The sequence below is a fragment of the Perognathus longimembris genome, chromosome 5, assembly GCF_023159225.1.
Source record: "Perognathus longimembris pacificus isolate PPM17 chromosome 5, ASM2315922v1, whole genome shotgun sequence".
Taxonomy (NCBI): domain Eukaryota; kingdom Metazoa; phylum Chordata; class Mammalia; order Rodentia; family Heteromyidae; genus Perognathus; species Perognathus longimembris.
This window is the reverse complement of record NC_063165.1, coordinates 6,724,671-6,846,566: the sequence shown is the minus strand read 5'-3', so window position 1 is coordinate 6,846,566 and position 121,896 is coordinate 6,724,671. Positions and strand designations below refer to the sequence as shown.

At 41.6% G+C, this 121,896-nt stretch overlaps 2 protein-coding genes, 3 long non-coding RNA genes and 1 pseudogene across 5 annotated transcripts; 4 read left to right on the top strand and 2 right to left on the bottom strand.

Moving 5' to 3' along the window:
- The first annotated feature begins 9,332 nt into the window (after window positions 1–9,332).
- On the top strand, window positions 9,333–62,448 carry Mrps6 (mitochondrial ribosomal protein S6). The gene is made up of 4 exons (XM_048346263.1): window positions 9,333–9,385; window positions 9,417–9,525; window positions 50,106–50,245; window positions 61,910–62,448. The coding sequence occupies exons 2-4, from the start codon at window positions 9,481–9,483 to the stop codon at window positions 62,100–62,102; spliced, it is 378 nt and encodes a 125-aa protein (XP_048202220.1). The 5' UTR covers window positions 9,333–9,385; window positions 9,417–9,480; the 3' UTR covers window positions 62,103–62,448.
- Slc5a3 (solute carrier family 5 member 3) lies at window positions 9,393–33,259 on the top strand. Its single transcript, XM_048346262.1, has 2 exons — window positions 9,393–9,525; window positions 28,775–33,259. Exon 2 carries the CDS (start codon window positions 29,113–29,115, stop codon window positions 31,267–31,269), a length of 2,157 nt encoding a protein of 718 aa, XP_048202219.1. The 5' UTR covers window positions 9,393–9,525; window positions 28,775–29,112; the 3' UTR covers window positions 31,270–33,259.
- LOC125351484 lies at window positions 12,487–22,447 on the bottom strand. The gene is made up of 2 exons (XR_007210958.1): window positions 22,000–22,447; window positions 12,487–13,918 (listed from the first exon to the last, which is right to left on the bottom strand). It is a non-coding gene; the product is annotated as an uncharacterized LOC125351484 (long non-coding RNA).
- On the bottom strand, window positions 35,865–49,995 carry LOC125351485. The gene is made up of 3 exons (XR_007210959.1): window positions 49,985–49,995; window positions 46,744–46,746; window positions 35,865–35,984 (listed from the first exon to the last, which is right to left on the bottom strand). It is a non-coding gene; the product is annotated as an uncharacterized LOC125351485 (long non-coding RNA).
- An 11,941-nt stretch (window positions 62,449–74,389) lies between the features above and the next one.
- On the top strand, window positions 74,390–106,388 carry LOC125351483. Its single transcript, XR_007210957.1, has 3 exons — window positions 74,390–74,781; window positions 77,317–77,429; window positions 104,335–106,388. It is a non-coding gene; the product is annotated as an uncharacterized LOC125351483 (long non-coding RNA).
- On the top strand, window positions 83,191–84,974 carry LOC125351481 (annotated as a pseudogene).
- Window positions 106,389–121,896: the final 15,508 nt, after the last annotated feature.

Sequence of the window (121,896 nt, the reverse complement as noted above, 5' to 3'; positions counted from 1 at the left end):
TTGTTAATCTAACTTTCACCATTTTTATGTTTTCTCTTTTGTAAATGATAGCTTCTTGAGGATATGGGCTATTTATTATATATCTTTGCATTGTCTGCAGAACCTCATGAAATTCATCCAATGTGGACAATTTTTGTTGTTGTTTACTTTGGATTAATTAATTTTAATTCCATGGGTTGGTATGAACTTCATCCCTTATCCATGAATTTCGAGTAGGGGAAATAGAAGACAATGGAAATAGAGTTATTAAACAATGAATTAAAATGACTTCCCTCAGAGAACTATAATAATGTGGTTGATTCAGATTTTTATAGTTTTTGAAGTATAATTGCTACATAAGAAACATTATGGATTTAAAGTACAAAATCTGGTTTTTGAAATATGTATATACCCAGGAAATAATTGCCATAGTCATGATAGTAAATCTATTGATATGTTTGTATGTTCTTCAAAGTTTTTCCCCATGCACCTTTGAAAGCTCTGTTTTACTCTCATGCAATCAGTGATTTGTTTGAGGTCACTGCAAGTTGCAGTTTCTAGGAATGTATATAAACCCAGTCATTCAATATGTACTCTTTTGTTTGATTTCTTTCACTCTGCATAGCTGAGGGTTATCCATGTTACTGAATATATCAATAGTTCATCCTTTTTTATTGCTAAGCAGTAGTTCACTGAACTTACCAAGGTCAGTTAGTTCAGGTTTTGACTAGTGCATTTTGTATAGTTCTTTATACAGGCAGTTTATACAGTTTCATATTTGTGTTGTTTAAGCATCCAGGAGCAGAATTGTCTGTCTACATATGATCACAACATTTTACATTCCTATCTGCAGCCTATGCATGTTTCAATTGCTATATTTCCCCCAACGTTTGATCTTTGGAGTCTTTTAATTTGAGCCATTGTTACAGGCATGTAGGGACATGCCATTATAGTTTTAACTTTCATTTTCTTATCATTAATGATGTTGAGCATCTTTTTATGTGTTACATGCCGTCCACAGCTGAGTTATCTGCCATCGTCTTTGATGTGTCTGGGTTTTTTAGCCCATTTTCAAATTAGAGTTGTTCTCTTACTGTTGAGTTTTGTAGTTTCCCCATATATTCTGTAAGCAGCATCCTTCTTCAGAGCAGCGTTTCGTGTGTGTGACAGAAATAAGCTTGGTTTCACAGCTCCGTGATGCTTAGTCACTGACTGAGAGAAGCCTGAGGGGCCTGGCCTCGGCCCTCATGGAACAGTGAGTCCCGAGGGGATACTAGCATCATCTTTTCACATCTGTCTTGTACATGCAACAAGTATGATTACTGCAATGGTGGAGGAAGAACAGATGCTAACAGATTAAGAGGAGAGGGATAAATGAACAAAGACAGGAAAGGTGGGAGAATATAGTCATAATATTTAATGTATATACGTGATAAGTGGAACTATGAGGGAATGGTTGGGGTAGGGAGGGATAGGGGAGAATCATGAAAAAGATAACATTGACCAAGATGCATTATACAGGGCTGGGAATGTGGCTTAGTGGTACAGTGTTTGCCTAAGCATGCATGAAGCCCTGGGCTCAATTCCTCAGTACCACATAAACAGGAAAAGCTGGAAGTGGTGCTGTGGCTCAAGGGGTAGAGTGCCTAGCCTTGAACAAAAGAAGCTCAGGGACAGTGTCTAGGCCCTGAGTTCAAGCCCCAGGACAGGAAAAAAAAAAAAGCCTCCTTCATTTTGTTACAGGCCGAGAATGTGACTTAGTGGTAGAGTGCTTGCTTAGCATGCATGAAGCCCTGGGTTTGATTCCTCAGTATCACATAAACAAAATAAATAAATAAAATAAAATAAAAACAAAAAAAAAGATGACATGTTGAATTGAAACCCCTTTGTACAACTACTGTAAGATAAGAAATATATAGAGAGAGAGAGAGAAAGAGAGAGAGAGAGAGAGACAAGGAGTACTTGGGCCAGTCTTTCAGGGTCTGACTAGACTTTCAGGGTGACAGTGGCCCAAACTTGGGAACTATAGTTAGAAAAAAATCATACACTGCCGACAGAAGTGAAAACTGGTATGACTACTTTGAAAAACCACTGCAATTATCTTGAAAAGTTGAAGTTTTGAATTTCGGCGGGGGTGAGGGGGTGGGGAGGGCTACAGGGGCAATGGACGGGGATTCTGTGATATTTCTTAAGGACTTTCGATTTGTGTTCCATGCAATTTCTGTTTTTATGATTTAGCTCATAATTTTAAAAAAGGGAGAAATAGGAGTCATCCAGGTGAAGGGAAAGGTGCATGCTCCAGGCAGAGGACAAAGGCCGGCAGGGAAAAACGCATGCTGAGTTCTGAGGACGTGCACAGTGGAATCAGACAGGCTGAGGGCCCCTAATAAACTTCATGGAGTTTGGACTTCACCCCCACTGCAGTGTTGAAGCTGGAGGAGCGGCTGAATCACATTAGCATTTTGGCCATAGCATGAGGGAGGGATGTGTCTCAGAATTACCAGTTGAGTGGTGGTGCCCTGGTGCGTAGCTGGGTTATTGTCTTAAAGTGTTTCTGCTCTGTGTCACATGCATGGCTCTGTGGGAATCCAGAGCTGGGGGCCTGCAGCTGGAGTCAAAGCCTGAGGCTGGGCTTCCTTACCTGCAGAACAATGGCCTTGTAGATACTTCCAGATGTGGTACTGGCCTCATTCTCCGTGCTTGTCACTTCTTAGTCATGGCAACATTAACAATAGGGAGGGCTGGGGATATAGCCTAGTGGCAAGAGTGCCTGCCTCTGATACACGAGGCCCTAGGTTCGATTCCCCAGCACCACATATACAGAAAACGGCCAGAAGCGGCGCTGTGGCTCAAGTGGCAGAGTGCTAGCCTTGATCAAAAAGAAGCCAGGGACAGTGCTCAGGCCCTGAGTCCAAGGCCCAGGATTGGCCAAAAAACAAACAAACAAACAAAAAAAACAATAGGGGAAGATCCTTTCTACTGTCAACCAAGGTAGCATTTGCTTGAAGAAGTATCATCTCTGATACCACATACAATCGCATTCCTATTCTGAATGTTTTGGAGCAAAGGAAAGAGGAGGGGACTTAGGGACTTGCCGATAGCTGATGATCACAGACAGCTAGCCCTCTGTAGGAATCATTCAGTAATGGCACTGGACAGAATGATACCGTGCCTCTTAAATGACTCGTTCCTTTGCGATATTTTAGAGAGAAGCATGCGGTCAATAGTGTTATTTAAACTTTTTCTTAATGATATGGACTTTATTACTTGGGGGCTTAATTCCCAAGATATTTCTTGCATATTCTCCTATGGTCTCAGTAATCCTAGGCTGTAAGTTCAACATGATTTATTATGGGAGGTATCATCTGATAGCTTCCAATTATCTTGTAAATTTAATTGCACCCGAGGGATTACTTCTTCTTTTGGCAGTATAGATAGCTGCTGTTATTTCTGCCATTCAGTTTATTAAAAATATGAACAACTTGAAAACTGTATATGTATTCCATGTGCTGAAATAAAGTGTAGTAGCCTAACACATTCTAAACTAGGCAATCATCTGCATACCTGCTTTTTGTCTTTTAAACTTTTCTTTTGGTGCCAGTACTGGGTCTTGAGCTCAGGGCCTAGGTGCTCTCCTTGAACTTTTCAAGTCCAGACTGATACTACGCCACTTAAGGCCACACTTCCGTTTTGGCTTTTTGGTGATTAATTGGAAATAAGAGTCTCATAGACTTTCTTGTCTGGGCTGGCTTTGTACCTCAACCTCACTTGTTAGCCTTCTGGGTAGCTAGGATTACAGGTCTCTGAGGCCTGGCCTCAGACAGGCTTTTGGCTTATTTTGAGATATTTTCTCCATTGCAAATAAACATTTACTTCCCAAATATGTTCTCTTTTGGAATTCCCTGTGCTTCCCACACCTCTTCCAATATGTTGTCTTGTTCCTTATTATTCAGCTCAAGGGCACAATTCTGTTTTAGAAAAGTGAACTTGACTCTGAGCCAAAGTGTGCTGCAAACAATAAGGTATAATTTGGTGCCTATGGGATTTATTCCTTTTACCAAATCTCTATCCCATTCTATCTGATCATAATGAGGACCTTTTCCCTGTTAGACAATAGGACCAGTTGCAATCAATTCTGGCAACAGGGGTGGGATGATCTAAATAGAGCAGTGGACTTTGAGACAATTCCTATACAGTGCCCTTCTTACCAGGAAGTGTTGGCTTCTGGTCATGACCCCCTCTATCAACATTGCCCAAAGGCTGGGTCATTTAGGTGGTGAATTCAGTGCAGGCTGTGAGACTATCTCCCTCTTCCTTGCCTTGGCTAAGTCCTGAAGAGAGACTTTAGTGCAATTAAAGGTATCACTTAAACTCATCAGATTATAATAATCTTGCTATTTGTCAAGATAAAACACTAGGCGTATGAATAAACGGAATTGTAATATAACCCCTTTTGAATTAAGAGTTGAGGAACCATGAAATGTGAGTGTGGCCAGAGTTAAAGTGGACTCAGAAGATTTGAGAAGAAACTCAAGACCCAGTGACTTGATACTTGTCCAGTGAGCAGCTTCAAATATCCCATCAATCAGCCCCCAAGTTCAACACACCAGGTCTCATAATACTCCTTTCTTTTTTTTGCCAGTCCTGGGCCTTGGACTCATGGCCTGAGCACTGTCCCTGGCTTCCTTTTGCTCAAGGCTAGCACTCTGCCACTTGAGCCACAGCGCCTCTTCTGGCCGTTTTCTGTATATGTGGTGCTGAGGAATCGAACCTAGGGCTTCATGGATAGGAGGCAAGCACTCTTGCCACTAGGCCATATTCCCAGCCCTAATGCTCCTTTCTTAAACCTGCCCTGGAGCCCCTCATCCCCCTCTTTAGCCTGCTGAAACGTTTTCCGCGCTGTTCTCTGTGTTCTGCAGGCACATCTGTCTCCATCTCCTGTGTCTCTTTACCTCTAGCCCGAAAACCCCTTTGTGCTGAGCAGGCCTGGCCCAGATGCACTTCTCCAGCTGTGTAGCCAGAGTGACTGCCCCACAGTTGATTTTGCCAGGGCCTCCTGGGGCCTTTTGTTTAACACCTGGCCCTGGAAGCCCCGCCCCTGGAATCAGCTGGCAGATTCAGCTGTTTCATCTGCTTGCACCCTTCTCCAGCTAGTGGCTTTGTTCCTTCCACTGAGACAAAAATGCTTCCACACATGCAGTCTTCCGGGTTCTGCACTGGCAGGGAGCGAACACAAAGCTGTTTCATACTTCTAACATTATTGACATTTAACATCAAGAACCCTTGTGGGCCTATGACAGGTTGTTGGGGGATACTTTACCATACTATTACAAGAAAAAAAAAGACTCAGCAAGTGGGGACACAGGAAGTATTGTCTTTTGTTTTTCTAAGTCTTACAGCTAAGGAGTATATTTAGGCTCACTTTCCAAATAAAATAAAATAAAAGGGGTGTGCTAAGGAGACTCTACCATGAAGATCCCATACTTATTTTTAGACAGGGCTGAAAATAAGAAAAATAATATTTTAGAGACCATTGCTTCCCCCTCTCCCTTTTGTTTTACAGGTAGGGCTCATATTTGAACCTTTCCTCTCCCCTAAACCTTCTTTGATCAAACATTTAAAAATAATTTGGAAACTGGCAGATTAAAAGAGAGAAAGCATTTCAAAACTACCCCAAATGCCTGTCCTGTTATTTTATTTCACACGGAGCACGTGGATAGGAAGAACAATCTGGTAAACCAAAGTTATTTTTGCTCTTATTTGTACAATTCCAGGGCTGTGTGACTTGGGGTAGATAATAATTTACCTGGTTTCCTTATCAGATTGCTTATCTAGAGACAAGGAGATCACTCATTTTTATATGTTTTTCACTGCCCACCAATACTGTGACACAGACTGGGATCTTGGTAGAAAAGATGCAAGATCAAATTTCTTCGGCGCCAAACATCCATGCGTTTGAGTGACAAGAAGTCAGGTTATGTTGGTGGTCCTTCCTCGAGGGATGTTTTCTTACTTTGGACAACTGCCATGTTCTGGGGCAGGAAGGGAAAAAGCAATCGGTCTGTGGGGACTACAGCAATGAAGGAAAGAGTACAGGTTGTGGATGGCAAAGACCAATGTGTGTGTGGGGAGGGGGGGTGGTGGGGGAGAGGCGGGTCCTGACTAGGATGCCTGGGGGGAAAAGGAGACAGGAGAAGAGAGTGTGAGTAAGCACATACCAAGACTGGGAAGGGATGCAGTGGTTCACATTCTATTGGGAAAAAATGTGCTTGTAGGAAGAAAGAAAAAGAATGACAGGCCGAAAGGCATGCTCAGAACTTTCGATCTGCCAGGGGCTGATGCATCACGCCTGCAATCCCAGCTACCTAGGGGTCTGTGATATGAGGATTGCAGTTCAAAGCCTGCTCGGGCAGAAAGGGCTGAGACTTTTTATCTCCAATTAACTACCTGGAAACTGGAAGTGGTGACGTGGCTCAAAGTGGTAAAACACTAGCCTTGAGCAAAAGAGTTCAGGGACAGCACTCAGGCCCTGAGTTCAAGCCCCATGGCTGACAAAAATAGTTGTATCTGATAATAAAAAAAGTAAATTAGGGCTGGGGATATGGCCTAGTGGCAAGAGTGCCTGCTTCATATACATGAGGCCCTGGGTTCAATTCCGCAGCACCACATATACAGAAAATGGCCAGAAGTGGCACTGTGGCTCAAGTGGCAGAGTGCTAGCCTTGAGCAAAAAGAAGCCAGGGACAGTGCTCAGGCCCTGAGTCCAAGCCCCAGGACTGGCCAAAAAAAAAAAGTAAATTAAATTGGAGGATAAATAAGGGAAAGCTCAAGGTCAAGTCTCATTATACAACAGCTGGCTTCAAACCATGATCCTCAGATCTTAGCCTCCTGAGTAGCTAGGATAACAAGTGTGAGGCACCGGCATCTGGCAAAGGTAAAGGTTATTGAGCTGGCCCAGAGAATATTCTGAAGTGTACTCTCCCTCCATCTCTCCTCTCCTCCTTTTCTTTTTAAAGCAGAATAGATTTCAACTGTTTTTACTTTTCTTTATTCCACCAAGAACATCCTACTCCAAGAATTTGCCCAAACACCAAAACTTCTTAGTCAAGTCTTAAACACCATGTACAGTGGAGACCCTAAGAGGTAGTCATTGAAAAAAATACAGCAGTAATGCTTTATAATTCTATATGTTGTCTACAGATAGTGTACTAACTTAAAAAACTGGTTTGGTGAATTGAGGTTGGTAGTTAAAAGGTATTAAGTTTTCATCAGCATTCCTTGTGATGTTAAAAAAAAAAACGTTTACAAGAAGCTATCACCAGCCATTTATGAAAGAGTTGAAGGAAGAAAAGGGTGTTTGTCAATGGGTAGGCAATAGCTTCGGAAGGTGTGGAGGTATGGATTTCTTTGGTAAGGCATTATATAATCAGGTTAATGTGTTTAATCACTTGTCAATTGAGAGGCAGGAATGAAGCAAGCAGCCAGCTCCTCACCCATCATTACATGTTAGGGACACATTGTGGAGCTTCTAAGAAGAAATGCTCCAAATTAAAGTCATTTCATGGTATTGCCTTGGCATAAAAAAGCTGGCTTCCTATTTTCTCATTCTGAGATTGGGTGTTGTCCTAAACAGACAACGGGAAGGCTAGCTGAAGCTAGACCAATGCTAAACAAATTGGTAATTCACTTCCGAAGATCCCAAAGTTCCTTCTTTCTGTTCTTTGTTTCTGCTATCCTACTCCTTTAAACGGAAGATGAATGAAGCGAACCCCAGGTAATTTCGATTACTTTTGTGCTTTCTGTTCAGAAGGACCAGGGTTGAATCAGCCTGAGAACGGAACGTCTTACACAGGCATGCATCACAGAAACACATGTGCTCAAAGCATCGTCTCATTTGTTTTGTGGAGGAAGGAGACAGAGGTTCAATGGTAAGATGGTTTATGCACTATAACATGTGGAGCCCACTCAATACAGACCAGCATAGGCAGCGTGGGCCAGGCCTAAGACTAGCATAGCCTTCTGACAGTCTAGAGACAAGTTTGTTCCTCGGGTTACCTAATCTTTGTGTCTCTCTCCTTCCTTCTTTCCTTCCTTCCTTTCTTCCTTCCTTCCTTCCTTCCTTCCTTCCTTTCCCTTCCCTCCCTCTTTCCTTTACTAGTCGGGTTACCTAATCTTTGTGTCTCTCTCCTTCCTTCCTTCCTTCCTTCCTTCCTTCCTTCCTTCCTTCCTTCCTTCCTTCCTTCCTTCCTTCCTTTCCCTTCCCTCCCTCTTTCCTTTACTAGTCCTGGGCCTTGAACTCAGGACCTGAGCACCGTCCCTGGCTTCTTGTTGCTCAAGGCTAGCACTCTACCACTTACTTGAGCCACATCGCCACTCCTGGCTTTTTTCTATGTATGTGGTGCTGAGGAATCGAACCCAGGGCTTCATGGGAGGGAGGCAAGCACCCTACCACTAGGCCATATTCCCAGCCCCTGTATCTATTTCTTAATGCCTAAAAATTCAGGGGCTCACCGTACTTGTCTCATGGGGGTGGTTGTTGGGAGAGTTTTATGGGGCACCCGGAACAGCCTTAGCTTGGTACCCCGACACAGCAGAGCCGGTGCTCAAAACATTTTCACGAGGATCGTTAAAACCACTTGAGAGGTGACAGACATTTCACTTCCAGCAGTGTGGTCAGCACGGTCAGCACGGCCAGCAAGGCGCAGAGGGAGCCCTGGAGGGGGGGGCTAAGGAGGGGGCCAGGGACCCCGCCTGTCACCCAGGCCCAGGCTGGAGGGAGCGGCCGGGCCATGGGGGGGGGTGGCCCTTGTCCCACCGGGGGCCTCCTCCCTCCCATCCGCTCCCGGGGCGCAGCACTTCCAGGCTCAGGTACCTCGGTTCACTCCGAGGCGTCCACCCTCACGGTCCCCCACATCAACCTGCCCAAGGTCACCGGCAGGCGAGAGAGGAGAGGAGGGGGGAGAGGGAGGAGGGAGGGGTGGGAGAGAGAAAGGAGAGGGTGGGGGAGAGGCAGAGGGGAACGGGGTGGGGGGGCGGACGGGGTAGAGAGCGGAGAGCGAGCGCCGCCCCCACTCCACCCCGGAGGCTCCCGCGCCCCGCTGGTGGGAGGGGGCGCCGCGGCCAGGAGCGCGCGCGCCGCCCGGGCCGAGACCGCACCGCGGCGCGCACGCGCACACGGCCGCCCCGCCGCCCAGGAGGAGACGCAAGGCATGGAAAGTTCCAGGGGCTGGAGAGCCCTAGGTAGAAAGCGTGGCGGCGGAGGCGGGCCTGGGAGGGGGGCGTGGCCTCGCGTGGGGGGGGCGTGGCCCCCACTGCGCAGCTGCCGGAGCCTTTAAGCCCGGGCTCGCGCGGCCGGAGCGTGCTTTCGCCGCCGCCGGGGAGCCGAACGCCGCAGCCGCCGGCGCGTTTCCCACCCGCCCGCCCGCCCGCCCGCCCGCCCTCCGGTCCCGCGCCCGCGCGCCCCCGCCCCTCCGCACCCCGGGACCCGGCTCGCTCCGGAGCATGCCCCGCTACGAGCTGGCTTTGATTCTGAAAGCCATGCAGCGGGTAAGTGACCTTTCCCTCAGAGCCCGCGGGCGGGCGGACGGGCGGGCGGGCGGGCGGGCGGGCGGGCGTCCTCGCCGCAGCTAGGCCGCCGCCGGTGCCCGCGCTTCCGGGGCGGCGGGACCCCCGGTGCTCCGCGGCGCGGCCCGGAGGAGGCTGTGCGGGCGGGCGGGCGGGCGGGCGGGCGGGCGGGGGCCGGCGGCGGGGCTCGGCCGCGTGCGCGCGGGAGGCGGGGGCGTGCCCGCGCGTGAGAGCGGGAGGCCGCGGGAGGGTGTGCCCGTCCGCCCGCCCGCCCGTCCGCCCGCCTGGAGGCCCGGAACCAGGGGGCGGGGCGGCCCTCGGCCGAGCCCCGGCCCGCGGGAATCCAGTTGGAAGGTCCGCGGGAGGACACGCCGCAGCGCCCGGCTCGGCTCCGACCTGCGCCCGCCGCTCGTCAAGCTCGTCGCCGCCGGCCCCGCCGCGCGCCCGCCCGCTCGCCCTCCCTCCGGCCGCCCTGGCAACGTCGGCGCTCAATAAAACGTTCCTCCAGAGCGTGTGTGTGCGGTCATCTCCTCCACCCGCCTCTCCCCGCCCTCACGCGGACACCCCCGACAGATGAACACCCCCTCCCCCGCCAGCCCCCCCCCCCCTAGTCTCCCCTTCTGAGGTGTCGGGGGGAGGGGAAGCGTCCCGCCCCCGGCTGCCCGGAACCCCGGGTTTTCATTCATCCCAAGTTGTTGCGCGCCTCTTTCGGGGGGACACCCGCCCTCCTCTTCCCCCCCCTTCCCCTCCCCCTCCCCGCTTCCGATGGATCGATCTTGAGGCGGGGGTCGGGGTGGGGGTGGAACTTTCAGACTTGGAGGATGGTAATCGAACCACCGGCCTCCTACCCGCCCCCCCTCCCCGGTTCACCCACCACCCCAGGTGCTGGCGGCGGCGGCGTGGGGTCCAGGACCGGGAGAGGCCGGCGGGCGCTTCGGCCTCTGTTCTGGCCGAAAATCCCCGTCCTTCCGAGGGAGAGAGAGAGAGAGAGAGAGAGAACTGGGTAACGTAGAGTGTGTACGGTGCTCTATGTGCTTTTTTTTTTTTAAACCTCCTGCTCCCAGGTATATAATAAGAAAATAATCGTATCTGGTCTGAACTTTGGGAACAGCCTTCTCTGTATTGGCGCTGGGAACGTGAGCACATTAAAAGACAACGACGACAACAATGACAAAAAACAGACATTAGGTCAGTTTTGAAGAGTAACCAGTTTAGTTTGTTTGGATTTTTTTTTTTTTTTTTAAGCTTGGGCTCCCGTGGAACCACCAATGCCGGGCCTGCTTGATGGGGTTCCATGCTATTGTGTCCCGAAGCTGTAAGCTCCCCCGGTCGGTCCCTTGCCTTGTGGAGAAGTTGAGATTGTATTGTTTTGCCTCCGAGATACCCCCCCTCTCTCTTATCTCCACCATCCTCTTTTTCCTTAGGAGGAAATGCACCTTGAAAAGGGTAGGGATAGTGGAGGGGCAAATTACTAAAAAGAGAACATCTTTAGAATTGTCTGAGCCTCGAATTCTGCTTTTTTAAAAAGGCAGTGTTGATTCACGACCTGGGAAATGTGACTACTGAAATTCCTCTTGTTTTAGGAAGTGGCAGGTGATTACCAAAAAGGCAGCAGCATCTAGGCTTTGTTTAGCGCATTCATGAGTCTTTGAAATGAAAACTGGATTCTTCCCTGGTTAACATGGCTGCAAGTGTATTGAGTAAAACGATTTCCTTTACCACGCTGCTTGTTGTGTACTTTGTGTGTGAGTGTTATGTATATGAATGCCATTTGAGAAGGTAGTTGCTTAGAACAGTCTTAGGCCGAATTTACAGTCATCTCTAGGAAAAAAAAAGTATGGGTATATAAATATATACACAAATATTCTATACAAGCAGCATGTAATTTTTTTTTTTTTGGTATAACACTCAAGATTCAGTCTTTGGGTGTACATAGTTTTCACTTACTTTAGATAAACCAAGAGTAGTTTTAATAGTTGCTTGAAATCCTTGCCTAAGGGCAGTGTTAGCCTCCCTCCCCAACCTTCAGAAAGTTTATCATCCAGGACAGTTCCTTAGGAGGGAGAGAGGGGGAGCAGGATTTGGATACTAAGGCCGAGGGTGAGACACCTGTGGCTCTAGATAAACATTGTTACCACGTGTATTTTTGGGATCCTTGACCTAAATAATACCACATTTTGGTTAAAAAAGTTATCTTTGCTTATGTAGTTTGTAACAGACTTAAAGGCTGTAGACAATCTTGGCTTTCAATTGAGGAATGTTGAATTCTAAGTGGGAGGAAAATGCAGGACAAAGTGAACTGGGTTTGTTTAATGTAAAGTGCTAGTGTGGGCTTGTGTACCTTTAGCAGGACCCCAGGAGGTCTCCGTTCCAACCTGAGGCTGTGTGCGCTTCTGCTACCGTAATTTTAAGGTGGATAATTTTCATAGCTTTAGATTTTAGGAGGACCACTTTGCATTGTGGCCCCTTAATACGTTATTTTTCTCTTCTGCCTTTCCCATAGTTTTTTTTTTTTTTTTTTTTTTGTGCTGTACCTGAGTTTGAACTTGGGGGCCTCTATACTGTCCCTTAGCTTTTTTTGCTTAAGGCTGACTCTATCACTTGAGCCACAGCTTCACTCCTCCTGGCTTTTTGTTGGTTAATTGCAGGTAAGAGTCTCATGTACTTTCCTGCTCATGCTGGCTTTGAATTGAACCTCTGTCTTCAGGTCTCAGTTTCCTTAGTAACTAGGATGAAAGGTGTAAGCCACCAGTGCACAGCCCTAATAATTTTATGTGTCTTAGAATTGAGGAGATAAAGCAACTTTAGTAGCACATGAGAATTTAGAGAATTAGCTTAGTCTTCCAGAGTTGTTTTCCTGTTTCTTTTTTGAAGATGGTTTCCAATCCCTTTAGAGGTGGGGTAGAGGGCATTATTCTTCTCTAATAGCCCTCATTTTTTCTTATTTGACCTCCTTTACATTGACTCCTTTAAATTGAGCTTACAGAGTTTTAAATTTAAAGACACCATGTTGGGCCTCTCACATATCTGTGGTAACATTGTGGGAGTCCTATGGGAATATTTTGGGGTTTAGAATAATTAGGTGACGTATGTAGTCACTCTAGTTATCCCATCTTTTTTCTGTTTTCAGTTGATTGTAGTGAGTCTGTGCTTTTGTTGTACTTGCACACTAGTGCATGTATGAGTAGAGATGTCCATCCAAGAAATCTATTTGAAGCTTAAATTTTGACCAAGACTTCCCCTTACAGCCTTCTAGACTTGGAATTGAACCTAGGGCCTTGTCATGCAGGGCAAGTACTCTACTGCTGATTTTTAATGTCCATGTGTGTGCAAAAACTTGTAATTTCTATATTCTCTGTTTTTGCTTTATCATCAAAAAGTAGGTAAAAGTGTAGTTAAATTCTGAAATAGGATCCTGTGAATGTTTGTGAAACTAGGGCTTTGAGGGTAAAGACCAGCCATTTAAAAATGACAACTATTTGAAAAAGTAATTGCTTAGAGTAGTCTTAAGCTGAATTTACAGAAGAGTCTAAAATAAATATTTGAGAAGCCTTGTTATCCTTATATCAGATAGCATCAGAAGAGTTTTACTCATTTCTGGAAAACATGGTATTCCAAGGGTATAATGCAGCAGGACATAAGCTGCAGTGCAAAGACCAAACCTGGATACTCAGGCAGTCTCATCTCAAGAGGAAGACCTTTTCTAACACCGAAAGGATTGCCTAAGAGATGGTGAGCACTCTCCACCTTCCCTGACCCCCTTGCAGTAGGAGCAGTCAGATGGCCCAGGGAACCAGGGCTTGTGCATTGTGGCACCTCAACTGACACTAGTTACCAGTTGCTTCTCTTGAGTCTGGAAAGATGGCTGATGCCATGTGGAGTTTGGAGATGGGTATTTAATTTCTGCGAGGTAAAAGAGTGAATTGCCGGTCCATGAATGATAAAGCTACATGCTGTGGAGGAGTTTAGAAAAGCTTTGGAAATCTTTTAGGCTTAGAAATGGGTGTGGGAAGAGGAATTTTAGGGAGAAAAATCTTTACATAAATATTTTTCCTATTCTTTAGGAACAGTGTCATGTCTACATTGCATTTGCTCAGAAGCTGATCACAGTTGAGATAGTTAGATTTGTGAATACCCTGAGAAATATATATTTTTTTCTTGGAATAATATCACTCAAATTTTTACGTGAGAATAGTTTAAATAATAACTAGCCTAATTGGTGGGTAGGTGTATAATAGCATATGTATCTTTTGGATATTTTCTAAAAGAAGTAGATAGCTACTTGATTAAAACGGAGCTAGTTTTATGTTAAGTATTTTTTTCTCTTTGAGACAATATCTTATATGGCTTAGGCTAGAACTTGATAGCCTTAAGACTCAGCCACATGTTCCACCATTCCTGGGCTCCCCATTTGCCTTTTATTTTAATGAAAAGCAGATTACATTTTATGAAATCTCATTAAAGTAGCTTATAGTCTAAGAATTTTATGATGCACTCTTTAGTTTAACATATGACTTGGTAATTAGATAGAGAAAAACATTTTTAAGAGATGTAGAAAGCAGTAGGTTTTCTGAATGAGTCTCAAGACTTCTCTGTTTCTCTACACTCAAGCCTTTGTGATTGGACAACCCTGTCAAAGTTTGTGTTTAGTATAGAGTTGTATCCAGTTCAGACATTCTGAAAGTAATAGAAAACATTTGCTTTTTCTCTTTTTTGTGTTGGTCCTTGGGCTTGAGGTGGGCACAGCCCCCCCAAGCTTTTTTTGCTCAAGGTTAGTGCTTTACCACTTGAGCCACGGATCTACTTCTAGCTTTTTTGGTAATTAGTTGGAGATGAAAATCTCATAGACTTTGCTGTTCAGGCTGGCTTTGAACCATAACCCTCAGGTCTCTGACTCTTAAGTAGTTAGGATTATAGGTGTAAGCCATTGGTGCTTGGGGTTGGATACCATTTGAGGTGATGGGAGTACTAACGAACTCATGTATGAGGCTGGCTGGACAAGCCCTTTTGTCATTGCAGCTTGCCTTGCTTGACAAGCATTTGATAGTTAGGAAATGGTGAAATCCCTACTTGCTGCTTCTGGGACACATCAATTGAAATGGAAACATGAAGACAGTCCTTTCTTTTATATTGTTTTACTTTTCTTTCTGTTGGACGCTCCCCAAACAGTTCAGCTTATGTCTTTAGTAGTCTTTCTTTGTTCTTTTAAAATTTGAAACCACACAATTAATAGCAAATTTGTGAGTCATATTATACTTACATTTAGTATTAAAGTTTTCTTGGGTTACAGCTTATTGCCGCAGCAAGTGCTTGAAGAAGGTCCTGCTCCTGACCCTGAGCTACTGCTAAGATACAGAGTGTGGCTTGGGGGTAAGGAGTTTTTCTCACCAGATGTGGTTTGTATATGTGAAGACTGCTCACCAGAAGTTGATATTCTGCCCTTCGTAAAAAAAAAAAAAAGTTCATTACTTGTATATTCATTGATGTTTATTGTAGATTTCTTTTTGTATTTTTTATTTTTTCTTAAAGGCTAGAAGCAGCTCTACCATTATTGTAGCTTTTTTAAAGTCTAGGTTATGTTTATACAGAGTGATCACATGAAACAATGTTCAAAAGCAGTAAGGAAGGTCTAACATAATTTTTTTCTTTTTTTTACCCAGTGTTGTTGCTGTTTGTAGTACAGGCATAACTCATCTCAAACTTAAATACAGATACTTAGCTTAACATGAAAGTGGAGGGAAGTGTAGAGAGGGAGTGATCATTGTGGTATGATTATCATATGTGTAAAAATCAGTTGCAACTTTTTATCAAGTTTTTCCTAGTTCATTTAAGTTATGGTCTCTTTTAGAATTAATTTCTAATCTCATGAGTTTTTCTGTTCAAGATGAGGAGTACCTTTGAGTACTTCTTTTGAGAAGTTACACCGAAAGGTTTGTCATCTACGTATGTACTTACCTCTTAATCTAGGAAAGTCAACTTGAAGGAGGTAGTCAGATGAATATCTGGTAAGTTACTAGTTTCTCTAAAAGAAAACTGCTTGGGAGTTTGAAAAGGTTAGTCCAGGTCTTGTCCTTGTAACTTAGAGGAGATGGCACAGTGACCCACAAGCCATACTTGCCCTGCCACCTGTACCCTTTACAACCTGTTGTTGGGAAAAAACTATCAAAGGGTCAATATTTTATGGCTATTTGAAAATTAGAATTCAGATCTCACAATCAGTGGAGCTACATTAGATTATAATCCTGTTCCATTGCCTATGTCTATTATCTGGTCTTTTACAGGTGAAATCTGCAGGCCTCTGATTTACAGTGTACTGATGAGTTTTCTATATTCATCATTTGTTTTCCTAAGGAGCTGTTGTCTGACTTTCTGCTTTAATTCCTCCCTTTCTCTCTCCATCCATGTTGTTCCTTTTGCTATATTGGTGATGTGCTGTTTTCTGAACAAGCTGACAACTCTTCTTCCGAGCTAGTTGTAGCCTAGATGCAGCTCTGGCATAACAAACTCAGTATGGTTCCAAACTCAGCGAATTGCCTACTTCCATGCTTGCCCCTGTTAGTGCTTAATTTGTTTATCACTTCTCTACCTTCTATCATCTGGCTTGAATAATCCACTTCTTTCTATTCCTGAAGTCTCAGTCTCCTGTAGCCTCCTCTCTGCCTTCCTTGAGCTGCTTGTTTCACATGTTTGCAGTTTTATAGGTATCTCTTCTTTTCTCTCCCCCCCCCCTCCCCCTGTTTCCCTCCTCCTTCTTCTCTCTTTGTTCCAATCCTGTTACATTCAGGTCCTGGGCACTGACCCTGAGCATTTTTGCTCAAGACAAGTTCTCTCCCACTTGAGCCACAGCTTCCTGATGGTTAACTGGTGATAAAAGTCTCTTGAGGGGCTGGGAATATGGCCTAGTGGCAAGAGAGCTTGCCTGTATTCATGAAGCCCTGGGTTCGATTCCCCAGCACCACATATAGAAAAGGCCAGAGTGGTGCTGTGGCTTAAGTTGGTAGAGTGCTAGCCTTGGGCAAAAAGAAGCCAGGGACAGTGCTCAGGCCCTGAGTTCAAACCCCAGGACTGGCAAAGAAAAAAAAAAAGTCTCATGAACTTTCCTGGCCTGGCTGGATTGGAAAAGGGATGCTCAGATTTCAGCCTCTTAAGTAGCTAGGATCATACAGGCATGAGCCTCTGGCACCTGGCAGTGGGGATCTTTTAATGTACTGCTGGTCGTTAATACCTTTGAATATACCGCTTCACATACAAAAGTAATTGTCTTAAGATGTTTTGCAAGACACAGATACTATTTTCACAAGTAAATAATAGCACTAAGCAGTGATGACTTTCTGATTTCCACACTAGTTGGGTCAAGCTGCTGCCAAAGTGGGACACATGTCTTTCTCACAGACATTGAGACTGAAGTCTGGCATCAATGGCTGCCCCCGATACCACTCTAGCGTATTAAAAAAAAAAAATCCTACCACTCAATTAAAAAAAATTCTCCATTTCATATACCAAGTAAAGCTATTGCAGATGAGTATATATCATTTCCTTTCATTTTCTCTGATGCCTGGATCACATTTCTTCTCTGGAATGCACATTTTTTTTTCTTGACATTTCCACATTGTCTCCATGAATACCTCTTCAAGTTCATTTCAACTTAAATATCAAGGACCTGTACCAATAGGATCTTTGCTTTGGTTGCATGGTGTTTTCCTATTATCAAATGTTTTACTTTCCATGTTGTGTTATTAATTGCTGAATGTATTTTACCTCTTTTGCTAGACTATAATTCTTTGGGGTCAAGTCTACTTTCATTTTTATCTTCTGTGTTGTGAATACGACAGATGTTCATTTAGCTGCTTTGTGGGAATTACTGCTATGATCCACAGTAGGTTGCTTTCAAGTCAGTGTTTTCCTTGGACTGGGTGAGTCAGATGCTAGAAGTTGTATTGATTTTCAAGACTTTATGGCAGGTAAAACTGGTTATAACAATTTGAATACTTTATGAATTGATTAAATCAGTTCATACTTTTTCCTCCTCTTAAAAACCAAATTGGATTCTTTGGAAAGACTTGTAAAAGGTGAGTTGCTGAAATGATGGCTGTAAATGTTTGGTAGGAAGAGTAACAAGAGTTGAGATTCTGTGTTAAGGCTGCTTTATAGGGAGCTCTTAAAGCTTTCTACTTTAATGAGACTTGAGTTGGAAATTGGAGGTGATGGATTTATAGAGTTTTAGATCAAGCAGAAGGAACACCAATCAGCAATGAACTCTTAAGTCATGGATATCATTCTTCAAGGGCTTTGGCCCATATGTTATGAGAGGCTGGCAAGTCATTATACATATAGGTGTCAAGCTTAAGTAAAATATTTAAAGTGTGTGTGGATTGTTGATTGAATATGATTGGGGTATGAAAACTTCTGCTTCAGTATGTGCTCTGATTCCTCCCACCCCCAAATGAATAGAAAAACTTAAGATTCCAAGTGAGGATACTTGTTGGTATGGTAGAATAAACACAAAAGTGACTTTGGGAAGGTGAGAAGGAGCTTTGGAGGCAGATGGATCTGGTTTTAGACCCTCAGTTTTCTCATCTCTTTAGAGGGGTAAATGTGTGTCAAAGGAGTAGTGTAGTGAGTTGTATTGCCTTATTTCCATAGTTCTTTTCCCAATTGAGATACTTCAGAGCTAAACTTTATGTTACCAGAATGCTAGACTGAATCAAACCTGAAATACAATTCTTGCTCAGTGAGTATTAGTGATGTTAGTACTAGCTGCTTCACTCCGGTCTCACTGCCATGTCTGGGCCTGGCTTCTCTTACTCTTTTTCTATTCTGTTCCCAACTAGAAAGCCAGATTTAGAGGAATCCAGATTTTAAGATGTTGTCAGTTAGCTCAAAAATATTTTCATCATGATGGGCCAGAGTCAATTGTGTAGTTTCTTATTTAGGTAATTGGCTTTAGAAGGCTACTTTCAACTCCTTAGTATCTGTGTAGACAGAGCCTGTCTTTGTAACTGGTCATTGATTGACAGTAGAATCAATAGCTATTAAGGAAATAGCAGCCATGTTTTAATTCTGAACCATAATAGCAATCTCAGACTGCTGGATTACCTATGTTCATATAGGCTACCAGAGACTTTAGAGTTGCCCATGAGTTTTGGTATAACAGCGTGACCTGTTAGAGTATGATTCACAATCCACTTTGTCTTTGAGTAGATTGTTTATTTTAAAATTATTTTTTGATTTTTTTTTATTACTATAAAGGTGATGTACAGAGGGGTTACTCTTGCGTAAGTCAGATAAAGAGTACTTTGTTTATTTTTTTGCCACTACTGGGGCTTGAACTCAGGGCTGAGGCACTGCCCCTGAGCTTCTTTTGCTCAAGGCTAGCACTCTATCACTTGAGGCCACAGCACCAACTTCTAGCTTTTTCTGTTAGTATGGTACTGATGAATCAAACCCAGGGCTTCATGCATGCTAGGGAAGCACTCTACCACTAAGCCATATTTCCAGCCCAAGAGTACATTTCTTTTTGGACATTGTTACCCCTACCCTTACTTGCAGTTTTTCCCTCTCATCCCTATCCACAGTTGTATTGTTCATTTTCAGCGTCCAGTGAGTACCATTGCTGCTGTGCCTTCTTTTGCACTCTCCAAGACATACAGATGGACAAATAGAACAAAAAGTAAACAAAAACAGCAAAAAAAACAACCCACCTTATTTTTGTTTCCTGGAGTTCATTTTGATAAATTATTTTGTATGGTCAGATGTACATAGGCATTGTGCCTTTCTGTTCCTCTCCTAAGAGTATTGTCCTTTGGTGGATTGTGTAAGCAAGCATTGGCACAATTTGATTTTCACCCATTGTATTAACCTCGTAGTGGTTTGAAATAATGCTTCTAGGCCAGATATTGCTTTGTCTGAAAATGACTTGCCCAGTGCAGGGCACTGAGTTTAAACCCCAGTCCTGCCCCCCACCCCCCAAGGAAAATGGCAAACAACGGGACCTCATAAACTGGCACTTTATCTGTCCCAGAATCAAGATTTCCTACTTTTAAACTTTATTTAGAATTATGCTGTTGTCCCACCTCTCCCCCTTCCCCCTCACCCCAGGCAGTGTTCCACCTCTTGAGCCACAGTTCCATTTCTGTTTTTTTTTTGTTTTTTTTTTTTGTTTTTGCTGGCTAATTGGAGATTAGAGTCTCTAGGATTTGTGTGGCCTGGGCTGGCTTCAAGTTGAGCTTCACAGATCTTAGTTTCCTGAATAGACAGTATTAAGTCCAGCTAGACTTTAGGTTTTAAAACTTTCTACTTAATACCTAGATGTTAAGTGTTTTCATTCTGCCAAGTGAGGAAACCTAGGTGTAGCTATGGCAGCCATCTTCCTGTGGCTGTAGTCCAGTTTGAGAACATTCTCCTTGTGTAGACTGGGAATAATGCAGTGCTTGAGTTTCAGTGGCTGGGAAGGGGATCCCAGGAGAAATGGGCAGCCCTCGCTACTTAGAAAGGTGAACATCCTTAATAATCTGCCCTGTTTCCACTGTGTGTGCATTGTACTGATTTTGAGTTTCTGTTGGTGAGTGAAAAGCTAAAGTTGAGGGTAGACTTTTCCTGGAATGTTGTGGGATAGAATATTATAGGATTGTTTAATTTGCTTTTTGAATTGCTTGACCTAACACTGTTAGGAAAGTAAATGGCCTTCATGTTGATTGTTTTGATTGTCTTCTTTAATTTTTTTGGATACTCCTTGCCTTCTGTTTTATTAGCAGTTATGAGAAAGAATTGTGTGATCTTAAAACCTTAAAACACCAGTTTTCCAGCAGGGGAAGTCCAAGCTGGCAGACTTGGTAGCAGTATTGGTCTCATAGGAATGCCCTTCTCATGTGGACCAAGTAAGGTTTTGTGAAGTCTGTCTGTGAGAAAGTGAAGAAAACTAATTTGTCCTGATGTCATTTTCTTTTTTTAATGGTTAGAATGAAACAGCTGAAAGTTTCTCCTAATTTTAAGATCTACCTTCTGATATCCAAAGATAGCAGTTTTGAAAACATTTCTCTGGATTGTTTTACCCTTGTACTTTTCTCACCTGAATGCAGGAGGAAAATTTAGCTGACTTAGTCTATAACATCGTGTTTACTTGATGTCCATATCTTAGGTTCTGTTCTGGACATATTTTCTGTCCTTTCGTTCAAATACTGTTTGGGTTATCTTGTCTGTGGTCCTGTTTTCTTCTTGAAAAACCTTTTCTTACCTTGAGGAAAATTAGAACATTTCTGAATTTTCTAGCCAAATTGTCTGAGGAAGCATTCAATTTCAAAACCTGTTTACAAATAGGCTTCCTGGGAGAGTTAGAATCTGGTCTACCAGGAAGATGTTTGTGATTACATTTTCTGTTTCAGTAACATGGAAAATGAGAAACTATTTAGTATCTGTTCTAGGAACACTTTTTCTAGGAACATAAAATGGGAACCAAGTAGGATAAGAACAACAACAAAAACCACGAAGGTGAACCACAGAGTTGGATGTTTGAGCTCTTCAAATCATGTGGTTGTTACTAGTCTTTGAGGGAAGATGGTAGTTATACCCAACTTTAGTGATTGAAGCAAGGGCTGCATGTTTGAATTTGCACTTAAGATATGCTTTTCTTTTGTCATCTTAATCCTCGATATCTTAAGAATTAGTATGGCTTACATTTTACAAGTGGAACAAATGGGAGCAGGAAGGTGCCTAGCATCACAAAGTATAAGTGATCAAGCCAGGATACAAGGACAGTCTCAAGCTAGAAGTCAGGCCTTTGATTACTTCATTAGCAAAGGCTATGAAGAAAATTAGGTACGGATAAGAGGAGAGAATGTGTGTGTTTCACTTTAATTTGGATGTTCAGGCAAGACAAAAACTTTAATGAGAGTGAGACATGGCCATTAGTTTGGGTAGACCAAGAATACGCAGAGGCCTTAGAGGAGTTCTATCAAGATCTACTCAGTTGAGAATTTTTTTTTAAAGGTCTCTGAAAGAAAGCCTTATGAATCGACACGACAGTATGAGAATTGTTTAATGTGTAATTCCACCCAACCTCCTGCAGGACTTTTATCTAGTTATCTGTCTTAATGATGTTGCCTTGAGATACACATTTTCACATTTTGCAGAAGTGGAAATTAAGACTCATAAACTGGATGTAAATATATTGTGAGTGTCCTTATTTTACCCTTATTCATCTCTACATCTCCCTCTCTTGAAGATGTGTCTTATGTTTTCTTTTTATGCTAGTACCAGGGTTTGAATTCAGGTTCTTGAGCCCTTGCTTGACTTCATTGCTCACTGCTAGTGAGCTATGCTCACTAGCTTGCTGCTCACTGGTATTCTACCATTTGAGCTTCTCCTCTAGTTCCTTTTTTTTTTTTTTTCTTGTTACTTGGAAAGAAGAGTCTTACAGACTTTTCTGCCTGTATTGGCTCTAAAGCAGAATCCTCAGACCTCAGTCTCCTGAGTACTAGGTTTACAGGTATGTGAGTACTCAACTTTCATGTTTTCTTTTATGTTAAAATAGCAAGTTGTTACAAGAGCATTTAATTTACACTTTTTTCATAATTCAAACAAATTCTTATTTGCTAGAGATAGAACAAAGGTACTTTATACTTTTTATATGCTATTTGTAAGAGTTTACTGAATTGGTTTTATCATTTTTTTAATGTGGAATATTTGAGTTACAAATACCTTGACACGTCTTTCTTTAGGAATAAGGGCCTTTTCCCCAATTACAACATAACTATTATACTCAAAATGTATATTGATGTAATAGTAGTACAAAATACTAAATTTATATTGAAAATTATTCTAGTAATACTTTCAAATGAAAAAACAAATCCAGTTTTATGCAAGATGCCACTGACTCTCTCCTGTAATCCTAGTCACTCAGAAGGCTGAGATCTGCAAATCATCATTTATCTCCAATTGACCGCCCCAAACCCAAAAGGAACTGTGGCTTAAGTGGTGGTGTATGCTAAGCTTGAACAAAAAAAGCACAGGGACAGTCCACAGGCCCTGAGTTCAAGCCCTAGGACTGGGACCCTCCCCCCCCCCCAAAAAAAAAAAATCCAGGAACATACATTTAGTTGTTTAGTCTTCTTGAATAGTTACATGAATGACCATGGCACTTGAGGAGTCCAGGACCACAATCTACAAGATCCTTCAGTTAAGATTTGTCTGTACTTGCCTTTTCATGATGACAGAAGGCTTTATCTAGTTTCCTTTCCTGAGTATAGAATAGGTTAAATGTCATTGGCAGGCATGGTCACAGATATTGGGAGGCATGTCTCTCCACTGTGGGAGATGTTAGGCAGTCATTTGGTTTAGGTAAGGCCCACTAGATTACTTCATTGTAAAAGTTTCTTTTTCCCTTTTATGATGTCATTTATGATTTAACAAACTTGAAAATGAATATTTTGCTCTCTAACAATCATCCACTGGCTTTAGCATGTGTTGGTTCCAAATTATTACTAGAGTGCTTTAAAGCAAGCACAGGCATACCATTTCATCTGTAAATATTTAGCATGTATCTCAAAGACAAGGACTTTTTAAAAACATCACCATCAGGTCTAAGCTCAGTTCTTTAGTATCTTGATATCTATGTTCAAGTTCCCTTGTTTAATTAATCTCTTAATCCCTTAATTATTTATTTAATTTGTTATTCCCTTAGTTTATTTAAGTCTAAATTCAAACAAAATCCTCCCATTACTTTACTTGGTGATCTCCTAAGTCCCTACTTTGTAACAGCTTCTCTTAGTCTTTGTCCCTTTCTGCATTTGTTCTTTTGTGTTCTAATACCAGTTATTTTCTGTAAACTGGTGGTAGAACTTTGGTTAATTAAGGCTTTTCTCTTGCAAGTTTTTAAGTGGTCCTGAAGACAGCATCACATCGAGAAGCACATAAGACTGCCTTGTATAGAGAAGAACTGTTGTGGAGCGATAGATAACTATGCACTGTCATTCCAAGCTTCTTGAGAGCCACTCGCCTCTTGACTTAAGGGTTTGGAATCTCTTAGGTACAGTGTTACCTTAGAACTTGTTAATGTTGATTTACTGATTGTTATTCTTTCTTCAGTTAGTTGGATTTTTTTCTGATTCTTATTTCCAGTTATATTTGCTTACATCATCCTGAAACTTGCTGTGAAATATATCTTTACTCCAGAGAAGATGGTTGTATACTTTAGTGAGCCTCTGAACCAGGTTGCTATTTCTTTGGTTAAAAGTCTCAACTGAATAGATGTTAATGTAACTACTCCAAGTCCTCCATATGTGCCTCCTCTTCTACCCCAGTTAATACCCATGGTTCGCTTTTGGAAAGCTTTACTCAAACACAAGGTGTCTCAGACATGATCAGCAAGTTCTTTCTTGCTCAGCTGAATCACCAATCTCTCAATTGTTTATCTGAAAATTGGTAGTAAAATAATTATGCCTGCCTCTAGAAGTTTTTGTGAAGACTAAAGGAGGTTTAGTGTGTAGTATAAATGCAGTGCTTGGTACACAGTGTTCACTAAATACTGGTTTAAAGTAACTTGAGCGGAGAGTGTAACTTAGTAGTGAAATATTTTTCTTGTGTGTGAATTTAGTTTAAACATTAAAAATAATACTAAAAAATTAGGTGCTGGTGGCTCGTGCCTGTTAATCCTAGCTACTTAAGAGGCTGAGATACAGAAGAAAGCCATTTGAGGTCAGCCTGGACAGACAGGTTGCTAGATTCCATCTCCAAAACAGCCAGTAAATACCAGTATCACACACACACACACACACACACACACACACACACACACAGAAACAAAACTAAAAAGTTTTGTTGGAACTCTGAAATAATAGTGAAGATGTACAAGGTTGAATTTGTTTATGAATTGCCATAAGCTTAGGCCTTACCTGGAGTGAGCTAAGTGCTGCCTGTCCATAGCCAACTTGCCTTTTAACTGGAAAGAATGAACAAAGACTCCCCCAAGAAGAGCAACAGTAAAACCTCAAACACAAATCCAGAGTGAAATTAGTACAATGGAAGGAAGTTGGGCCCTCTTGTGGGAGGCTAGATGTAGATGGTGCTCCGGGTACAGCTTTTTATTGCTTCATGGCATGCTAAGAGTTTTATCTGAACAAAGGCCTTTCTTGCCTAGTCTTACTGGCCTGTCATTCTACACACTCAACTGGAGCTATTTGAGATTGCAGGGAGCAAGGTGCTCTGTTACTCCTTGGCCTTTTTAATCTGTCGTCTCATTGCTTAAAAACTACTCTTTGTTTGTTTTTTGTTTTTTTTGGCCAGTCCTGGGGCTTGGACTCAGGGCCTGAGCACTGTCCCTGGCTTCTTTTTGCTCAAGGCTACCACGCTGCCACTTGAGCCACAGCGCCCCCTCTGGCCATTTTCTGTATATGTATGTGGTGCTGGGGAATCGAATCCAGGGCCTCATGTATAGGAGGCAAGCACTCTTGCCACTAGGCCATATCCCCAGCCCCTTAAAAACTACTCTTGACAGTAGATGGTTGCAGGATACCAAAAGTTTAGCAGTATTAATGTTAAGTGCTCAGTTGTTAAGATTTGATTCAGTTTTAAACAATATGCAAGGTGGTAGACCCACTGAGACAAATTTGTGAGCAACCTAAAGTCAGAATCTCTGCCCTCCTTGGGCACAACTAGTAGTAAGAAGTATGTTTTTGACAAAAAGCATAAAGATTGAGGGCTTGCCACTCTGTAACTTGATGGTTAGAGCAGAACAAGTTTTGGGAACTAAGCCAAATTTTACTCTTAACACACTTAAGCAGTCATGAAGGCACCCTTCATTGAGAACAATGATCCGTTGCTTTTGCTGTGCGAATCCTCACATCTGGATTGAACCACTGATTCTTTTAACCCAGTATTTTACAGGTGGGGGAGTAAACAGGTATAGATTAGTTTGGATAGATTCATGTGGCCTGTGCTGAGTCTTAAGTGTAGGATAGACCCTAAGAAATACATTTTTTTCTTTGTGGGGAGAGTACCGATGGATGCTCTTACTGAGAGTGAGGGCCAAGCACCTTTTTCTTGGATAGTTAGGACCTTTTAAAACTTGGATCTTTAAGCTGATTTGTGAAGGTAAGGTGTCCTATTCAGCAGTTTGTTTGCTTAGGAAGCCTTTGCCTGAGTTTCTTGCTGTTTTAGGCTCTTTCACCATCATCTGTCCATTCACATATGATCACATTAAATACTTAAACTGAATTGGAATTTTATCCTTATATAGGATCTAGTATCATTCATATAATGTTAAAATGGGTAGTCATTTCATAATTCTCTTTACACCTAAAAGGTCCAATTTTTGAGATGTCTTTAAAAAATCATCCATTATGAGCCAACTTTTATATTGGCAGATGGAAGTTGACATGTATAAATTTCGAGGCGACCCATATTGATTGATGTAGCCATGTGGTGGGTTTGGGGACTTTGATGTTGATGAGGTGTTATTTGAAGAAATGGTTTATTTTGGGGGGAAGCCAGCTACCTTCCTCCACATGATAAAGGCAGTAAGAATGGAAATTAGCTTTGCTTAGCCACTCCTTGGCGCATATGTTGCCGTGTCTTCCTCCTGCCCCTGCCCACCACCGCAATTTGTAGGGAAGGTAGGGGTGTCAAACCTTGAGTGGGAATTTCAGCAGGAAGCGGAATATGGCTTAGATAATGGCCCGGCATAAATCGTGTTTGACGTTGAGAAATAGTATAATTGATTCTAGCATTGCTTTCTAGTGATAGAGGAAGGAAATGCTTGTTTCTGAGAATTTTGTCTCTTAGCAAATAGGCTACTGTAGTAAGTAGCCTTGGAGACAAACCAGCCCCACCTCCTTCCAAACAAACAGGCCCTGGACCATCTCTTCCCCTTCTTTGGGAAACGTGCTCAGCTATTGGCACTGAGAACATACCTCAAAGAACGTCTTTTGCTTGGTGCCAGGCTTAGCTGTGTAGGTGAACAAGTGACAGGGTATACATAGACCTTGGGTAGCAAGGAGATGCCTGATGAAGGCCAGCTACACCTCTTATTGTAATGGAAACATTTCAGAGCACTCTGTTAGATAACATATTAAGTGAACCTCCCTATATCACTTCAAAAGTGTTTAGAGGTGAGGAAGGTGATCATAAAATATGACCAACTTTAGGATCTAGCAGATAGGAAGTGATGACACAGATCTTACCCTTCTAAGTTTATGCTTTACGTGATATTACTTGGTGGTTTTTGTACAAGCTGTTGACATTGACTTTAGGAGGTAAGATTTTAATACTTTTTAGTGATTTATTATTTAAAAATGGGATAGTGTGTTTTTAAGGTTTTTAGTACTGTAGCCCATTTTGAACAGTTTTGAAAGAAAAAAAAAGGAAACATCATTTATGGATCTTTTTCCCCCCTTTTGCCATTCTGAGGCTTGAACTCAGGTCCTGACCGCTGTCCCTGAGCTTCTTTTTGTTCAATGCCAGTGCTCTACCACTTGAGCCAAAGTGCCACTTCCAGCTTTTTCTGAGTAATTTATTGGAGATAGGAATCTCACAGACTTTTTCTACCTGGGCTGTCTTTGAGCTGCCATCCTCAGATCTCAGCCTCCAGAATACTCTGCAAGAATTACAGGCAGGAACCCACCAGTGCCTGGCTCATTTATGGGTCTTAAGTTTACTGTTGATTTTCTTTTTTTTTGGCTAGTCCTAGGCCGTGAACTCAGGGTCTGAGCACTGTCCCTGGCTTCTTTTTTGCTCAAGGCTAGCACTCTGCCTGCCACTTGAGCCACAGCGCCACTTCGGGCCATTTTCTGTATATGTGGTGCTGAGGAATCGAACCCAGGGCCTCATATATGCGAGGCAAGCACTCTTGCCACTAGGCCATATTCCCAGCCCCTTACTGTTGATTTTCAAAAGAAGATGCCAGTATTTATTGGAAAGCTAGTATTTTCCAGCATGGAACATTTATTCTGAAGTTGACCCAGAAAAAAAGAAAAATCATTTGGAAGTTAGCATGTGGTATTTAGATGGTAATAACTTTTCTTGATCTGTCAGCTACAGTTATGATTAAGTGAAGATTTAGAATTTGTGTACCAGGAAGAAAAGCTCCAAATTTGAATTGATTTTAGGTAAATTTAAATGTCTGTTTTGCAAGGTAATTATTTTAATCCAAAACTGAAAAATATCAGATGGATTTATTGGAAAAGATTGTCTTTACAGGTGAAGAATGTCAGTTTTGTTCAGGTTTGTAGGACCCAATCAAATTACTCAGTCTTACAGAAAACATGGCTTCTTCTTCTTCTGCCCTCTGCTTTTTTTTGTACCATTCAACAAAAAAGGCATTATAAAGAAGTCATCATACTTTGCAAAATCAAACCTCAATTTAGTGCCTTTATTTTCTCATAGGTTCACTTGCAAATAGTTACATGAAGAAAGGAAGAGAAGGAAATTGAAAGTTTTTATGTTCTTTCAATGTCATGTACCTAGGAAAAGATAAAATTTTAGAATTGTTTTGTGCATTTTGTATGTTTCTAGCTTTCTGTGTGGAAAACATTGTCTCCTACTAGCCATCTCCTAAGTTCCAGGCTACTGTATGAAAACTACATTCACGTTCACAGTAGGAATTCAGGAAAGTTCTATTGTAATAGATTGTACAGCTGAATTTGGATTTTTGTGCGGATGCTAGAACCTAGTAAACACCTGGGCCCATTCAGGACCCTAACTAGCTAGAAGGCCACCCTGGATACTCCTGGGATTTGTAGTACTTGAAGATTTATTTTATATCCTTATGACTAATTAGTGTTTTCCCTCCTTTAGGATGTTTTTAAAAAATTATTAGCATAAACTGATTGTGTAAAGATTTCAGTGTGATATTTAAGCACATGTACAATGTATTTTGATTCAGTTCACTCTATGTAGGATGCTTTAAGATCTTGATGTTTGTTCCAAATACACTGCCACAGTAAGATAAGAAAAGATGATATGGTAACAGTTACTTGGGGAGAGGTTAGGCTGTTTAGCTCATGAGGTCAATAAGTTCTTGTTCTTGATTCAAAATGAATACTAATCACTGACTTATGTATTGGCTGAGACAGTATGGATTGTCCTTTGCTGTGGAATTAAAGTGTATGTTGAAAATTATTATTTTTTAAAAATAAAGAATGTTTTGTTGCGCCATGTTTGCTCAATTGAAAGTTTCCCCATCGCATGGTGAGACCCTCCTCTAATTCAATCTTTGTCTTTTGTCTTTGCTGCCTTGCAGGGTTGGTACAGTAGGCTTCACTAGACTTAGCTGCAACTCAGAATTTCTCCTCCAGCACCTGAGTAAATGCTGATGGTCTTGTGGAGAGTGGATTAAGAGTACGAGCTAAGTTCTCAATCCCAATTAAGAAGCGGAGGAAAATTTAACTGTCTCCTACAGAGTTTATCACAACCACCACCATCAAGACAGCAAACCAAAGGACAAAGACTTTGACCTGCTGTGTTACTCTGTATAGTCCAGTTCACGCATGGTTTACAGACTTGGCTGGGGTTACTAATAAGTAAATAAAAAGTTGGACGCTTCTGTCGCTTGGACGCTTTGATTCACAATTTACCAGAATGAGGGCTGTATTGGAGCCTGCAGACATTGCCATAGTGGCCCTGTATTTTATCCTGGTCCTGTGCATTGGCTTTTTTGCCATGTGGAAATCTAATAGAAGCACCGTGAGCGGATACTTCCTGGCGGGGCGCTCTATGACCTGGGTAGCAATTGGTGCCTCTCTGTTTGTGAGTAATATTGGGAGTGAGCACTTCATTGGGCTGGCAGGATCTGGAGCTGCAAGTGGATTTGCAGTGGGCGCATGGGAATTCAATGCCTTACTGCTTTTGCAACTTCTGGGATGGGTTTTCATCCCAATTTATATCCGATCAGGGGTATACACAATGCCTGAATACTTGTCCAAGCGATTTGGTGGCCATAGGATTCAGGTCTATTTTGCCGCCTTGTCTCTGATTCTCTATGTCTTCACCAAGCTCTCAGTGGATCTGTATTCCGGTGCCCTCTTTATCCAGGAGTCTTTAGGTTGGAACCTTTATGTGTCTGTTATCCTGCTCATTGGCATGACAGCTTTGCTGACTGTCACCGGAGGCCTGGTTGCAGTGATCTACACAGACACTCTGCAGGCTCTGCTCATGATCATTGGGGCACTCACTCTTATGATTATTAGCATGATGAAGATTGGTGGGTTTGAGGAGGTTCAGAGAAGGTACATGTTAGCCTCGCCCAACGTTACTTCCATTCTGTTGACCTACAACCTTTCCAATACAAATTCTTGTAATGTCCACCCCAAGAAAGACGCCCTAAAAATGTTGCGGTCTCCAACAGATGAAGATGTTCCATGGCCTGGATTCATTCTTGGGCAGACCCCAGCCTCAGTATGGTACTGGTGTGCTGACCAAGTCATCGTGCAGAGGGTCCTAGCAGCCAAAAACATTGCTCATGCCAAAGGCTCTACCCTTATGGCTGGCTTCTTGAAGCTTCTGCCAATGTTTATCATAGTTGTCCCAGGAATGATTTCCAGGATACTGTTTGTTGATGACATAGCTTGCATCAACCCAGAGCACTGCATGCAAGTGTGTGGAAGCAGAGCTGGGTGTTCCAATATTGCTTACCCACGCCTGGTGATGGAGCTGGTCCCCGTAGGTCTTCGGGGCTTGATGATGGCAGTGATGATTGCAGCTCTGATGAGTGACTTGGATTCAATCTTTAACAGTGCCAGTACCATATTCACCCTTGATGTGTACAAACTCATCCGCAAGAGTGCAAGCTCCCGGGAACTGATGATTGTGGGCAGGATATTTGTGGCTTTTATGGTGGTGATCAGCATAGCATGGGTGCCAATCATTGTGGAAATGCAAGGAGGCCAGATGTATCTTTATATTCAGGAGGTGGCAGATTATCTGACACCTCCAGTGGCGGCCCTGTTCCTTCTCGCAATTTTTTGGAAGCGCTGCAATGAGCAAGGAGCTTTCTATGGTGGAATGGCTGGCTTTGTTCTTGGAACTGTCCGGTTGATTTTGGCCTTTACCTACCGGGCCCCAGAGTGTGACCAACCTGATAACAGGCCAAGCTTCATCAAAGATATCCATTATATGTATGTGGCCACAGCATTGTTTTGGGTCACAGGACTCATTACTGTAATCGTTAGTCTTCTTACACCACCTCCTACAAAGGATCAGATTCGTACCACCACCTTTTGGTCTAAGAAGAGCCTTGTGACAAAGGAGAGCTGTTCTCAGAAAGATGAACCATATGAAATGCAAGAGAAGAGTATTCTGCGATGCAACGAGAACACTGAGGCTATCAACCATGTCATTCCCAATGGGAAATCTGAAGATAGCATTAAGGGCCTTCAGCCTGAAGATGTTAATTTATTGGTAACCTGCAGAGAGGAGGCCAATCCAGTGGCTTCCTTGGGTCCTTCAGAGGCAGAAACACCAGTAGATGCATATTCCAATGGGCAAGCGGCTCTCATGGGTGAGAAGGAGAGAAAGAAGGAAACGGATGATAGAGGCCATTACTGGAAGTTCATAGACTGGTTTTGTGGCTTTAAAAGTAAGAACCTCAGCAAGAGGAGTCTCAGAGACCTGATGGACGAGGAGGCTGTTTGTTTACAAATGTTAGAAGAGACTCCACAAGTTAAAATAATATTGAATATTGGACTTGTTGCTGTGTGTTCGCTTGGAATTTTCATGTTTGTTTATTTCTCCTTGTGAACTTAAGGATACGATGAGACAATTAACTTAAAATACTGGTCTTTGGGGGAAAACTTACGTAACTGTCGCATCTCTCTCAGGCATTGTTTACGCAGTAGATTTTAGCCAAACTTTACTTAGCAGAACGCCATCTATTTGCAAGACTTCATTTTCCTAAAGATGGATGAAAGTAGATCCTCAGCTTAAATGGAGCAAAACAGACTTAATTGTGTAAAAATGTGGTTTAAAATTTTCCATACCAAAGTAAGGAGAGACCAGTTGTCATAGATTACTTAGAGTAGAATACATATCAAAGGTATTGTGAATAAGAAAATACTATCAGGACGCCAATTCTTGGTAGACCTTATGCTGAAGATTGTTCATTTTTATTTGTTTTTGTCTCTAATACCTATTACCTTTTTAAAGAAACCTGAATTTTTAGATAATCTATAATGAGTTACATACTGAAAATCTAATGTCATTGAGTAGTCCTTTCAGGACAGGTTAGGTTTGCCAGTTTCGTTTTGTTAGCATGAGTCTGTGGAGAAAAGGAAGGAACATTTCCTGTATGGCTTTCAGTATCACCTGTATGTATAATGTTTTTGGGGAAGACTATTCCAGCTCTTCTCCCTCTGTTGGTTTCTATTTTCATGGAAGTTTAAGTGAACCATACTCAAAACGACTACCAAGTGTTTCTATAAAGTTGTTAAAATTGTGTTAAATGATCATGGGGGGAAGTGGAACAACCATTAATTACTTAAGATCCCCATGTTTATTGATCAAATTAAGTTTGCTTTTAAATATAGTTTGGGAATTAGTAGCTCCTAAGCAGGTGTTTGATTGACTTAGGCTAAAATGGTTAATCATGCTCTGCCAGTTTTCTAGCTTTTTCTTGTCACTTGACAACACATTCTGTTAGTTAAATGCCTTCCTTCCCAAGTGAATCCCTTTGGAATATAGTGTCCATTATCCTGAAAAATTGACACTGCTTTTGTTTGCTCAGTTATTACCCAACTTGGTGAAGTTCTTGATACATGGAGAATGAGATTTCATGATGGAAAACTCAATTCTGAGATCATAATGCATTTTTCCTCCCCAATTTCTTTTTTTTTCTTAAAAAGATCTGCCAGTTGTTCACAGCCTGTACATCTTAGTTGTCATAGTCATGTAACGCATGAAGATGTTTCAGTGAAAATAGGCCATTAGTTGTAGAAAGCGCAGAGAGCATGCTTGCCATTGGTAGATTATCAATATAGTCTTTCTGTAGGATGGATAGCATGTTCAAAAGGTGCCATGAATAAGAACTGTGTCTTTGGAGGATGTTATAGCACTTGTGTAGGCACTGGATTCTTGTCATGATTGAGTTGATACCAGTTGCAACATTGGTGGGTGGGAATCTTTACTGAGGGGGGACGGTAAAAAAAAAAGATGTTTGGGAAAGGCTTTGTGAATTAGTAGTTTTGTGTCCTCAACACTGCCCTTTGTCCTCCCGGAAACATGAAGAAAACTAATTGTGTATCTACTTTCTTTGTCTTTAAACTGATACTTTTTTAAATTGCATGATTTTACTAAGTCTTGTATCCTTTAGGGAAAATTACTTTTATAGATAATTTTGTAGATTTTGAATCAAAACTCAGTCCTGATGACTAAATTTTTGTAATGTATACACTAGTTTGCTTATGATGGACTTGATTAGTCCAAAGTTGATTTTAGAAATAATCAGGTAGTATAATGTCTTCCTATCTTCAGGAGGCTTTTCTGATGGATTGAGTATGTAGATGAAAAAGTAATTCATGTATGAATAGCATGTATTTCTGAAGAGCTTAAGAGTGCCTTGTATAATTTTTGTTACTAATTTTATCCTTGAGATTTATAACCTGGGGGCCAAGTAGATAAGGACCATTCTTTTCTTATATGGAGATTGAGACTATGACATGGATAGGAAACCTATTTTGAAGAACAGAAACCAAGTCTCCAAGTCTGGACACAGAGTTTGTCCAGATGTGTCTGGCTTGTGCTATTTTTTCCTTTTTTGGTATAACCTTGTCATGTTTTGGACAAGATCTTGCATTTTCTAGATTGGTGTTAAATTATAGGAATTAACATTTCTTTGAACACATTGCTCACATAGCCGTGAGCATTGACACACATAGCAGTGAGCATTGACACACTGGCCAGGCAGCCTTCTTATCTTTTCTCTTGATAGCATAAGCGAATAGGAGAGTCTGTATGTGACTTTTCTCCTTCATTTAATATTGAGTACTAATAGTTTAGAGAATTAAGGTCTCCCTATCTTTTCTCTGCTGTTTCATAAAATACATCATCTTATATCAATTGGTGTGTGTATAGCAGTAGGTCAAGGTTAGAGTACTAATGTCTGTAAATAAGGAATGACTTATTAGCTTGTCCATTAGAATTGTTTATTCTTATCAGTGTAAACATCACTTTTATTTATACTGAAGTCCATGAAGCTTTTCTTCTTATTGCTTCCCAGGAATAGATAGTGTTCTTGAATCAGTATGTGAATTGCTGATGGCATCTTCCTTTTGAGGGGACTAATAGTCAGAGAGTGTTTGTAGCTAGGAAAATGTTCCTACTTTACACTGAGTAAATGAATCCTAAATGATGATATTGATCTCTATACAATGTGGGTATGTTTATGTTTGCTCAAACAAAGGTTCAGACCAAGAGTGATCCTGACTAAAATAATAGCTAAAAGTCAAAATGAAGAAAACAGGTGGTGGGGGAGGGGGGGAGTATGGACCAAAATACCATCTTTGCCAGCTGTGAATGATATCCCCCAGTGCCTAGATTCTTGTCTTCTCAGGAAGTCTTCATCTCCTGATTTGATAAGAAGAGCTTAAGTATACTGGTTTATAGAAGGACTTTTTTTCCCCCCCTTTTTCTTTTTGGTATGGGACATTTGGTTTCTCTGTTCATCTCTCAGAAGATTCTGTCCTGTCATCCCAAGAGTAAACTATTGTAGCAGGTTCCCCCTCATCTTTTTTCTGGGGAGGTGATTACTTCTTTTTTCTTCAGAGAAGCAAGCAATAGCAGTGGTGCTGCGTGTATCTTTTGATCCATACTCAGTATAGATCTGATCTCCAGGGCTTCCTTTTCACTTTCTTTGCTCAAAGGATCCATTGGGGGGGGGGGGGGCACAGACTGGCCAGGGTCAGGTAGTCATAGCTTTAGGGATAGCAGAATAAGAGATTGCCAGACCCATCCCTTTGTGAAACTTTCCATTTTAAGAATTGTGCAGGATTGTTATTCAGCTCTCTGTCTCAAGGCTAAGCAGATTAAAGTCCTGTCCAGGGCAACTAAACAGTTCCTAGAACATCAAAAGTTGGTGGATTTTGGGCTTTTTTCTATTCCAGGCACGTGGTCTTCCTCTGAGTATCATATAATGTAGTCTATGAGTTACTCTTGTGGTTTTCCATAAATAAAGCAGCTATATTATTGGCCATTAAAGAATTAGGTCTTGCTGGGTACTGGTGGCTCAAGCCTGTGATTCTAGCTAGCTATTCTGGGGACTGAGATCTAAGGATTGCAGTGCCAGCCCAGTGGGCAGGAAAGTCTGTGAGACTCTTATCTCCAGTTAACCACCAGAAAACCAGAAGTGGTACTGTGGCTCAAAGTGGTAGCATGTTAGCCTTGAGCAAAAAAGAGCTCAAGGACAGCAACCAGGCCTAGAGTTCAAGCCCCAGGATGGGAACCCCCCCCCCCCCCAAAAAAAAAGTGTTGTAACATTCCCACTTGGTAGTTTTAGGGTTACTTGATTCATTTCTGCTTCATTTCTCTGTTTCATTTTCATCTGAGATATATGACTGGAAAAGAGACCAAATGAGGGTCAGTGGTGACATCTCAAAGTATCTTGATCTCAGATCTATAAATTGGAATACTAGGGAAAAAGAGCCTGTTGAGCTCCTGGTTTAATGATAAGTATTGTAAAATATGAATTAGCACATTAAAGTTTAAAGTGACTGACACATGATAGTGATGACTTGATAGGAAGCATTTATTAGCTTGGGCAGAGTTTCTTATTGGCATCCATTTCTCTCTGTATGTGCATTGGGACTTACTGTTTGGAAACACCTGGCTTTTTATCTCCTCAACTTGGCTACTTAGTTCTTCACCTTTTCCTTTCGCACTTACTAAATTCTTGTTTAGCTCTTTGGTAAATTTAGTTCACTTTTCAGGCATATTGTCTTGGTATAGAGGTCTTAGATCCAAATAATGGCTTATTAAAATAGTGTTAAGTTTAAAGAAGGAATGTTTGAGAATAAATTTGTGTTAGCTAAGGATAAAAGTACTAGTAGTTCAGTATTTTCAAGATTGTTTTCACAAATTAAGGAGAGAGTAATAATGAAAACGCAAGAGTCCCTTTGAAATGATGCTGTCAATACAGAGAGGCAGTGGAGTTTGTCTTATGCCAGAAAAATAGGTTTTTACCGAAAAGTTGGAACTGGTCTGTAGTTTGGAAATCCTTTTGTACTAGGTAGGGCTGCAGAGGGATTGGGCACTGAGTACTTAGACCTGGTTGACAAGCCCCTTTTCCGCATTATGGCACTTTGACTTAACTTGGTATGCTTTTGTCATACTTCTCTGTTGGAGATTCTGTAACTATTCAGCCACCCAACTACTTTGACTGAAAGGGAATCTAGCTAAGATTCTAAGTAACAGGCTTTTTCATTGTGCAGTCCTACACCTTTATTCATTTAGTCCTGCAAATGTTTCTCCAGTGCTAGAAATAAGAGTTTACTACTGATTCATCTTTTTAAAAATGTTGTGAAATTGATGTTATTTATGTTGGTCTTTCTGTTTTAACTTCTTTAAAAGGTGGATTTTAATTCCTTTGGAGGGGGATAAGCACCCTGTTTTTCTGGCAATCTGCCATCATAACCATTGGCATATAGTCTTTCACTCAAAAATGAATGGAAAGGTTTGGTGTATCTAGTAACGTCATGGCACTTTACTCTTTAGGATGCTATCATATAGAATCTGCCACTGTTGACTTAAACCAAAAACCTTTCTGTATGTAACAGTATGATTGAAGAAGGCCACTCTAGAATAGATTTAGCAGCTGGAGAGCCACTGGGGGCAGTACATGGTGGTGTCAGATTCTGAGAAAGGTGGAGAAGAGCATTCAAGTGTAACTGTTGCTGGCCTTAATGAAGCCACTCCCATCCCTTCCACCTCCTTTCCAGGTCCTAGTTTACAGTTCAGTGAACTCCAGTCAGGTATCTACTGTACTGATATGTTTAAACAACAGCACAAATTGATAGTAGATATCCACAACCTAATCATATCTTGGTGAATTAATCCAGTTCTCCTACTGCTGCTTGATAAAGGATTTAGGGTTTTGTTTTTTTTTTTAGACAAATTAGATTTTTCAATTTAGCAATGTAGCCTACACTTTTATAATTGGAGTGTTGATTAGTAACTCACTTTTTTGTTGGGATAGTTGTGAAATTGTAGCTAGGCATATTTCTGTCATTAAAGTCCTGATTTGGCAAGGGCTGGTTCAGTATGGTATTCCATAGTAGAATTGGTATTTGAAATTGATGCATTGGATTAGTGCCTTCTTGTTGTCAGTATTGATATGCTAGTTTGCACTTTTTCCTTTCTTAGTAGGAACTTATTTGTTGTTACTCTTCCTAAATTGTATTGTAAATAGTGATGAACGTTAAAAGAAAATACATATTTACATACTTGTATGTGTAGCCTTTAGATTCATGCAATATTTACATTGCATCTTAATGTTATTTATTTGTCTTTACTTGCCTCTTTTATATCCATGATTAAAATGTAGAGTTTCTTAAATAAATCTGATATATTTTAATTTTTATTGTTTTTCCACTGTAGGTTAGATTAGTATATCTTTATACACATACATCACAAGTTCATATTCCATGAGAAAGCTAAAGTAAGGATCCATAGAAAGCACAAAATTATGCCCACATGTATTTCCACACACAGAAAGCACAAGATTAGGAGCATTCTCAGTCACCCCATAAGTGCCATCATAATCCCCCCTCCCTCCTGTATTTATCAAAGTTGTTAGGAAGATCACAGTATTAATTCTAGGTAATGAAGTATCTGAGTTGCAGGTGAATTTAAGTGGTTACGATTCAAAGTACTCTTGAGTAAGCCTGTACTGATTTAGTAGAGGGAAAATGAAGATGTCAGAAATACTGTGATCATGTTTGGGGACTATTAGCAAATATTGGGTCTATGGGCTCATTCTTACAACGTGAACTAAAGAAACAGGACAGACTTAGCTTTTGGGTAGGTAGGTAACCTTTAAGCTATGGAGCTATTGGAGTTATTTAAAAATTGTCTTGAGAAAGTATTACTCTGTCGATAATGTAAAAAACTGGGCAAAATTAATTTTTAATAGGGCAAATTTTTCATATTTGTGTGTAAAATGAAATTAGTGTACTTCGTTTTATTTAGTAGAGGAGAATTTGATTAGAGTAATTCTGAGACACATTTGCCAAATGAACTACAATGCTTTTCACCCATGGCCTTTGTTCACAAGATTCTTTTATCAAGACTAGATGAGTGGAAATCTGAAGGAGCACAGGGTGGAAAATGTTTCTTCCCATCAGCATTGCCCATATCCTATCCTTCACTTTATTATGCACCTCTGAACACTTTACCCAGTGTGAACACATAGCTGTCTTGAGTTTTGTCAGTATCGATACAACTCAGAATCAAGAAAAAGTGATGACCGCCTTATGTACCTGCTCTCTATTTCATATATTTATCTTAGATTTGGCAAATTCTTATGATTGATTGAATGTGACAAGTTTTAGAAGAGTTTACCTGTATACTTTGAGGAAAAGGTTCCTCCCTCTAGAAAGGGCTGGGCAGGTGTATAGCTACATATGATTATTTTAGAACTTAAAGTCATACTTAGGTGGTGGGAGGCTGAAGGGAGAGGATGGTGGGGAAGCTTGAGGAACATGTTTGGCTTAACAGTATGTGATAACACAAAGCAGTTACAGCTTGTTAGTCCTGTATGTACATCATATATTCTGTACCTTTAAATTTAAATAGTTTGTAAAAACTTTATGAAAGAATACTTTTTAAAGTTCCTTTGGTAGAAACAGCTTTCATTTGTAATTCCATGGGACATTGCTTTAAGTAGCCTAGGTGAAAGTGATGTAAATATGTATAATGAGAATTTTCTAATTTCACTGTGAGATCACAGACTTTGGAGTGGCAAACAGATCAACAAGTCTTTTGCTCATAGACTTTTCTGTGGGATTGTTAGATGCAAAAGCTTTATTTTTTTCCCCAGTAACATATAACATTAGTGTCTAATAATGGCATGGAATCTTTTTCTGCATTTCCTTGCCATTATTGGTTCAGTTTATAGGTTGCCAACAGTGTTCAAAAATAGAGCAAGGATTTACCCTTTCTTTGCTTTTTTTCTTTGCTTGGACATCCTCTTTGCAATGTCCAGACTTGTGTTGGCAGTCCCCATATGAACTGTGCTTTTCAGTGCTTTTTTTTTTCTTTTTTAATAAGATGGATATCAAAAATAGTTGCTGTGCAAAAGTTAGTAGTATTCTTCAAGAAGAAAACCAATTCCTTTTCTAATAATATCCTGTGAAATTGCTTAACTCATTACTTTATTTTTAAGCCAAATGTCAGCAGAATATTGCTGCTTTTATGTAGCAATTTTGATATTGTAAGTATTTAATGCATTTTAAAAAGATGTCCACATTGAAAAATGTTTTCCTCGTGTCCTGCCTATTACACTTAGTTCAGATTTTCTGTAAGAGACCAGTCAGTGCACTGGGTGTGTGTGTGTGTGTGTGTGTGTGTGTGTGTATTGTATTGTGCACATGTATCATTTTAGCTAGGTATTATAGACTAAATGTGATTCTAAATGAAGTTGATGAATAATTTGCTATTAGATTTTTTTTAAATTGTAAAATGATGACCAATTTAGCCTTCATTGAGCACAGCTTTTTTTTTTTTTAAGTTTCACTTAATCAGTTCCATGTCATTGTGAAATGTCATAGTTTCAAACAGAAAGTAGAATTTGGTGTTAACCAAGTTACTTCCATGATGAAAGGAAAATGAATTGAACCTGTAGATTTAAAGTTGTTGTTAACTTTGTGACAATGACAGTTCTAACTTGACTATGTTATTGTACTCAATCTCATTTTTTAAAGTTGTTGAATGTATGATATTGGTTCAATGTGCTTTTAAGTGTTATTGTTTAAAAAATGAGAAAAATGAAGCAAATCTGCTAAAGAGTTGTCAGTTTTCATTACTGACTAAAATACACTGTCCTTTGTGTACTGTGTGTTATTTTGCCAGCTGCTGCATTTGCCTTCAGAAGTATTTGGAAACTTAAAATGAACTACATTTCTTGCAAAGTACATTCCTTTCTGTGGTATTTTGTCCTGTAACTGAAGTATAGTAATTATTTTATGGAAATGTTAGCACTTCTGTACCAACTTTGAATAAAATGAAAAATTTACCTTTCTGTGACTGAGTATTTTCAATATGAACTCAATTATTCCCTCAAACTTCCTGTGTCTTGTGTCTCAGAATTGAGGAAGATGTACCTCAATTTCTTATTAGCTCTTATGGTTCCTGTTATGGCCACACCCGTGAACACAGCCTCACAGATACAAACTAAAAATAGTCCTATGTAAAACATAGACTATATAACAGAATTCTTAAGTCCTTTTACTTACTATAATTTCAATTTGTAGGAATAGAAGAATTTAGGGATTAAATCCACAGGGTGCACACACTGCCTTGTTTGCTTTGTCGTGTACATTTTTCTGAGCCTCATGAACATTTGCAGACATTATAACCCTCTTACCTCTTAAGTTTAGGGGTATATATATATATATATATATATTTTTAAGATTAGGAAAGTCACTCATAGTCTTTGTCAAAATCTGGAAGATAAAACAGTCTTTATTTAGTCCAAAGACCATTCACATGTTGATTTCAGTAATGTTGTTTTAGCATGTTAAATCCATCCAAAAGCTGGTGTTTTGTTTTTCTTTTGCATTTAGCATTATATCTCTTGTTAATCTGGACTGGTTGCATGGGCTTTATTATTGGTCTTTTGGAAGTAAGCAGGTCATGTTGTGACTTCTTCCCCAATTAGAATTTCTGTTGCTTCAAGTTTAGCTCTGGACTGCATTTTGGTGTGGGTACAGCATTAGTTATGTGTGTGTTCAAAGCTTCATGTTGGTGATGTGGTTTAGTGTTACGGCATAAAAGTGCTATTTTTCTGACCTTATTTTATGTGAGGGGCATTCTGAACTAAAATCCATTTTTCTCATTTGTCAGCATGAACTTCTGGATTATTTTCTGTAGTTGATCATGTCTTTATTTTGTTTACCTAAAATTGGGCAAGTTTCTTTGTTCTTTGGGTTCTTTTTTGTCTTGGGCTGGTGATACTGGTTTCCCATGCAAGGTGGGCCAAGCACTTAGCAGGGAACAGTCTGGTGTGCTTGTTGCTATTGTAATGTCATAGTTTTACCCCCTTCTGTATACAGAGCTATGAAGTTCATTCATACACCTACCAACTCTAGTTCTAAACCAGCATGAGGTTTCCTTTTAGCATTTGCTGATTCTGTTTGTTTCCCCTCTCCAACTTTGAGGAAGCTGATGATACTAACACATTTTTAAACCCTACAACTCTAGAAATTAAGAAAAATATTTTTTGCATGTCTAAAAATGTCTGGATTCTAGGTGGAAAAGCACTTTGAGAACACAAGGACTAAAACTGCAAGAATACTGGAAATTTAGAAGTATAAAGATGATTTTCTAACTTTTAGTCCTTTTGTCCCCAAATTTGGTAATTAATGTGGTTTGGTGAAGGTATTTCACTGTACTGACCCTTTGAGGGCTCTTTGAAGATCCCTGCTCAGTTCTGGGGTAATATTTCTATCTCCTTTTTGGAACCACTTTTTTTGTTTAACTCTTGGACCTCTTGACCTGATATTACATTAGTTGATAAGTTTTTGAGTTTTTGTCTTTTTCCTTTCTGGAGGAAGTTTTGAACTTGATCTTCCAACCTTTGTGTGGGAAAACTGTTTTTGTGCAATTTCTATCAAGACAAATGAACATCCTCCTGCCATGCATTTTTCTTTTTAACCCCCAGGGCTCTTGTTTTGTGCTGTTGTCTCATGTCTGAAAACACTGGAGTTTATCTTCCATTATTTACTCTAGGCACAGTTTTTGAGTTCATGATGGTCTTTTCATGTTAAAGGCATTTCTTAGATGTGTGCTAATCGTTTGTTGTCTGCTTATATTTAATAAGATGAACAAGGCATTCCGGAATGTAGGTAGAACATTCTCAGCTTCATAGTTTGGCCTTCATGGCTTGGCTTTGCTTTATTATTTATTTATTTATTTATTTTTTTGGCCAGTCCTGGGGCTTGGACTCAGGGCCTGGGCACTGTCCCTGGCTTTCTTTTGCTCAAGGCTAGCACTCTGCCACTTGAGCCACAGCGCCACTTCTGGCCGTTTTCTGTATATGTGGTGCTGGGGAATCGAACCCAGTGCCTCATGTATATGAGGCAAGCTCTCTTGCCACTAGGCCATATCCCCAGCCCTTGGCTTTGTTTTAATTTTGTTTTGTTGATGGTATCCTGGATATTGAACTCAAGGCATCATACTTGCTAGGTAAATAATCTATTACTTGAGTGGCACCTCCAGGCCTTTTTTCTATTGCTTATTTTCCAGGTAGGGTTTTACTAATTTAGGCAGACTCAGACACTGTGTGTGTCATTCTTCTACTTGTATTTCCTTGGTATAACCAGTGTAGGCAACCATTGTTAAATGGGGTCTTGAAAACTTCTTTTATTTCTGGGCTGGCCTTCAACTTCAGTCCTCTCCCTCCCATTCCCTGCCCATAGTTGAGCAATGCAGATTTGGGAAGTTAGGGGAGTTACAAAATAAAGTAGAACATAAAATAAGTAGAGCATTATCGAACATTGGCCTTTTTCCCCCAAGGACAAATTCTGTAGCAACTTTAGAATAGATAAGAGTTCCCAAAGGAAGTTTTAAAATGAAGGGTAAAGATGGGGATGTAGATCACTGTACAGTACTTTCCTGGCATCTGTGTCAGGCCCTCGATTTTATCCCCAGCACCGAAAATATGACAAGATGAAAAAACAGGAGACCTGAAAGATAAGAGACTGTCTCCCACTGTTCTGAGAGCCAAGGATGGAGGAGCACAGGGACCTTAGCATTCAGTATACATTCTTATGCCCCTTTTGGTGTGGCACCCACCCCCACTTAGAGCTGTTCATGCACTCTTGGGATTTCCACGAAGAGATATTACTTCAGAGAGTAAATTGTAAATACACAGTACAGGGCCCAACTTCCTATTTCATATATATATATATATATATATATATATATATATATATATATATATATATATATGATCCTAACTTAGCCCTAATTTCATGTGTCCAGAGCTATCAATTCTCAGATTTACACACACACACACATACACACACACACACACACACCGTATATACAATGTACATGGCTAATTATTGGTTTTCCCCTCCCATTTTTCCTTCCACAATTTTAGTACTGTTGTCTCCTTTTCTCCCACATTATTGCAGGGGTGTAACTACAAAACTAAATCTTGTACTGTGTCAGAATATCATACATACATTACACATCCTGTCAGTTATACCATATTAAAGTGGGGGGTGGGGGAATCCACCTACACAGTTGTCCTAGTAGATTTCTAGTTGAACCTTCCAACATGCCTGGAAGTCTTGACAACTGCTCAATATAGTCTTTGAAAGCTGAAATTTCAGAGCTTTTTGTACATCTCTGCCCTTCCTTGAAAGAGAAACTTTTACTGGTGTCTTTAAAAGCCTTAGAAGCTGTATAATTGATTTTTTTAATATGAGTCCCCCACCTATCAAAGCACTTTTTATGAAACTTCACAAACATAGTCCATAAAACCACACAGAAATAGAATTATTATCATTAGCTCTAATAGGTTTAGTTTTCTAGACCAATAATTGGTGAATGCTAAATCATATGCCTCTTCGGTAAATATTTTGTCAGTTGCCTATAGCCTCATTTTTGTCAATTGGCCAATCAACGACTGTATTTCTGTTTAAAGACACCATACTTAGGGGCTGGGGATATGGCCTAGTGGCTAGAGTGCTTGCCTCGTATACATGAGGCCCTAGGTTCGATTCCCCAGCACCACATATACAGAAAATGGCCAGAGGTGGCGCTGTGGCTCAAGTGGCAGAGTGCTAGCCTTGAGCAAGAAGAAGCCAGGGACAGTGCTCAGGCCCTGAGTCCAAGCCCCAGGACTGGCCAAAAAAAAAAAAAAAAAGACACCATACTTAATGTAAATTGTGGTTCCTTTAATTGTCATTTACATTTGACTGTAAGGCCAGCAGCACTACTGCAGTTCACTCCTGATGATGCTTATTTAGGGTGTTTTCTCTGAAAGGTACATCATACTCTTCTTGGGCTTAAATACCTCAGTAGTACATGTAGGGGTCATTTCATTGGGGGAAATCAACAGAAAGCACACACGCGTGCGCACACACACAGAGAAAGGCACTGAATAGACTATGACTGTGGTGTGAGAGTTGAAACAAAAGCAAAATGTTGCCTTATTCTATCTCACTTATAAAGGTGTACAAGAGGTGACTTAAGTTTTTCCTCGGTGAGTGTGTGTGTGTGTGTGTGTGCATGTCTGCAAATGATTGGGCTGGGTGGGGGCAGCATGGATTTCAGAGGGGCAATGCAGATTTGGAGAGTTGCAAATAAATTTTAACAAATAGGTGAATCTGCAAGTAGGAAGTCCACAAAAAATGAAGGTCTATCTTTGTAGACTTGTGAAGCAAGTGAATGTCATCACCATCCACAAGAAGTAGAACATTGTCAGCACCTCTCCCCAAGAACGCTTGTTCCAGTCTCATTTAGGTGTTTTCTTATTGACTGTATCCGCTTTCCATTCCCAAGTTCTCAAGTAGTATACCTTGTCGTATCTTTATTTGAAATAAGTGTACTCACAAGTTTCAAAAATCAGGTTTCACATGCTTGATTTTCTCTGGGGTGTGATCTTAGTTCATTCCTATTGCTATAACAAGCTGCCTGAAGCAGTAAACTTGTAAAATTAGCTATGGTTCTGGAGGCTGGGAACTCTTGAGAGTATGGTGCCCACCTCTGCGCATGAGCACACCCCCCTCCCCACACACTGTTGAAGGAAGACCTTGCTACATCAGGACAGTGGCATCCAAGTCCAGCTGGATGTCTCACTGCCATACTCTGGTAGATTCCCTCTACAGTCCTGTGTAGAATGAGAAGATTTGGTGCCTTGGTTTCCAGAAGTTACAGAAGCTGGGTTTTGTTGAAGAAACATTCCTTGTATACCCTAGGGGTTGAACACTGAGTTCTTTATCTCATCCTAAGAATTTTTCAGTTTGGAGACACCAGTTTAGTGTGTTTGACTGTGCTTTTGTTTCTGGTTGTTGGTTTTTTAAATCTTTTTTATTTCTAGTTCTTTACTTTGTATCTATTTTGGACTAACAGTGTACCTTAGCTTTATTATGTATCTCTGCCATTCAGAAAATACTTCCTCTTTGCAAGGAGGATCTTAGTTTTCTAATTCCATTTAATCTGTTCTTCCTATCTAGTTTGACTAAATACTTATTAGCAACTTTTATTTATTAACTGATTGACTTTACATAGCCACCAAATATTTATTGACTATGTGGTGTGCTAGATTCTTTACCTCTCCAGCATCTTCTAGATGGTAAGATTCAGCTTTGAAAAGTTTTAGTTTAAGAAAGGGCTTATGCTGCTCAGGAGGCTGAGAGCTTATGATTGTGGTTCAAAGCCAGCCTTGACAAAACAGTTAATGAGACTCTTAACAGCAGCTAGCCAGCAAAAAGCTGAAAGTGGAGCTCAGGTTAGAGTTGACAGCCTTGAGCAGAAGAGTTCAGGGATAGCTCCCAGACCCTGAATTCAAGCCCAGTAATAGCAATAGCATAAATTATTCATCCTAAATAAGGATACTTGCAAGGTATATGTAGAATGAGAGAGGTGCCCCTGGGATTTTAGAGGACAAGCACATTTCTAGAAAGTGGATGAATCTTGATGTTTATATTTCTGATTCCTTTGTGTTTGTATGCCCTTTCTGTTCCCCGCTGTTCAGTGTAGAACAGTTGCTTAAGTAGCTTCCTCTCATCCCTTGAGTTTAAGCACATATTATAGCCCTGTTTGATGGGCACAGTTTTGGTCTGTTGTTCAGCAAGGTGTGTAGATCTCTTACTAAAGTCCACGTTTCTGATTCTGTAAATGCATTTTGTTGTAACTTCACAACCCAATCAATCATCTAATGGATATGTTTTGCTAAATTTTGCACTGGCATTTAGAAAATTCATAGCACCTAAATAGAGCTTTCTTATAAATCTTTAAGTGCTTTCTTGGTTTATACTTTCCTTGGCATCCCTGGCGTTGCATTGTTGTCCTCTACTCTTGGAAGAGGCAAAGACAAAGGCAAAGGCAAAGATGGTATGGGGATAACAGTAAAGCAGGTGACTCAGGGTTGTCTATCCGATTCTTCCCTTGCTATCCATTTTACAGGCCTTGCCATGTCATTTACTTGCTGCTGTGATAATCAGGCTTCCTGCCAGTCATCCCATTTCCATCTTTTATTCATCTCTTAAGTGCTTTTGGGAGGGGCATGGGAAGGAAAGGAATGGACCCAGGATTGTGGACTGTACCACAAGTAGCCATTTTTCCATTTCATATTCATGGAAAATTCCAGAATTCCTGCAAGAAAGTGAACATTAAGGGCTGGGAGTATGGCCTAGAGGCAAGAGTGCTTGCCTTGTATACATGAAGCCCTGGGTTCAATTCCCTAGCACCACATATATAGAAAACGGCCAGAAGTGGCACTGCAGCTCAAGTGGCAGAGTGCTAGCCTTGAGCAAAAAGAAGCCAGGGACAGTGCTCAGGCCCTGAGTCCAAGGCCCAGGACTGGCAAAAAAAGAAAGTGAACATTAAATTAGAGTTAGTGAAGATTATTGAATAAAGCCCTTTATAAACTGCAGTTCTTATGACAATGTAGACCTCACCTTCATTTGGGAGGACTTCATAAAAATCTTGGTGCCCAAAAGTTTTAAATCCCAAGGCCAACTGAATTGAAATATCTGAGGGAGACATTCAAACATCTTTATTTTAAATCTCTCCAGTGTGTGCTGAGCGATGCCGTAGTGACTGCCCTTTTCCTTTGACATCCCCAAAAGGTTGTTGGCTCCATGAAAATGACTCCCTTGGTTTATCCTTAAATGACATCTGAATGTTATTCTTTGATTTGAGCCCTGAAAATCAGTTCAGTTAATTAAGACCTAACAGCATTACAGTTGAACTGCACAGACACTTGTGAATAACTTAGCCATGCAGGTAGTGACAGCTAGTACATTGATTCAAGGTTGGATCTTTAATCATGACTTACTTTATGGACTAGTATTCATTTGTAGCCACTCCCCTTTTATGCCAGTATTGGTATTGAACTCAGGATCTTAGGCTTGCTTGCTAGGCTAGTGCACTAGCTAGCACTTAAGCTAGGCCTCTACTCCTGCTTTTTGTGGATTTTTTTTTCCCCTCCAATACAGTCCAAAAGACTGCCCAGTCTGGTCTTAAGTCATGATTCTGTAGATTCCTGAGATCTCTGCATCCTGAGTATCTAGGATTACAGGCATACATCTGTGGTACCTAGGTTACTTACAGCCTTTTGATGCCAATGTTGATATTGATAGTCCAGCATGGGCTAGTTAGCTTCAGGGGCCCCTGAGATGGGTAAGCTTAGTTTATGATTGAAAGGAAATATTTTGTGTAACAATTGCTGTATAATGATGTGTAATGATGTTTCCACAGCAACAGATGTCATAAGATCTTTTTTTTTTTTTTTGGCCAGTCCTGGGCCTTGGACTCAGGGCCTGAGCACTGTCCCTGGCTTCTTCCCGCTCAAGGCTAGCAGTTACTCTGCCACTTGAGCCACAGCGCCACTTCTGGCCGTTTTCTGTATATGTGGTGCTGGGGAATCGAACCTAGGGCCTCGTGTATCCGAGGCAGGCACTCTTGCCACTAGGCTATATCCCCAGCCCCTGATGTCATAAGATCTTGATCTCAGTGCCTTATGCTCTTGCTCAGCTTTTTCTGCTCATGCTCTCTACCACTTGAGCCATGCCTCTAGTGCAGTATTTTGCTGGTTAATTGGATATAAGAGTCTAATGGACTTTTCTTCCCAGGCTGGTTTCAAACCATGATCTTTAGTTTTTCCGAGTAGGCTTTCCCAAGAGCCTCCTGAGTAGACGTGATGGAGAAGAAAGCCTTATTATTTCACAAACTCTTTTATCAGGAGAGGGTACTCCCTGTTTCATACTAGAAGCATTTCAATTAGAATTTCAACAAGTAATTGAGATATATTCCTTTTTAATCAGGCAAAACAAATTAAAGTTCATGATTTAGGTAATTAATCATTATTGGCTAGTAATCAAAGTTACTTATTTTTTGAAACCTCATTCATTCTTTATTTGGATAGTCTGTTCGTTCTTTGGGTTATAGGTTAATTGATGCAGTGCCGGCTCAAGAAACAGCATCTTTAATGAAATGAAGCATCATCAGGCTGTTCATAATGAGGTTTCTGCAGACATGTGGAAATGTCTTTCTGCAGTCCTAGGCTTAGAACTGTGTATGTCTGGTATTATTGTAAGAAGTTACCATAGCACTTTTTACTTAGTCTGAATAAGAAGATATTTGACCCTGATTTATTGTTTGCAAGAAAAGCCTGTCTTTTCAGGTTGGCTAATTAGGTAAATAAATATATAACATTTTAGTAGTTTTTTTATGAAAGCAAAATTTTTCTAAGCTTGAAGCACATATTTAGTGCATTTCTGACATTTTAGCAATATATATCAGGAAAAACAATTCTAAATATTGTTTGCTTTCCAGAATGAATACTTCAAACTAGTTCTGCATTTGTCTCTCATTTGACAAGATGAGCCAGGGAACATTGCAGTCCTCTCCTGCACTTCAAAGGGTCACTGCTTATGCCCCTTCCAGGATAAGCTCCCCATGTCTCCATCTTCCCAGTCTGTGGCCTCATTGACTTTTTTTTTTTCTGCAGCAGGCTCCTCTGCTTACCAGAAACTTTTCTATGGCATCTCCAGACCCCAATTCTGTATACCTTCTTGCTTATTTCTGGTAAAGATTAAGTATGTAGCCACAAAATTCTAAACCAATCTTAAGGGTCTCTGGAAACCAGGCAGTAAATTGTCTTTGTCATCATTGCTATTTAAAATCCTTTATTTTAACTTCTTGATTAGTCCGTTCTCCTTTTAACTCCTGACTTGCTCACGTGTGTTTTATATACATAAACACTTCTCAGACTTGTTTGCCCTCAGCTTCTTCTCTGCCTACACAACTTTGGCAACCTTTAGCTAACAGATACGAACCCCATCTTGCTAAGTATTGTGCAGCCATCCTTTATGGTCCTTTCTCTATATCCATTCTTAACCCTGCATTCTAGAGGCTGTCTCTTGGGTTTCCATGACAATGTTCCTTGTCCTATTTTACTACATACTTAATATTTTTGGCTTTTTGACAGCTAGTTCTCTTGTTGACCTATCTCTTTGGGTTTCCTGAAGCCTCCATGCCAGTGACTACAAAGCTTAACTCATGGCAACTAGGGGTCTGTGGGCATCTCAGACTCAGTGTATTCTAAACCCTGATCCTTTATTGCTTTCAGCCAACATGTCTTGATTTCCTTTAGTTCCTGATGACATCTCCACTGGCCAGCCACCAGGTTTTGATGCCATGTTTTTACCTCATCTTGTCCTCATTGCACTAGCTATATATATATTTTTTTGGATTGACTGGGTAAAGCATCTTTTCTTGATATTTATTTTTTGTATAATAGGCACAGAGAAATGCCCCAAATAAAATCCTTAAATGTTTCAAGCCTTAAAAAAAAATCTTAGGATGGTGAAATTTTATATTGTTTGATTTTTGCTTTTTATGATAGGCCTTGGCCTTGGTCTCCGTCTCCTTGACTCCTCTTGTCCTGGTTGTATCCTCTGTGCCACCTAGCTCTTTCCTCTGTGCATTGATTTGCCTTGGCTCCTTTACTTGGAGCCTGGTTTATTGGTTTACCAATCTCGCGTCTTCATTTTGGGGGCTCCTGCAGAGCAAGCTTTCCTTAATGCTCCCATCTGAATGTGCTACTCCTCCTTCCCTGAACCATGTCCCTGGGTCACACTTATTCTGTCCTCTGCTTGTCTACCCATGTGTTTGTATAAAGTCCATTATTGGATTGTAAGGTTTGTGAGGATGGAGATTGGGTTTACTTGTTCTTGCCCCTAGATTATAATTTCCCAGGTTTTCTTTGGAAAACAACTTTTTTTCTGACTAATGCTATGGTTTGATTGAGTGGTTATTAAATATGACCTGCCAATAGGACAGTGTTCTGGAATTGGAATTTGAGATACACGACTACCTGGTTGGGACTGACTGCCTGGCTGAGATGCTCCGAAGAAGTTATTGATTAGTTCTTGCCTGCCAGGTTCCAGGATCTATTCTGGCCCCTGAATTCTCCAAGGCCTGATTTTCTAGCAGCTTTTTCTTCCTTTCTCTTTATTTTACTTAAGTTAGCCCAAACCAGTTTCTGTTGCTTTTATCCAGCAATAAAAACTTTAAATCTCTACCAGTAGTAGTGCTTTTATGATTAGAATCAGCTGGACTTAATCACTCTAGGTATCACATTGATTTTGATGGCTTTCTTTCTTCTCTTTAAAAACAAAAACAAAAAACAGCCAGAGTCTGCTGCGGCTTTGAAACGTACAGTAGAAGCCCTGCTGGACCGAGGAGCCATCGTGAGGAACTTGGAAAACCTGGGTGAGAAAGCACTTCCTTTCAAGATGTATGCCCACAGTCAGCAGCATCGGAGAGGCGGGTAAGTTTCTCACAGTGCTTGTGTGGGGGGGAAGTACCTTTGATGGACTCAATAAAGAACATTTATCAATATAGAACTTGTCCTGTTTCTACAGTCACATCCCTGTGATGCTGTGTTGTACAAGTGCATGAAGTAGTGTTGGGTTGCAATAAGAGCCTGAGTGCTTTGTAATCCTAGCTGCTCAGGAGGTTGATATAGGAAGATCGTGGTTTGAAACCAGGCCAAGCAGAAAAATCCCTTATTTCCAATTAGCCACCAAAAAGCTGGAAATGTGACTCAAGTGGTAGAGTAAAAAAGAAGCTAAGGGACAGTGACCAAGCCCTAAGTTGAAGCCCCAGTACTGACAGAAGAAAAGGGAAAAAATAGACACAGTTATGCTGGCCTTTACTTGAATTGTAATCAGAACAAAAGCAGGTCACGTGAGGAGCAACATGCATATAAGCTCTTGATTGCGAGAAGCTGTTCTCAACCTGAATACTCTTTTCTCCTGACATTTCTTTTAACATCTGTCTTCAGAACACTTCAGTGAACACTGTGTCCATCCACATCCTCTGCAGAATGTAAGCTACAGAACAGCAAAATGTGCTTCTGACTAAGGTTCATCACCAGGGCCTAAGGCACAAGCGAAACTGCCTACTCCAACTGATGCTCAGTTGACAAAAGCTCCACTCTCTATTGCACTCAGCAGCTGTGTGTGGCTCCGGACAGCTCCCTTAGCTTCTGCAGTATGGAGTCACTGAGACCAAGTGAGGGACTCTCTGTCACTGTGCTCTAGCAACAGAATGCTGCTTTAGTCCTGTGGGTCTCTTGGTGTGCACACGGACCTAAGCTTTCTTACTGCATTTCTTTCTGTTGCTGGGCTGTGGTAGCTGATTGCAGACCTTGTGATTGCCCTACCTTGTTCTGTGCTACTGTTGAGCTTAAGAACACTTCTAAGAGAGCGCCTGAGGGTTGCTAGGCAACAGGAAGTGCACAGTGGCTGGGCTTCTTCCATAATCATGACGACAATGAAGGATGAAGATTGTGTTGGGGAGAGTGTATATCCTTTTCTTTCTTAAAGAAAAAAAAAGCCCACAAAAAGGTGTGGCTTTAACAGTGAGGCTGTAGATCCTTTTGTCTTTCTTGTTTAAAGGAGTACATAAAGTGTGGCTAGAGCTTATTAGCCATTCCTTGTGGAGGCACTGAACAGAAGTCAGTTTCCTCATCCCTCTGGTGCTCTTTGTCTGACTAGCATCATGAGTCGTTCCTTCCTACCAAGTACCTGGGTGCTGTTGTTACCACTGTTGCCTGCAACTGTGCTTCAGCTACTGCTCTGTTGAGCATAGCCGAGGACAACTTGCCTCTGAGGACTACCATACGAGCTTGCTTTGACTCAGTCCTCTGTGCCATGTGGGGAGTCAGCCATAGTGGCGATATTTCTTTTCATGGGTGGAATAAGTTGGTCGTGGAAGAGATCATCCAGAACTGCAAGCAACAGGAACTGGGTCTTAACCAGGCACCTAAGCCTCACCAATGGCTATGACAGTCACTTAGTTCATTGGCACTTAATATTTTATTTCAGACTTGAAGCAGACAAGGCACAATTCTCTTCTGTGTTCCCTGTATGTGTTATGTACCAACAGAAGGGGGCTGACCCCTGCAGTTGGAGGTTCAGGTTTTACATTTTCATGCTTTGCTTTCTGAGATAAATCAGTGTCTGATGTTCATTTGTTTGCGATACAATTATTTTCCCCCTCAAAATGTAGTCTTTGAAACACTAGTCTACAGAGGTATTATAATAGAAAAAAATATCAATGAAACCAGTGTGGTATAAGTCAGGGGGAAGCCTGGCTGACCTAAGCCCTCTAAGAGAGTCATGTTGGCATCAGACCCTTCATTGATTGGCTTTATTTGATCATGTTGCTTCTTATTTTTGTAATGCCCATGAATATTCTCCACAGTGTTTTTTGGTAAATAAGCACATAAGGGTTAGGGTATCAGGAGTTGCCCAAATGAAGATTTGGAATTGTGTGGATATGTATGTGGTGACAGTCCCTGTGCAGCAGGAGTGATGTCAGCTGCAGCCTGACCACCAGTCTGTGTGCCACACTTCTCAGCGTGTTGGTGATGGCTTATCTCTCCTCCCATCCCACCTCTTCCCATGTTGATCCCTGGCCACGCCCAGGTCAAGTAAGTTGAAAGGATTGGGTAGAAAAGTGGTTAAGTGGAGAGGAGCTGCTGCTTCAGTGCTGGCTGGGAAGTCTTTCTAGAGGAAGAGGATGTACTCTGGCAGTGGAACCTGCTTCGTATTTATTAATGTGTGGGGTCTATTACCAGTTTACACCAAAAATAAAAACATAGGCATTCCAGATGTTAATTTGGTCAATCCCCTCTTTAGTTACAGGTTCTGCTCCAGAAATTGGACTGTGAGAGTGTGTTTGTAACTGGGAACTTGTTTTCTTGTTGGAGCAACTTGATGGTTAAACTCCCAGACTAATCCAGACTAAATTTACTTAATGTACAAACAGTAAAATAAATGTATCCACTGCCTAACGTATGAAACTGTAACCTCTCTGTACATCAGTTTGATAATAAAAATTTGAAAAAAAATTTACTTAATGCATAATCTCTAGGGGCCAATAGAATTGGCTGGGCCATTTATGTACAGCCGTGGACCATTTTAAACTTGTTTTTTAAAATGTTATTTTATGTTCCACCTGGCGACAGAAAGAGCCCTGGGATCTGGTTACCCTTATCAGCAATGGGGGACAGTGTCTCAGTCTCTATAACTAATATTTACACATATTTTCCTGTTTTCCCAAGGGCAATCACACCCTGAGCATTGCCCACCAAGAAATAAGAACTAGAGAATAGGGCTAGTTGACCCCAGGCCTCCGCAGCTCGGCCAGCTTAGGTGGTGGTTCAGACGTGGGATTTCCTGGATCATCTCTCCAGATGGACACTTCTGGCCATCCTGGCCATCCTGTTGTAATCAGGTTGAAGAGTGAGTAACCTGGAGCTTAGGGGCTTGGAGGGCCTGAAAACTCAATCCCTCCCAACACCCGGGTTTGCTTCAGTTTCTTTCACACCTCCTGACTGTCTTCTCTGTGCTTTCACAGAGTCACCTTAATCATCTTCTTTACTTGGGAAAGACAGGTAATGTGGAAAGTTCTTTCTGTCTTCCTAGCTGTCTGAAAGGAAAGGAGGTCATAGAAAAAGGCAGGAGGGAGCAGTGAGAGTAGTGCTTCTTTAGACCCCTGCTGAAAGGAGGCAGGCTTCTCACTGAATCCTGAGTCTTTGGACTAGGCCCTGGTTGCCAGAGCACTTTCCTAGTCTAGTCCTGCACCCTCTTTGAGACTCTTTCCACTAGGTGGGGCTGGATGGAGAGTGCTGAAGAAATGGATCCATCATCATTTAGTTTGGGCCTGGGCCTGTTGTACACTGATGCCTCAGGTGGCCTTTGTCAGGTGTGTTGTCTCCTGTGGGAGGTGGGACTGGTGTGGAAGTCTGTTAGAACTCTGAGGACTGAAAGGGGTTTTGGCCTCTTTTGCCCCGCCCTTCCCTATTTTTTCGTCTGCTTCAATATTTGGGTAGGTGCTTATAGCAAAGTGCTGCTGGCCTACATACAAGATACCTTCTATTTACGGGTAAGCAGAAGGATAAAAATAACTGGCTCTATGGTGAATCAGTGGAATTTTACTGACTCGCTCCCCAAATGCGTGTGCAGCTTACTCCAAGAGCACTGGCACGGTCTCCAGAGGAGATTGATTCTCCTCTGTAGTTTTCCCATCAGCTTACATTCCCATGTTCTCATGCTTCCCTGCCAGCATTAAGTCAGGGACAGCGTCCTGACCCCATTCTTGTTGTGAAGGTGCCTTACAGCTTGCTTCACAACAGGGCTGCTGTGTCCTTGGAGGTATCTTTTAAGTGGCAGTGCTCCAAGGTTTGTAAGGATTCTCCCTCAGGATTATTGTTTTTTTTTAAATGTACGAGATCCACTGCTATAAAAAAGGAATGGGGCTTTTTCATGCAGAGGTACCTGGGTTTTAAGGTAAATAATTTACTGCCTGTGTGACACTTGAATCCAGAAACATTTAGCCAAGACAATCTAGGAACTGGCATCTAAACAGATCTGTTTCCTATCTTCAAAAAGGCTCCAGGATGCTTCAGGGCTGCAGGGCCCTCCCACCCACTCCCCCACCCACTGGGAGCCACACAGTGCTTCAGTGGAAATTTCCACTTGTCTGCCAGGGGCACGGGGAGGGAGAGTGAGAGGGAGACACAGACAAAGAATATAACTCCCAACTCTAGCAGGCTCATGTTGTGGGAGACTTGTAAATACAGGGCTTAGACGAAAGTAGAATTAAAAAAGTATAGCCTTTACATATGTGACTTTACATTACAAACGAAACACATTTTCTCCCCTGGCATCCAGGGGAGTGGGGCTGGGGCTGCAAGCCCCAAGCAGCTGCATAGCCTTGTACAAGTCAGGTGGTGACTTGGTGATATTAAGGGTCTGGGACCGATGCTTGGGAAGAATAGAATGGACACTGAGAGCTGCCCTGTGAGCACATTACTGTGGATGAAGTCTTCATGGGCCGTTGTTTTCCAGCGTGGGCTTAGTCTCCTAGGAAGCCATTTATATGGGTCTTTTCTGATCTTTGCAGTTTGGTCTTTGTAGCACAGTGTGTTAAGAGTGCTTTAAGAGATTCGAAGGAAGGTAAACTGCCACCTTAAGGACCATTTGGATGAGTTCTACCTAAGAAGCAAGTTAACCTTTCCCAGTTTTTCAACACTGCATCTGCAGTGAGAAATGCCTTGTACACTGGAACTTTTGGGGTCTGCCTCTTCTTGCCTGGTATCTGTCAACTTCTCACTACCATTCTGCAGAGTTGGTGTCCATGCACAGTAGATGCTTTTCAACAGAGAAGAGGTATGCTTGTGCAAAGCGAGGTAGCCTTGTAGGTGAAGAGATTGTAATGGAAACTCTGCCTGCTTCTGTGTTCAAAATGATAGTAGTCCTACCCACCAGTGGGCACAACTGTTTTCCTTGTGCCCTGCTTGAAGGTGCTAGGAATGTGTAATGTAATTAGAGGTTGGATTATCACACTTATTTCCCAAAATGATCTGTTCCCTCATTTGCTGGTTTTATCACTGATTATTATATTATATGGACTAAAAGTAGAAAACAGCAAACTAGCAAATTTTACTGCTTTGTTGTTATTTTCGTGTTAGTGTCTGCTTTGAGACATATCTAGGCAGTTGCAGATTAGCCGTGGTTCTAAACTATTCTCTCTGAAGTGGAGAGTATAGTGAGGATGGAGGTGCGAAAGTGTCCACATGTGTTAGGACTTTGGGTTTTGTGTTTCAATTCTACCTAGGGTGACAAAGGCAAAGGCAAACAAACACCAATGCCCCATTGTGGCTCAGGAGTCCTCTCATTCCTTCCTTCCTCCAGAGCAGGATGAAGACAGGGCACAGAGCTCCCTGACTCCCTTAGGGAAGCTGAGACCCTCTTCTGTCCCCCTTCTCTTAATCCTGGTTTATTTTCAGATATGGCCGCCTCCCTTAGGATGGTTCAATCCTCATGCTGCCAGGGGAGTTCCAAGGTTATGTTTCCACCTTAACTTCCATTTCTGTAGGTCAGTTAGGGAACTAGGACTGTCATGAGAAGGGGATCCTTACAGACCTCAGGAGCTGCTAAAACCCACAACTCCAAATTTCAGTCAACTGTAAAAGCCTCATTTTTGTTTGTCAGGTTGTCAGTAGTTAGCAAAGCCCAGCAACCTGCAGTTGAGTGTCCATGGTGTCAGTGGCATTGCCACCGTCTCTGGCATTGGTGGGCATTCTTGTTGAAGTTGGGGAAGCCTGAGTTGCTGCTGGCACAACAGCCCTTACAGCAACTCTCCTCAGTTGGATTTAATTTTTCCAGGAGCATGAGGGCATGGGCACCTCACTGCATCAGCCTCCTGAGGCTGGCCCAGGAGATGCCCATTGCCTAATCTAGTTGCCCAAACAGCTTAGGAAAAAAATGCTGTAAGCAACCAGGTAGGGGTCTGATTCTTTCCTTGGTAGAAAAGCAATAATGGACTATTTACATGTGTGTGTGTGGTCTATTAAGGCAGAGAGATGGGAATCTGTTTTGGACCTGGGCAGCATGGTTCACTGGGAGGGGACCACGTTGAGGTAGAGGTTCAGCCTTCAACCAAGAGGTGAATATAGGAAGATCTCCACCCCACCCTCCCCCGCCCTTCTCTGCTTGGTGGTTATTTCCTTTTCATGGAAATGCCCATGGTATAAGAAAGAGCCCTGGGAATGGAAGCAGTCTCTTCCCACATCAGCCCCAGGCACAGATCAGCAGGGCGATAAGCCTGAAGTGACTGCGCACAAGCTGTGGTTGCCGCCACAAGCCCGTTTGCATTGTGGCCCAGAGTGCTCCTTCTGTTGTGGTTGAGTTGCTAAATACTAAAGAAGGGGTGTTATGACTGGTGGGGAGGAGTTAAGAGACAAAGGTGAGAGGGGTTGGTGGCAGTAGGGAGCCTTTGGCTAGGACTTCACTGTGTCCTTGACCAACCTCCAGAGTTGCTCCAGTGTTGCTTGGTGGCAGGAGTTGTAGAGCTGGGGTCTGGAGCTTGCCTTTTGCTTACCTGTGGTGGTGGGTTTCCCTCTTTGGGCTGAGGCTTTCTCCTATAAAGGACTGAGCTGTGTTGTCCTTAAGGCATTCTCCTGCTGTCAGTGGCTTTGTGGAAAAGGCTGATTTGTTAGAATCCTGACTAGACCTCCTTAGTAGCTGACTGACTGAACCTTTCAAAGTGAATTGTGGAACCTTTTTGAGTCTTCTTCTTCCTAGCAACACTGCACTCTAAAGTCCTGAAGAGGCAGAGTATAGGACATCCCACACTAGGAATCTCCCACAGGAGTTGACCTCACAGGTAAAGAGCTACGGATCCAAAACCAGCTTCCCCTTCTGCCATTTCCTTAACTGACCTAGAATGGGATTTCCATTGCCAAAGAGATGTATGTCACTTTGAAAGTTGAGAGAGTGCTGTGTAAGGCATTCATTTGGAAGTTCTGTAGTAGAAGGTTTCTGCTATGTCTGGCCTCTAGCTTCCATCCTTGGGTTTTTTTGTTTTGTTTTGTTTTTTGTTTTGCTCTTATCACAAGCTGTGGAGTTGTATTTCTCAGGGTTATTTGGTGAATGTTGACGTGTGGTCAACAATGATCAGGAAGACTGGGAAGGGGGTTGTGCTTCTTGTTGGCTGCTGTGAACACATTCCGGTGAGCATGTTTAGACTTGTAGGCTACTCCACAAAGTGCCTCTTTAGCCTGTGATGCAGACGAATGGGAGCTGGAAGAAAGCCGTGTTTTCCTGTAACAATACTGTCAGTAAAACCAAAGCAGCAGAACTGGTATTAGAATTGTTCAGTACTTCTGGTAAGGAAGGGCAGACTCACACAGTAGATGCCTGCAAATTTGCTAGGGGAGGATATGCCCATCTGAGAGTGGCATTTTCTGAGTGGTTCTTGCCAAGCTACTCCCATGTTCGTTACTACCTTAAGCTGCCATCCCACTGGTAAGAAGCTCCAGTGAAGTGGACTGGACTCAAGCAAGAGAGACAAAAGGCAAAGATAGAAGGAACTTCCCCAGAGAGACTGTGGGAAAAGATCTGCTGTTAAGTATGGTGGGATTGCAAGCAGGTGGCAAGGCCAGAACTTATCCATGGTAGTGGAAGGATGTTTTCATGAATACTGGGCAGATAACAAATGAATGGAAAGGAAGAAACATTGTCTCTTCAAATCTTACATTCATTATTTACAGTTATAGATTTATTTTTATTTTTAATTAAGATTTGAGGGGTCTTTATATTCTAGATAAAAATATTTTATCAGACTTATAATTAGCAAATCTTGTCTGTGGCTTGTCTTTTTTTTTTTCACAATAAAAAGGGTTTATTTTACACTATCATCTTTACTTCTTCCCCATTACAGTACTGGTCTTATTCACTATTTCTGAAACTCCTCCAGTTACCTCTCTCCATTCTTATCCATCCAATGCAGACTTCAGACATTTGTGGCTTGCCTTTTTTGAAGAAGTTTTTAATTTTGCTGAGGTCTAATTAAGAAGTATTACATAGTTTTATAATTTGCATTTCAATCTTTCGCAATACGGGGTTTGTGAACTCATTGGTGTCTTTCTTGCTTAGCTTGCTTGCTTGGCTAGTGCTACAATGAAGTACATTGGGAGCCAATCCTGCATTCTCAGGATAAACCCTACTTGGATGTCTATATTATCGTATATGTATCATATATACACATAGCTACACATACATGTATATATACACATACATACAGTAATCAGTTTGTTAAAACTTTTGTTTAGAGGTTTTCATCCTTGTTCATGAAGAATAATGGTATGTTCTTTTTCTGAAATGTCTCTGTTTTGGCACAGTGTAGCACAAGACTCAGAAAACAGAGGTTGAAGTGTGTTTTTCTATTTTCTGGTTAAGTCTGTGTGTTAGAATTGGCCTTTTTCTTAAACATTTGATATAATTCACCACTGAACCCACCCAGGTCTTTGGTGTCTTTGTGTGCATGTGATTAACTTGCACCTTAATTTCTTTTATAGATGCACAGCTGTTTAGAGTATCTGTTTCTTTACTGAGCTTTGGTAATTGACTTTTTCAAGGCATTTTTCTATTGAATCAGTTACTGAGTTTATTTCTAAAGTTATTCATAATATTGCCTGCTGTCTTTTTAATACCTATAAAATCTGAAGTTTTATAACTTTTTTCCCCCAGTATTATTGGTAATTTGTGTTTTACCTCTTTTTTTGTTGTTGTTGTTGTTGTTGATTTGTATGGCTAGAGACATACCAGTTTTATTGATGCCAATGAATTTTTTATGTTATCTGTTTTTTTCTTTTTTTAAGGATTTCAGCTTTGATGTGTTCTTTATCCCTTTTTCCCTTCTGGTTAACTATTCTGTGGGCTCTTTTTCCAGTTTCTTATTGTAGAGACTGACATTGATTTGAAGCCTGTCTTTTTTCTTTAGTGTCTGGTGCTGTAATTTTCCTGCGGTATACTGTTTTAATGGCATCTCATTATTTTAATGTGTATTATGTTTTCATTTTCATTAATTTACTTTGTAATTTTCCTTTTGATTTCTTCTTCTCATTACTGGTTTATTTAATATATATTTAGTTTCCTGTATTTGGGAGTTTTCCCAAGATGTCTTTGTATGACTTGAATCCCTTTGGAGGAATTGAGACTTGTTTTATGTGCCAGAATATGCTTGATCTTGGTCCATGCCCTGTGTGAACTTAAGAATGTATATATGCTTTTGCTGGGGCAAAGGCTTCTGTATGTGTCTTGTTGGTTGATGTTAGGTTTTACTTTTCTGTGTCCTGGCTGGTTTTTTCTGTACTAGTTCTCTCTTTTACTGAGAGAAGAATGTAAGTTTCTGGGTACAGTTGTCTAGGTTGTTTGTTCTTGTCTCCTGTTTTTTGGGACTTTGATGTCTGGTTATACATATTTGGGCCGGTTCTGTCTTCTTATTGAATCCACCATTATGAAGTCTCTATTTTTATCCCTGGTAGTTTTCTTTGTTCTTCAGAGGCTCATTTTTTTTTTTTAAAGGCTACTTTTGCTTCCTATAGACATTTGGTTTTTGTTAAGTGTTTTTACTTCATAGTTCTGTCATTTTCCTTTTTTTTGGCCAGTCCTGGGGCTTGGACTCAGGGCCTGAGCACTGTCGCTGGCTTCTTTTTTTTGCTCAAGGCTAGCACTCTGCCACTTAATCCACAGCGCCACTTCTGGCCGTTTTCTGTATATGTGGTGCTGGGGAGTTGAACCCAGGGCCTCATGTATACAAGGCAAGCACTCTTGCCACTAGGCCATATCCCCAGCCCCTGTCATTTACCTTTTAATTACTTGTTTACTTGAATGACTTTTCCACTGGGCTTGTCAGAAAGAGTGAGTGATCAGTCTGGTAGTTTTCTTATAAATTTTCAATCTTCTTTGCATGGAATTATGCGAAGTACACCATCCTTTTGTAGCAACTTCCTTCCTTGATGAAGCAGAAAAGTCTGCTTTCCATGAGAATTCCACCCCCCCCCCCCATGCCAGTTACTCAGAATTTACCCTGTGTCAGTCTCTGTTCAGAGTACGTGGAGTAGCAACTGAGTCCTTTCTGTGGGCGTTATGTGTTAGTAGCGTGAGGCAGTGAGTCACTGTGTACTATGTGATGGTGACCAAGTGCTGGGGAAGGCGGGATGCACAGAGCAGCGAGGCAGCAGAGGAGTGATGAGGCTCAGTGGGGCCAGAAGAGTTTGCATAATTAGTGGCCTTTGACTGAGACACAGAGGAAGTAAGAGATGAACTCTCTACTGTTGGACAAAGAACATTTCCAACAGAAGGAACAGTGACCAAGATTTTAGGTTTGAAAACAGTTGAAAGTTCTTTAAAGGGTGTGATGAAAGATGATGTCAAAAAGACCTTCTTGCTGGTTGCTGGTGGATCACACCTATAATTCCAGCTACTCAGGAGGCTGAGATCTGAGGATCATGGTTCAAAGCCAGCCCAGGCAGGAAAATTCATGAGACTCTTACCTCCAGTAAATTACTCAGAAAAAGCTGGAAGTGGCACTGAGTCGAGCGCTAGCCTTGAGCACAGAGAGGCTCAGGGATGGGGCCCAGGCCCTGAATTCAAGCCCCAGGGCCTGCAAAGACAAAACAAAACACCTTCTTACCTAGCCTGAACATTTTAGGAGTTTGAATACAGTGCTGACATGGTTTTTTCATCACTGTTCTCCCTAGAACAGTACAATGAAGACATAAACTTTCAGGACAGAGGAGAGCCATGTGGGCAGGAAGGACGCTGCTTTTCTCTCCATGCTGTCATCCAGCAGGCTTCTGGGGAGCTGGGTTTCTTTGAGATCTAGGGAGCTGTCTGGAGTGCCCTTTGGTGTTCATCTGAGTTGATGAATCTTAACATTCTTTTTTCTTAAAAAGAGTCAAGTCATTTTCCTTTTGTTTCTTGTCAGCTCGTGAACATAGAAAAGTCCTAAGTATAGAACATGGACTGTCTCTTTCCTTCCCTGATCTTTCTTTATTTGTGGAGTGAAGGTAATGTCTATCTGTATCTCTTATGGACACTTGTGAAATCCTGTGGAAAATTAGGTCACTCAATAGCTATTTTCACAAATATGTACAAATCATCAATGGATGGTTTAAAATTTTAGTCTTGTTGATAGAGAATTCTGTCCTTGTACCCGTAGCTCTACCACACTTGCTGTATCTGTATCTCTCCTCTCCACTCTCCTCTCCTCATCTCCCCCTCCCCCACACACTTATTTCCCTTTTTCCTAGTACTGTGGCTTGAACTCCAACTAACTTGCTAGGCATGTGCTCTACCAATTAGCCTTCATCCCTCTTCACAACACTTTTTAGTTGCCATAAAGTTGATTGTGATGTATGTTTTCACAGGAGTGTAATGGGAAAGGCCATAGGAAAGAAAGGCTGGGTGTACTGCTGTACTACATTCAGCTGTTTTGCTGTGTGTGTGAGTGTGTGTGTGTGTGTGTGAGTGTGATATGTCTATCTGGGAAGAGTAAAATTAAAACATTGAAGAAAAAGTGGAATTGTTATATTTCAGAATTAAGGAATTCACGAACTTTTGTTTTATTGCAGGTATTTCTTGGTGGATTTTTATGCCCCTACCACCGCTGTGGACACCATAATGGAGCACTTGTCTCGAGATACTGATGTGATTAGACCAACTATTGTAAAACACCCTCTGACTCAGGAAGTAAAAGAGTGTGAAGGCATTGTCCCAGTCCCACTTGAAGAAAAATTATATTCCACGAAGAAGAGAAAGAAGTGAAAAGGTTGACTGGACATTGGCCTTCCGCTTACTTGTCACACCTGAGCTGTGAGGATGAGTAGTTGCGAGCCTGCCCTTTATCTTAAATGTGTTTTAGCTCTAGATCCCTTGCTATGAGAGGTGTGGGAACTGCTTGCCAATGGCTGCTCTGGAATCAATCAGTGGTAGCAGCAGATGATTCTTGATTTCATTTTCAACAGTGTGATTCCTTCATCGGTGAGGATTTTCCTTTTGGAACAGCAATACTGCTTTGCACTGCAAGCTGGTCACTTTATAAACAAAAATCAAAACTCCCTATGTTGTATGGAGAGCAGAGGTCAGAGTAATAAACACCGTTTTCCAAACTCTGGCTGCTGTGTTGTTCTTTACCTGCCCTGCCTGGACAGTGCCATATGTTCAGAGACTTGGAGGAGGGACGGGGCAGGAGTCTGTTCCCTGACCACTGGGCATTCTACGAAGTTTTCACTTTTCCCCACAGGTCACTAGTGCTAGAGGTAGGTGTCCTTCCCTTTGGGAGGATTTGGGTATTTGGAGTCAGGCTTGCACTGCTTTCTGTCATATCTTTGCCCCTGGCTTCTTTCTGCCTCCTGCACTATCACTCAGTCGAGGACAGGCCTCTTTGAGGAAGTAGCTTCCTGGTGACAGTGACTTCCATGATTGGGAAGGATGAGGCCTTTTTTCTGGAACAATCTGAAGCATCTCATCCTGTCTCCCCAGGGATGGTGAATTTAAAAAGACTTGAGCATCCCTTTTCACCTTTCCAGATGGTGCTGTCACCATTCCAGTTGGCATGGTTTTAGCTATAGCTAAAATATTGGGGAAAGTGCCAGTTATTAGAATTTCTGGTTGTGATGATTTGTACAATCAGACCATCTTAAAGCAGGAAGAAGAAAGAACTGGAGAACAGAGATGAGCAAGAGGTAGAACCAGGAGGAACTGCAGGCCTAGCACTTCTTCCCTCTGCAAAAGCTGCCTGGCTCTGCATTGGCCATCAGATTATGTGCCAGCGTCCAACTTGAACTTCCTACACGCACAAGTCTATAAAAAGTTTTTTTAGCTGGGTGCCAGTGGCCTGTGCCTATAATCCTAGAGGCTAAGATCTGAGGATTGAGGTTTGAAGCCTGCTCAGGCAGGAAGCCTATTTTTTCCTCCCAATATTTTTATTATTAAGTAGTTGTACAAAGAGTTGCCATTCGCCAAAGCAGTTTATGCATACAGTGCATCGTGATCAATGTCATCCCTTTCAACATTCTTACATATCCCTTCCCTTATCTTCCCTTACTTAGGTTATATTAATTTTTTTTAATGGTTCTGGGGCTTGAACTAGGGCCTGCGTCTGTCCCTGAGCCTCTTTGTGTTCAAGGCTAGTGCTTTACCACTTAAGCCACAGCACAGCACCACTTCTGGCCTTTTCTGAGTGGTTTGCTGGAGATAAAAGTTTCATGAACTTTTCTGGCGAGGCTGGCTTCAAACTGTGATTCTCAGATTTCAGCCCCCTGAGTAGGTAGGATTACAGGCATGAGCCACAGGCACTGGGATCTATGTACTTTTTTTTCTCAACAAAGCAGTTTATATGTACAATGTATCTTGATCCGTGTCATAATTTCAACATCTTCACCAACCTTCCACCCACTCTTTTCTTTATATTTCTCAATTCTGTGGTATATATAATGAATTTGTACCTACGTTCTCCCTCCTTCCCCACTTCATTCTATTCCACCCTCCCCTCTTGAAAGTAACCGTTTCCTGGTACTTATTGTGTTGGGCTTTGACTTAGTCTTTTTAAGGAAAGATGCACTATTTGCATTCTCCATAGAGTCTATTATACTTATTAATTCATTTCAGTTAATTCATTTGAAAACACAGTGTGTTTACCTATGGATTTGTAGGCACATTGTAGCTACTACAAATGAGGGAAACGGTGCTGTATCCTGTGTTTCTCTCACTTAATTTGCCTAATACAATCTTTCCTAAGTATTTCCATTTCCTTATGCATAGTACAATGTCATTCTGATGGATGAGTAGAATTCTATTGTGTATATATTACCACATTTACTTGTTCCGTTCATCCATTGAGGGGCATCTGGGCTGACTCCATATCTTGGCTGTGGTAAAATAATGCTGCAGTGAACCTGGCTGTGCTGGTAGCTTTAGGGAGGCTTTAAAAAAATAATTTATTTATTGTCAAAATGTTGTACAGAGGGGTTACAGCTTCATATGTAAGGCAGTGAGTACATTTCTTATCAAACTTGTTACCTCCTTCATTTTTCTCCCACCTACCACATCCCCGCTTACCACCCCCCCAAAGTTGTACAGTTGGTTTACAACATATTGTTTCTAAGTATTGCTGTTGCATTGGTTCACCTTTTACCCTTTGTCTCTCCATTTTGATGTTCCCCTTCCCTTCCCTAGTTCCAGTCAACGTATATACAATACCCAGGGTACCAAAACTGGTTTTACAATGACATCAGGGGTAAAACCATAGGGAAGAAAGACAAAAGAAAAAGGCATAATTTCCCGTGTATGTTGAAAATAACAACAATGATAAACCACTTATTTTCATAACTTGGAGTTCATTTAACTTAGCATTATCTTATGTGCTCAGCATACTAGCTATTGAGCTATTATGATCTTCTGCCTAGGGCTATCCTAGACATGCACTAATTATTTCCATTGAGGGACACCATAGAGTCTATGTTTCTTTGAGTCTGACTCTCTTCACTTAGTATGATTTTTTTTCCCAAGTCTTTCCATTTCCTTATGAAAGGGGCAATGTCATTCTTTCTGATGGAAGCATAGAATTCCATTATGCTAATTGGCGTATGTTAAAACAGCTTTGCATCTCTGGAATGAATCCAGTTTGATCACAGTGTATAGTTTTTTTTGATGACTTGTTGAAGTTGATTGGCTAGAATTTTGTTCAGGAGTTTTGCATCGATGTTTATCAAAGAAATGGGTCTATAGTTCTTGGTTTGATGAATCCCTGTCTGGTTTTGGGATAAAGATTATGCTGGCTTCATAGAATGAGTTTGGTAGTGAACTTTGACTTTCAGTTTAATTGAAGAGTTTGAGGAGTATTGCTGTGAGTTCTACTTTGAAGGCCTTACAGAATTCTGCTGTGAATCCATCTGGACCTGGGCTTTTCTTGGATGGGAGATTTCTTATTACTGTTTCTATTTCATTCCTTATGATATGCGTTTGTTTAGTTGGTTTAAATCTTCTTGGTTAAGTTTGGTCATATTAATATTTGCTAGAAATTCGTCCATATCTTCCAGATTCTCAAATTTGTTAGCATACAGGTTTGTGAAATAATCCCTTATAATATTCTTAATCCTGGTTGTTTCTGTTGTGATGTTTCCAGTCTTGTCTCTGATTTTGTTTATTCGGGTGTGTTCTCTTCGTTTTTTGGTAAGATTTGCTAAGGATCTGTCAATTTTGTTTTGAACAACTAGTTCTTTGTTTTGTTGATTGTTTCTATGGTATTTTTTTGGACTCTAAATTCATTTGATTCTGATTTAACTTTAATTATTTACTTCCATCTATTGGCTTGGGGTTTGGCTTGTTGCTCTTTTTCAAGGGGCTCCAGGTGCATCATTAAATTGTTCGATTGAGATTTCTCCAATTTGTTGATGTAGGTGCTCAGAGCTATTCATTTTCCTCTGAGTACTGCCTTTGTTGTGTCCCAAAGGAGCTGGTATTTTGTGTGCTTGTTTTGGTTAAATACCATAAACATTTGAATTTCCATTCTGATTTCATCAGTGACCCACTGGTGGTTCAACAGTGTGTTGTTCAATCTCCATGAGTGGCAGGATTTTCTATGGTGGCTTTTAGTGTTGAGCTCTAATTTCATTCCATTGGGCTCTGAGGGAATGCAGGGACTGATTTCAATATTTCTGAATTTGTACAGATTTGCTTTGTGCCCTAAAATACGATCTATTTTAGAGAATGTTCCATGTGCTGCTGAGAAGAACATATATTCTGGTGTTGCTGGGTGTAATATTCTGTAGCTGTCGGTTAAGTCTAGTTGATCTATGCAATTGTTTAGTTCTGAGGCTTCTTTGTTGAGTTTTGGCATGTTGATCTATTCAGAGGCAACAGTGGTGTGTTAAAAGTCTCCAACGATCAATGTGTTTGGATCTATGTGTGTTTTAAGAGTAAGTAGTGTTTGGTGAAGTTGGGTGCTCCAGCATTTGGTGTATAGATATTTAGGATTGTTATATCCTCCTGTAGGAGAGATCCCTTTATTAGTACCTTCTTTGTCTCTTATTATTGATTTTAATTTAAAGTCAGTTTTATCTGGTACTAGGTTTGCAACTCCAGCCTGTTTATGGGGGCCTTTTGCTTGATAGATTTTATTCCAGCCTTTCACTTTCAGAATAAGTTTGTTTTTATGGGCAAGATGTGTCTCTTGAAGATAGATCTTGTTTTTTGATCCAACTTGTTAGTCTATGGCATTTAATTTAAGGAGACTTTTGTACACAATTAACCAACTTTAAAACTGAAAGTTGAGGTGTGAATCTAGTGGTAGAGCGCTACGCTTGAGCAGAAAAAGCTAAGGCGCCATACCCAGACTTTGAGTTGAAGCCTTAGGACCAGTGGGTACATGCCCACACTCAAGCCCCTCCCCCCCCAAGTGAGTGAGTGGAATAAAATTGTTTAAATAGCAATATTTCAGTGATGAGGGTCATTAAGAATATACATAGAAAAGGGATAGCTATTAACTGGAGAAACTACTTTGTATCTCATTAGGAATTTTCTGAAACCATAAGCTTGGACATAAAACTCAGCAGCAATTATGTACATTATATTATGTGCTTTCACTCAGATACCACTTGCAGTATATTTTTCTGTTTTCTTTAAAGTGCATGCTACATGTCGTATGTGGTGTGGTGTTCTCTGATTACCTCGTTTAGCCATTTTAGTCCCTTGAGGGATTGTTAATATTTTTTATTTTATCAATTTATTTGTGGTGCTGGGAACAAACTTGAGGCCTTGCACCTGGTAAATTAGTATACAGAACTAAATCCCCAACCCTGAGAGGTTGTTGATACCTGTTTTTTGGATGAAGAAACCTACTCAGATTTACCCCACAGCTATCACAGGACAACTGGAACCTTGAACTAGCAATCATGATGCCATTTGATCTTTTCTGTCCTGCAACATTGAGGCTAACCAAGCAACGATGCTGCTTGTCCGGGGGTAAATTGTTCTCTCTCCAATACTACCATCTGCCCTCATGGCCTGAGAGTGGTACTTGGTACTTTGTTTTCCTATATTTGCTACTCCCTGAGAAGGGGATTGCCAGGCTGGGTATTGCAGGTCATGCAAGCGTTCAGAGTGCTGTGGCACAGATAGGAAGGAGGCTGAATAAGTAGGCCAGCTGTGCAGTGTGCCACTTTCCCTCCTTGGAAGTTTCAGAGTGGAGCTACTGCTCTTCTGCTGAGTGCTGATTCACACTGGACCCTCCTCAGCACACAGTAGCCTCTGGCCATCATATGCCTGGTGTTTGAGCAGAGCACATGCAGCTACATAGTCACCATCGCCCAAGTATTTAATCTTTCTGCTTTGGACTGGTGGTGGTCCAAGGAACTCTTGTACTGATTGACTCCTTCCCTGAGCACGCTGAGCAAAGCTTCAAAATACAGAAGTGAACATGGACAGCCCCCGCCTTCATTGTAGCTGGCCATTAGCTGAAAATGCAGACACATTTTGTGTGTGCAAGCGCATATACACCGCCAAATGGGGAAATGCCATCTATGCCATCCAGAACAAGTACAGAGGGTGTGAGAAAATGAAACATGCAGGGAAAGGGGGTGGCTGGGAAATCGGGGGGAAAGCGTAGACCTGACAAGGCATGGAGGGACCGCATCTAGAAGGCTGCAGACCCTTGAGAAGTAAACACGAGGGGTAAGAGTCTGTGGAAGTGACATGGGTGAACTTCAGAGAGAGAGGGCTCCAAGGCAAAAGCTGTGTGCTCCCCAAAGGACTTCATACTCAGGCTTGTCTTGGCCACTCGTAGGCCACCACCTGTGAGAGAACCCTCCAGAACTGCTGGTTCAGCTGACAGGTGCTCTCGGCTTCCCCCAGTGCATTTTGGGACGGATACTACCAGGCTTGGGGCCTGGAAGGGGAATCTCTTATTGGCAGTTGAGTTGTGATTGGGGAGCATGAGTAGGAGGTGTTTATCTTCCCCATCAACTTCCTTTCCAGCACTTCGAGTATCTCCTAAAAAGCTTAGGGTCCCTGTGGCAGAAATGCTTCCAGAGTCTGGTAGTGGCCATTGTGGGGGCTTGTGACAAGCTAGGACATGGAGATGGACATAAAGATGGAGACTGCAGGCCTAAGAAGCTGATCTCTGAAGCTTACATCTCCAGAAGTTGATAGACTTGTTCAGGGAGTTCTACTGTATACCATGGACCACCATGGTGAGAAGAAGGTCCGTGAGGCCTTTTAGAGTTTTGCTGAACGAATGATAAGAGTTTTGAAAGCCTAAGCCAAGCCATGCTTCCTTGCTTCAGGCCCCTGCTGAGCAAGGAAGTGTCCACCCCAGCCTACCTGAGGTACAGGATCCTGTGCTCAACTAGAGCTCAGTCAGTGGTTGGTCTTTATTTACAGCAAGCAAAGTAGATGTCACAGGAAGCTCAGAACATAGAAAGTAGCTCCTTCAAAGCCACAGAGGGAGGAGTTGGGACTCCCAATCTTCCTGCCTGACTCCCAAGGCCGTTTCCAGTCTGTTTTTGCCTTACTAGAGATAGAGGCTGCAGGCCATTGGACCCCTGTCCTGCTGTGGCTGACCTCTTTCCCCGGGCCCTTTCTGTTCAACACCAGATGTGAGCCCCAGGCCTTGTCAGTGTGGCAGGGAGCCAGTGAGTGAAGTTGGGGCTCGGTGGTGGTTTTCATTTGAGATCTTCAGAGGGGAGCCCCGAGAACTAGAGGAGTTACTTGTGTTTTATAGAATCCAGCCTGCCTTTTGCATGTTTCTCCTTGCTTTGTAATTCCCAGAACTTGCTTCTTCAAGTTGCCCTAGGGCTGTGTTTACAGAGCATACAAAGCAAGTGCTGCTTGGAGCAGCTTTAGGAGATGGAGTGGGCTGGGCACTGACCTCTGGGTAGTCAGAGGTTGGGGAGAAGGAAGCATTCAGCCATCTAACACATAACCGTGAAAAAAAAAATAGCACGAGAAAGGAAAGCAAAACAGATTTCAAACCAAGTGCTATGGAAACGGGTGGGCTGGAATCATTAGTCCCGGAATAGGGTGGAGCTGGGAAATTTCCCCTCAGAGCTGGCATTTCAGCTGGCATGGGAACAACTAGTGTGGGGCATGGGTGGAGGGAGAGGAGATAGCAGTACTGCAGTATGTTTTGGGAGTTTCCAAGGCAGGTGATGGTGGTGGCTAGAGCCATGGGCTGACCCTGGAGGTGAGACCGGGAGTCAGGTGGGGTCTAGCCCCTTCTTGTCATAGGTAGATAGACTACGGCGACAAAATCATTTTTGAAGTACTCTGAAGAGCCAAACATGAATCCTGGGTGTGTGGACTTGGTATAAAACGTGTCTTCTCATTGAGCAACCCAGTGACTGCCTGCCTGTTTGTGCAGAGGGAATGGTTGTAGATGGGTCAAGTAGGGAGGGCTGAGCTGAGATTTCCAGATGCTCATAAAGTAGTCAGGGCAGACTAAAGCCTGAAGGTGCTTGCTCAGTGACCCCCTCCCATCTGAGCAGGGTGTTCTTTGAGGTGTGTGTGGGAGTATTTGAGAAGTACACATCATTCTCTCTTTGCTGGAGCTGAGCAGGGAGAAGATGACTGAGCCTGGATTGGCCTTTTAATGCCACCTGCCACCTGTCCTATTGTCTGCACCTGAGGATGAGCAAATATGAATGGTAGTAACATTCCCTGAGCAGCGTTGCAGGTCTCTTGTTCACCTTGTAGAACAATGTATAGTAAATTCCACCCAAAATTTGAAGTAGAACTTTTCACTTGAAGACCCTTGGAGTTGCCACCCACCAAGCCACTTGACTGGATAGTTTCTTGCCTAGCATGCATGAAACCCTGGGTTTGATTCCTCAGCACCACACATATAGAAAAAGCCAGAAGTGGCGCTGTGGCTCAAGTGGTAAGAGTGCTAGCCTTGAGCAAAAAGAAGCCAGGGACAGTGCTCAGGCCCTGAGTTCAAAAGCCAGGACTGACCAAAAAAAAAAAAAAAAAAAAGAGATTCAAGGGCTTTCCTGCATGGGCTGGCTTGGAATTGTAATCCTCAGATCTCAGCCTCCCAAGTAGCTAGGATTACAAGCATGAGTCACTGGCACCCCCCAATATCCTTCTCCAACTTTTACCTGCAATAAAGGTAATATTTGTCTTCACAATTTTCTTATTCTACTTGCCTTCAGCTATCCTGTGTCTTCTTCCCAGACACACAAGTCTTTATTCCATCTACTTAGGGAGTTATGACATCTGAGCCAGGCACTTTCTCTCTCTCTCTTTTTTTTTTTTTTTGGCCAGTCCTGGGCCTTGGACTCAGGGCCTGAGCACTGTCCCTGGCTTCTTTTTGCTCAAGGCTAGCACTCTGCCACTTGAGCCACAGCACCACTTCTGGCCGTTTTCTATATATGTGGTGCTGGGGAATTGAACCCAGGGCTTCATGTATACGAGGTAAGCGCTCTTGCCACTAGGCCACATTCCCAGCCCAAGGCACCTTCTCTTTGAAAGAACATTTAGAAGCTACCTAAGTAGAAAGCTTTGTTGATGTAGCCAGAATGCTAGAAAATTAGAAAAGTCTGGACACAGTGCTCTATTTCAATGGCATTTAGCAAAGGCCATGGATAGTTAGGTGAGTATATAGTAACATCTCTTAGAGTACATGATTGATAACTCTCTAAATAAATTTTTCATAACTTCCTTTAAAACACCTTCCAAGTATTATGTTGCAAAACCAGAAGGAATATCAGACCTGCTGATTTAGAAAGTTGGTAGCAAATGTTCTAAAGGCTTATTCCTCATCTATATATCTCTTGCCAAATGTACAATAATAGGGAGTATGGTACTTAATGTGGTTAAGCAGAATATGAAGGAAGTGTCTTCTGGGTGCCCCTTTTACTCTTAGTTATTGTGACATAGTTTAGATTGTCCCTGTTCCAGTGTGACCTGGTGCTGTAACAGTAATGGCAGACTAGAACTGTAATCCTCCCACACTTGTACCTGGAGTAGCTGTGATTATAGGCATGTACCAGTGTCTGGTTTGGTATTGTGTTTTAAAAAGTTTGATAGTATAATGAATGAAAGTGTCTCTTTTTTAAAAAAAACTTTTGTTTTCATTATTAATAAGCACAGACTTATTTTCATGGTAGTAGTTCTTCTGATCCTTGTCCTTCCATTAATTGCTTGTTTATATATTGTGTTGATTTTTTTCCTGCAGTACCTGTCATTTTCTAACCTGTTTTTCCTGAAAAGCAACTTCATTATCCAAAAATCCCAATTTCAGTTCACTTACTCTTTTTTATGCCCTAGCAAACAACAACCCATGCTCCCAACCTCACTAAAACCCACAAATCCTCCCCTCTTTCATTGTTTGTCTTCCTCATGCCATCACGTCCTCCGTAGCTTAAATTCCAAGTCAATTACTACAGCAGCTCCACTTTCCTGGTCCTCTCCTGGTTATACTCAAGCTTGTACCTGTGCAGACCAATGTGGCTGGAGAAAAGCACATTCCCACTGGTTGAGCTGATAGCCACTAACCACACATGGGCTTTTGGTGCTTCCTGGCATAGCTATTCTTGCCTAGTTCATAGGTTCACTGCCTTCTCAGTAAAAATTTCCTTTTCCTCAATTTTCTACTACCTTTTTTGCCCCTATTTTGTTCTCTGTTGATGGCCTTGCTTCCCATTTTACTGAGACAGTAGAAGAGCCTGCAAGTGCTTGAAGCCATCTAATGCCTTGACTTAGGTAGCTACAGAGGGTACATTTCCCATATGCCCTGGTTAAGTCCCTTTGTACCTGCTGTGGACATTGCTCTAGTAAATGTCCCCTTGCTCTCCTGTATTGTCAAACCTCCCATCTTCTGCTCATTCTTAGCAGCAAGTGCATGCTCTTCGTTCTTCCTGGGGGAAAAAGTGCCTCAATAGAATTAATGTTTCTTAATTTTTTCCTGTCTTCTTGCTTTTCAAAAATGGAAACCATAGCTGAAGAAAATTGAAGAAGCCTGGCTTTTTGTTCTAAATTGTGTTCCTCACACTCCCTTGAGCTCACTTGTATTATGCTAGTGGTTTGAAAGTCTCTATACCACTGCTTTTTCTCAGCCCTCTGCTAGAGTCTCCCAGCAGTAACACTTTGCACAGTTGCTCATGCTCTCCCTTTGAAGTATCTCCTTGTGTGGAGGCCATTCAGACCCTATTTGCTTTGACTCTTTATGAGTCCCTTTGCTGATTCTTCATTTTTTCCTCTTCATGTTCGAATATTCCAGACTCAGCCTTTCTGCTTATTTCTTGTTGACTTCACCCAGCCCTTGGTTTTAAACATTATGTATGTGTATACTGTAATTATACAGTTTTGTCTTCAGCTTGGATTTATTTCTTGGCTTTCTCAGTGGTATCTCCAATAGTCTACTTGCATCCTCATATTGAAAGTCCCACAGATCTGCTTATTTCACTGTCTACAGCTTGAGCTCCTACCTCCTTCCCAAGCCTGCTCTTCTAAGAGGCTTTTGTCTTCCAGCTGAATGTCTCAGAATTACCTTGAAATTCATACCTTCTTTCCCATCCTCTACCTGACCCTCTGGGGAAATTCTGTTGTTTCACCTTCAAATATATATCTGGGATCCTGCCACTTTTTATCACCTCCACTGTCACTTCCTACATCCAACTGAATCTTCCCTTTCCTAAGGACACACACAAAAGATTCTTGTTGCTACTTTGGAAGGAATGACCATAAGGAAGGACCTCCAACCCACATTTGAGGCCAGTCACCATATAGTTCTGCTGACTGAGATGGTTTTCATTCCAGTTAAGTAAAGTAGATCCCTGTGTTTTACCTCCTCAGTCTAACAGAACTGCTGCAAAGACTAGGATCTAAGACTAGGATGTTGACAGTCAGATACTATGAAGGGTAAGTCTGCCTGACCCAGGGGGTAGGGAAGGTAGTTGTCAGCTGAATGTTCTATGGTGAATTATGATATAATCTATCTAGAAAAAATCAATTGGCTAGGAATCAGTGGCTCATGTCTGTGTACCTACTCAGGAGGCTGAGATCTGAGGATCACAGTTTGAAGCCAGCTCAGGCCGGAAACAAGACTCTTATTTCCACTTAACTAGCAAAAATCTGAAAATGGAGATGTGATTTCAGAGGTAGAATCCCAGCTTTAGCCCCAAAAGCACAAGGCTTTGAGTTCTATCCTTACTACTGGCACACATAACTGAAAAGACCAAAATGCTAAGCACCAACATATGAGTGGTAGTTATTTCTGAGGAGTGTGCAATGGCATTTTAAAATTTTCTTCAGTTAACAATAACTTTTGATTTTTTTTAAGTGAGTATATGCAAAAAACACTAGAAAAAAATCCAGTAACAAGAAAGACTGGGCAAGTAAAATAATATAAGAAACAACTTAAGGGGTCATCATAATAAACCTTCCTACATTGCGTTTAGAGAAAGCATATTAACATGGCTTGGAAGATAGTGTTCCTGGATTGTGATGTCATTATCCCTTGGGCCTTATTAGGCACACTCTAGTCTGAGCAGAGACTCGAGGTACTCAGAAAAGCACAACTGGAAATAAAATTAGCAAGATAACAATTTGGACTGTTTAACCTAACAGAAATTATGTCTTTATTTTTTTTTTTTTAAGTAAGTAGAGTTAGCTGGGTCTGGTGGCTTGAGCCTGTAATCCTAGCTACTTGGGCAACTGAGATCTGAGGTTCTTGGCTCAAAACAAGCTGGGGCATAAGAGTTGATGAGACACTTATCTCCAATTAAACAAATTAAAAAGTCAGAAGGTGGACCTGTGGCTCAAATGATAGAGCTAAGCAAGACTGTGTATGTTCTTGGTACATTGTGTATTGTATATATGTCTACCTGACCTAGGGAAGGGAAAGAAAAACAGGGTGTAAGATATCACAAGAAATGTACACACTGCCCTACTACGTAACTGTACCCTTTTTGCACAACACCTTGTCAAAAATTTTTTGTTTAATTAATAAATAAATTACAAAAAAAAAAGCTAAGCAAGAATGTTTGGCTCTGAATTCAAGCCCTAGTACTGGTGTGTGCACACACACGTGAGAGTTTTAGGTAAAGGCATTAATTGTGGACCTTTTTCACAGAGGACAGAATGTGAAGAAACAATCCAGGAGCTTGTTCTTCAAGAGCCTGAGGAAGAGCCCCTGGCACGGGCAGGCAGTGGGTTCTCGTAGTCCTGGAAGGACTCACCAGAGAAAACGCCGTCCATCACAGAAGATATTGGGGAGAGCTCCTGAGCAGACTGGCCAGAAGTTTCCTTGAAATTCTGATTCTACAATGCCTTGATGAAGGTGTACATTCGTGGAACCCATTCCTGAACAACCTGTCCTGGAACTCGGAGTGTCTGTGTTCTTGGCCAGCACTAGCCTCGAAAGAGCTGGTGGCCATCTGTGATGTTGGAGAGTTTCCAGAAAACCACCACTACTGCCAAGTTATGCATTGGAAAAGCATGCCAGGTAACAATCTTTTTCTTTCTCTGTCTTTTTTTTTTTGATCATCAAGTGTCCATAAGGGTGTGTGTGATACATAAATGGTTCTCCTTTTCCTTTGTCTTTTTTTTCTTAAGTTCAGGAAATAATAAGATTGAAGATTTTGTGATAACTGGTTTTCAGTTTTTTTCTTGAGAAGTTTTTAAGAAAACATTAAACTTAGAAATCAGATATATCTTTGCCATATCATGCTGGGATTTTGTTGGACAAGCTCACTCAAGAATAATTTCATTCTTGAGGAGAATGCACCTGTGTTGGACTTCAGTACTGACTTATTTATTTTTAGCCTCAGAAAAGATTTCCACATTGCTATGTAAGGTATTCATCAGTTTTGTCAGTCAATCTAATGTTATGTTTTGCCCTGAGCTGTTGGCAAATGCTCTTTGACTCTCCTTTGCTGCCTAGTGGTTCCATGAAGTAAATATTTATAGTGTATTTGTGTTGAACTTTTCAGAAAAGAGAGGGGAAATGAATGGGCCACAACTTACAGAGAAGATAGATTCTCATGTGTACATGCTGAGAGAGAGTAAATAAATTCACTGATTGAAGGAGCAAGCTGCATCAGGTCTCGCAAAAGCTAGGTGGAATTCGGCACACTCTTGGCAAGCAAGAGGGCCCTGGGGTTTTTCCAACCTTAGCAACTAGCCGAGAGTCAGTCTTCAGGAGAGGATCCAGAACCAACGCAATGGAGGAGAGCATTTTTGACCACTATCATGATTAGGATTCTGAACTGACGACCCCGGTGGATATGAATGGCAAATTGGAGGTGAAGATGTCAGAGACGGAGGAATCCAGAGAGAGACAGAGTTCCGGAGCAGCAGTAAAAGCAGGCACGAAACTCACTGGGACAAAGGAAGGGAGGCAGGGATAGCCTGGGAATGCAGAGTCACCTGTGAGGAGGCCAAACTCCTCTCTGTTGGTGATGGCAACAGAAGAGCCAAGTTCCAGCTCTGCACAGGTTGGAGGACTCATCTGGCAGAGAAGATGAAAGAAGTACCCTGGAGCTGTAGCGAGGACTGAGGACTAGGAGAGAACTGGTTGGTGACCATCAGAGCTAAGAATCATGAATGGAAGTAGGTGCCATGAGAGGCTTTGAGAAAATTACTTGAGTGATACAACCAGAGCAGAACTGGAAGCATTGGATGTGAAGGTCTTCTTCTTCTCCTTTCCTCTCTTTCCCTATTCAATGTCAGTGAGCGGCTCCTAGGCATCCTAGCATCGGTGCTCCAACATAGTGTGTGTGTGTGTGTGTGTGTGTGTGTGTGTGTGTGTGTTCTGCTGACTCCATGGACCAGCTGCAAATTCAAGCCTAATCTCTGCTGTGGTTTCCAGCTTGTTTGCTTTTGTTATGGTTTAGTTTTGAAAGAATAGAGGTACAATGTCAAGTCGATCTTTACCGGTGTGTAAAGCTCTCCAGAGGTGGTATTTTGACCAGCCCATCTCCGCAACTCACTTGTTCATCAGTTGATTTCAAAACTATTCTATTGTTGTGAAGGAATCAGAGTCAGTGTGGGACTGAAGTTGATCCACCTGCTTTGGAGAACACTTTAGCTGTCCCTCAAAAATGGTTAAGCACAGAGTTAGCACATCACAGCCTGGCACTTCTCCTCCTGGGAGAGGGTATGCCAAGAAGAATAAAAAGCAGATATAGGGGGCTGGGAATATGGCCTAGTGGCAAGAGTGCTTGCCTTTTATACATGAAGCCCTGGGTTCGATTCCCCAGCACCACATATACAGAAAATGGCCAGAAGTGGCGCTGTGGCTCAAGTGGCAGAGTGCTAGCCTTGAGCAAAAAAGAAGAAGCCAGGGACAGTGCTTAGGCCCTGAGTTAAAAAAAAAAAAATATATATATATATATATATGCGTATATATATATGTATATATATACGTATATATATATATATATATATATATATATATATGTAACTGCTCAGGCAGCATTATTTGTAACAGCCGACAAGGGGAGACAACACAAATGTCCATCAATTAAGAATGTGATCTATCACAATTAAATAGAAATATGATCTATCCATGCAGTGAATATTATTTGTAGCAAAGAAGAATACAGTACTGACTCGTGCTACAACATGGGTAAACCTTGATAACAGCATACACGTGAAGGAATCTGTTTGTATGTTTCCATTCAGATGAAGTCCTCCAAAGAAGCAAGTCCACAGGTGGAGAGGGGATTCATGATGGAGAGATGGACAGTGACAGCCAGTCGGAAAGGGGTTCCTTTCACGGGTGATGAAGCTTCTAAAATTGGTCACGGTGATGGTTGCTTTCTTCTGTGACTACCCTAAAAGCCACTAAATTAATTGTGTACTGTACATAAGTAGATAGTATATCTTGGGAATTATACCTCTATGGAGCTGTAGTTTTTTTATTTTTTTAAATGGAAGTGTGAAAGGGACTCTGAAGCTCCTGTTGCCAATGAGGTAGATGACTGAAAGTGTGGGAACAATCTGAGCACGTGGGGACTTCCGGACTTACTTTCCCTAGGGAATATGAATTGTGTGGAGTTGAGGAAAGTCAGGCCTTCTGACTCGGGGACCTTGGGGAGGACAAAATGGAGACACTTCTGATGTCTACCAAGACTACGTCTGCCTCTGCAAGTGAACAGACCCAGGAGGGCTCGGTAGACACACACACACACACACACACACACACACACACACACACACGCTTGCTTTCTAGAATTCCACTTTTATGTATCCACATGGAAATGGGGGTGTGGGGAACCCCTTACCCAGGCAGGCATCATCAAGTGATCCTACTTTTTATTCCAAGACACTGAGATTTTGTTCTATAAATTATAAATCTTTTCAGTACCAGGGTTTGAATTCAGGTCCTTGCGCACTAGCTCAGCTGAGGCTCTACTCCTTGAACCATGCCTCTAACTTCCAGTTGACAAATCTTGTTAGGAATTTTAGCAAGATATTTAAACTGAAAATGAAAAATAAAACACTGGGATAATTAAAAAACTCTAAATCAGTAGTCTTATGCAAGCCCCTAATTATGTAATAACAACACTCATTTGTTTATTATAAGTTATTCTGTATATCATGAAGATAACCTTAAAAGTATTTCCTATCCTCCTTGTTGTTTTAGGAAACTAAGATTCAGGGAAGTATGATGCTTTTGGACAAGTCTGTCTCTAGCACTGATCTTCATCATACAACAGTCTACCTTCTGGAAGCTTCTGAAATGTACAAGACCTGCCATGTAGCTGGTGTCCTGGTAGCACTTCTGAGCTGTGATGTTTCTGACATTTCCTGTGGGATGTCTGGACCTCAGGCCAGCAAAACATGATGGAGAACTTTTGAGGCAAGTCCACTGCAGTGTGCTTTCATGGTCTCCAGCAGGTATTTTTATCTGAGTAAGGAATCAAATGCACAGACACCTGGAGTTGTCTTAGTTCTAGTTGGGACAGTTTTGGGGATTTAGGCACATGATCCAAGTACACATAGTATGTCCTCTGACTCAATAATGAATGTGACGGTGGCTCTGAACTCATGGACAGGAGGGAGCTTTGTAATAAATCTCTTCAGACGACTCACAGTTCATTCCTTTCCCATCCACACACCAGTCTCAGACTGAAGCAAGCTTCCAGGGCCCATGGACAGCCTGTGCTTCCAGTGTGGGTACAGGAGTCATTCTTGGGAGCTCCTTTTTTTATGCTAATGGCTCCTACCATTTCGCAGCCCAGGCTGTTCTTCCTGTGTGAACCCAGAATCCCAACCCTTGCAAGCTACATGTTTATGCTTGACTTTATACCAGACCAGGGACTGTTCTTGATACTTCAGCCCATTAAGTTCTAGGCTATCTGTTTGGTATTGAGTGTGGCTATGTGACAGAATCTTGCATTTTATTTTCCTTCTCTGACACCTGAACTTTGAGAAATTCATCAGGTTCTGTCCAGAAATGGTTTGCTCTTTTTTTGTTTTTATTACTTGCTACTACTATTATTAATCTTACTTAGTTCTTACATTCTGGTCCCCAAGTCGTCTTTTTTTATTTTCAATGAAAGGAGTGTTTTCCTCTATTTGTTTTTCAAGTTCGTTTCTTCATGTCATTTTTTTCCCTCTTAAGGAGTTCCTAGTATTTGATATTTAATACAGTATTCTTTCAGTATCCAATAGTCTTAAATTTGGTGGAATACCTGGCTATTATGTTCTCACTAATGACTTCTTTCTCATTGAGTTTTTTGTTTTCTGAGATAGTTTTACATTTTGAGTCTTCTGCTAGCTTATTTTTTTGTACTTCAGAGAAAGTCCAAAGCTAAAGGATGGATATAAATGAGAGGCATGTTGGCTCTTTTTGTGCTAATTGCTTAGTGATGGTTTATACCCAGAGGGTACGAGGATCCAAAAATCATCAATGGGGGAAAAAACCAATGTTGGGCAAGAAGGTCATTTGAGACTAACCCTCGGTGGTATTTTTCAATCTGACCAATCCAAGAATAAGCAGGATTCGACAGGAAGTAGCTGTGTTGACAGTTTTGAAGTTGGGATTATCTTCTGATATTCTTGGTTATTTCCAAAAACTGCCTCTCATTTTTCTTTGTGCTCTGTTCACAGGTCCCCAATCTTGTCACCTTTTCTTCTTGTTGTACTGTGTGTTCCTGGGCTGGCTTCCTCCGAAGCTTGTTAGCTCTGCCCACTTTTGTGCCTATTTTAGTCTCTTCTGGCTGCCAGAAGTTACCATAGTCTGAATAAATGAAGCAACAGAAATTGATTTTTCCATAGTCCTAGGGTCTACGATGATGGTGGTGTGGGGTAGGTTTACGCTCTGAGGTCTCTTTCCTTGGCTTGCTGATGGCTTCTTTCCCACTGGGCCTTCATGTGACCTTCCCTCTATTGCACATTTCCACTCTCTGTGTCCAAGTTTTCTCTTCTCACAACAATACCTGATGGCTTTGGACCCAACGAATAAACTCATTTAACCTTCACTACCTCTGTAAAAGCTTTATTTCTAAATACAGTCATATTTGAAAGTACTGCGGAGTAGGAGTAGGGCTTCAACCCATGAATTTTAGAGAAGCGTAACAGTCCACAATCCATAACTAGAAGAATTCAGCTCAGTAAAGGGTTGGTTGAATGTTAGAATGAAGTTCTCCCATGTTATTCCCTTTGCCAACTTTCCAAGGGAAGTGTGTTCTGAATTTATTTTATATGCCTGTCCTGGGCTTGTACTCAAGGCCTGTGCTTTTCCTCAGCTTTCCCCCTCAAGACTGGTACTCTACTACTACTTGAGCCACAGATCTTCTTCCAGCTTTTTGCTGGATTTATCTGCCAAAGGTGACTTTGAACTGGGATGCTCAGATCTCACCTTCCTGAGTGAATAGGATCACAGTCATGAGTCACTAGCATCTAGCTGTTTTTTCTTAAGCTAAATCAAATGAATGGTACTCACTGCCTTACATATGAAACCGTAACCCCTCTGTAATTCACTTTGACAATAAAGGAAAAAAATTAAATGAATGATCCATTTGTTGTCTTGTTTATTAGCCAGTCCTAGATTGTTGGTTTTTTTTTTTTTTGGTCATTGTTGCTTTGTTTTTGTAAATGACTCAGTGTTGGTGTGAATAAATGATCTCCTCTATCCCCCAAACCTTTCCGCTGCATGGTGTAGAAACAAGTTCTTTGTTTGAAGTTAGACCCAGCTTCTAATCTCCATAGCAATGCCTTCTGAATTCTCAGAGCAGACCTATCTGTGTTTGTCCATGGAGATCAGAATTCTATTACTGTATGCTGGATATACCCTCCTTGGAAATTTAGTTATTTTTATTTCTCAACACATTTTCATCTCACCCTATTTATTTCTATGCTTTGCTCTGACAAATTTGAACTTTTCCAAAAACACAGAGAAATACACTTTTCCAGTTATGCTAGTTATCTTGTAGTTCTTTTAGTTGTTAATGATGAAAAAGAATTACATTTTTTTCCATTGGCTATTCATGTTTGTTATTTTTTTTGTTCAGTCTCCTCATTGAAATTTTCATCTCTGAAGTAGAAATTTTAAATAGCTAGCTAAGTGTCCACAATAGAATTGTTGCCAGGCACACAAATGAACGGATTCCTTATTCAAATGTTGAGTGCCTGTAAGGTAGAGTCTATGTATAAAACTGAGAGAAATATATGGAATTGGGTCCCAGGATGGATATCATTAAGATGGCAGTTTCTAGTGAATTTAGGGCTTCATTGGATTTAGTAGTTCACCAGTCCTATCTACTGAACTCAGGTGATTCCCTCATTTGCTTGGCTGCAATGCACATTGAAGTTCACAGTCTGGTTCTTCTGAGCCATTTGCTATGACCCAAGCTTTGCATGCTCTGATTCTTTCCTGGCTTACCAGCATGCCTTCCACTGCCAAGGACACTCCTATTCCTCTACTCACTGTGAAGTTTACCTGAACCTGAGCTAGCCTGGATATACTCCACGGTCTTCCAAAGACCCTAGCTGTTCCTCTTGAGGGTGTATGATCCTGGTTTGCAACAGTTTGTAGATTAGTCTGTCAGTTCCTTCTGGCTAAAGGTCTTTCCTGTGTCGTGCATCTCTTTTACAGCTGATAAGGCCTGTGGATCTTATGTTAGAATCGCATTTTCAAATGCATATGATCAAGCACAGTGGGCTGGGATTCAGAGCAAGGAGGAGAAAAGCAAACCTCATGCCCCCTCTCCTAGTGGATGCTACAATGAGTCCAATACAGAATAGATGGAGCAGCAGAATGATAAAGACAACAAATTTTCAGGTCCTGCTCACCCAGTGGTGAGTTAGTGTTTTGCCTCTTCTAGAATCATGTGATCTGGATTCTGTGCAGCTTGAAATATAGTCATGGACACTGGTGCAAGCCCCAGGAGAAAACCTCTCGAATGACTTAAGAAATAAAAAGTATGTCTTCTAGTGCTTACAAGGAATAAAGAAATCCAATTTTGCTGTTTCATTTGTTTTATATCCTCTTTCCTTCATTCTCTGTGCCCAGCCCCAAGCATCCTATAACCATGAGGGCATAAGAACTCCGGGAATCCAGAACCTTGACAGGAATCTGCCCTGTAATCAGAAGAGCTGCAACCCAAATGGGTTGGGGAACCTTCCATTTCTGTCCGTCTGTCCATTGTCTGTCTTTCTGTCTATCTTCTTCTGCCACTTATTCCAGGATATAAATACAGTGTGGGAAGTACACAGTAGACTAATTAAAGCTCCTGATTAACGATGAAAGGACTAAAAAGTTGAGTTTCTTGGAACTAGAAAATACCAGAGAGAGAGAGAGAAAAAAAAGAGAGAGAAATACAGAGACAAAGACAGAAAGAATGGGGGAGGAGAAAGGGAGGGGAGAAGAGCTGGGAGAAGCAACCCTATAAAGTTGTTTATGTGGATTCATCTCTTAGATGTACAAAAATAGACCCTAAATAACATGATACCATCTTTGAGAATGAGCTACAAAGGAACTATTGCCCAGGTTCGCAGACTGGCCACTGTTCACATGCACAGAGGGACAAAAGGGAAGACTTGGAATTTGACCTCCTATTGGAGCCACAGCCTATAGAGGACTAGTTGAAACTTGTGACTGAAACCAGGTTAAAAAAAATCCTTTGTAGAAACTAAGAAAATGTAGAATCTCACCACCTTCAAACTGTCCACTATACAATAAAAATAACTTAGCACATAGGAAACATTGGGAAAAATCTCAACTTATATGGAGAAAAATAATCAACAGATATATATGCTTAAATAACACAGAATTTGAAGGAGCTGTCATGAAAACCTAAAGGCAAACTTTCTTGGAATTAGTGAAAGGGAAAAAAAAATCTTAGAAAAAGAAACTGAAGATCCAAAAAGAAAAGTTCAGAAATAAAAACCGAATGCAACACACATAAAAATGAATGGAGGTGACAAAAGAAAAGTGCACATCAATACTGGCTCAGAGGAATGCTAAAATCTAAGGTAGGAGTCGTGGTGCTTGTCTATGATGCCAGCGTGTATGTGCGAGGCTGTGGTAGGTCAGTCATGAGTTCTAGGTCAGCCTGGACTTGCAGAAAGCAGAGAAAACATGACAGAAGAGAGAGAAGAAGAGAGAGAAAAAAGAGAGCCCAAAAGATTGGAAAATAATAGTTGAAATACTTAAAAGCTTAAGATTTTTGCTAGAGCAGTATTGGAAAGAAAGAAGGATGTGGTAAATTTTTTTTAAAAAAAACATAGGAGGAATGCTGGCTAAAAGATCCTCAAATTTAAAGAAAGACATAAACGTACAGATTTTGAGACTATAAGAAATCTTGAACAAAATACAAACTGTCATCATTACCACACTGTTGAAAACTCAAGAAAAACATGGACTCCATTGTAGGGCAGGCACAGTGGTGTTGGGTACTGGAGCTGTTGCCGAAGGTTGCCTGGCTGGTGGTCTGAGCTGAATCGTCACTGTCACAATGTCGGGCAAAGACCAGTTTGAGATCTTCCCTTTGAGAATGGCGCAGACTATCGTGAAGGCTCATGTGAAACCTCCTGAAGAGAAAAAATATCTGATGCCTTCACTCTTGGGTTTCGACAGATCCTTAAAAAAAGATAGTAGAGACTAACATGTTGACGGGTGAAGTGATGAGGGAAGCTACATTGTCACTGGCAGAGGCCAGGTCCACAGCAGGGTACGTCAGTACCACGGTTACCCACAATGCAAAGGAAGGCCATGTGAAGATTCCAGCAAAGAAAGACAACATCGTAGGTTTTACCTTTTACCCCCCAGAGACGGACTGACCAGTTTAGCCAGAGGAGGGGAACAGTTGGCCAAATGAGAGAGGAATTGTGCCAAAGCAGTGGAACTACTGGTGGAACTGGCTTCGCTGCAGACTTCCTGTGTGACTCTGGATGAAGCAAGATAACCCACAGGTGCGTGAATGCCGTTGAGCATGTCGTCCTTCCTCGGGCTGCGTGCACCCTTGCTTCTGTCATCACCGAGCTGCGTGAAAGAGAGCGAGAAGAGTTGTATAGGTTGAAGAAAATACAGGAGAAGAAAAAGATGCTGAAGGAAAAAGCTGAGAAGGACTTGGAGCAACGGAGGGCAGCTGGAGAACTGATGCGGCCTGCAAACCTTCTGGCTGAAGACAAGGACGAAGGGCTTCTCTTTGAATAATCTTTCCTGTTCTGCTTCTTTTGGAAACACCCAACACTTGGCTTCCATCTTAATTTAATGTGTAGGCTTGGAGTGTGTGGCTATTTATTTTTTGACCTGAAAAATTCTCTGGGTGTATAATTTATCTGGATGTCCTGGGGGATTACTTTTACAGAATCATAACTTAGTAACCACATACCACAGTTGAATGAGATTTGTAGAACCCTGTCTGGTAATTTACAGTATTTAATTCTATACAAGTGCCACACTATTCCATTTACAGCTGTTGTATGTGATCTGTTTTAACAGTCACTTTAAGAAATAGCTTTAGAGAATATTAGTGGTCTTAGACTAACTGCTGTACCCATTTGCTAATAGTCTTGGGCACTGTTGTATGAGACTTCTTTAACAACCCTGTGTTACCATGGTACTTCTGCTTCAAGCTTTATGGAACCCTTCACTTTTTTTTTTCTTGCATGACAGGTCTCTTGTCCATCACAGAAGCAGTTCTGACAATTTAAATGTAATTATATTACAAAAAAGTAAAATTATTTGGAAAGAAATCTTTTAAAAAAGTATTAACTTACTGCTAAGAATAGTAATGTCCTCCTGCTCACATCAGTATTGATGTCGAGAAAGCTTTTTCTGCAGATATATTAGGGAAACATTTTGTTACCTTCCCTCTATATCAGTGTTTTAATAAAGGATTAGGATTTATGTTGTAACAATTACCACACTTTGGGGTACTAATAAGTGATTGTCATGAAACAAAAGACAGTAAAAAGTATGTAAAGCAGCAGTCAGACACAAACACATAAATATGTTACTTTTATAGGGTTATGTGATGCAATTACTAAATATTTCTACAGAAGGAAATGGAACATTTTCATAGTGCTGCCAGAAAATAACTGTCAACTCACAATTCTGTATCCAGTAAAAAAAAAAAAATGACCTTCAACAACATTCTCAGATGAGGGCCTGTGAAGAGGCTTCATTGTCAAAGTACTGTTGCCACAGTTCTTCAGACAGTTGGAAAATGACAGTGAAAGAAAGCCAGAAAATCAGAAAGATACAAGGAGCAATAGAAACAGGAAGTAACTGAGTAAACATATTATTCTCTCTTTCTCTCTGCCTCTGCTTCTTTCTCTCTCTCATAATGCTGGGGATAGAACCCAGGGCTTTGTACACACTAGGCAAGTACAACTGGTTTCTTGATTTCTTTGAAATGTTTGTTGATGGAAAGCAAAACTTATACCATTGTTTAGTGGTGTCTTAAATATATGTTGGTGTAATTTAGTAACACAAGTACCACATAAAGGAGGAAAGATAAAGGAACCTATATATTGATAACATATCACTTGAAGTGGTAAAATAATGATTCTGATTGTGAAAAGCTAAATATGTGTGTTTTAATTCCTAGAATAAGTTCTATAAAATCACACAGAGAGGGGCTGGGGATATAGCCTAGTGGCAAGAGTGCCTGCCTTGGATACACGAGGCCCTAGGTTCGATTCCCCAGCACCACATATACAGAAAACGGCCAGAAGCGACGCTGTGGCTCAAGTGGCAGAGTGCTAGCCTTGAGCGGGAAGAAGCCAGGGACAGTGCTCAGGCCCTGAGTCCAAGGCCCAGGACTGGCCAAAAAAAAAAAAAAAAAAATCACACAGAGAGATTTAGCAAAAATGCAAGAAAAGGGCTGGAACTATGGGCTAGTGGTAAAGTGCTCGGGGTTCGTGGGAAGGGATTCCCTGTCCCTCCAAGAGTCCACCACTCAGAGACAGTCTCAAGCAAAAAGATGGGTTTATTGGGGAAGCAAAAAGTGAACTGACCGGCCAGGGACGCAGCACAGACTCGGCAGCTGAAACTGTGACAGTGAAAAGCGGGCTGACCAGCCAGGGACACAGTGCAGACTCGGGAGCTGCCACCGTGACCCCGAGCAGTCCTCAAATTGGGGTTTATAAAGGTAAAAGCGTAGCACAGATTTAGGGGGTTGATGCAGGGGCTACAGCAAGCAACAAACAAGTTAGCCATTTACAGAAGCAGAATTTTGGGGTCAGGTTGACCTAATCTACTCCCCCCAACATTTCCTATTATGTTTCCCTAGTCAAGATGGAGTCAGCTCTATGACAGTATACATGAAGCCCTGGGTTTGATTCCTCAGCACCACATATATAGAAAAAGCTGGAAGTGGCGCTGTGGTTCAAGTGGCAGTGTGCTAGCCTCGAGCAAAAAGAAGCCAGGGACAGTGCTCAGACCCTGAGTCCAAGGCCCAGGACTGGCAAAAAACAAAACAAAAAAACAGACAAGAAAAAACCTGTTAAACCTAAATGAAATCAAGAAGAGGGAAGACACAGGAACTAAAAATAAAGAGAACAGAAAATAATAAAATAGACAAAATTAAAACATTAGTAATTACGTTAACTGTAAATGGATTAAATACATTAAGATTATTAGAACTTTTTATTTTTTTTCAATTCTAGGGCTTAAACCTAGGCCCCTCACTTCTTAGTCAAGTGTTCTACCGTTTGAGTATACTCTAGCCCTTTTGCTTTAGTTATTTTTCAGGGTTTTATTCTTTTGCTTAGTGTTGGCTCTGAACCACAGTTGTCCTACCTTCACCTCCTAAGTAGCTAGGATTAAAGGTATGAACCACCATGTCTAATCCTAGAACAGATTTTTTTAAAAAACATTTTACTATTATTATTAAGGTGATTAACAGAGGTTCCCTGTAAGGCTTGCCAGAAAGGAAACCCACCACATGGCAGAAAGGAGTTTATTGGGGGGAAGCAAACTGCCAGCCCACACAAGATGGTGGTGTAGGGAGACAGGGGAAGGAAGAAGGGGATAAGACAGAAAAGAGCAAGAGAGAAAAGGAAAGGGAGTGGGGACTTGTGTTGAGCTGGATTATATAGGAAAAGGTGGGAGGTATGGCTGGGTGGATTGGATGTGACCTCAGAGAAGGAGGAGTTACCTAGGTAACTCAGGTACTGGATGCAGACTTAAACAGGTGGGGGGCATCTGCATGGAGCCCTCCCGGGGTTAGACTTTACCTTACGGCCTTTTAATAATTATGAAAAAGGGCGCCAACTCTCTCTGGCTACTTCCTTCTGGCAAGGGGCGTTGACATTAGTTAGGGGCAAAAGGTAGAAATGTGGCCCTTCCAGGAGAAGGCAAGAGTTCCCATTTACTATGTCAAGTAATAAGTATATTTCTTTTGGGGCAATATCCCCCTTTCTCTCGCTCTCTCCATTTCCCCCTCCCATCCCCATATACAAGTTTCGTAGTTCATTTTCAACAGTGTCTACTGTATACCCTTGCTGCATTTGTTTGCTCTTTGTCTCTCCATTTCTATACTCCCATTACCCTCCCCAAAGACATATAAACAACCAAGATAAAAAAAACAGCCCCAAACTAAACAAAACCCCACCAGAAAGCAAAAATAGACACCATCTTCATCAACAATAGCAGAAAAAAATAACAAAAAAACCCTCGTTTCTATTTCCTGGAAGTCATTTTGATAAATAATTAGTTTATATGATCAGATGCACATAGGCTTTTTTTGTGCCTTTGTGTTCATCCCCTAGAGGGTCCTCCTTTAGTCTCACTGTGTATGAATACCTAGAGTCCTGTGTAATTTATCGTACCCTGTGTATTTTAGATCTAGCTTCTGTATATGAGAGAAAACATGCACCATTTGCCTTTCTGAGCTTGGCTTACCTCACTTAGTATGATTTGTTCTAGGTCCATCCATTTCCCTGAAAATGACATATTATTCTTTCTATGGGTTGTGTTAAGTTCCATTGTGTATAGGTACCACATTCTTTTTTGACCCACTCATCCATTGTAGGGCATCTGGGATGTTTCCATAACTTGGCTATTGTGAATAATGCAGCAATGAACATGGATATTTAAGTGTCTTTACTGTATCTTGGCTTGTGATGTTCTGAATAGATGCCCAAGAGTGGTATGGCTGGGTTGTAGGAAAGATCTATATTTAGTTTTTTGAGGAACCTCCAGACCACTGTCCAGAATGGTTGTATTAGTTTGCATTCTCACCAACAGTGCAATAGGATTTCTTTTCCTCCACATCCCTGCCAGCATTTGTTGTTGCCTAGAACAAATTTTCAAGTAACTTAATTATATAGTGTCTTGTAGACACTATAGTGTTTCATTATGTATGTCAGGTATAGTGACATAGGTAAGCTAATAGTAGCAATACCCACATACACACATATATATCCCAAACTCATATATATATGTATATGTATATATGTTTTTCTATTTAGAGAAGTGAACATATTTATTACTATTTTAAGGTATATGCCCCTAATTAAAAGAGATATATATATATATATACTAATCAGAAGAAAACTGAAGTGCCTCGATAATCCCAGATTACCAGATCAAAGAAACATTGTATAACAATATATAGTACTTTTCGTCACGAGGACACAGCAACCTTACAAGGGCATGTATCAAACAATACAGCAGGAAAGTACATTTTGTCAAAATTATGGGACTGAGAAATAGCCAAATAGTATTATTAAGATGCTCATCTTGGAAAAGGAAAAAAAACAACTATCAAACTTAACAATTCAAGCTGCTACCTCAAGAAATTAAAAAAAGAAATAAAAATCAAATAAAAAAGCAACAAAATAGAATAATAAAAATAAGAGCATAAACCAACAAGATTGAAAATAATTAACTTCAAAAACATTAGAGAAAAATCAATAAAACCATAGCTTGGTTCTTTGAGAAGTTCAATGAAATTGACAAACCTCTTACAAGACAGGCAGAAAGAAAGAGAGAACATAAATTACCAATTCCAGAATGAAGACTACTTGTAAATTTGACAATTTAAGTAAAATGGAAAAGTTCTTTAAACATCACCAATTACCAAAACTCACCCAATTGATGTTTTTAACTTGAATACCATTTTTAAAAGTTTCAGTCTAAAACCTTTATAAAAGAAATCTACAGGTCCAGTTCTCATCCCCAGTACATATAACATGTGTTGCCAGATATTTTTAAAAGAAATACAGTGAATTCCATATAATGTCTTCCAGAGAATAGAAAACAAGAGATGGCTCAAGATATTTTATATCAGCACTTAAAACCTAAACCAGACAAAGATGGTACAATTAAAAGAAATGCAGGTACTAGTGGCTCACACTTCTTATCCTAGCTACTTTGGAGGCTGAGATCTGATGATTGTGGTTCAAAGCCAGCTTGGGCAGGAAAGTCCATGAAACTTTTATCTCCAATTAACTACCAGAAAACTGGAAGTAGAGCTGTGGCTCAAGTGGTAAGAGTGCTAACCTTGAGCAAAAGGGCTCAGGAACAGCACCCAGGCCTTGATTTCAAGCCCTATGACTGACAAAATAAATAAATAAACAAGTTATTAATTAAAATAAAAAACAAAGCATATCTATCAAAAAGAACACTTTGCCTATCCTCAATATATTAGCAAATATCTAAAAGTAGATAGCGTACCAAGAGTTGTTCAGCATCATTAACCATTAGGGAAATAAAATTAAAATCCTGATGAGATACAGCCACATATCTATTAAACTGGTTAAAATAACAAATGCTGACAATAACAAGTGCTTGCTATAATACAAAGCAGTCAGGACTCTGATACATTGCCAACAGGAATTCGAACGTGCATAGCTCTTCAGCAAAGGCACTTGGCAGTTTCTTATAAAGCTAAACACACACTTAACACATGACCTAGTAATCCCAAGTGAACTGAAAACTTAGGTTCTCACAAAAAAAAGTCTGCATGAATGTTTATAGTGGCTCCGTTCATAATCACCAATAACAGGAAACAACCCAAAATGTCCCTCAATGAACAAAAGTATGTCAACTGCAGTCCATTCCTACAATGGAAAACGATTCAATTATAATAAAAACGAATGTCCTATTGACACACACATAGCAACTTGGATGAATCTCAGAGACATGCTGAACCCAAGAAGCTAATCTCAGAAGTAATGTATACTTTATGATCCGATTTAGATGAAGTTATTGAAAAGACAAAACTAGAGAAAAGAGCTATTCAGTAGTTTCCAAGAGTGAGAGTTAGTGAAGACATTGCTGCAGTTTTTTTTTTCTTCTGTATAAATTTATGGACCCCTGAGTACAGTTATTAACCCCTGGAGGGGAAGGTCCATGGACCTCTGATCTACTATATACTACAGTCATTTCTGACATCTTTCTATGCCTCCCACCTAGTAGAGTCGCATATACTAGGCACTCAATTTGTAGTTGAACAAAATAACAAATGAAATGGAGAAGTTCTTTAAACATCACAAATTACCAAAACTCACCCAAATTGACATGTTTTAACTTGAATACCATTTTAAGAAGCTTCAGTTTAAAAGCTCTATAAAAGGAATCGACAGGCCTAGTTGTCATTCAAGTACATACAACATGTATTACCAAATATTTTTAAAATACAATGAATTCCACATAATGTCTTCCAGAGAATAGAAAAGGAAGGAGTAGAAACTAGGAAGTGATTTAAACATTTAACAGTGCATTGAGAAATCTTGAGAAGGATGGGTGCATTTTATTTAAGTCAAAATGTGACCACTATTGGTGATAATGACTAAGGCCTTGCTTAACTATTTTTCTGCTTGGGCCATTTGACTAGGTTTTGCCTCATGATGTGATACTGACGCCATTTCTGAGTATTTCTCCAGCAGAGAACTCAGAGAACTTCTCCAGAAGGTTCTGGAAAAGTGGCACAGACTGAACAAATGGCTACACTTTCCTCACCCTGCCACCTATCAGCTATCTTTTCCATGTCTCTGGGAGGGCTTTTTCACAAACCTAAATAAAAGATTGGCAGAGGCAAATGCCTTAGCTCAAGTCGAGTCTAATATACCCCTCATGTTCAGACCATTATTTTATAGGCCAATAAAAGATAAAAACAAGACACTACCAATAATCTGTAATAAACAATTTTAATGGCAGTCCTGAGTGACATAAGAATCAATAACTGCAGATGCCTCTAAAATCAATCTTCCTAGCTGGGTGCTGGAGGCTCATGTCTGTAATCCAACCTACTCAGGAGGCTGAGATCTGAGGATCTGTTTGAAGCAAGGCCAGGCAGGGAAGTTCATGAGACTCTTATCTCCAATTAATCAAAAATGAAGAAAGTGGAGCTGTGGCTCCAGTGGTTGAGTGCTAGCCTTGAGCGGAAATAGCTCAGAGACAGTGCCCAGGCCCTGAGGTCAAGCTCCAGGACTGGCATAGAAAAAAAAACAAAACTCATCCTCTCTTGTGAAGGGTTTGGCAGGGAGACAGTTCAGCAATAGAAAGTAAAGCAACTTGTTCATTGGGTGGGTACCTACTTTGGATACACTTGATTGCATTTCTTTGCAAGGAAAGACAAGACATAAGGGTTCCTTTTGAGACAAAACAGTTTTATTAGTATCATATTTACATCCTGCGGCTTGGCTTCAGTGCCTTTCTGATCACAAAATAGCCTGTCATTCCAACACGGAACCACAGTGAACTCTTGGAGGACATTTCAACATGACACTTCAACTCACACATTAAATTCACATAGGTGCGTGTGGCAGCTGACATGAGGACAATGTAGAGTGAAGACTAGCAGTCTGCACTGGCAAAGGCAGAGGCCACAATGTCAAGAATGCTGGCTGACTGATGGCTTCCCGAAAGGTACTGGGGCTTGAGATGCATCTGGGTTTTAAGAGCTGTTTGATGGTGGGAAACCACACACCTCCGAATCAGTGGAATGAGGCAATTCTGTCCTGTCAGTTGACTGGAGAGAGTTCTGCACTCAGGACACATTTCTCCAATCTCCTGTTGACTGGGGAATGTTCTAGAGCTGTGGTTGGTAAACAAGCTAGATGGCTCTGCAGCTGAGCAATGGGAACAATGAATAAAGAGAATGCAGGGATCCTTTTATTCAAAGGGAGCAATAAAGGAAATCACTAAGAGGAGGAGGCAGAGCTTCCTGGTGGAGTGGGTACAGGGAGTATACCTAAGTGGTGATGCATTCTCTCACCTTTTGCTGATTTGAAGATTGGGCTGGCTCTTGAGGATCGAAAGATCTTGCAGCATGATCAGCAGTCCCAAGATTCACAAATGAGTTTCCTACCAGGTGGGGATTTCAGTCCTAAAAGCAGGCACCCCCTGGTTCCCTATGAGAATTCTGACTTAATTTCTTTTGCGTTTAATATCTTGTGGTTATTATTTCCATGTCTAATGATGTGAATGCAACAGTGACTTCTATTATCTTTTTTCACACTCATTTCTTTCTGTTTTCACAAAGAGAGAGTAATTCCATTGATAGGACTAAATATTTGTAATTCCTAAATGTATTAGTCATTCAACAGCATTGATTAAGTTGCTACTTGGATGTCTTTACAGATGACACGAGTGGAAAGTAGCTCCATGGAATGAACAGACTTGTCTATAAACAGCTAGAAGAAGATAGTCACATATATTTAGGTGGTGTACAAGAGTGGCCACCAAGACCCCAGCTGAGAAAAGGTAGGGCGTGGATCGTGCTGAGATGAGAAGGGCAGGAGAACGTGCTTTGTTTCTGTCATTTTATTCGTCTTTGGATGAGAAATAGCAACAAAAGGCTTTGATGAAGGGTAATTTTCTTTGTCTTTGAAATGAATTAAAGGCAAAACTAAGTGTATCCTTTCATGTTGGGAGACATTTTGGTAAAATGGTGTGCCTTTCTGTTTTTGTAACTGAAAGACAAGCTATACTCTGGCTTACAAATGCTACTTTAGTTATTGAAAATAGAATTTTTCTCCCCTCTTTAAAACAACAAAGTATTGTCAGGAGCATCATGGGAGGTTATTTTCCAGTCTGTTTGCAAACGTGGGATCAGGTAGACTGTGGGATTTCCATGTAAACCGTGAAGATCCTTGACTTACAATGGGGCCTTATGATTTTTTTAATTTATGATGGTGTAAAAGTGATACTCAAGCTGGGTGTCGGTGTCACGCCTGTAATCCTAGCTACTCAGGAAGCTGAGATCTGAGAGTGGCAGTTTGAAGCCAGCCCGGGCAGGAAAGTCTGTGAGACAAGTAATACTTGTTCTAAATACTTTGCATTTCAGATTTTGATCTTTTCTGAAGCTAAAGTTGTTCGGTGTGATACTCTCAAAATGCTGGGCAGTGGCAGCAAGCCACGGTTACCAGACAGAAACCAGTGGCTCCGGCACTGTACTGTTCATCCAGCAATCAATTTTAGTTCAGTGCTTCCAGCGTTCCTCAGGCCCAGTTTTGTTGTTTGCTGTGCACATTAATGATGAGTGTGTGTACACCCGTTCTGTTGTTCACATTTGGTACAGTGGTAAATAAGTTTCATGAGCTGTCCAACACTTTCATGTAAAATCAGCTTCGTATTACATGATTTTTGTCTAACTGTATGCTAATGTGAGTGTTCTGGGCATGATTGAGGTGGAAAGCCTATGATGTAGGTTAGGTGTATTAAGTGCATTTTAAATTTACGTGAATTTGTTAGGACATAGCCATGTTGAATGTCTAGGAGCACTGCTATATTAGTTTTCATAAGGCCTCAGGAACTTCATAGTCTGTCTTAGTATTCAGTCTCAGAATCTGTAATGATTCATAGATTCGTTGTAATATTTTATTTTTTAAATTTAATATTTTTTTGAACTTCAGACCATTGTACAAGGGGGTTTACAATGTGATGTGTCCGTCTAAGTGCCCAATGCTTTCTGTCCAGAGTCATACCTTCCATCATTCTCTCTCTAACCCACTGCAAATGGGAAAGCTACTGTTTGATTCCTTTCTTCTTATCTGAACCCTTAGCATTTCATTTTTCTCTCATCTGTCATGAACCCATGAGTCCTTCTGTAATGACTAATGGTAGTGAATGCCATGGTCAGTGTTACAAATATTATTAGGTGAATCAAACAATTAGACTTTCTATGGAATCACTCTTATTTATTATTTAAAAAAAAACAATCAGAGTTGCCATAGGGGACTGAGGCTATAATTCCTTATTCTATTCCAAAACTTTAACACATATATGCCAAGGAAAAAGAATGTGAATGTGTGCTACATGGGTGCTTGGAGCAGTGGCAAAGGAGACCCAAACATCTTCAACTTTTATAGAGTTTGGAATCCATATTTGCGTTAGATATGCTTTACAAACCAATGTTATTTAAGAGCTGAATAGCTGATGTCAAAAATAGATTTCCCTTTATTTCCAAAGAGCGACAGGGGCCAGTAAGTGGCAGAAATAACCACATGCCTTTCTTGGACTCCATACTCTTACCCCAAAAGGATTTTTTTTTTTTTTTTTGGTGTAAGAACCAACAGTTCCTTGGATGGAAACACTGGGTAGGCTAGTTATTATTTTGAGATTTAGGGGACTGCAAATTCTTGGCAGGCATCTGTTGTTTTTCTAGAGTAGTAGGCAAGTAATTTGGACAAAAAGCCAGAAAGCTGATCCTTCTTGTTGGCTCTGGGTTCGATTTGAACAAATGAGCCAAGGTGAGAGTCTGGCCTGCTCACCTCTCTCTGTTTTATACAATAGTGGTTTGGTGACCACAGTTATGGTATTGAGCCTTGGTTCCTTGGAAAGCTACACTGTCTTTCCCCTTTGCTTCTAGGCTTGTAGATTACCATAGGGAGACCTAGGTGAGGCCACTGGTTGCCAATGCAGGCCACGGAGGACTTAGAACTAGTCGGAGTGCTTGTAGAGAGAGAACAATCACTCCATTGTCAGATTCTCTCTCCACTTTTTATACAAATCCTGGGTTTCTTTGTCTCATGGTTGGAGGTACTGTGCTGGGGAGTATTGGCTCCTGCCAATGTTTCCTCTGTGCTCTCTGCTGCTTCTTGCACTGGAAAATTCCATCCTTTAACACTGGGATTATATGTCACCATTGCTGAAATCATAGAGTCCTCTTAATTTGCTGCAAGCATGAGAAATAGCCAGAGAGAATGGGAGAAGATAGCATTCCCTTGTATAAAGGAAGGATTGAACAAGGTCAGTGAACCAAAGAACCAGTGGGTCAGAAACCCTCAGGGGGTCATGAAAATATTCCCGGGTTTCCTGTCCTTAGGAGAAAAAAAGAGCTATTTAAATTATTTTTAAAAGAATTTAAAAAATCTTTTAAAAAATGTATTTAGGATTGACCATGATAGTTGTTTGAGATGACTGATCTATGATTCTAGGGCTCATTCTACTAGCTTCTGCACTTGTGCATGCTTTTGGAATTTTCCATGATAAAGCACCAGAATACTTTTCTCCGGAGCATCTGAGTGGATACCTCTTAAGCATGTGCACCAGGGAAGGGGGCTTAACTAAGCATGCTGGAACTTAGCTTCAACCAGTATATCTGTGAGCTGAGCCCCCAAGAGTTTAACTATTAGCTGTAGAGTTTTTAAGTGGCCTTTATTCTTAGCTGTGTTTTCTTTAGTTCCTACTACCCTGGGTGGGTCATTTAGAGACTAGAAGATTAGCAACACAGATGCTGGAAGTGACTGACTTTCAGTCACCAAAGTGGGTCTTTCAGGAGAGACACTTCTGGACATGAAGAGCTCAGTGTTACAGAAAGAAAACATAGGGACTATTATGTCTAATTTCGTTTCATTTAGCGAGAACAAATAGTTCTACCAAATGAGCACAAATAGCAGCTAGTTGATATGTGAAGCACAGAATATCAGAATTTTAGGCATAAGGCAATGGAGAGCAATTTCTGATCTCCTGGATCCTAGTCAGTTTTAGCCAATACTTTAATCAGAATGCCAAAGAGCTGGTAGAGAATTCTGCCTTGCCTCTGGTGGCCTTGAAATGGTTATTATGAAATGTATTGTGCAGTCACTGTTTTTCTAGATCTGTGGGTACAAAAAAAAGATAGATTTTCTAGAAGTAGGACATGTGGGTACATTGTAAGGTTATGGAGTTTAGACACACTCTTGAAACTTGATGCTAATCCTCGTAACTGATTAGGTTGTGTGTGTGTGAGTGTGTGTGTGTGTGTGTGTGTGTGTGTGTGTGTGTATACATGTGCACGCACTGGTCCTAGGGCTTGAATTTGGGGTCTGGATACTGTCTCTGAGCTTCTTTTGCTCAAGGCTAACACTCTACCACTTGACCCACAGCTCAACTTCTGGCTTTTTGGGACATAGTTTCTTGGAGATAAGAGTCTCACGGACTTTCCTGCCTGGGATGAATTCAAACTGAGATCTTCAGATTTCAGCCTCTTGAGTAGCTAGGATTATACGTGTGACCCACCAGTACCTGGCTGTGATTAAGTTTATAAAATGTGTTGGCTCTTAAAGATTAAAGCTAACATGACATTTATTAGGTACATCAATAATTATGATATTGTTTACTCCAAGTTTCTTCTTCCCATAACAAACAACACTGGACCTCTTCTGTGTGTGGTCCTTACTTGTTGGCCCATCCTAGGGGCCAGCCATTGCTGGGGCAGCCAGCTTTGTCGTGGATGGTGCTTTATGTCAGTTCACCACCTGTGCATCTCCCGTTAGCCCTGTCACAGGGCAATCTCCTTGCATTCAAGGATGTGCAACCTGCAATTGTGAAGGAATGAGGAAACACCTGGGAGGACAACCTTGGCCAAAATGAATGAGAGTTTACGGCTAATGCTTTCCTTTTCCTTCCTCTCGGCTGAAAATTTGGAGGGGTTTTAGAAAACTGTAACAGAAGAAAAAGTAGATCCCATGGGGCTGGGAATATGGCCTAGCGGCAAGAGTGCTTGTCTTGTATACATTAAGCCCTAGGTTCGATTCCTCAGCACCACATATATAGAAAATGGCAAGAAGTGGCGCTGTGGCTCAAGTGGCAGAGTGCTAGCCTTGAGCAAAAAGAAGCCAGGGACAGTGCTCAGGCCCTGAGTCCAAAGCCCAGGACTGGCCAAAAAAAAGAAAAGGAAAAGTAGATCTCTTTCCTACTTTCTCTGCCTCCTTCTTGCTCTATTCTCTCCAGTCTCTGACTTCCATCTGCTGGGACTATTCCTATAAGTCACTTCTCTTTTAAAAACAGAAAACAAACATCTTTGATGACTTCCAAGGGTGAACCCCAGTGAAGACCTTACATGGTACACTAGAACTGAGACATGAAGTTGAGACTGGGCACAGTGGCTCAAACCACTAATTGGGAGATCAAGATTGTAGTTTGAAGCCAGCCCAAGCATAAAGCCTCTAAGACTGCATTTCAACCAATGGTTGGGTATGGTGGCATATGCCTATCATTTCAGCTATGAGGAGAAGCACTAATACTAAGGGGCTTTCCTAGACATAGAGTGAAACTCTCTCTTTCTCAAAAAAAGTCATGCAAAAAGCATTGTCAGAGTGGTTCAAGAGTGTTTGAGCTCTTGTCTAGCAATTGCAAGGCCCTGGATTCAAACACTAGTTTTGCAAAGAAAGGAAGGACAGAAGGAAGAAAGAAAGAGAGGAGTGAAGGGAAAGAAAGACAGAAGGAAGGAAGAAAGGAAGGAAGGAAAGAAGGAAAAGAAAGAAAAAAGGCTGGCTTTGGATTGGATTGAGTTCTCAGGGAATGCGATTCAAAGAGACATTTGGAAAACACTGGACCAGATAACCACAGGGAACTCAACATTTAGAACTGTCAAGTCTTTGTCGAGTTCTTGCAGGTTGGGGAGTACCCAAGTCTTGTATAAAATCAGCAAAAGATTCACACTTTGGATGTGTGAGACATCTATGAGAAGCAGAAAACAAAACCAATGAAAACCATTTTCCACTCAAGACCTTCCAATCCTGTGAGTCATCTGCATTATTTCTAGATCTAGTAAACTGCAAGTGATGCAGAGCTACTGCAGAGAAATGATGATCCTCAGTCCAGAGCCTGGTCCCTGCCTGCATAAAGACAGAGGTCAGCCAGGAAGGGAAGCTTTGCCTCTGATGCAATCCTCCCAGGGAAGGCGAGCTTTCGATCAGCCAAGGACTGTAGCTGGACACGCTCAGGGTTCCAGAAATCTCGTCATCTCCTGAATTCCACACTGTGTGATCAAGACTGGTGGTTCTTGCCTGGATGAGACCATCTTTTTCTAAAGTCAACCTTGCCATTTGAAGGCAACTTAGAAATGCTAATTTGGGGGTTCCACCTCAAATCTTCAGGTCTCTGTTTTGATACTAGGCCTTCCTGGGCATTCTGGAGTTACTGCAAGTTTAAGAACCCTGCCCCTCAGCTCTTTCCTTCTCATCTTGGCTTCCAGGTTGGGAGTCTTTACTGCTAATGGGTCCAGGAAACAAAGATCACTTGATTAACTGGAAGGTAAGAAAGTTAAGAAGTTGAAACAGTGTAGGAAGCCACCAACTTATAAACAGGCCATGTTGTGGACTTTGGAAGTCAGCTGTGTGGAATGTACTAGGAATACTAGACTGGTTCCCACGCCAGCATACAAGGACATATTAACTTCTGAATTTAGCAGAAACACTGCTGTGTCACAATGTAAAAGAGCGGGTCACAATGCTCCTGGAATACCAGTAACCATTCAAAGCAGAATCAAACCATAAATGAAACACGGAGTGTTTGTGTTACTTGTGCCAGTGATGGTGGTCAAAGGAAAGATTTATTTGGGGTGGCTAAAGAGAGAAGTGGGGATTTGCTGATATTCTCAGGAGTTGGTGGTCTTTCTCTTTAGAATGCTGTGGTTCTGATTGCTTTAGGCAGACTCTTCCTAAATGTGGCTCTCAACCATTGCTTTCCTTATTTCCCAGCAGGAGTAGGGCAAAGACAAGTTGATAAGAGCTGAAAGAAGCAGAAAGAGTAAAGGAAATACAAGGCATGTGGGTGCAGCTAGTTATTAACATGGACACCGATGAAGGCAGAGTGAACAAGTTTGAGTGGTCACAGTACATGGGCATGGATAGAATCAGGTTTGTCCTCTGACATCGGCAAAAGACCAACACTGAGCACGTGGAAGGGCTGCTGTTCTTCCAGATACCTTCCCTCCCATTGCGCCTGTCCACGATGGGCCTCCATTCTGCACCACCGGAGGCTTTGTCTTTTCCCTGGCCACAGAGGGAGCATCAACTAGAGGTCTCACCACTGACCACCAAGATAGTGTAATAAGATGAGATGGGCCAACCCTTTTTAAATACTCAGAGCATTTATTCAAGCCATGAATGGAAGCATGTGTGGATCAGCTTTCCATTTCTGTAACAGAATACCCAAGGTATACTTAGTTGGGGAAAAGGTTGATTTTTGGCTAATGGTTTCAAAAGTGTCAGTCCATGGACACACTTGGCCTTGTTGCTTTGGGAGTATCATGGCATAGCACATCAGGGCAAAAGTGTATGGCAAAGGAGGCCTGTTATTGAAGTCTGGGAAACAAAGCAAGAAAGAAGAGGCACTGATTCCAGTGTCCCCTTCTAGAGCACATTCCCAATGACCTACCTTCCTTCTACTAGGCCCCGTCCCTTAGAGATCTCACCACCTCCCCATAGTGTCCCAGGCTGGAAAGGCAGCCTTTAATAACATGTATGTGAGCCCTTGAGGGATGATTTCAGACCACAGCAGAAGAGGTGTGTGACTGCCTCTGGCCATTTCAGCCATTCGAAACTCAAAGGCTTCTAGCTTCATTTCCTGGGCATGGTTTCCTCAGTTTCCTTTTAGTTTTCACAATGCATTGGTTCATTTTCTATTTTTGTATCATACAAACCTTTAGAGCTCTCACACTGAATGGCTGGATTGGGGAAGTGCAGTAGCCCTAATGGAATTAATTAATTAAATAATAGTGCCTGACAAATGGCTTCATTATACCCAAGAGGGCCTGTGACTTAATTACTGATGTCATTTATCTCTCTATTTGTACCCCAACAACAAGTGACTCGTTTCTAATTAACATTGGATCATCATCCACAGGAAGAAAAGAAGCCAAAATATCAGGAAAGGAGAAAAGAAAGAGATGTCTTTGTTCGCATCTCATTATCCTGATAAATCATAACAGAATCCACTAATTAGATGGGCAGCCTTAATTGGCTGACTCTAGTCCAACAATTACCTCCAAAACAAAAAAAAAAAAAAGAAGCCCCACTGGGAAACTTTTCTTCCTTTGGGAGAAGATAAAAGGGAGCCTGTTAAGAAAAAAAGAAAAAAAGAGAATCCTCATTCCCACCCAGGCTGGGGAAATTGTAGTTGTCAAGATTAATTTCTACATGTAATAGAAAGGCTTGGGGGGGGGGGTCTCAAGCAGTCTCCTGATATCTCAGCAATTCATGGAGGAGGAGGCATTTCAACCTAGGCTGAGAAAATACAGCTTGGTTAGGAAAAGAACATCTCAGCTGAGGCCCGATGATTTTAAGGATACCCAGATTTTAAAAGGCAGAGCAGAGGGAACATGTGTGTAAGTTCTCGGGTTGAGGGGAGCAGCAGCTTGTGTGTTTTGATCCTGGCTGGGTGTCTGATCCGGCCCTCTCAATCCAAACCTTAGGTAATGAATGCTCTTTGGTGCTCCCACAGTACCCGGGAGGCTAGAACCTAATTAACAGAGGGACAGATGTCAAGAGGATCTGACTTGATCTGGCCAATTAATAGCTGAGGTTCGACTTGTGTTTGGTAACTGGAAGCAGTGAGAATTAACAATGGCTGGAATACAGCTAATCCCCAGCTTCTCTGTGCCTGTGTATAAAACAGACCGGACACGCTTGGGAACACAAACACAGAGGGATTTGCAGCAAAGGTAAAAACACATCCTTGTCTGGGAGCAGCCATGAACCAGCTCAGTTACAGAGGGGACCCCACTGGTTGCCTAGGACAGCCCTCATTTAGGCCTGGAGTCTATACTCCTTTTCATTTGTAAAAAGATAAACAAAACAATTCTTCTGAATTTGGACATTAAATGGTTGTTGAGCCAGAGTCTGGGGCCAGAGCCTGTAATTGGAGCTACTCAGGAGGCTGAGATCTGAGATCATGGGCAGGAAAGGCCAGTTAACCACCAGAAAACTGGAAGTGGAACTGTGGCTCAAAGTGATAGAGTGTGTGAGCTAGCCCTGAGCAAAAGAGCACAGGGACAGTGCCCAGACCCTGAGTTGAAGCCCCAGTACAAAAACAAAAATGGTGCTGAATCTCCAGCTCAGTTTTAAGCTACCATTAGTTTTGTTTTCTTTTCCAGAAGTATAATGCTCTAGGTAGAATTGTATGCTCTTTCCCTCCCCCCAAATACTGAAGCCCTAATCTCTGTAGATGTGACTTTCTTGAGAAATCAGGTCTTTGCAGATGGTACAGTTAAGGTAAGGTTAACATGGTGGGTTCTAATCCAATCTGACGGGCGCCCCTTGTAAAATCAGGAAATGTGGACTCGGTCACAGGGAGAAAGCTGGGGGAAGGTGGAGGTAGAGACTGGGCGATGCATTTAAAGTCTAGGAGCATCAGGGATCACCAGCAGACCTCCAGAAGCCAGGGGACAGATCGGGAGCAGATTCTCTCTCAGTCTGCTGATGAAGCCAGACTTCCAGAACTAGCAGATAATAAACAACAGTTGTTTAAGCCACCCTGATTGTGGTTCTTTGATTTCGCAGTCCTTGCAAACTCAATCCAGGTGGCTACTGGTTTCCAAGTATCTGGTAACATTCTCGTTACTCTCAGTTTGTACAGCTGACAGAACTGAACCGTCTTGGTAGAGGAGACTGGCTTTAGGGCTTCGATGAGAAAGCCAGTCAGGCGATGGATAGTCACTTCTTATCTCCTTGGTGCTGGGTGCTGGGGAAAAGGTGAGGCAGACAGCCCTGGTGCCTTGGGGCCTAAAGATGCCAGCAGCCTGGTAGCAAAGCAGTCTTTGCAGAGCATTTTATGCTCAAGTAGTGAGGCATGAATCTGACTCAGTGTGCCCAGGAAGGAAGGGAGCTCATCCCAACATGGGTTGAGAAGATACAGCTTCTCCAAAAGAAGATCTCAGCTAAGGCCTGATTAGCAAAGGACACTGAGGCATTAAAAGGCAGAAGCAGAGAGCGCATGTGCGCGGGTTCCAGGGTAGAGGGAGTAGGAGTTTGGGGGGTACATTCAGAGCCACTGGGCTGCAGGAGTAGAGGCTGGATGACCAATGTCTATTTTTGTTTCTTGTTTTCTTCCTTCTCAACCTTTATGGCCTCAGTCATCAAAAGTTTACCAGACCTAAAGTTACCAGCTGGTAACTTCCGGGTAAATGACCCTGGGCCTGGGAAATGAGTGTTGAATGCCTCCTGGTGTTGTTCAGGAGAGCTCAGAGCAGTGGAAAGGGGACATGGAATGGGAAGTTAAAAAAATCTAAATTCTGTGCCTTAAAAGGGGTAAAGGAATGGGGGAAACAAAACCAAATGTGAATCCTTTCTAGTTCCCAGTCTTTCTGCCTAATGGTACATGAGGCTGGTTTGGGTCATGTCCAAAGTGCTAATAACTATTTCTAAGTGTATGATGTATTGTGGATTTTATTGAAGCAGAAACGGAGTTGCTTCTCTCCGTTTCCTTCAGAGATGACATTCCAGAACATTCTATAGAGCATCTTCACAATGATCTGTTGCACTTGAGGATCTGAGCCATACATCCTCGGTGCTTGGACTTCAGCTCCTACAGCCAGCACCTACATCTTGAATGTAGACTTGCGCTTCTTGGTCAGAGCCTGTGGTAGGTAATGGTGAGATGCACCGGCTCCGTCCCTGTGGTGTCTAGATTGGTAAATGTTAGATTTGGCATCTCTTAGGGACAGCCCAATCACAAGGGACCAACCAGCAGTGCAATTTTCAAGGTAGATTTCTAGGTTGGATGTTAAAGTCGTTATTTTTCCTGTCTAGTTTTCTTCAATTATCTACCTCTGGTAGGCCCAGGACAAGGAATTTTGGTAAGACGAAACTGGGCTCTGATTTTGTGGACACGGCATGTATTATGTAAGCGTGCAGGTCTGTGTTTCAAAATGAAAAGTAGTAATAATTAAAATTTCTCTAGGCTCCTCGTGTCCAAACCAGTCTTGCAAAACCACCTTTGGATGAGCTTTAAGTGTCAGCAAATCAGAAACATGTGGATTTAATTTCCTTTGGAATACACCAGGGGGAGAGGGGCAGTAGGACTTGGCAGTCGGCTGCTGAGGATTTGCCAAACCCTAAATATCTTACACTCTCTGAGAGCCATTGTGTTGTTCCCCCCCAATCCCCCACCCCCGCCTCCCGCCAGCGGTGTCATCTGGCCAGTCCAGTCCCTAAATTTCTTGCTGTAACATCTAGGTTTCTCTAACCAATATGCTGTTCCTTGGGAGCATTTTAGTTGCCAGAAGGATGCTGTTTACACCACCTACATGCTGTAATGGGACTTTGGAAGAGGGACTGATACTGCATGCAATGTGGTATCAGACTGGCTTCTGTCTTACCTCGACCCACAGGGCATCTTTTCAGCCATTCCTGTGTTTTCCAAACCTAAACCAACTGTGGAGAAGTCTTCCAATTTGATTTTCTAGATGAGAATCACTTTTTGTATGTGTGGATTACAGTGTCAGACCCCATGCATCCAGTACTGTTGTGGGTAATAGGAAACATGTCTGCCATCCGGAAAGATCACAACCTTAACCACGAGGCCTCAGGCGACACGTTGGATCCACAGCCTCCTGGAAAACAAAAGTGTCTTACTTAGAGAAACCAAACCACAGTGGTTCTGATACCTCTCCAAGTCCCACAGATCCTGATTTAGTCATTGAACAATAAGACTGTGTTAAGGTCTAGATCACTGTCTGGTCCATAGTTTTTCTTTATTGATGTGGATACTTCTCTTTTTCCTTTATATATTTCTATGATCAACCATGCTTTTGGTCCAAAACAATAATATACATTAAAAGAAAAAGACAGGGCTGGGGATATGGCCTAGTGGCAAGAGTGCCTGCCTCATATACATGAGGCCCTGGGTTCGATTCCCCAGCACCACATATACAGAAAATGGCCAGAAGTGGCACTGTGGCTCAAGTGGCAGAGTGCTAGCCTTGAGCAAAAAGAAGCCAGGAACAGTGCTCAGGCCCTGAGTCCAAGCCCCAGGACTGGCCAAAAAAAAAGACAAATTGAGCCTTCATATTCAAAACACTTTGGTATCTCTTATCTATCATATTGGATATCTCTTGCTAATCCTCACTCTATGGAAGAGGCAGTTGAAGTGACCCTAGAAAGATTGAGTAGTAGCCTGCCAGTCACACAACCAGAGCCTGAACTGCCCCTGGAGGTGTCAGGCCTCAGAAATGGAGGTGTTTCCCACTGTGTTACCCCACTGTAATGGTTAATTTTACATGTCTACTTGACTGAGTCACAGGGTACCCAGATTTTTTTTTTCTCAGACATTTTTCTAGGTGTTTCTGTGACAGGATTTTCAAATGAGATTGACATATAAATTGGTAGAATAAATAAAGATTACCTTCAATAATGTGAGTGGGTCTTGTCAAATTCATTTTAGGGCCCGGATGGAACCAAAAAGATGGGCCATTCCCAGGACAGGAAAGAATGTCTTCTGCTTAATTGAATTCATACTGCAGCCTTGGCTCTTTTCGTGCTTTTGGACTTGAACTGAAACATCAGTCCTTTTTGGGTATCTAACCTACAAACTTTCAGACTAATACCATTGGCTCCCTTGGTTCTCATACTGCCAGACTCACTGGAAATACACCATTGGTTCTCCTGAGTTTCCAGCTTTTCACCTGACTGCAGATACTGAGACATGACAAGCCACCATAATTACAAGAGCCAGTTCATTGTCTTTGTTGGTTGATGTAAGGCTATGTAATGTGCTGAGACTGTCCTCCCTGATCCTCGGTGAGAACTGAATTCTGTCTGCTTCCAAGTCTGTTATGCAAAGCCAGGCCCACTTCAGGGCACAGAAGAGGTATCAGTGCTCTTCTATGCCCATCATTCACTTCCCAATATCCGCTCTCAGTGGCTGGGGTGATAGTTGCCACTCTTGGAGGCTAGGATGATAGCTGTGTTGTTAGACATTGAAGACACTGTGTTTAAGTAGTTTTGTTCGTTGGAAGGGAGTGGAAGATTGTGGACACAGTGTTTATCCGTCTCCAGTAGCTGTGTTCTTCTGCTGTTTATATGCATCAGAGGGAGTGATATTTTGGGGCTCAACAGCTACAAATGCAATGCAAAATTTCCTAGTCTTTTGCATTCTCCAACCCACCCGAAGCATTTGTGTGTTGAAATATCTACCAAAAAGAACCTGGAGGCAGGAATGGTGTATTTGCTTTTGAGTAATGCAACCCCTCTCACTATCTACCTCGGATCCTGTAGGAGCCAACACACTGGAAGCAGAAGAGGAAGAATGAGGACCGTTACTGCAAAGATGAGAGGCAGGTGTCAGCTAAGGTCCACAGGAGAGACGCTTGGCTGTAATGGACAAAATCTAGCCAATTCCCACCTGGTGACAGAACGAAGAGGATCCTGACAGATAGATGGGCTTTCGTTTGGTCAAGAGACTGAACATATTCTCATCCTTTAACTTATTTTTTTGCATTTAATTGATGCATAACAATCACACATACTCATGGGGCACAGAGTGATTTCTTTCCATATGTGTATCAATTTCATGTAGCATTCCTCCTCTGAGTAGAAACTTCTGTCTTCCCCAACCTCCTCATTGCAGAACAATATGATTTTTCTAAGGTCTGGTTTTGTGGCTTTACACCCTGAATTAATCACTGCAAGTGGCAAAGGTGCTTTTCTATTTTAAAAGTGAGCCTCAAACTCACTTGTTCTGCTTGGAGGCAGAAACCTGTGACCTCCACCTCCACCTCTCCAATGGACGATGCATAGTCTGCCATTATAGAAAGTGCTGCTTTTTGTCTCCACTGGTTGGGGAAGCTTTTGCAAGCAGGGCTGAACAAGAAACACCATTTCTTGTGGAAATGGCATCTTGTCTCTATTCTACCTTCAGAACAGACTTGTTTTTGTAAAGTGGCTCATATGTGCTGGGACAGTGGACTCAGAATTGAGGAGGAAAATGGAGATTAGGGGACATGTTTTCTTTGGGGGAAGAAATCAAGCCAAGAGACCTATTCATTCACATTGACCTTAGAGATAGAGATCAGGTGATGCAACACTTCAGACCTCATTATTTGCTGCTGGGCCAGCAGGATTTGTGTTCTGTGTATTGTTACCACTGTTTGCATCCTCCTGGGGCCTCAGTATCAGTAGTGTCAGATGCCATTCCCAAGGGACCAGGTGTCTTTGATGAGTCTTGACAATGTCTGATCACATTCCATCCCCTCAGAGTTGCTGTTAGCATTGGTCATATGACAGAATAACTTAGCTCCAACTATAAAACAAGGGGGGCTTAGAACTTGGTTCCCCTCTGAGATCTTTTCAAATGGCAAAGGCATCTGATTGTATACTCAAGATACCGAAGCAGCCTGTAAGAAACACTGCTTCGGAAGCAGCACTGTGGCTCAAGTGATAAGAGAACCTGCCTTGAGCAAACAGGCCACGCAAAAGTACAAGGCTCTGAATTCAAGCTCCAGTACTAGCACAAAATGTTGTTTTGGTTCAAAATTGAAATCACCTTAAGAAAATACAGATGTTGGGCTGGGAATATGACCTAGTGGTAAAGTGCTTGCCTCCCATATGTGAAGCCCTGGGTTCGATTCCTCAGTAGCCCCATAGATAGAAAAGGCCGGAAGTGGTGCTGTGGCTCAAGTGGTAGAGTGCTAGCCTTGAGCAAAAAGAAGCCAGGGACAGTGCTCAGGCCCTGAGTTCAAGCCCCAGGACTGGCAAAAAACAAAACAAAACAAAACAAGAAAATACAGATGTTGTATGTTCAGATCAGTTCAGATCAATGAAATAGAATCACCTAGTGTGGAAGGTAGACGGGAGTATTGGACATTCTAGAAACTTTCCTGTATAGATTCTTCTAAGGTACAGCTAGGATTGAAAAGCTATTGAACTACAGGAAGAAAAACAATTTCTTGGCTACATTCATAGGGCTTTCTGGGTCTCTGTCTTTTCCTAGAGTTCTGTGATATTGTGGGTATAACGAAGGTAGAGAGATCGTGTCCCTGAAAGGGGGCTTCACTGTTGGCTATATTGTTAGGGAGACAAGTGCTGCACAGGTGAATTGTACCTAGCAGCTGCTTTCTCTCCCTTTTCCCTTCCCCTCTCCCTCTCCTCTCTCAAACTCCTCTTGGATTGCACAACTTTCACTGGTCACCTGGTTGGCCGCACAGGGTATTTAGTAACCACAGGAGCTGCTCTCCTCACGACTTCAATTTCTAGTTTGTCACCTAGTCTTTCATCACCCACAAGCTGTTTCATTTAAAAAAAACACACCTATTCATAAGTACAACTAGTAATCCTAGCTATCGTGAAGGCTGAGGTGAGAGGATTATTAAATTTGAGGCCAGCCTGGGCCACTTAGCAAGACCTCATTTCAAAAACAAGTAAGTAACCAAGCAAACATACAAATAATTTGTGAGTTATGTCAGGGCTATTAAAAATCCTTTCATCTTACAATTCCTTGGGAACATTCTGAAGTTGTAAATGTCATCCCCTTCTTGTACCAAACAAAAACATCTTAATTTTTGGTAGCCCATGGCTCAGTCCAGTTCTAACAAAAAGGCTTGCATGAGATACTTTCAATGTAAGGACAGAAGTCTGTTAAAAGATGGGAGGAGAATACAAGATTGGTGTGGTTCTTTTATGGTCAGATAGAGTCGATTTTCATCAATCCATCCAAACTTAGAAATTGCAAGAGTCAGGCCCCGGATATCTGGATGTAGTGATGCATGACCTTGATCCAGCCTACGTGAGAGGGGAAGGTTAGCCCAAGACCCCAACTGAAGAGTGTGACTAGAAGCACCAAGGCCTGGGGCCTGGGAGGGGGGCAGGATCCAGTGGCGGGGTGCTTTGTGTAGCCCTGAGTTCAGTTCACTGTACTGTGAAACAAAGAACAAGCAAGCACACGAAACTAAAGAGAACTTTAATTTGGGGGACTTGGAGATGGTACGTAAACACAGATTCAGATTCTTCCAAATTAGCGTTCCAAAGAAATAAGGGAAGGTAAAAGCTTATTTGAGCAAACGGTATTGTGTTATTACAAGCCAGTACAAATGATTTTGTGAGGAAACGTCCGTGGAGAATGTGAGACAGGGTGCATGGGAAACACTATGAAATAGTAAATAATCATGTACAACTGTGGTTTCAAATGATTTCTCATGTAGGACACTGCCCCTGCTTTTTTTTTTTTTTTTAATGCTGGTCTTGGAACTTGAACTCAGGGTCTGGGCACTGTCCTTGAGCAAAAAGCTCAAGTCTAATGCTTTTCCAGTTGAGCCACAGTTCTGGTCTCAGTTCTTTGGTGGTTAATTGCAGACCAGTGTCTCAAGGACTTTCTTGCATGGGCTGGCTTTGAACCTTGGCCCTCAGATCTCAACCTTATGAGTAGCTAGGTTTACAGGTGTGAGCCACTGATGTCTGGCAACTCCCCTCCCACTCATGTATTTCATTTATTTTTTTTTAATCTGTAGGTAATACTCTTACAAGTAGAGCTATTCTAAGGGGGCTGGAGAATGAGCAATGGTTGTCCTTGCTTTTTCCCCTTGCAATTATCACTCTCTACTGTGAGGAGGCTCCCCTCACACCTTTGCAAGCATCAAGAATGTGGTACCACTTGAACACAGAGTTTGAAAACCATTCTTGAAATTTATCTCCTTACATTAAAAAAAAAAAACAACAACAACAGCTCACAGGATCTCGTTAAAGCAAAGAAAATAGTTCACTCACCAGATTACAGCAGGATCCACTTTTATACTTAAATACTAATTTTTCCAGATATCATTAGTCTTTGTCAAAAATGAGATCACACTCGACTTAGTTATCAAAGTGTCTGGATTGAAGGTCCTCGGTGGGGTTACAACGGCCTTTCCTCCCCCCTCTTTCCCGTTGTCCTTGTGCGTCCATTGGTCAGGAATGTGGACCCACTGCTTCATAGTTGCTATCTCTAGAGAGGGGTCTGGGTACAAGCCCAGACTCTGCTCCTAAAGCACTTGTCCCGGAAGTGCATGTTGTATGTCCAGTATGCTTGCTTTGTAACCACCTGGTGTTCACCAAGCAGAAAAGACCTGTCCATCATACACCATGGTCCTCGCTGGGTCCTCTACAGGCCCTCTGCTACTTTCTGCAGCGGATAGGTGGGTGGATGGCCTCCTATCAGGCTGTGCTGCTCAGGGCCAGGCTGGGACTAGAGGCCATGAATTCAGTAAGGATTTCCCTCTCCTTTTCTCCGTCTAGGAAACTAGCATCAACCTTAACGTTTATTCCAATAGCTCATGGGGAATGAAAAGGGAGGAGACTCTAGTTCACTGGTCTTACTTTGCCATCCTCTGTGTATGTGGGGTGTGTGTGTGTGTGTGTGTGTGTGTGTGTGTGTGTAAGCGCAGTGTATTTATTAAACCCATTTAAATTAGAATGTAAAATTTTAATAGCTATTCCTAAATGGTCGTATTGAGGTGCTTAATTGTTTTCTAGTTCTTAGCTAATTATAAAAATTTCCTACAATATATGTGCATATCACAGTTTAAAAAATTAGGATGCTCTGGAAATTAGTTCTGATTCAAATCACTGAATACATGTAATTGCTTAGCACATTTAACTGTGAGCTTCCTGCCATCAGAGGGGAAGCATTTTACTTATGTCCCTGTTGGAGTGGCAAAGGTGAGAGAAGAGCCAGCATTGTACCATTTCCTTCAATGAGAAGAACACGGAGCTGGGCGCCAATGGCTCGCACCTGCAATCCTAGCTATTCAGGAGGCTAAGATCTGAGGATTGTGGTTCAAAGACAGCCGGGCAGGAAAGCCCATGAGACTCTTACATCTAATTAACTATCAAAAATAAACCCAGAAATGGAGCTGTGGCTCAAGTGAACACAAAAGCTCAGAGACAATGCCCAGACCCTAATTTCAAGCCACAGGACCAGCATAGAAAGTAGTAGACATCTTGCCTATCATATGTGTATACTGAGTCTTTCATAGAACCCCAGTATTGATTTATAGTTGGCCCATATTTGTGAGCTCCACATTCTTAGGCATAACCACTGGTGGGATCGAAAACATTGGTGTGGGCAGTGAGGGTTGTAGCTGTATTGTCGTTAGAGATGCCATTTTCCCCTAAATAAAGCAATACTGTATAGTGCCTGTTTACACAGGCGTATATACATTGTATTAGGGATTGGAAGTAATCTAGAAAAGATTTCAAGTAGTTGAGAGACTGTTGGCAGGTTAATATGCAAATTCTAAACCATTTTATACCTAAGAAACTTGAGCACACGTGCATTTTGGTATCCTCAGCATCCTGGAGTCTCTTTCTGGAGCCAAACCAATAGATGACTACCTGATTGCATGTGCATTTAGGTGAGTAAAGAACCTCAAGTCAGACAGTACATCCCATCAAAGCCCAAACTTCCCTTCTTTTGTTTTTGGCCAATCATGGGGCTTGAACTTGGGGGCCTGGACTCTATTCCTGAGCTTCTTTGCTCAAGGCTAGTGCTCTACCACTTGAGCCATAGCCCCACTAATGGCAAAACAGTGCTTCCTTAGAGATAAGAGTCACACGGACTTTCTGGTCTGGGCTGGCTTTGAACTAAAATCCTCAGATCTCAGCCTCCTGAGTAGCTAGGATTACAGGTGTGAGCCACTGGTGCCAGGCCTAGGCAGATATTTTCATTACTAGTCTCATTAAATTCTTTTTGAGGTAAAGTTTTCATAACATAAAATTAACCATTTCAAGAATATGACTCAATAACAGTACCTTGATAATGTTGGATAACCATCACCTCTATCTTGTTCCCAACATTTCTCACCACTCAAGGAAGCCCTTTGGACATCGAACAGAACTCTTTCTTCCCCCAGCACTTCCTGTTCCTTCCCCTTCCCTCCCTCCAGTGCTTCCTGTTCCTTCCTCCTCCCAGTTCCTAGCAACCATCATTGGAGCTATCTTTGGATCTGCCCATTCTGAATAGAAACAGAATCATGCAAAATATGGCCGCTTGTGTCTGGCTCTTCCTTCACCCCCCCCCCCCAAACACCTGGTCTTTGAGGCTTATCCATGTTGTATTACATTCTAGAATAGTTTTCCTTTTTTGATTTTTTTGGCTATGCTAAAGATGGACCCCAAGGCCTATGTATGCTAAGTGAGTAATTCTCTATCACTGAACGATATCCTCAGACCAGAATTTCTTTCCTTCTTATAGCTGATTCATATCTCATCACAGATAGACTCTATTTTGTTTATGTATTCATTGCTCAAGGACACTTGGGTGGTTTCTCACCCTGGGCTCTTGTGGGCATAGATGTCTTGAATGTTTGTGTACCTGTATCTGAGCGTTTGTTCAGTTTTTTTGAGTATATTTCTGGAGCGGAATTTCTGGGCCTCATGTTAAGCCCAATAGACTCAAAGAAATCATCAGGTGTCCGAGGTCCCTTGAGAAGTAAATGAAAAGCCAGCAGTAGGAGAGGAAGCTCACAATGCAGTCATCCTAAGGACTCTTACCCCAGGGGACTTCATTCATTCACACACAAAACATTTTAGGAAGACCAGAGCTTAAAACCATGCTCAGAAAGAAGTGACTTCTGCTACTCTGGTGGTCTGTAACTCGAGCCACGTTTCCAGCCCTGCTTATTCCCTATTTATTTTGAAGATGGAATGAACTTTTCTACCTGGGATAGTCTCAAACCTAGACCCTCCAGGTCTCAACCTCCTACATCACTTGGATTACAAGCGTGAGCATGAGTGCCAGCAACCTCAGGAGAAACAGAAGCAGCGTGCTGTTTTAAATCACAAGCCAACAGGACTGGCTCTGCCCGAGGTATTAGAGCACACCCTTGAATACCGTCCTGTCTTGTCTTTCAAGTCAAGAGTGGAGAGTTCCCACTGATGCCCCCATAGACAAAAAGGGACCACCCTAGCTAGTTCCAATGATCATCCACCGGCTATTTTTCGTGAGTGACCCTGGGGTGAGGGACCCCCCCTATTTAGACTTGAAGTCCTGATTTGATTCAGGGGTCTGTGAAAGGCACCGCCACAGGAACTCTTTTGCTGGCCACGGAAGGCCCGGTGTCAGCCTCCGATCAATGCTGGGGGAGTCGGAAGAGCTCAAGAGCATCCTGGAGCTTCAGTGATCTTGACAAGGGGATGTTACCACCAAGAGGCAAATCCGGAGATGTCGCCCCGACTTCTCTCCGCCTCCTGCGTTTTCTGTCTATGTTCCAAGGTGGGCTGGGTTAGAAAGCCCAGATGGACCCTCTCCCTTCCCCCCACCCCCCCTTCCTGGACCTATGCCCTTGAGGAGGGCACCCAGGCTAATCTCAGCTGTGCACCCCGCGGGGACAGGTGCCACCCCTCCCCCCCAACCTCCCAGGCCAAAGAGCCACCATTCTGCAGGCTCTGCTTACGGTGGAAAATCCCATGCATGCTGCCCTGCCCCTTGCCCTTTTGGAGGGACCCCGGGCTCAGGATCCTGCAGAAGAGGGGGTACGCCCCCAACCAGCCTGGGGGTGCAGGCCCCTGTTCCGCCATAGAGGCGCTTCCAGGGACTCGCCTCCCTAGGGTGGCTTGGGCAGGGGTGGCTTGGGCAGGGGGTGGCTTTCCTCCTTCCGAGGCCCACCCGGCCCATACAGGGCACAGCCTGGCTCTAAATCCCACCCGGGAACCGGCGGATGGAAGGCGCAGCCCCCTTCCTAGCTCCGGATCCAGGGCCCAGGGTCCCATCTGCGGGTGTGGAGATGGGGGATGCTGAGGGGGAGGGAGAAGGAACCAGGGCGGGGAGGGCAGGGGTCCCAGCCCTCCCACCGCCCAATGGCACGGAATGCCCCTTCTTTCAGGGGGTCCAGACCTGTCTCTGGCTCTTCACAATGGGGCACAAGCCAGGGAACACACTCCACCATTTAGAAACAAAGCAGGACTTTTCAGGAAGAGGAAGAAAATTCCCCCCCCCCCAAAGTTCCAAGAGCCTTGTGGGTAAAAGAATTGTTTTGTTTTTGGAGGTACAGAAAAAGGAATTCCCAAAGTAGGGGGCATGCTGAGTTAGCTGAAGGACCTTGGAAGCATCTCAGGAGCAAGAGTCTCTTTCTGACTCTTCCCAGTCCCTCTGTCCTCTCCCCTTTGCCCCAAAAGAGGTCATTGAAACAAAACCCATTTTTTTTGTCTCCAAAGGCAACCCCCTCCTCCCCCAATAAAAACCTATAAACTTCCTCCTTTTATCTTTTTTTGGCCATTAAGAAATTCCCTGGGCTACCTTATCTGATAATAGATCAAACCGTGGGATGGAATTCGAATTCCATCCAGAAGGAAGGAGTACGAGACACCAGGCAAGAAGAACGGGAAGGTTGCTGTTTCCACAGAACTGCAACTCGGGGTGTGTGTGTGTGTGTGTGTGTGTGTGTGTGTGTTGCACATTTGTACCAGTACTGGGATTTGAACTCGGGGCCCTGGACTTTGTTTCTTAGCTTTTCTTTCTTTCGTTTTTGCTGTAGGCTTATGGTCTATCCCTTGAACCATAGATCTATTGTTTTTGTTTTGTTTTTAATTAGTTAATTGGAGATAAACCCAGGCTGGTTTTGAGCCTCCTGAGTAGTTAGTTACAGGCCAGGATGGCAATCTTTATTAGCCCTAATGCATTTTTTTTTCTTTCTTGATTAGGTTGATTTTTTTTTAACTTCTGTGGACAAAACAGCATAAAATGGATAGGGTTCTTGGAGTGTTTGGATCTTCATTGATGAAGGGTTTCATTGAATAATTCTGTCGTGCTTTATTTCCTTGTCATTCTACTTTTTGTTCTAGGGTCTCGGCATGTCCTCTCAGTGGTAAGGAAGGACATCCCATCTTTCCACCCCTACGTAAGCAAACACAACCAGCACAGGGGACCAGAGCCCTCGATGCTCCCGTTGTATTATTGTACTAATGGCTTGGGAGAAAATTCCACTTTGAGTTACAATTTTAACCTCTGCAAAATTAGGATCATTTTCAATTTCTGTCCTATTTATTAAGATCATCTATGAGACTAAAACAAAATGAAACTGTTTCTGTGCAACTATAGAGAGAATATGTAGAAATGATTTTTATTAATACACATGGACAATATATAATCTATGCCATTTGAAGTAAATTAACTTTGAAAAAACCACAGTTAAATTACTCATTTTGTTGTGTAAGCTCTCTCGCCACTAGGCCATATCCCCAACCCCTCATTTTGTTGTGTATTCACTAAATAATGACTAATAATTCCTACTAGGTGCCTGGTGCTTTTCTATGCAGACTGATCAAGCACTGAACAAAATACAAACAGCCCCACTCTTGGGAAACTCAACTTCCTCAATGGAGCAGACAGATGAAACAATAAATAAGAAATCTATGGCATTGTCATGGTGGGGTAAGTGACATGGAAAAAAGCAGGAAAGAGGGGAAGTGACACTGGAGATTAGGGACGAATGTTTTGTTTGTTGGCTTGTTTGGAGATAGGGTCTTGATATGTAGCCCTAGCAAGCCTTGAACTACCGACCCTCCTGACAGTGCCTCACATGTGCTGAGATTACAGGCATGTGTGCCACAGCTGGCTAGAGAAAAGCAACGTCTGTCTGTCTGTCTGTCTATTTTTCTATCCGTCTATCTATTTCCGGGGCTTGAACTCAGAGCCTGAATGCTGTCTCTTAGCTTTTTCCCCTCGAGGTTGACACTCTACCACTTGAGCCACACTTCTTTTAGCTTTTTTTTTTTGCCAGTCCTGGGCCATGGACTCAGGGCCTGAGCACTGCCCCTGGCTTTTTTGCTCAAGCACTCTGCCACTTGAGCCACAGCACCACCTCTGGCCGTTTTCTATGTGTGGTGCTGGGGAATCGAACCCAGGGCTTCATGTATACGAGGCAAACACTCTTGCCACTAGGCCATATTCCCAGCCCTAGCTTCTTTTCTTTTTTTTTTTTAAGTGTTAAAATTGGAGTAAGAGTCTCATGGACTTTCCTGCCTGAGCTGGTTCTGAGATCTCAGGCTGGATTCTCAGATCTCAGCCTCCTGAGTAACTAAGCACCTCACTGGTGACTCACTTTTGTAACAAGCCAATCAGGATCCTGGGACAAGGACCTGTTGTTCCCAGAGGCAGAGGCCCGTCTCCTGTCCTAGTCTCTGAACCTCCTTGATTTGCCAGTCTTGCCTGAAACTTCTCACCTCTCACCTGGCCTGAAGTCTGGGCGGTGGAAGTTAGGAGTCAGTTAAAGTCCCATTAAAGCCTACCCTTCAAGCCAACTAGCCCTCAGCTCTTTCTCAGCCCTTCTAGAATGTACCAAGGCTTGGCGCCATTGGAGTCCACTGAGAAGGACCCCTCCCCTTCCCCCGGCACCCGGGTCTCCCCTTTGCAGTCAGGGCTTCCAGGCCCAGCTCTGCCTCTCCAGCTCTAGCATGGCCCTTGATCTCTCTGGACAGGTCTGGGCAAGTGTAGCGACCTCAGTGCTATGCTCACCTCGGGCTCTGTGAAACCAAGACTAGCTCACAGGGACGTTCCTCAGCGCCGGGGAGCCCCAGGGTTCTGTGGGGAGCAGAGGGAAGAGGGTGTCCTCTGTGCTTTTGTCATGCAGCGTTTTCATAAGATTTCGTTTTCAACTTTCTGAATAAATAAATAATGCATCATAAGGTGCAAGTAAATCTGCAAATAGAAAACATTACACAGAGAAAAGTTATCTGTCTAGTTCTTAACCTGAGTCCAGAGGGGTAACCGCGGCTGTTTAGTTTCTAATTATACCAAGTAACTTTAGTAAAAATTAAAAAAAAAATTAACGAAGACAGTGAGTCAATACTTGTCTCATTCTCAATGATAAAACGTTTCCACTTCTTGGAGATAGTCTCATTTTGTAGCCCAAGCTGACCTCATATGAGTGATCTCCTGCCTCCGAATTCTGGAATTACAGGGTTTTTGCCCCCTATGAATATTTTTTATTGTTATTATGAAGGTGATGTACAGAGGGGTTGCAGTTACATAGGTCAGATAATGAGTCCATTTCTTATTGTTATTATGAAGGTGATGTACAGAGGGGTTGCAGTTACGTAGGTCAGATAATGAGTCTATTTCTTATTGGGCAATGTCACCCATTCCTCCACTCTGGCTCCGTTTTCCTTTCTGTCCCTGCCCATAGTTGTCTAGTTCATTTTCAGCATAGTGTCCACTGCTGCGTTTGTTCACCCTTTGTCGCTCCGTATCTCTGTAGCTCTCTTGCCCTCCAAAGACATAGACATGAACAAACAAGAAAAAAAAACACCAAAAAACCTCTCATTCATATTTCCTTGAATTCATTTCACATGATCAGAAGCACCGAGGCACTGCATATTTGGATTCCTCCCCTAAGACTATGCGCTTCTGGTCTCACTGTGTATCACTGTATAGGTGGGCTGTTGTTGTTGGGTTTTTTTTTTTCCCCTCTAGATACAGCACACTATATATATTTTTCTTGAAATAGAACATTCCATTGTCTTCTGCTTTCCATGCTGAAAAAGTTAACTATCAGTCTTAAATTTATTTTCTTGAAAGTAATGTAAAAAAATTCCCCCTAACTGCTTTAATATTTTATTTTATTTTTATTTATTTATTTTTTTTTACCTTCATCATTTACCTTGGATTTGCCTCGGTGTGACTTGACTTATCTTCCTTGGGATTCACGGAGATTTTGGATCAGTAAGTTACTATGTTTCATCAGTGTTGGAAAATCTTTGGCTTTATCTCCTCAAATATGGCTCCAGTCCCATCTTTTATTTTTTTTCCTTGACATACACTGGATCTTTTGGACGATGTTCCCTCCCTTTGTTTATTCTGTCTTTCCCATGCTTTCTTTTGTTTTTCTACTGATCTATATTTTAGCCAACTCATCCTATCTTCTCATGCCTTCTCAAAACTAACACATTCTTAAATTTCAGCTATTGACATTTTCAGTTGTAGAATGTCCACTGATCACCTTCATGGGTTCTGATTAGTTTCTTTACCACATTTATCATATCTTTTCTAGAAGAATTGAATTTTAAATGATATCCCTTCCCCTTCACCCTGAATGCTGCCCTTTGCTTCTCTTAGGCAGATAAAGTGAAGAGAGAATTGTTTTAATCTCATCAGGGACTTACACTGGTTGGAGTTAGATTCTACCTTACTGAGATGCAGTCTGTTTTTCTAATTTAACCAGAAAGCCCTACTCTTGGGAGGTTTCGAGTTAAACAATCATCCCAAGCAGGATAAAATTTGGTAAATATCTTGAGGGGAAAATGGTTATGTTGTGCAGACTTCTCCTTCTAATGAATTCTTTCCTAAGTGCCTACCAGCCGAAATGACATTTTACTCTAGTCTTTTTGATCATGTCTGTCATTCAGCTTTCTGGACAGCTCAGAACTTAGGATGTTGTCTCCTGGGGAAAATTAGCCTTCTGTTCTCGGCTCTCTAATTACCAATCCATTGCATTAACAAAAAGATTTGCTGTTTTCTCTTCCCATGGAGAGTCCCCCTGTTTGAGACAAGCAGATGATTCGGCCATATGTAGCTAGTGACTTGGCTTGTCTAGCATGCTCACTTCCTCCGCTGGGATTGTTGTTTTTCTAGTCCTTGTTGTTTCCATGGTTCTCTCCTGCCTTTAAAACATGGCTATTTCTCATTTTTATGGTTGTTGTTATAGAGAGAATGTTGATCTTTCTGATCTACTACTTTTCACTTGGAAGCTCAAGTTACTCTGCTTACCATTCTTTTATTTGGTGTTTTGGTTGTTGTTGGTTTGTTACTTCAATATCTATAAATAGAGTTAATTGATGAAGGTTTTGTATATGTGCACATGCAGGCATGATCCTTATCAGGTTTTGATATGATCTTTATTTCATCAAAAGCATTAGAATTTTTTTCTCTTTAAACTACTCAGATACAGTTTAAATGTCATTGGCATTAATGTTCTTTGGAGCTTTGGAATTAATGTGGTTCAGAGCTTTTGTTGTAGTGAAGATAAGATTAAAAACTTCTATGCAAATGGTTTGTTCTTTTACATGTATTAGTTTGTTAGACTTCCTACTTCTTCTGGAGTCAGTTTTAACAAATTATATTTTCTTCAAAAGTTATGTCCGATATAAATAAAAAAGCTAGCAATATAAGCAACTTAGTTTTTGTAGCAGTCATATTTTAAAAGTAAAACAGGTAAAATTATTTTGAAGGATCAAAAAGATTATATCTAAAATGTTATTCTCTAACTCATTATGGAATCAATTAAGATTATGAGTGAAACAGTCTTTTGTTTTATAAGTTTTGAAAATCCAATGTGCATTTCACACATAAAACACATGTCAAGCTGGAGAAAGTATATTTCTAAAGAAATTTTGTCTAGATGATCTATCCGTTGGTGAGATAAGGTTCTCTGGGGGGCGTCTATTGTGTTTGGGAGTCTACCAGTATTTCCTTAATGAAAGTGGGTGTGCAAGTGTTTGGCGCATATATGTTAACCATTGAAAGTATGGAAACTTCATGCATTTGTATGTCATCCTCGTATAATTCCAGTTTTGCTATTTGTGCTGACAAGTGAGCAATGGACAAGCTACATCCTAGGTGCTCGTTTTCCACATGGGACTAACAGAAACACGTTCTAGAAAATTGTCCTTCTTTGATGTCTTTGAGACAGGATCTAGCTATGCAGCTCAGGCTAGCCTCAGACACGTGATCCATCCTGTGCCTCTTCCCCCTAAGTGCTGGGATTACAGCGTGCACAACCGTCTCCGCCTCAGCGCGGTCTTTTTCATCTATGTGTTGGAGAAGTTTAATGTTAACATTGAACGAAGTACTTCTGTATGATTTGTTTGATTTTTTTCCCCCCCAGAGTTTCTTTAGCTATTCGAATTTATTTGATCTGATTTTAGGCATCCTCTCTTGTCTTTTCCTCTTGATTTTATCAGCCAGAAGTGTGTGTATCTTACCATTGCTTTACAGAGAAACAACTTTTTTTAAAAAAAAATTATTATTTGGTCTTCTATTTTATAATCACTGCATTCTAAGTTTATCATAATTAATTTATTCCTTTTAGTGAATGCCATTACTTTTTATAGCTTCTTTCTTATCTTCATTTATCTTTATTTTTTTTTGTGCTGAAAGAGAGTCTACCAGGCTGTGTGTTTTCACCAAGTGTTCCTATAGTTATACTATCAGTGCTCAGGCTGGTGTCTTTCTTTGCTGCTTTCTTCTGATATTCTACATGGACGTTTGTTGAAAATCTTTTGGATTTTCTTGTTTTTTCTTTCTTTCTGATTTTTTTTTTCTATTTTCTACATTGCCATTAAAGCATGTGCTCTGTGTTTGGAAAATTTTCAGATAGGTTCTGTTTTCCCTGTTTACTTGGTAACTCAGTTGTTCACTAGATTTGTTAAATTATTTTCCCCATCTACTTTATAAAACTTTGATTTATTTTTCTCTAGTACTGTAAGTTTCACTGTGATGTATCTAGGTTCTTATTGATTTAGTTATCATTCCTAGATCTTACAAGTTCTAGTAGAAGATGAATATCCGGTTTCAGTATTGAAGAGTTCTTGCAATTATGTCTTCGAATATTTCCCTGTTTGTTTTTCAAATGTTGTGTATCAGAACTCCTTTAATATGTGTGTTGTTTCTTTCTTTTCAAATGTTCACATCTCTCAGTTTTCCTCAATTTTTCATATTATCCACGTCTTTATTATTTTGTGGCATGTTGGGTAATTGTCCCAATTCACTAACACTGTCATTGTCTATGGAAAGCAGAGTGTACCATGTATCAGCTGCATTTTCCTAGGGAAATTTTTTCTGTTTCCTTTTTAAAATGTCTACCTGATCCTTTAGCAATACTCCTGCTACAGTTTCTTCCATGGTAAATATCTTTTTTATATCCCTCCTCCTCTTCCCCCTCCCCCTCCCCCTCCCCCCCCTTCTGCTCCCTCTCTTCCTTTATCTTCTTCTTTATGCTGGCACTGGGGCTTGGACAATTGATCACATATAACTTTATTAATTTAAGAATTTCCATTTGTTTTTTACGGCAGTCTGGACATGAAAGAAATTTTGTTCAAGGTAGAAATTTGGGTTGCTTTTCTTCATTGCTTGAGGTTACACGTTTGCTCGATTTTGTCATTGAGGGTTCTTCTGTGGGAACATTTGAGAGACCCCACCTTGAGGTGACCTTGTTGCTAAGATGGAAATCGCCAGTGGGACGCTTTCCTGACATGTAAATTCCCCTCCAGAAGCTCCCGCACTCTCCTGGCTCATGGGGCCAGAGCTGATAATCATTTTGTCTATTTTCTGGCCAAAGTGTCAGAAACTAGACCTTTAAAAATGTTGCTAATCAAAACGTAAAGAATCCCTGTTGTTAACAGCTAGCTTCTCACGGACCTTTCCAGAAATCGGTGGATCAGAATTTTAATTTAAAAGACAAAACAAATATGTTATGTTCATAAGATCAATATACAGTCGATCTTCCATATCGGCATGCAACTTCTACATCATCAGATTCAATCAACTGTAACTGTGGATCATATATGTATATACATGCATGCACACATATGTATGATATATACATACACATATGCATTGAGCGTATGTAAACGTGTATAAATATGTAGTAAATGTATTGTGTATAATCCTGTAGTATACATATGTATATAATGGTGCCTATACTGTACATGCCTAGACTTTTCTCCAAAAGTACATAGTGTAATAAGTATTTACATAACATTTATTTTATATTAAGTATTTTAAAGTATACAGAAGGATATATGTAGGTTATATGCAAGTATTACACCCTTTTCTATCAGGGATATGAGCTTCCCTATATTTTGGCCTTTGCTGGGTCTTCTGAAACCAATTCCTGTGAAAACTGAGGGGTGACTCTGTATGTATCCTGCAGATTTATATGTTTAAAAAATATTTTCTTTTTAAAAAACTTTTTTATTGTTATGATAAAGGTGATGTGCAGAGGGATTACAGTTACGTAGGTCAGTAAAGATATAATTTCCTCCTCAGATACCATGGTTTCATCCAAGGGGCTTATCGGCAAAGGATATATTCCTTCTTCCTTTTAAAAAATATATTTTATGGTTATCGTAGAGGTGATATACAGAGGGGTTTTACCCTCTCTTCCTCCCCCACATGGAATATAGTTAATTTTCCACATAGTGTGTAGGGAGTACCACTTCTCTGTTTGTTCACCCTTTGTCCCACCTTTTCTGTGCCCCCCCCAACTTATCCTCCCAAAGACAAATAAACTGTAAGAACAAGGCAAACAGAAAAGAAAAACAAAAATAGCAGCAGCAGCAACAACAAAATCTCTTGTTTCCTTTCCTTGGAGTTCATTTTGTAAAATATTATATGATCATATGCGCATAAGTACTGAACCTTTGTGATCCGCTCCTAGGAATATCTTCCTTTTGTCTCACTGTGTAAATGTCTAGAGATCTGTATAATTTATCGTGTTCCAGTGTATTTTTTTTTTTTACAATCCAGTGTGTTTACTTGTAGATTTATAAGCACATTCTAGTTACCACAAATAAGGGAAACCATACAACCTGTGTTTCTCCTGGGTCCAGTTTACTTCAGTTAATACAATTTTCCCCAAGCCTTTCCATTTCCTTAAGAATGGTACAATATCATTCTTTCTGATGGAAGAGTAGAATTCCATTGTGTATATGCTTTGTATTGTTCCACTTTTAGTATATGTGCTGCTGAAGTGAGTGCTGTATGTTTTGTCAATGGATATTGAGTATTTTTCCATATCGACATGTAGTTTTAGTTCATTTGCAGCAGCTACTGTAGATTTACTAGCTATCTCTGGTCCTCTCTTAATGTTAGAGTTATTTCCCATATTTTTGCTGTTTCTTAATGAGACATGGCAGCACACATGGGCAGAAATTCTTTTGTGAGTGTTTGAGCATATTTTTGTGATAAGTGCTAGGCCAAAAGTTTGGGCATTAGAAACTTTCGAGGAACAAGGTTGATAGATCCAACACCCTTTCACTG

What these genes read in the sequence shown, in the direction of transcription:
- Mrps6 (XM_048346263.1), top strand. Translation starts at nt 9,481, where the DNA reads ATGCCCCGCTACGAGCTGGCTTTGATTCTGAAAGCCATGCAGCGG. An exon ending in TTCTGAAAGCCATGCAGCGG is followed by an intron (nt 9,526 to 50,105) that starts GTAAGTGACCTT and finishes AACAAAAAACAG; the next exon opens with CCAGAGTCTGCTGCGGCTTT. An exon ending in CAGCAGCATCGGAGAGGCGG is followed by an intron (nt 50,246 to 61,909) that starts GTAAGTTTCTCA and finishes GTTTTATTGCAG; the next exon opens with GTATTTCTTGGTGGATTTTT.
- Slc5a3 (XM_048346262.1), top strand. Translation starts at nt 29,113, where the DNA reads ATGAGGGCTGTATTGGAGCCTGCAGACATTGCCATAGTGGCCCTGTAT.